The sequence below is a fragment of the Castanea sativa genome, chromosome 2 (genome assembly GCF_040712315.1).
Source record: "Castanea sativa cultivar Marrone di Chiusa Pesio chromosome 2, ASM4071231v1".
NCBI classification, from domain to species: Eukaryota; Viridiplantae; Streptophyta; class Magnoliopsida; order Fagales; family Fagaceae; genus Castanea; species Castanea sativa.
In genome coordinates this window covers 15,090,099-15,234,277 of record NC_134014.1, presented here as the reverse complement: position 1 = coordinate 15,234,277, position 144,179 = coordinate 15,090,099, and the positions used below count along the sequence as shown (strand labels likewise).

The following is a 144,179-nucleotide window of genomic DNA, read 5'->3' as shown; positions in this document are numbered from 1 at the left end:
AAAATAAAATAAAAATAAAAACATGCAAATGCAAGAATAAATGGAAAAAGTGGAAAAAAAAAAAAAAAAAAAGGGAAGAAAACACAGACTGTTTCAGACAAATCCAAGCATAGTTGAAAGAAGAAATAGAGAGTGAAGATAGGATAATGGTAACACCTAATATGGCCGGTGTATTAATTTTTGCCACCCCATTTTTGCTTCGCTGGATAAATTTTAAAAAAAAAAATCTAATCAATGTGCCAACCCAAAACATATAGACCATTAAAAGTGGTAATAATAATGAATTAAAGAGACAGCTCAATCAGTTTAGCATTAAAAAAAAAAAAAAAGAGACGGCTCAATCACACACACACACATATATATATATATATATATATATATTTTTTTTTTGAGATAAATTTAATTATATATCCTTAACATTAAACTCTAAAAAAGTAATACAATATAATATAGTGGAAAAAAAGAAAAGAAAAAAGGAGGTCATCTTTTTGACGGAGTGACGCAAGTTAATTAGGTTGTGTCACATGATAATAAGGGAAAACCTGTTTTGACGACCCACCACAATCACATCCCATGTCCATTCTTCATAAGCAAAAGCACAACTTTCAAACACACATTTTTTTAAGATAAGCTATTGATTAGCCAAGATGAGAGGACACAGTCCAATATATATATATATAGGGAAATAGGAAGCTTCCACGTTTTCTTGTCCACGAAATCCACGTTATATTGTAATTTATGTCGAGGAAGAAAATACTTGGCCAAACCACACTTCTAGCTACCCCGGGTAGGGGCATGGAATCTCCATACAACATTTGGATTATACACACGTGACAAGATACTAACCATTGTGAGAATGTTTTGATAAGTCATAAGTGGAAAATTACTACCCATGATTGTATTAGGTATTCAATGGTATAAAATAGTTAACAACGTGAAGATAGTTTAAGGTAGGTTTGAAAAAACCTTAAAGGGTTGGCTTAGTGGTTCCTAATAAGGCCTTATGAGTCATGATATTCATAAGATTCTGAGTTTAAAACCTCTTACTAGCATCGTGGGGTCATTCTTATGAGCTTCCTCTTGGTGCATGTAGATGAGAGGATTGTATATTTCCGAAGGAACGGTTAAATACTTGAAGAGGTTTGGACACTCTTATTTGTCAACAAAAAAAAAAAAGATAGGTTAAAAAAACATTTACCTTGAAATTTGAAAACATTATGTTATATAGAAAAGCTAATTAGGGAAAAGAAAGATTTTGTTTATGGAAAATGAAGAGGATTTTTTTTTTAAAATGGGAATAAAGAAACTTTTAATAAAGAGGTTTATGTATATATTTTTAGGAACAATATTGATGTTACATAAATTTGTCCAGTCACCAATAAGACCTAGTGAGATAGGAAAATTGAGTCTATTTTGAAACAATTTATTTAGTTAAAATTGAAAACTTTTTGTTAAAAATAGAGAAAAAAAAAGTTAAATTTAATTTAATAATACAATAAAACTCATAAATGTATAAAAAATATAATAAAACTTATAAATAATACTAAAAAAAGAAGAAGCTAAAATCTCAAATAATCCCTTTCAGATAAGCACGTCTCAAACGCGTTCCAAGTACTAATATCCAGTTTAATTTTCAAATTGATAACCTGACAGAGGAGTGGGAGCTTGGTTGCTGTGCCACTGAGATGACAAAGTACTAGCTGGTACTTGTTATGTTGCTGAGGTGAAAATGTGAAATGTGTCGGTTGTGCTGTTATGTTAGTTACATTGCTGTCTGGTTTTAGTTACCGTAATAGATTGTATAACAGGATAGATAATTTTAATTGATACTCTTGATTTTAATTGGGGATATCAAAAATAATATGCTAGTTTCTTCTTCTTACGTTGTTAGCTCCCTTCTTTCTCTAGCATTCTAATCTTCTCTAGGAGGCCTAATTCTCTCAAAAAACTACCAAATCAGCCATTAGTAATTTAGTATAAGAACAAGCTGGTTCTTATCATAACCACTAAAAAAATAAAGTATCTCGCACAAGGATTTGGCTTACTTTTAATATTTTTTTAATTAGAAATCTCATTTTATTTTAAATACACAATGATAAGTGGTAGTAGGTTTTAATCTCCACATTTTATTTAATTAATAGATAATATGACAGTTTCTCATTAAAACAAAAGAAGATTTTAATTAAAAAAGTATTGGAAGTAATCCAAACCCCTCCCATAAAGAGATTATATAAGTATTTTACCTCCCTAAAAGGAAGGAGATTAAGATAAATGGCTACTAACGCTCTATTTGTTTCAGCAATGATATTTTCTAGAAAACGAGTCATTTTTCAAGAAGTATTTTCTATAAAATTATCTCATTTTCTAATGTTTGGTAGCAACTTTAAATGACTTGAAAAACAACCTCCTAACTTCCCTTATTTAGCTTACTTTGAGATATAGTTGTTTTCCAAAAAAATTTAATGGAAAACAATCTTTAAAAATACCATACTTTTTATATTGACCAAAGATAGTTTTCCTTTGACTCATCTTTTTTTATGCTACCAAACACTAGAAAATATGGAAAACTTTCTTTACACAAAGTTTTCCATCGAAACAAACAGAGCGTAAGGGCAAAATATCAGCAAGGTAAAAACCCATGAAGCCCAAAAATAGACAATCCTACCATATTTTCTAGGTATGAGAAACTTCTAATCTACATTTACTAAAGATTGAGAATTTTGGTGCCTAATTTTAGCGTTGGAGGATCCTAGGGCCGACACCACACCAGTGGCACGTAGATCTTCTGGACCTTTCTTTTTTATTTTGCGATGCATTACCAAGTTGAGTTTGTCTAAATCCCCTTGACCTTGCATCAGCTAATCCTTCAAATATGCTTTGATTTAATGATCTACTGATTGTATAAGAGTAATAAGAGGAAAACAAATAGTGCATTAGGTCATAAACTTATCTAGTTTTAGAAACATAATATCTTACCATTTGGTTTAATGAGCTATGTATGGTATAATAGTAATAAGAGAGGAAAAAATGATGCATTAGTCATTTACATTAATATAGCACTTAAAAAAAATCTAAAGTGGTAATTACCAATAATAACTAGTTAAATTTTATAACAAACTTTGGGAGCAAACTTGGTTGTAAGTTGTAACCTAAGGTTATAACTCTACTCAATATTTTTTTTATTAGATGTGAATTTTGACAAATCCACCATTAGATTATATTTTTTTCTTATATCTTTCATACTTTCAAAATTTTCAAAAGACCAAAAATCAATAGTCATGTTATCAATCAAATATTTAAATTTCAAATTTTTTGTAATATAAAATTATGCATAAAAAATAAGTTTATGGATCGAATATTAAATAAAATCCAATTGAGACAAACTTTAACATGTGTGTTGAGAACACAATAAACATGCAATCTAGCAGTTAAAATTTTAAAATATGCATTTATATTAATTTTTTTAGTGAAAATTATAACATTCAACAACAACCAATTAAGTTTGTAGCTAAAGTTTGTTCTCATTTTTTCACAAAAGAAATAAAAGGGGAAGGGGGATTTTCAAACACCAAAGGGCCACGGCTCTTCTATGGATTATATAATCAAAACCAAAGTCTAAATAAGGTTTTTTTTTATATAAATAATTTAGTAAGCATATATATGTATATATATATATATATATATATATATATATATACACTTAAATTGAACTTAATACTTATAAGATTTTTCAAAAAAAAAATTATATTTGAGTTTGCTCTATATAATAATCAAATCTAACCTAAGGTTGAATTTGATTAGTCTGCTAAATAAACAAAAACTTTTCTTTTATAGTATTTTTATACAGAACCCAACCTTGATTGATTCATGGATGATGCGTGTATAAAGACAACATTTTTGTGTGTTTATTCCTAGCTATAGCTAGCTTATGTGGATCCCATGCAATATATACACAATTTACAAATACAAATACTATTTTCTTCTGGAATTATCCATGCAATGACCAGTTGTACATCTTTGAAACAAGTGGTTGGATACTAATTACAAGTGGATGAATATTAAACCGTGTTACAGTAATCGAAACAACCCGTGTGAACTGCGCGAGATAAAATGATTATGCAGACAACATGTGTGACCAGTGTCGTACCAAAAAGCTAGAATGGTTTTTTTCACTTTCTTCTGGGTCAGTGACGTACGGTTAGATGCCAAAAGATCATGAATTGAATTCTTTGATTTTTCAGCATTCCGTGTAGGATATTATTTCCTGTTACCTATTTTACTTGTTTACTATTTATATTAAAAAGAAAAAAAAAATTAATTAGGATTGAGAGAGAGAGAGAGAGGGAATAAAAAAACACTACTATTATATTTGTATATATATCCAATTGGGATTGAGATTTGAGAGTCAGAAAGATAAGGAGAGCAGCAAAGGCTGTGCGGCTGCGTTTGGATTCTTTATAATAATTGAATAAAGAACTGAACACAGACAACAACAACCAGTTAAACGTTCTTCATTAACTTCGACTCCTTCTATTCTCAAACTCACAGTATAACCGATTGATCAAATATATATTTGTTTTAACCGTTTCCACTTTCCACAGCCATATTTATTAGTATATTATAAATAAGCCAGAGAAGCATACCCTCGCATATTTGTTTATTTTCATTTTGTAGACTTTGTAGAATCACTCACCCATATATATATATATATATATAACGAAGGAAGAATCAAAAGAAGGTGATCGACTTTGACACACACACACAGAAACTCAGAGAGATTGTGGGATTTGTTATATGGTGAGCAAGAAGGAGTTGGGGTTGGAGAAGAAGGGAATGCAACTAGGCAAGTACGAGCTGGGAAGGACTCTAGGAGAAGGCAATTTTGGAAAGGTCAAATTTGCTAGGAACATTGAAACTGGTCAATGTTTTGCCGTTAAAATCCTCGAGAAGAACAAAATCATTCAACTCAAGATCTCCGATCAGGTTCTTTACTGTTCTTTTCTTCATTAATGGAATAATGGGTATTCCTCAAATTTCAAAATTTTATTGATTTTATACCATATTCGATCCCTTCTATTCTTTTTTGTGAGATAGGCAATTGGGCATGCAGTACAAGTCCAAATTCTCTTTCCAAACCATAGTTTGTGCCTTTGTTGTGGTCCTTAAATAATTGGGTTCCATTGAGTTTTGGTTGTCCTTTTAGATGTCTTTCTTTCTTTCTTTCTGGGATCCATTTTCAAAATGATCATGTACAAAGTTCGTTCATTCATTCATTCATTCCTTCACTCCCAGAATTAGTTCTGAAACTTTTGTTTCGAACTTTTTACCCAAATGTTTAAATGTTGTTGCAGATAAAGAGGGAAATTGTCACCTTGAAAGTTCTCAAACATCCTAACGTTGTCAGATTACACGAGGTACAATACAATCCCTTTTTTTTTTTTTTTTCTCTTCTTGAAGATTATATTTTCATGATTTCATCCAGAAACAAAAAATGAAAAAAAAAAATAGATATTGTTATATTGTACCATCAATCTCGGGGGGGCAAATATAGCGTTCTTCCTGATTTTAATTTTTAAATGTTTGTTTTAGCAATCTAAACTGACTAATTTTTTATTCGCTATCCCTGAAATTTTGCATCCTTCCTTAATTATTTATAGCCCAAACAGTAACACCCAGAGAATAGATAAACAGTAATTTTTTTAAAGTCTCAACCAACAAATTTCAGGACACTGTTATTTTTATCTCGAACCTTTTTTTGCACATCCCTACGTACATTTGTCTTTTACCTCTTTTTTTTTTTTTTGATGGGTTTGTCTTTTACCTCTTTAGTGAGTCCAACTTGCACATGAACATAACCATTTTCGTTGGCAGTGACGAAGTTGTTATATATGAATGACTAGCCAATTGTCAAGAGATATATCATGATATATACATTATTCTATCAATCATTATGTCATGCCTATTATATATATTTTCTCTTTTATAAGTATAATATATAAGTCTCACAAGATTATAATATATATATATATATATATATATATTGTCACGAGGAAAATGCATATGTCCAATATATAAAACAAAATTTTAGCAACACATAAAAATAAAGATAAAAAATTTAAAAAAAAAACATAATTTTTGTCACAATTGTCCCTGTTGCAATTTAGAGCAATACTAAAACAACTATAAAAAAATTTACACAATTTTTATAGCAAGTTATGCGTGGCAAAAATGTGAACCCAAATAGATGATCACATTTTTACTACTTATAACTTGTTACATGACAAGTTATAAAAATTATATAAAATTTTATGGTTTTGTCATTTTTTTTTAATGTGAAAAATGGTTGGTTTTTTATTTATTTATAGGAAAATGGTTGGTTTTTGTAAAAATGACAATCACAGTCTAATACTAATACATGAGATGTGATAAGATAGCCGGTTTTTTATGTGGAAAAAAGAAAAAGAAAAAAGAGAAGATTAGCGGATGGGACAATACATCATCCAATAATTTTTTATGAAGTTTGATTGCATGATGGGTCACATGAAAGCCTGATACAACCCTGATCGTCTGGCCACAGACTGATCTGAAATCTGAGCCCGTAAGCAAAGTCATATTGATGAACGGTATGGATAGTCTACCAAGTCATTGTCCACTAATGCGAAATGACCTGAACTAGACCAAGTGAACCTACCCACCTCGACCAAGACACATGTATTAATCGTTTTACATGTGGGTGCTCTTGTCGGTGGACCAGGTTGGTATGATTACTCAAAACAAAAAAAAACACCCACTTACCCACTTTCCAAACCAACTTAAGATTGGCCCATGATGTGTCTTACCTTTTGTTTGAATTTGATGGATAAGATTAGTACCCAAATTGGTGTTTGACGTGTCGTCCAATGAAATTTGTTGCAATTGAATGATATATTTGAGATTCAAATTCTGTTCACACTACAATTAATTAATACTATAATCAATTAATGTGTTGAGTGTGATAATGAGTGGATGCCGAAATTTCATTCGTACCTATAAAAAAAATAGTAATAAAAGTTTTTATGTTTATTTGAGAAACACAATAAAAGTTGGTGTTGATGTATGTTGCATATGTTGAGTTGGTAACAAATTGTATTGCCCATGTTAAGTTGTTAACTAAATTATATTTTGCTTGAACCAATAAAGCCTAACATAGTATTTTTTATTTTGGAATCATTTCTAGTCACGTTCAGAGCCATTTATATGAACTTGCTTAATGCTTCACCTTTTGCTGGACTTGCTTGGCATATCATGAATAAAATCGAACCTAATCTAAATACAGCCACATGCTTTGCCTTGTATATGCTATTTGAGGAACATAAAATTGATTAGTTTAGAAAGAATATTTGGACCACAATGTGTAGTAAGTTTCCTGTTGACTATTCCTTTCACTTATGCTATGTATAGATTTCTTGGTGATCACGTTATAGAGCTGATACCCAGCCATTTGGCACCAACAACTAATCATATAGAGTTAGCCCATGAATAATAAATTTACAACCTTTAAATCTCTGTCATAGTACTTTATGCAATACACCTATATTCCCATCATTATATTAATCAAGTACCTTGTAAATTATGTTATCCTACTTATGCATTATCACAACAACTATGCAGGTGTTGGCAAGCAAAACCAAGATTTACATGGTCTTAGAATATGTGAAAGGAGGGGAACTGTTTGACAGAATTGTAAGTATATTTAGCCATGCTCTGTATTGAAAGTTTATCTTTGGGCAAAACATCACTTTGGGTCCTTCAAATTTGCTCCATTTTCTAATTTAGTTATTGGATTTCAAAAATAGCAGTCATATACTTAAAGTTTAGACGATACAATTTGGTCCACATCTTAATTTTTGTACACTAATGTGTGTTGTGTGATACAGGGAGCATTATGACCAAATAATTTCAAATTTAGAAACAAAATCTCAAATGAATTTGGTTTTGATGCTCCCAGCATCATTGTGATTGTGTATGTTTATAATAATAAATAAATAAATAAAAAAGGTTTATGTGGCCAAAAATAATTACATTCTAGTAGTCTAGGTTGATTAAAAATGCCAAGCAACCACCATGATGACTCACTATTACCACATTGAATTTATGTGAAATTTAATAAGAAAAAAAATCACTCTTTGAACTTGAATTTGCTAAATAATTTTCATTTCCATATATGGCGATAAGAAAATGTTGGAAAATTTGAGGATGTAAGAAGAAAAAGATGTATTCGTTTTACAACATTTGAAACTTACTTATAAAAAAAAACATTTGAAACTTTTAAAGATCAAACTGGAAAGTAAGGGAAACTTTATTGATCAAATTGGAACATGGAGTTAGAATTTGATTGCTAATTTTGAAAATCTAGGGAACAAATTGGAAAATGGACTAAACTTTCATTCTTTTCTTTTTACTAAAATTCTGTATTCACTTTTATGTGTACCTAGATGCAAAATTTTGGTTTAGCATTACTAAACTAGTCATGTATTACACAGGCTTCCAAGGGGAAGCTTAAAGAAGACGAAGGTAGGAAGCTCTTTCAACAGTTAATTGATGGAGTAAGCTATTGCCACACTAAAGGCGTTTTTCACAGAGATCTCAAGGTTATTTCAAAACTTTTTCTTGATACCAAGAAGCCTAAACAATGTACATTCTTTTGTTGCCAGATGATCACACTTTCCTGCTTGTAATACTAATACAATTTTTGCACTTCTTAATTGCAGCTCGAGAATGTTCTAGTTGATGCTAAAGGGAACATAAAGATATCTGATTTTGGCCTGAGTGCCTTACCTCAGCATTTTAGGGTACAAAACTACTCTAAACTTAGCTTTCATGACAAACTTTTGAGTAATTCTAGAGAGAACTTAACAACTGTATGTTGTGATTGGAGCAACGTCACTTTCATGTGGGTCCATCATTGATACTACTTTTATTATACACCAACCACAACAAGCCATATTAGCAATAGTATAAAAAGTTGTAAAAAAATATCGTGTTTTTAAACGCGTTGCAAACTTTTTTGTCCGGTCATTAATCACTATGTTTGTTTTTATCTGAAAATACCAGGATGACGGCTTACTGCACACAACCTGTGGAAGTCCCAACTATGTTGCTCCTGAGATTCTTGCTAACAGAGGGTATGACGGTGCCACCTCAGATGTATGGTCCTGTGGTGTTATCTTGTATGTAATTCTCACAGGATATCTTCCTTTTGATGATAGAAATCTTGCAGTTCTCTATCAAAAGGTATGGAGAATTTGTCTTTGATCTATTGGGATCCCCCTTTTATATGGTCCTATGGCTAAATGTTCTATTAAAATCTCATTAACTCGGATTTTTACACATTTATCCCTTTTGAGGGATTTCAGATAGTCAAGGGGGATGCTCAGATACCAAAATGGTTGTCACAAGGCGCCCATAACATGATAAAGAGAATTCTTGATCCAAATCCTGTTAGCCGGATAACAATGGCAGGTATCAAAGCAGATGAGTGGTTTAAGCAGGACTATACTCCTGCAAATCCCGATGATGAAGAAGAAGATATATACATCGATGATGAAGCATTCTCGATACATGAAGTGGTATGAGCTTGGAAATTCTTATACCTTTGTGCACCCCCTTTGGGTGTATCTTGATCCTTAACTATTTATTCTTGTAATATAGCCATCTGAAGCAGAGAAGAGTCCATGCTCGCCCACTCTCATCAATGCCTTCCAGTTGATTGGAATGTCTTCCTGCTTAGACCTCTCTGGCTTCTTTGAGAAAGAGGTGGGAATGAAAGCCAAAAGGCAGCAGTTAATTTTAAAAGTCCATATCTTTGATTCATTAAATCAATATTATTACTGTAATAGACAAGTAGCTCAGAAATTCTGACTACCTTGTATGCACATTCTTGTGTTAATTTAGGATGTCTCTGAGAGGAAGATCAGATTTACATCCAATCACTCTGCTAAGGATTTACTCGAGAAGATTGAGGATACTGTTACAGAGATGGGATTTCGTGTTTTGAAGAAAAATGGAAGGGTAAGGTTTCTTGCTACTATTTCAAAGACTCTTTTCTCTTGATCATGGAGGACAGCATCATTGTACCCTCATTGTCTTGTCATGTGCTAGAAATAGCATATGGGAGCTCTAAATGTCAATGCCAGAATTGGCTAGCTATTTCTGAAATACAATGTTTATAATGATGCCTGATTGTTCTGTCCACCTTTCACTTCTTCTAGTTAAAAGTGGTGCAAGAGCACAATAAGGGGCAGAAAAGCTTGGGTAGTCTTTCAGTAGCAGCAGAGGTGAGTGATTGTAAAACTTGAATGATTTTGTTCTTGAAGAAACAAATGTATACTTGCATGGCATTCTAATCCATTTATAATATATAGTTGCCAATTGTCTCACCATTTTCTGTGTAACTGTGTCAGGTTTTTGAGATTAGTTCATCCTTATTTGTAGTTGAATTAAGAAAAGCGTATGGAGATTCTTCAGTTTATAGACAGGTACTCTCTCTCTCTCTCTCTCTCTCTCTCTCTCTCTCTCTCTCTCATACAGGCACACATTTCCTTAGTTAATTCTTATGTTTGATATTGCAGCTGTGTAAAAAGCTAGCAAATGATTTAGGAGTTCAGCCTAGCCAAGAGCTGTTGACCACAGGAGTGTGAAGTGTGAATAACGTTGTTTGTTGGCTCAGGCAACATTACAAGCCTTGTGTATTGTACTTCGAATCTAGAAAAATGTAGTTTGTGATTTTTTTTGTTCTCTATTACATCATAAGTGAGTAGATATGTCAGTGTATTACAAATAGCACGGTAATATTCAAGTTGTATAGGTGGGTAGAACCAATAATGTTGGAAGCCATACATGATGTTGGCAGTGTAAAAGTAAAACACCAATTTTTATAATATTCTTTTGTTTGTTTATAGTCGTGTTTCCAAATGGATTTTACTCGGAATTTTTGGTTCTAAAAGAATCTCTCAGTTTAACTTCAAATAATTCTGTCTCTAAGATGATCTAGCATTTGAGTTTGACTCATATTCTTGGTTTCATGGAGCCTGCATGCAAGCCGAAGCAACATATTCTCCATTCGCTAATGGCCTAAAAATGGCAATGGGTTTGGTTTAGGATGGAAAAAGAATTTCCAAGCACAAACCTTCTAAAAACTAGTGCAAATCCTAGAAAGCACGAGTGCGGCTCCAGGGCCGCCACACCCGCACCCGACGCGCACCGATGTGGCATGTAGTGGTCAATGCCACTAACTACGCATTCATGTCGCATCACTTTTTTTTTCCTGTTTATGGATTCGTGCTAATTCAAGCCAAATTTGTGCCAAACTGAGCCGATTCGCGCTGATTCAAGCCAAATCGAATTGTATCGACTGACTGCCGAAACTAGCCAAAACAAGTTGAAAATGGCTGAATCAAGGCGAAATTGACTTTGAATAATGTCGAAATTCTAGTAAAAAAAAAATTATGCAAAACTCACTGTTTTGAACTTTGAGCTCTTTGCTTACTGCCTCTCTCATTATCTCACTCTCTATCTCCCCTCTCACTCCCTAACCCATGGCCACTCAGAAGTCAGAATCTCTTGTTTGCCTCACTGCCCAAGCTCACTCTTCATCTCTCAGTCTCAATCTCTTCATCATGGAATGTTTTAGTTTCAAACTTGTGGGTTGTATTCTAATTAATGAACATCATGTTTTAGTTATTATCTACTATTGCTCTTAAATTAGTATATATTTATATAATGTGAAAATGTATGCTTAGCAATATATAAAAAATATAAAAAATAATTTTTTAATCGTCACACCCGCACCTTACTTTTTCAAAAATTGCCGAGTCTTACATCTCACCCGTACCTATATCTGCACCCATGCTTCATACTGCATATCAAACCGTATGGAATCCTATTAAATTTTAGGAGTTTCATCCCGAACAAATCTATATTTGAAAAACCCAAACCAGCCAATTTATCTTAACATGAGTTGGGCCAAATTAGATCTGTTAACCTAAAATTGAACATCTAAAATATCTAAAATACTATTTATCTGAATTTTAAATTTTTTAAAATTGTTTTAAATACACAATAGGACACAATAGGATCATGTTTGGTTTAGTTGCATCAGAAAACTCACTAAAACCCAACCCATTTTGGCCATCTTTACAGTTGCATTTGCCCATATAATCATTCACCTTCATTTCACTTATAAGTTTAAAGAACTTTTTTTTTTCTTTGGGTGATAATGTAAGGAATCTTTCTAAAGAAAAGCATTTTTCTAATTGTAAGTTGTAACTATGTTCTCCTCCAATTGAGATTTTTTCTCCCTTTGTAGAATTTGATTGAATTTGTATTTTAGAGCTATGGCTTAACAAATGTTGGTCCTGCTGCTTTTAAGATGTGACTTATTATCATTTATGATGAGGAAAGTTGGCTTTTATTTGACCTATAAGGCTATTAGTATAGCAGGTTCTATCATTACACCTGGAACAATCTTATGTTACATGAGAATTTCATTATGTACAATATACAAACAATATATTCACATTGAATATGGTACATACACAACCTTCAAAGCATAAAATTTGCAAGGCAGCCTTCAGCAAGATGCAGGCAAGTCTAATTTGCAAGCCGGTTGCCAAGCTCTTTGCTAACTATATACCTGAATTAACCCACTGTTGTCTGCCATTTGGAGCTTTTCATTCAACTTGATCTTGTATTCATCATCTTTGTCCTCTAAATTACGCATAAGTTCAACCTGCCAAAACAAGGATGAAAATAATAAATAGACAGAGAGAAAGTCAACCAATCCGGACAGTGTTAAGATATATCGAGACAAAGTCAAGCAACTTCACATATTATTTTCAACTGCAATTCAGGCCAAAACAAAAATGAAATATCTGAAATTCCGGGAAGTTAATACAAAAAGAAGACAAGGAAAAGTAAACACCCAAAATCATAGAATGTAAAACAAGTAAATGAAGGATCCTGCCACAATCAACATCTTTTGCAATTAATGTGTATGACAAAGACCCAACTTTCAAAGCTTAAGAAAAATAATAGATGACTTTATCATCAAGCATGTCCACCATTTGCAATTTGGTAACAGAGTGTTATCATCATATCCTGACCTTATGTTAACATCTCTTCACTCTCAAAAGTCTCACCCTAAACGCGGTGTTTCAGGATAAATACAATAACGATTATTTTAACAAGCATCTAAATGCAGTGTTATCAATGAGTAGAGAGAGTAGAACAAGGAAAACGAGGGGGGGGGGGGGGGGGGGGGAAGAGGGGGAGGAGGTATTTCTTGTGATGTAGGCTTCATGGTTACTAGAATAATAACAGATATCAGCATTCACCTGTTTTTGAAACAAATCAAATTCATCAGAACTCAGAGAACCATCACTATTTGAATCAAGAAGCTGCATCATCTCGCAGGCATCTTCGCCTGGGGCACCAAGCTCTTCCATCACTTCCATAAGTTCCTCAATGCTGATCCGACCATCTCCATTCTTGTCAAGAAGGCGGAATACATGATTTCTGTGGTCAATCTCAATGCCTTTATGATTTGTGGATGGAAAATCTTTAAGGCGCAATTCTGCAAATTCAGCTGCAGCCATCATTATCGCCTTGAGCCGCCTAGCCTGAGCATCAAGAAATGACTAAATCAATTTCCTCTTACATGGCGGATGAAGAAAATTTACATAAAGTAATTCTGAGTTAGAATCTTCATTCACTTGACTAATATAGAAAGTTTGTATTGCTAAGAGCATAAATGCTCATAAAGTAAGTCAATCCCAGCTTTCCCTTCTCCCTACTTCCCATGTATTGAATAGAGTGTAGAATTCTATGGGGAAACTAATTCACAAAACAGGTGAAATGAATAAGGACTCTAAAGAAAATCAAGAGGAACAACAAGCAGGAGATCTGACTAGTGTTAACCTAGTTCCAAGAAGAAGGTACTAGAACCTCAACGAGAACAAGAAAATAAGTGGTTAAAGGATTGGACCAAATTCATGTCTTAGCTTCAGGTTGGGATCATGGTGGCTGGATTTACCTCCATGAACTCAGAATAAAGTGGTTAGGTTCATGCTTCCTATGCCTTTCACAGCTCCAAGGTGCCTAGTTTTTTAAGGATAGGACTGCTTCTTCCTCTTTTAATATGAATAATAATACTAGGAATTGCATCTCATATATGTTTAGATGGATGTACCTCACCATCATTTACAAGTATCACAGTCCAATTTACCACAGCCAAATAGTGGATTTTCCAATCTTTATAATCTTCTCTTAATTTGGGTGATGATGTGTATTATAAAATGGTTATAAAACAAAGAGTGGACTTCAATTGTATAACAAAAACTAACCTCTTCTGGATCAGTAAGACCACCTTTGTACAGTGAATGGGATGCTGTTCCACCGACTGCCAACATATCCATCTCTGTTGTCCGTATTTGTATCTCCATAAGCGGTCTAGTCCTGCAACTCTCACTCACATCAACTGTCATGTGTAAACTCCTATATCCATTAGCTTTTGGCTTGGCAATATAGTCTTTTGTCCGGTGAGGCATCTCTTTCCACAAAGACTGGATGATTTCACGTGTCCTGTAGCATGCTCTCTCACCCGCATCTGACATATCAACTCCAGATCTAGGCTTCAATATGACTCGCAATCCTAGAACATCATTAACCTCTTCTGGCTTCCGACCATCTCTCAAGAGCTTCTTCATTGTGCTATAACGACTTTTATGGCGACCTTTGACCGAGACATCATCCATCATTTCTGCTAACAAGGAATCCGTCTTTAAGGATACAAGCAGCTGTTCCCTGTATATATCAATTAGAGGCTTACTTCCTGTCTCGTGACTTTGTAACCATGTATCAAGATAAAGGTATGAATAAGGAAACAAGTATCTGAACGAGAGATCCTCTAGCTCCAATGATAAAAAGTTAGTTCCCACAGCATGAGCTAAAGGGGCATGTATCTTCATAACCTCAAGAGATATCATTTGCTGTTGATATCTTGGCAGGTAATCAAGATGCCTCATCGTATCTAGCTTGAGAGCCAAGTCTAGAATCACAGCCCTGATGTCATAGTATGTCAAGCAGAACTTTCTTAAAGCAACAGCACTTTCATCATCCAAATCTTCAACTTTTGAAGAGATATTCTTCACACGCAAGCTTTCATGCAATAGATGAGCAGTACCAGCACTTATCCGATCTCTCACTTGAAATATGGATACTGCACCAACCTCCAGAACTTCTCTCAATATGCCAGCCGCAATAACTTCTGCATCCATCTGCAATCATATCAACTGTGAACATTCTAAACAGATGAGAATAAAATGGCTTGGAATTCACCTAATAAAAGATAAGCCAGAGGCAATTTGGCAAGGGTAAATCATTGAATCAACCTAAAAGTAAGAAAGAAAAAAGAACAGACTAAAAACAGTTGACGACACTTTTTTGTGTGCTATATTAAATCCATGTACAAATTCAAGGGAAAAGTGTGAGACTTATGGCATGGAGGGTGAAAGAGAACTTTTTCTTCACCAATTTTGGGCTTTATGGGAAGTCTTGCAAATGGGCTACATGGGAAGTCTTGCAAATGGGCTACGAGTGTTTGCAAGCCATGAGCCCACATTAGGCGTGCCATACAAAAAGCTAAATGCACAGCAGCACAGGGAAGACATTTATACCTGCTGAATAAAAACTCATGCCAACTCCAAATCTGCAATTAATGTTGGCTTCATCAAATTAATGTTTCTTTTCCTGAACCCACAAGCTTAGTAGCTCTAAGAACTGTTGTTCATTTTGTAGCAACAAACCTAATTGAACTGGCTTAACCAAATTGCCTTGTTTAGCACAAAATAGAACCAGCTCGACCTCCTATAAACTTCACTGCCCTATGCACAGATTCTACTATTACCCACTCCACTGCTTAAAACAAATTCTTCCTTCTTTCTAAGGGATGTTTACAGCACCCCCAAGTTATCATAACAAGCAAAATATAGTATAAAGCAAGGGCATTAACACAAAATGTCGTATTTAGTACACAAGGCTCTCACTTTTGCAAGGTCTAGGAGAGGTAATTGGCAGGCAATGAACACACCTCCACCAAAAATTTCGGTCTTCACTAATCTCTGATAAGAAAACTCTGTTTCTTACATTCAGCAGAATCAGAATTAAGTCTTCCTCACATTTAGCAGAACAAGTAGAATGTCTTATTTCCCCTTCTCACCTAAGAAATTTCTTTTCTCATTTATTGACTATTAAGGTGAAGGGCAAAACTTAGGTATAATTCTATAGATGAAGTACATTAGGTTCCCCAATTAAATTCAAATGCATTTTTGCATTGACCAATAAAGCATAAACAATGTTATCTTTTCCAAGGATGATTAAATATAATGCAGCCATGTTATCTCTTCGAAGAATAATCTATCTTCATTATTCTCCACTTTCCTCACCCATTACATTTTTTTATTGCCCAAGAGAAAACACAATGATAGCAAAGACCCAAATCTAACAGTTGACTTATCTAAATGTGACGTGTGTCCAGGCAACAAAAAGGCCCCAACAAAAACCAAGCTCTAACATTTTCCTAAAAATTAGTTTTTGATTGAAGTACACACCAAAACATTTAATTCAGTTAATAGAGAACTTAAAATGTTGAAGCAATTTGGATGTAATCACTTGCAACTATTGTTAAACTGTTATTCTAAATTTTAACACTCAGCTTCACGAAATGGCTAAATTTGGGCTAACAAGTGGGATTTAGAGACAGGGTTCAAACCCAGTACCAGGTACAGCATGATAAATTTAAATTAAAATTTATCCCAACTTTTGCTTCATTTCTTATACCTTAGCTAACTAGCTTTCTTAATGTTTAACATAGATCTAATGCTAAAACAAAAATCATAAACTTTTGAAACATATAATGTTGAAGTAATTAACAATTAGCAAAATGGGCAAGTGTACCTGAAGGTCAGCAAGAAGAAGAGCTAAAGACAGAGCCTTGGAGAGAGAAGAGCGGCCATCAGGAGCGAGAGGCAAGGTGTGGAAGATTGGGAGAGAGAGCTTGAGAGACTTGAACAGTATGTTAGAGGAGCTGCTCGACTGTACTTTCTTTGTCCTCTCCGTCAGCTCGTTGAAAGCTCCGACTAGCTCCACCACCATCTTACCTCCGGTCTGCTCCACCAGCGCCGTCGCAGCCGCTACCTCTGCTCTCACCAACCACCCACTACGGCGGCTGCTACGCCGTCGACCACCAGGACCAGTCACTCTTGGATTAATCCGAGTGAATATGCGGGTGCGAGTGTGATGATTTGGTAAAGGTATTATCTTGGAGGTTGGGTCTTGCGAGCAGAAGAGCTCCATTGATAACGGCAAGTCAGCTACAACAATAACAACGTCCACCACTCACTCACACTTTACGCTCTCTCCAATCACGTGTTCCCTTCTTTTATATGTGCAAGCTATGATCATTCGTAATAAATATCTACTTTTTTTTCTTTTTTTTTAACAAATTAAAATCATGTAAAATTCCACTTTAATCGATAATATTCATCCACAATTTTACAACACCACCTAATTTAACTGTCATTTGACAAAAGCCTTAATTAGTACTCTCCATTCACAAAGCGCATAATTTAAAAGAGAATATTTCGAGTTATAAAATTAATAGCATATTATAACTATTTCAAAAAAAATAATGAAAAAAAAGTACCACCTTATACATGGATTGTTGAAACAAACTAATTGCAAATTTTGATTGCCCAAATGTAAGGTGTTAGGCAAATTTGAGATTGTTGTAAATTTTTGTTGTGACCGGTGACTCCGTCATAATCTTCATTCTTTCTCGATCTTATTCTTAAGAGTATAATATTTATTTGAAAAAAATTAACTTTTTTTTTTTTGGCATAAACTAAACCCAATACCTTTTGCCAAATAAATAGACAATTGGTTGGATAGCTACAAATGTACAACTTTTTTTTCTTTTTTCGTGTATTCTTTATTGTATATCATTAATTTGAGTAAGAATGTTATATTTCAATTACTTTTATAGTTTTATACTAATCTTAAGAAAATAATCACAAAAATTCATTTTATAATTTGTTTAATAATGTAGCACAAATTAAGGCTACTTTGTTCCATACATGCACATATTAAAAAGTGGAGAAATGTACATTGCTAATATTCATATAATTAAAAAATACAAATGTATTAGTTTAGTGAATTAGCAACTATACATAAGTAATTTTCATTATTTTATGCATATGTTATTAAACTTGCTTTTGCCTTTTGATAGTTGTTCTGTTTTAATTGTTGTCAAAACAACTAAATATGAGAAAAAAATTCATATTCAATATTCTGATTTTTATTGTTTTTTTATAATAAGTGTGCGGTCATGGGCCCATTACCAATAGGCCTAAAAATGGGGGGGGGGGGGGGGGGGGGTTGGATAATGACTCCTTGATGGGTCCAATCTCTGTTGTTCAGTAGCTTGAACCGAGGACTGTTTTGTCTTTGGAGGCTATCCATGCTCGGATCTATTCTGATGTATGTCAATAATACCTTGGGGGATATCGCCACCAAGCAACGTTTGTCGTCTAATGCAAGTCTCAAGGACTAAGTTCCTATTTCCAAAGTGGGACCCCCCTCTCTCGTCAGGAATAATCCTAGCAACTCCCACCCGCACGAAAAATATTAAAAGCAATCATTGTTAACCCACTAAAGGAAGGCTATAAATAGGAAGCAAGCAGAATAGGGAGGGGTTAGGCACGAGGAGGAAAAGAATAGAGAAGAGAGAGAGAGAACAAACTTAGGAGTAATATTGCTTGGTTAACCTAATTAGTGACCCATTTTAACTTTAATCCTTATCCTAAGGAGCTTCCCGTTGTAGGATATTTGTAAGCCCGCTTTAATAAGTAAATTGTGAGCCCAACCACGCAGTCGGCCCCTTAACCGAGGTTTGGGCACGCGCAATAAGTATTCCAAATAAATATTTATTGTATAAGTTTTATAAAAATAACCATATAAATAGAAGGTAAAAAAACTTATGTATAGTACTTTAGGTACTATTTCTTAGGTCTCCTTTTTAAGATTCAGTCATATGGTTACTTAACTAAGAAATATACTTCTATCACATGAGAAAAAATCTATATGGCAGAATCTTAAAAAGGGAACTTAAGGAACAGCACCTAAGTACTGTACCTAAGTCTTGCTCGAAAGTCGAAATATAAATAGTTAGACACCATCTATAGATAATTAATTAATGGGAATAAATGTATTTATCCCATAAATATATTGCAAGTCCTATCTTTTATCTCAAAAAAAAAAAAAGAGAAATGATATAAATACTCCAAAAAATATTCCAAGCAATAAATACATTGACATAAATACAAAGTTTTGACAAGGTAAATGTTAAATAAATATAATTTTCTGTTCTCTCAATAAATGTGTCACTTAACAAAACCTTAGGCGTTTCTCAAAAAAAAAAACCCTTAGGCCACTATTTACATTTCAAAAACCATAAATAAATAATAAAGTTTCTTTTCACACAAAGTATTGCGTTTTTTTATAAGTCACACATAAAAGTATAGTTGCATACATGGTTACATTTATTATGAACTCCATCGTGTGTGTGTGTGTATATATCATCCCTATTTATGTTTCAAAAACCCAAATTAAAAAAAAATCCAAAGTTTCTTTTTTCACACAAAAGTATCATGTGTGCATTTAATTTTATTTTAATAACTCACAAATAAAACTATGATTGCATGCATACATACATTGTTTATGAATTCCTCCGCTCATAAATACAACCTACTTTGAATACTCCTTTTGTGTGATCTAAATATATAAAAGACCATTCTATTTTCTATATCAATTTTCAAGTGAAATATTGGAGGAAATTAAAAGTTAAAAAATAGATATCATATACTATATAATAAAATTTGGGCTTAAAAGCCGAGATTACACCTAATGACTTCTCCAAATTGTAGTAGGAATGGCAACGGGTCAGATTCGGGCCTGGTTTTTTGATACCCGAACCCGACCTGTGGGTCTTTACCCATTACCCAAACCCGGCCCGTTTAATAAACGGGTTTTTAAAAAAAAAAATCCAAACCCGCCTCGTCGGGCTCCATGGGCCACGCGGGGCCGTCTAACCGTTTTTGAGCCTAATCAAATGCCATGGCCCAATACGACCCAATCATTAAAAAAAATAAAAATAAAAAATCAACTTTATATCCAAAAATGAGAAATCACAACTACATATTCAGAAACACAAATCTCAAACCCAAACATAAACACAAATTAGTTTTTTTTTTTTTTTTAATTTTTTTTTTATCTTCTTTGTTAATATAGACTTTTCACTCATTAAAAAAAAAACTCAAATCATAAACAGAAAATACAATCCCTTCCTCCGATCATCTAATCTCTTTCCGATCTAATAATCCTATGATTCGATATAACAATCCTGTGCTCCTCCGTGACAAACTTCAACCACCACAAGATTCATGTTCCTCCGTGAAAAACAACCACCATGACGTGATGAAAGTGAGAGTGAGGGTGAGGGTGGGTTGGTGAGTAAATGAGAGTGAGGTGACTGGGTGAGGGGTGGCTGAGAGAAAACGAGAGTGAGTGTGAGAGAGGTAAGGGGTGGCGAGGCGAAGTGACGCCGTTAGTGGAGCGTGAGGCGAGACGAGGCCGTGGGGTCGTGAAGCTAGTGAGGCTGTGACTATGAGGGGAGCGTTTGAGGGCGAGGGAGGGTGGCCGGTGGTGAGAGCTTGAGAGAGAGAGAAAATGGCGGCTGAGAGTGAGGGTTAGGTTTAGTTTTTAGAAAATGGAATCTTAATGGAAAAGAGAGTATTTATACTACTAGGGTTTTAAACTTTTTTTTTTTAATATTATGTGTATACTGGTCGGGTTCGGGCCGGGCATGCATAAAACCCAGACCTGACCCGGACCCACTTCGGGTTTTTTATTTAAAATCCATACCCAACCCTATAATTTATCGGGTCGGACCGGGACGAGTATCCGCGGGTCTGATATATAATTTGCCATCCCTAAATAGCAGTAAATGCTTAGAAGTTGTAATTGTGCCAAGTGCTTTTATCAAATTGAAGTAGATTTTTAGATGGAAACAATAGTTTATATGTTCTTAGCAACTTTTCCCGAGTGTTTTAACAAAACATGCAACCTTTTTAATCATATCAAACTATTTTTTTCTTTTAAATTTTTTTTTATCAAAAAAATTAATTTACCAACAAAAAAAAATCTAGACAGTGTGTATGTATCCCAATTACACTATATAAGACTAATTAGGATTAAAGATGAAGAAAAAGAGATATTTTTGTGAGATTAAAGAAATAGAAAAGGAGAATTTTTTGTAAGCTTAAAGAAGAAGAAAAAGAGATTTTTTTTGTAACCATGCAAGCATAAGGTAAAAAAGAAAAGTTGAAAGCGCAAACAAACGAAAAAAAAAAAAGAAAAAAAAAGAAAAAGAAAAACACTCATGTAACAATAAAAGCACACTCACACACATATCCAAAGCACTCCATTTTTGTTTTATCTCCGACGAGTCTCTCAACCGAAACACTTTTGGCAATCACTCCGATGAAGGTAGTTCCACTTAGAAACTCTATCATTCATCTCAATTTTGAAACTTCAACCTCCATTGCCGTTTCTCTAAGGTATATATATACATGTATAAATGTATGTATAAATTTCTAAAAAAAAAAAAATCACTTTGATATGTTTTGCATAAAAGTGTGACTGATAGTCATTGATAAGAACAAAAGAACCGTCTATGACAAAATTGTTACAACATATAAAACCTACTAGTGGCTAATCCAAGGTATGCAAGCAAAAGAAATTGAGTATAATATATAATGTAACCTTGGCTTATTTTACAAAAATCGCAGAAATTGAATTTGTAGATAACACTAAATAGCTAAAAAATATATTAACAGTTATTAACGAAGAAAAAAACTTATGGAACATAAAAAAAAAAAATAACTACAAAATTTCATTATAAATTAACAAAATTTGTTAATGCACTTGGAATTGGAATTGAAGCTGTTCTCCTAATATGCTACTCTTGATCTACAAAATAGGAATTTAATACATTAAAAAAGTTTTATATGTCTAAACTTTTTGTTTAACGAGTGTCTATTGTAGCAACCTACTTGTCAATAAAACCACAAACTCCTTAATCCTGCACTATCATTTGAAATGAGAGATTTGGTTAAAATCCATAACTTATATCCCATAACCCATATAGATCCCCATTTAAATATTAAAAAAAACAAAAACAAAGCATCAAATATATCAAATTCTATACCCCATTTTACAAAATTTGCTAATTATTTAACAAATAAACAATTTTCTTCTATCCAACAACAAAACTTTAAAATTTTGAATGGTGAATAGTGAATCCTATTAGTAGATAGCAATAAACACAAAGATTATCTCTTCTGATTGACTAAAATAGTAGGCTAAATGGCTATAGTAGATTTTTGTATATAGAGAACAACCTTACTATTAAACTAAACTAAATGGTTGGATCGATAAAAAAATTTCTCCAAGAAAAGAAAGAGTACAAAATAAATAAATAATTACGTAAGTCAAGCACTCTTATTTGTCATGTCTCCTATATCAAGTTTTTACTTTATTTAAACACTATTTTTCACCAGAAACCAATAATTTACCTCATCAATGCCTTTTGTTCTGGGAAAATGGTTAAACATTCTCAATTGTCAAGCTAACAGCCAAGAATGCTCAGGCAAGAGGTTTATGAATAAAATTTCTATTTTTTTTAAAAAAATTTCTCAACTCTTTCTCATTTTAGCCCAAGGCCCATAAACATCTAAGGAAGTCGGGCTTGGTTGAATCGGGCTTGTAAAAAATATGTCGCGAAAATGGATATCAACAAATACATAAAAATGTATATAAGATAAAAATTCAAATAAATATCATTTTTAGAGGGTGTTTGGTAAAGGTGTTTAAATAATAGTTTTCAGTGTTTAAACACTAAAACACGTATTTACACAACACTTTTTAATCCATACGTATTTTCAAAACACTTAAACAACAATACTAGACATCTTTAACTAAACAGGCCTTAGTATTAAAAAAAGAATCCCACTAAAGATTTTCACCATAATATAATTTATAATTTATTTTTTAAGTTTATGAATAAAATTTCTAATTTTTTTTTATTTAAAAAAATTCTCAACTCTTTCACACCCCAGCCAAGGCCCAGAAACAACCAAGCCCAAATCTTAACCCATGAGCCACCCACAATCCACAATCCACAATCCACATAGAAAATGTCAGTTTGGTAAATAAATTGAGCATAGTCCTTTATGCTTAAACCCTCTGGTATGTGTCTCTTCAGAACAAAACCTTCACCGATCCTCTTCTTCACTTCTTCACTCAGCTCTCTCTTCCGCCATGTCCGCATTATCGAGAGGTCTCATTTCTCGTCTCAGACTAACAACAGCTACTGCCACTAGCACTAGCGCTACAACCACAACAACAAACCCATCTCTATCTTCCTTCCATTTCTTCTTCTTGAGAAGATTCAGCTCCGAGGCTTTGGTAGATGGGACCGAGTTCAACCAAGACCAGCACCAACAACCCAAGATCATCGAAGCGAAGCCCGGTGTGATGACCCCGAATTCGAAGCGAACTGGGGTTATTGCGCTGAAGTGTGGGATGAGTGCTCTTTGGGACAAATGGGGTGCTAGGGTTCCCATCACTGTCCTCTGGGTCGATGATAATATTGTCTCTCAAGTCAAGACCTTTGACAAGGAAGGTATCTCTGCTCTACAGGTACTATCTACCACCATTGTGCTTTTATCTTATTCATTTCGTTCCATGTTTCATTTGTTAGCTCACTTTTATGTTGAAAAATGAAAGACATGACTTCCTGGTGCTTAATTTTCTGTCAATTATGATTTTAGATAAGAGAGAATGGCGGAAAAGAATACATGTGACTGACCCTATTTAGTCTGTTGAGGATCCATAGCAAATCTCAAAATTTTGAGACTAAGGCTTGGTTATTGTTGTTGTTATTGGGCATTTTTTTTCCATAGATAGGATATGATTTGAAACCTATGACATCGGCTCCAAGAAACCCATGTGTTTCTTTTTTGGTGAAGGCGGGATTTGATTCTAGTTTCCTTTGTTTAAGGATAGGAAACTTAAAAGTGCTTTATATTTCATTTTGTTGACAAAAAGAACATAAATTGTAAAATTAATTTTGTCAACAGAACAAAGAGTTATGAAGCTTATACTGTTGGGTGATTTCTTGTGTATGTGTATAATTATTATGTATTGGTGCTTGTTTGCTTGTGCTAGTTAGATTGGTTGCGGCCAGAAGAAGGAGAAACATTTGAGCAAATCCGAAGTGGGTCATTTTAGAGCTCAAGGTGTTCCACTGAAGAGGAAATTGAGGGAGTTTCCTGTGACCGAAGACGCACTACTTCCTGTTGGTACAGAAATTGGTGTTCGACATTTTGTTCCTGGCCAGTATGTTGATGTCACAGGAATAACGAGAGGGAAAGGTTTTCAGGTGATTTGATTTGGTCTTCAGCTCCCATCACTTCCATCTCATTTCTGAGTGTTGCTTACTGCTTTTGCCTTAAATCAAACTGCCTTTATGGTGGTAGTGTGGGTGCATTGTTATCTTTAGAACTCTGTGCAAAACTGAGAACAGTTCTTGTCTATTTTCTTTATTAATATATAAAAAAAGGGCTCCTCCTTCCCCTTTAAATAAGGGGTTGGAGGGTGAGATCATAGCTTCAATCCTGTACAGGTGCAAAAGCTACATTTATAGTGAGAAAAGACTTTCTCTGTGACATCACCAATTATGTGTGTTGTTTCTTTAGTTCATAAAAATGAGCTGAAGACAAGAGATATCATGAAGTTCAAAAACTATATTTTCATAATGCTTTTTGATCCACTGAGAAACAACTAAGTAACATTTGTAATTTCACTAATCATATGTATTATGCCTCTAGGGTGTGATGAAAAGGCATAATTTTAAAGGAGGGCCAGCATCTCATGGTGCATCACTGTCACATCGAAGTATTGGTTCTACAGGTCAGAGGGATGCTCCTGGAAAGGTATGTTTGCCTTCGTCGAATTTTAAGAATCTTCTAGTTTTCTGCAATACATTATGATATTGGAATTGTCTAGTATTTGGTCTCTAAGTGTCATTAAGTAAATGTCTGCTTACTTTTTCAGCAAAGAGACTTGATTTTGTTGGATTTTTATAGAACAAGTAATTTAGTAAACTTTAATAATTATAAACAATTAATATGCTGACCAAGAGTCTTATAGCTCGACTGATTGGCACCTCTTGGTGTTTCCAACTAAGATGTCTAGGGTTCAAATGCCCCTACCCCTAACTATTGAATTATCCAAAAAAAGAAAGAAAGAAAGAAAAACAATTAAAATGCTGATCTGGATGCTATATAAGTAAGATGAAATAGTAGTATAATGCTGTTTTCTCACTGTATTATATAATTTTGGTTAGTTGACTTGGCTTTATTGTCTTAAAATGTTAATTCTTTCTCTCTGTTTGTTAATATAAAGTATTTATTATTTGATAGCCACGGCTTGTAGCTTTTGCATGGACTTGAGATTGGAGTAAACAAGATTATTTTGGTTAACAAGAAAAATAAAATTGTGCAGAAAGATCTAAATTATTTTATCGTCCACATCACCAACTTAAATTTTATTGCTTAGGTGCTCCTCTAAAAATTAGCTCTGCATCTTTGTTTCAGTTTTCATATTCCCTTTTTGTCACCACTTTTGTAAATGTTGGGATCACTTATAGATTGTTCAAGGTAGTTCTGTGACTGAGCTAATAGACACTGGAAGGGATAAACACTGTCAATTTTAGTTATATCTTGAAGGTTAGTTCTCATTCTTAAGAACATATTCTATAGCCATTCTGAATCTGTTAAAAACTTCCCATGGCAAGGTGGATTATTCCCATTATGCTGTCGAACTTGGGTCCTGGACAACATTTGCGGGGACTACAGCTAGCTGTGATCTGGGTATATGGCCTGGAACCTATTTTGTGTGATCACTACTGTGTGGTTCTTCACAAGTCACAACAATGTTTTGTTTCCAACATTGCAGTTTAGCTGTTTGTTTGTTTTTTCCAATTTTCCTTAATAGAGTGAGAAGTAGAGGCAAATGACATGGATTATCCTATTTTTATCATATATGTGTCAATTGATAAGTCATTGCATAAATAATTAGTGATCATGTGAATTTGTTTAATTCAATGTATTAGCGAATATATTTTGCATCATTGTGACTCCCTTTGGATTCTAATTGTCAAAATGGCATGTTTCCTGAACAGGTATTTAAAGGCAGAAAGATGCCTGGGCGCATGGGTGCGAAGCAGAGAACAGTTAAAAATGTATGGGTCTATAAAATTGACCCAGCGAGGAATCTGATGTGGGTGAGAGGCCAAGTATGTTCCTCTTGCAAAATTTATTCTTCAGCTTTTAGTGCTTCAAATCTAAATTGATGTGGAGGAGGCTTGACCTGTCCATGTGAAATGCTTGCATGCAGATGTGCCGATGAGCTTAGCTCAAATGGCGCTTTCTCCCCATATGAGAACAGGGTCAACTGGTCAAGGATGTGCTTGTGGGTTTTAAGACCCATTTGGTGTCTATGTAACTTGTCAATAAAAAATGAAGACAAAATTAGGAAAAAAGCAAAAGCTTGCGTGCAATTGCTCTAAACATACTGCCGCACCTAACTGGTACTTTAGGATACTAGTTCAAGATTATGTTGATGTGAGCTTGATTATTATCAGAAAAGTTCTGAGCTGTAAAAATAATATCTCTGTATACAATATTGTCTTTGATGGATGCTTAAGATTTGATTTCTGAATTTGTCACACGTTTGCAGCCCCGTTATTCAATAGTCATGCCATGTGATTATGCATGGGGATTACCCCTGTTCTGGAGTCTTAGGTTATCTTGTAAATGTTGATTCATGTTTCTTAATCAGGCATTGAAAAATTTTCTATTCTTTGCAGGTTCCAGGTGCCGAAGGGAACTTCGTGTTTATAAAAGATGCTGTGTACAAGAAACCTGATGTTTCAATGCTTCCATTCCCTACTTATTTTGCCACAGAAGACGAGGACACCGCAGAGTTGGAACCAATAGTTGCTGATCTTGGAGAAATAGACCCATTCATGGTGGCAGATTAATCTAAAGCAGGAACTGGTTGCCTGTTTGAATGATCTATTACCTTGCGCTCATTTTTTGGTGATATGGTGGGTTTGTGTTCGAAGAGAACCATTAAATGAATTTGATTTTGAGGTTTTGTTTGGTAGATTAGAGGACACTTCAGCTGCAAGGCATGTAATTTTATTATTGAGTTCATTCAATCTCTGAATTTGATAGTCTCTGACCATGCTCTTGTGTTGGAGCTTTGTTTTTCAAATAATAGTGGTAAACTTGGAATTTTGGCCTCTCAAAGAATTAGCATCACTAATAGATTTTAGTCCAAGATGATGTATTCAATTCGCTCACATTGATATCTCCAAATGGTTGCATAAATTTTTCTTAGACGCTACACATAAAAATAGTTTAGTTGGAAGGTTAGGAAACCTGAGCCATGGGCATGGACTGAAAGTTGAGATATACTTTTGATTGATGAGCATTGTAATGAGTAATGTTATTTTTTCTGCAAAACTGTATTGACTGTGATGTTTGCTGTAGAAAGCAAACATATTTTCTGATCTATCCATTGCTTTTATGCAAAACTAAAAAGTTCCCTCTACCCTCTACAATCAAGCTAAATAGTTGGGACTAAAAATTGCGAGTAGCCATTAAAAAAAAAAAAAAACTCCAACAGAAAGTAGTACTTTTGGTAGAGTTACAAGTAAATTGGGGGGGGGGGGGGGGGGGGTGGAATGTTATTGGGCTCAAGTTGTGACCAATCAGAAGTGGACAATTTAGCTAATAGCATTGCAAATAAGGCCCAAAATATATACATAGTTTTTTATATATTAGGAAATGCACAAAAATCGAAGAGAGTTAAGAAAGAGTTACAAAAACAAAAAAAACACCATTCAAAACTTGGAAATCGCAACAACTCTGTCAGAGAAAACTCACCATTCAACCCAAAATCTCCCAAATCTCTATCTCACTCTCTCAACAAACTGAAAATGAAAAAAAAAATAAAAACCAAAAACCCATCTCTCTGACTTTGAAAAGTCTCACACTCTCTCAGAGAGAGTGTATGTGTGTGTGTGAGAGATTTCTAAAAACCCATTTTTGCTTCCTTGCTGATTAAAACTCCCCAAACCCTAATTAGGGTTACCGTTGGACCCGCCACCACCACCCGGACCCAAATGCAATATGCAACACCTCGTCCTCCTCTTCCATCTCCAACAATGAAACGAGACCAACACAACCACAACAATCACCACCACCAGCAAAAACCAATTCACCATTCAACGATTCCGTGCGGCGCTTGCGGCTCCTCAGACCGGTGGCCCCTCCACACAGTTCGACACAGAGGTAGCTACCGCCGCCTCTGCACCGATTGCGTCCTCAAAAACCACCAGTCCCTCTTTTGCCCACTTTGCCTCCAAGTGTTCGACGATATGCCTCCGCCTTTACCCATCGATCGTCTCGTTTGCCTCAATTGCCCTTCGATCGCTCACCGCTCTTGTGTCCCACCTGACTCTTCCGCTCCCTCTTTTCTCTGCCCTCCTTGCTCTAACCCTAATTTCTCCTACTTCTTCTCCGATTCCGATCCCGACGCAAAGACCAAGCGAATCAAGACCGAGGACGGAGGCAACTCCTCTCTCCGAGGCCACAATGAGAAAGCGATTGATAAGGAATCCGCCAAGGCTTTATTAGCAGCGGCAAGGATTGCTGCTGCGTCTATGAACAAGGCGGCTGCTACAGCTCAGGCCGATGCCGAAAAGCGCGTTAAGGACGCTTCCTTGGCCAAGAAGAAAGCCAAGGAAGCGTTGGAGCGTCTCGCGTTTCTTGTGTTGAAAGACAAGGACAAGGAGAAGCAGGATTCGAAGCAGCTGCCTCTCTCCGTCACGCCAATTCAGGCTTTGATTAGCAACAAAGGGAATGGAAGTGGCGGCGGTGATGGGGGCGGCGGAGTAGCAGCAGCAGCAGCAGCCAAGGCGACTAATGGGTTGCATTCGCTTTCGGCTGCAGCTGCTGCTTTCAGTCAACAAAGCAGTGGTGGTGGTACCAAGACTCTGAATTGAATGAGCTAAAGTAAGGTTGAGAAAATATCTGTGAGTTTGTTGTAGAGAATTGATGGTTTTAGAATAGGTTTTGTTGTGTACTCTCAAAGTCTTTTAACTTTTCACATTTTGTGTAGAATGTTGTTTCAGAACTGTGCTTCTTTGGCCAACACCCCCCCCCCCCCCCCCCATTTGTACTTTTTTTTAATGAACTCCCATATATTTTTCTAATACCTTTTTGTCTTCCATGTCTGCTATCGAATTCGGATTTGCTGCGTGTTAGATTCTTTAATAAGTTCTGTTGCTTGAAAATTGAGCTATATAGGTAGGGCTTAGCTATAGCTTTCATATCTTGCTTGACTTGTTTTATTGCATAGTAGGGAAAATCTAGTTGCTTTACTACTTTTATGTGTGTTCTTATGTGTTTCGTTAGTGTAATTGTAATTTTTTATTTTGCTTTTGAGGGGAAAGACTAAGACCTGATGAAGTTGAAATTCTTATTTTGAAGACTTTATATGAATGGACTTCAATGTCTTATACTTTTTCCACTGCAGACTTTCTAGAGTTCCTGGATATCATGAATTTGTGTACTTTTACTTTAATCTTTATTTTTGGTTGGACTTTGCCTTTGCATACTTCCCCTGCATTAGGGTTATGTCCCTTTTGTGCTTTTTCTTTAATGGAATTTTATTACTTATATATATGGACCTGATGATAAAGAGCAATTATCATGACAAGGACATCATTGGTTTAAATCCCCTATCGTGTGTGTGTATATATATGTTTCAGGTGTTTTGAAGTTAGCATTACAGATTCCTAGCCTATTTCATATTTTTGTGCATTACTGAAAACTCTTTGATGACGATGTTGTTGGTGTTTACCATTTTATTGCCTCTATCACCCTTATTGTTATTACCTAATTTTTTTACTTACCCAAAAAAAAAAAAAACTTTCTAACACTAGCACAGTTGCTTATCCCCCCTTCCTCCTCCCCAGTGGCTTTATGAAACTTGACCTCTTGTTTATTTGAACATCTTGTCTCCCTCTCCAAGATTGGTTTCCTAGACTTGAAAAGTCATAGACACCCACGGAACTTGAAAACTTACACCCTCATGAACTTGCCTGTGGGAGAGTCATGATGTTTGATTTGGTTCTTCAGGCCAATGGTGTATAGCTGTATTTTGATACCTAATTAGATTGGCTGGTTGAACTAGATAAAATACAAACTTACCTCTAGGCCAGTTACATTCAATTACTTGAAAGATAATTTTCATATGAAGTGTCTCTTGTCTATGTAATTAATGTTTCCCAATATCACAGTAAATACTTCATTTTTACTATGCCTGATTCTGTTAATGGAAAGACTCATTATCTAAGAGTTCTTCTAGGTCGACAACCTTTGTGCCACAACTCTAAAGTGATAGACTTTGAGTGATTGCTTATCACTTTTACATGGATTCTTTTTTAACCGCCTTTTCTCCATCCTTTACAGTCAACCACATTAGGGTAGTGGCAAAAGTTGCGTTCATAGATTTTCTCATATCTATAGTATCTACAAATTAGAATGCAATTTAAGTGCTTCGAAAAGTAGGTGACAGCGGACCATTGGGCAAGCTGCAATCGGTTGATGCTTGGGGGAGATCAATAAACAAAAGGGGCCGTGTTATTGCCTTGATGAATCCCTGGGGGTCACAGGTTTTCAGAACTACTACATTGATATGACCTTGTGGTCTGTGTGCTCTTTGTAGATTATCTGGGATGGGATAGTTCAATTTTTGTGTCTATTCCATATTTGGGGATAGATGCATCAGCTCAATATTCTTGTTTGCTCAGAGGAAAAGTTGTACATATGGTTTGTGAATAGCACCACTCTGTATTCAATGATACATTGTGAATTTATTTATTCGAAAATATATTCTACTAACATGCGGAAAATGGTTATATATATGATTAATCATCTAATAATTGTTTAAAAACCTGCAACATCTTTGTGCCTCGAGGAAAAAAAGAAGCCTGCAACATCAGGCATGATATAAAACTGAGGTAGGGCAAAATGCCCATCAATACATAAATACAGAATAGAAGAGTATTCAATTACTAGACAGGGTTTGAACTCAAAAAACAAAAACAAAACTAGACAAGGGTGGCAATCGACGACCATCCTCTCGTCCAAATATTATGGATTGGATTTTTTTTAAAGTCCGTCTGTTCATGAAGCTTGCGTGCCTTTGAACCCAAGGTAGTAGGGTACAGTAGAGTTTCCCAACCACTGGTTTCCTTGGATAAACGGACCAGCTGTGAATTGAAGAGCCTCATTTCTGTTTGTGATCACTTTGTATCCCTTCCATTTGACCCTCCCAGCAGTTCCGGCACCTGGACCTTGGTTTGCATACTCTGCATAATACAGCGTATCCAGTGCAAAGTTACCAGCCCATTCTAGCCACCCTGCTGGTTGAATGAGATCCCCAATTGTTGATTCCATGATAACAGTTCGAGAGAACTCCTTCCATGGCCGACCTAAGTACGAGCGGATTTGGAGTCTTAAAGGATAGAGTGATTCCTCTGGAACAATATTGCAGTTTTGGAGGACCAAGCCTGTGATTTCACGTTTATCCTTTCTCCCCTGAGCAGTTATTGTGTTCTGTTGGTTGTCCATTGGCTTCCTAACAATGATTTTAGAATTCTGGATGACCGTACTAGAGTCACCAAATATGAAATCAACAGTGCCTGAGATGACACAGTTGCTATAGAATTGGCGATGGGTTTGGACATACAATGTGTCCTGGTACCCTTCCATTCTGCAGTCGTAGAAGGCCGCCGTGTCTGACTGAACTCGGAGTGCCACAGCCTGGTGTCCCTCTGGACCAGCCGTGTTCTGGAATCCCATTGATTTGGCTATAAAACCATCTCCAATCGCAGCTGCAAGATCAACGTTCATTACAAGTTTATAATTGAACCTGATTCAAATATTATCAAATGAAGCCCCTATATAGAAATAATCTGATTTATGAAAGTATCAAACAGCTCATTTTATGAATCACTAATCATTACTCTTCTAATATAGGAATTAACTTACCAAAAGAGGCTGTCTGGAAGGTGGGGACGCCCTCACGGAAGCTTTTCTTTCCTGTGATTATCGTTTTTTGAGGTCCATCTCCATACATGAACACATTGACCTGTTGTTTTGTAACAATAATATACTCATCATAAATTCCAGCCTTCACATATATAACATATCTACCAGTATTGGCCTTTGGATATGCATCAAGAGCTGCAGTGATGGTTTTAAATTGTCCGCTCCCATCTTTTGCTACAATCGCGTTGGGCTTCACCTGCCCACCGCTATTGCTTTGTAATAGCTTTCTATCCTTGGCTGAAAGCCATTCAGGATATTCATTGTCATCAACTCCTGATGCATCAAGAAGTCGTCGAGAGCTTGCAGTTGTGTTGATTGGGATATTGAAGGAAGTCAAGATTTCAGAAAGTGCAGAAACAATGGCTAAAGCATTGCTTGTCAGCTGACTAGCATTTAAAAGCCCATTTGACATTTCATTTTTCAGGTCTGGCTGAGTGAACCCATCAATGCATGTCTCTTGGTATGATATCACAGCACTTAACCAGTTTTTGAGCTCAACCTCTCTATCACTTATGGTATGCAACTCGCTGTCACCCACCGTTGAGAACGAAGCTTGCAGCTCGTCAATTGCAAATTGCAGCAAATCCTTGCAATCATCCGCGGCCATTTTCTGAGTTGAGTTGTTGGTGCCGTTCCCAATGACACCAGACTTTTGTAATCCTGCTTTCACCTCTTGGATGGTGGCCTGTAAAGCAGTTTGAATGAAGTCTTTTGGGGTAGCACTTTGATTGTTGGCATATGAGCTAAGGGTCTTAATGCATGCGTCTTTGTAATCAGTTGGACTACAAATGGCACTAACTGATTTTGAAGTCGTAGAAGCATTATCATCCTTGCTAGAGCTGCCCGTATGGCTTACACTGGCTATGATTCCAATGACTACACCTACTACAAGGACAATGGCGACTCCTGATACGATAAATTTATTCATTTTCAATTTGGTTTACTTGTTTCTCTTTCTCCACTATGTCTGTTTCTGATGAATTACTAGAGCCTGAATTTGGTTTGCACCAATGGGAATGGGAAGGAAGAGAATAAAGAGATCAGATTGAAGGTGAAGAACATGAGGACTTTAAGAGATATGGGTGTCCAAAACTACGGTACGTAGTTGCATGTTTCATTGGATGATATATATATACAGATGTGACATATTTAGGTGGTTGGTCTTGTGGCTTTGGACAAAGTTTTTGCCAACAGAGGCTGATAGGAGCTTAGAGAGGGAATGGTGGTCATTCTTAGAGACTGTAATTGGTTATTACAATATCAGATATCCTCCTCACCAACAATTCTCCGAAATGAGTTCTTGCTCGTCCATGCTTTGGCTACAATTTTGGACTTCTCTTGTGTAAGCTACAAAGAGACACTTGTTTCGTTTGTGGGAAGGCTGAAAACTGTAGTCGTTTATGGATGATTGAAATTGGTAGGTTTTAATTTTACTTTTAAATTTATAGACATCATTTCCATTAATTATTTTATACCATCACAATGATCACATCAAAATATCAATAAGCTTTTTATAAAAGAAAATGTAAACAAGATTTGATGTCAAGTCCTTATTAAATTACAAAATTTTTTATGAAAAATGCTAGGACCAACATTCACAACTAACTTGACAAAAGTTATATAAATTTTTGTGGTTCTAATATTGCTCAAACATTATTAGTTGAACTAACTAACACGTAAGTAAAATGGACAAAATGAGTTTATGGTCCTTTGAATATGGGGTTTACTCAATTTTGATTCTTGAATTTTAAACCTTCGATTTTAGTCTTTTTTAACTTTTTAAAATGTAACAGTTTAGTACCTAGTCTATTATTTGTCCGTCTATTAGTTGTAATTTTAGTTTCTTAAATATGAGGTTGGTTTGGTTTTAGTCTCTTGGATATGGGGTTGTTCGATTTTAGTTCCTTGATATAAGGTGCCTAAGCTTTTTTATAGTCCCATAAACCAAAAAATTGGAGTGACTTAAATTATTCCATTTAAAAACTTTGAGGGACCAAAATAAAATAATTTAAAATGGGGGAACAAAAATGCATCAACATTCAACGGTCCTCAACCTTGATTCTTGAAGTGAAGTCATTTTTTGCCTTTGTACTCAATCCACAGTCCACGCTTGTAGCCCAGGTTGCACTTTTCTCCACTGAATGGCCTCGAATCATGCACAACCATGGCTGAGCACAAGCAATCTCACTCAACTCATCCAACTTGACCTTTCTGTTGCTGCTATAGTTTTTTCTATTCTTTCCCTTGCACTTTGGCATGCCCAATTTGGTCACGCATTTTCCTTTCGGGTAAAACATTTGGCTTCTAGAGGTTTGTTTGGTTCAGTGTCTACAGAAAATTTTGATTATGTTTTGTGTTAGTTAGGAAAACAACTAGCTTTGCCTTTCAATACTAGTGAATCAATGTTTACTAATAGCTTTGACATTATTCTGAAGTCTGGGAGCCTTCCTCTGCCTCTAGTATTGGTGGATTTCGATATTTTGTTATCTTTGTTGATGATTATTCCCGCTATAGCTGGACTTTTCATATGAAACATCGTTTTGAGTTATTGCAAGTATATTCTAATTTTGCAAAAATGGTTGAAACTCAATTTTCCAAACGAATAAAAAAATTTCAATCTGATAATACTCTTGAATATACTTAATATGCTTTCCAACTATTTTGCATTCCTATGACACTATTCATCAACTAACTTGTCTAGGTACCTCTCAATAAAATGGTAGAGCCAAACGAAAATTTTGTCATATTCTTAACACTATTCATGCTCTCCTCCTCTCTGCCAAATTTTCTGCTCCTTTTTGGAGGCAAAGCTGCTCTCCATGTTGTTCATGCTATTAATCGCATTCTCAATCCTATCATCCAAAATCGACTCCATATGAACGTCTTTTTGGGTCACCTCCAGATTATCACCACCTTCACTCCTTCGAATCTGCCTGTTTCGTTTTTCTTCAACCGCATGAACATAACAAACTTGAGCCTTGGTCTAGACTTTATTGTTTTCTTAGTAATGCCGAAACTCAAAAAGGGTATCAATGTTATGATCCCGTCTCTCATCATCTTCATATCTCCCGCAATGTTGTCTTTTAGGAATCTCACTCCTTTATCAAGCTTTCTCACTTCCGTGCCTCCTTATCTACCTCCTTTATCTTATATCTTTTTCCAAATAAGCCATATATTCCGTTTATAGTTGCTCCTGATCCTCCTATAGACTTCTCAGTCCAACCACCAGATATTTTTTATGCCTTTCCTAGATCACCCTCTAATGAACAGTCGAAAGATGCACAGGTCGAAGACGAGCCACCCAACCTTGAGCTTGGGTCCCCTGCTCTTGCTCCTCTTGAAGAGCTTGCATAAGACATTTCATCTCGTCACTCAACTCGGGTAAGATCTATTTCTGCACATTTACTTGACTATCATTGTTACACTACCTTTGCTACACTGCACAAGTCTTACACCTATCATGAGGCCTGCACTAACCCTTTATGGCAGATTGCAATGAAAAAGGAACTTGATGTATTATCTAAAAACCATACTTGGAATTTGGTGACTCTCTCCCTTGGGAAATCTATGGTTAGTTGTAAGTGGATCTACAAGATCAAGACTCGCTCTGATGGGTCTATTGAGCGATATAAAGCTCGTTTTGTTGCAAAATGTTTTACACAGGAGTATAAAATTGATTATGAAGAGACATTTGCTCTGATTGCTCGAATCTCATCTATTCGAGCCCTCTTAGCTGTTGCTGCTGCCAGTAAATGGAACATTTTTCAAATAGATGTCAAAAATGTCTTCCTTAATGGGAATTTAAGTTGCAACCTTCTCTTAGTCTCTCTATTGAAATGAATAAGGTTTGTCACCTTCGACATGCACTTGATGTCCTTAAACAAGCTCCACAAGCTTGGTTTGTCAGTTCAGCTCTACCATCTTTCGCTTGAGTTACATTACCAGTCATTATGATTCTGCTTTATTTCTTCGTTGCACTAACAAATGCACTATTTGTCTTCTCCTATATGTGGATGATATGATCATAATTGGTGATGACCTTAGTGGCATTCAAGAACTCAAAGATTTTCTCAATCAACAGTTTGAGATGAAAGATCTTGGATATTTCAGCTACTTCTTGAGTTTTGAAATCACTCATTCTACAGATGGACTTTATATTACTCAAGTCAAGTATGCTTCTAAACTTTTGTCTCAAGCTGGACTCACTGATAATAAGACTATTGACACTCTAGTTGAACTTAATGCGCAGCTGACTCCCTCAGGAGAAAAACCATTGTCTAATCCCTCTCTTTACAAACGCTTGGTTGGCAGCATAGTTTATCTCATTGTCACTTGTCTAGACATTTTCTATGTTATTCACTAGGTGAGCCAGTATCTGTCTGTTCCACGATCGACCCACTGCTGCTATTTTGTGCATTCTTCAATACCTAAAGGGCACTTTCTTTCATGACCTTTTCTACTTTGCTCAGTCTCCTCTTATTCTCTTTGCATTCTCTAATGTTGATTGGGCAGGAGATCCCACTAATTGCAGGTCCACCACTGGCTATTGCTTTCTTCTTAGTTCTTCTTTGATTTCTTGGTGAAGCAAGAAACAAACCCTTATAGCCTGCTCCAGTACTGAAGCAAAATATCGTGCCCTTGCTAATACCACTTAAGAGCTCCTTTGGCTACGATGACTTCTTGAGGACTTAGGTGTGTCCACATTAGGGGTGGCAATTCATGTTTGCGTGTCAGGTTAAGTTGTGAGTATTATGTTATATGGGTCAACCTGAACCCGACTTGTTTAATAGACGGGTCAAGATTCCTCAACCCTAATACGACCTGTTTATTAAATAGGTAACCCGACACGACACGTTTAACCCGTTTAATTAGTAGGTTATATTACGGTTGACACAAATGACATGTTAATAACTCGTTTGATTAATAAATCCTAACTGAACCGAACAACCTGTTTAATTAATAGGTTATACTTAACTCGAATAACCTGTTATCAACTCTCATATATCTAAAATTATAATTCAACCATAAATCAAGTAATAAAAATTCAAATAATAACGAAAGCAAATATTCTTTCATTCCTTCAAAATAAAATTACTAGTCCAAAAGGTTCCAACCTCCATACAATCAAATTCAATAATGTCAAAGTTCCATAATTAAAAAAAAAAAAAACAAAATTGTTACATGACATCCAAGTGCCATATAAAAAACTTTAAAGACATTACATATTAAGAAATTAAAAAACCAAAATGATTACATGGCATACCAAAATATCCATGATGGCAAAATCTAAGCCCAAACATCCAAGTGCCATATCAAAAAGTAAAAGTCATCACTAATTAAGGGACTGGGTAATTCATTGAGGGTTCCATTGAAGAGGTGTCTTCCTTGTGCTCATCCTTATTGATATTCATGTTCATTATATCTTCAGTGAGCTCTTCCAATTGTGATTGTGCAAGTTCTACATCAAACAAATTTAATGAAACATAAAAAACTTATCAAAGCATTATTAATAAGAAATTTAGAAACTGTGGATAATCAAGCAATTGGATCAATTAAATAAATAGTAGTCATTCGCATAGTAGTAATTACTGGTAATGAACTTGTAATGTCTACCAAGTCTGCCAAAACAACATCTATAAACAAATGTATTCTGCCAAAACAACATCTATACAACAATTGTATCCAGGGGCAACTAAGGCCTTCGTTTATTGTTCTATACTACTATTTGAAATTTTATGGAAATGAAGGTATCGTATCATATACTAAATTATAAAAAACAAGACAAAATTAAAACCTATTAGAACCCAACACAAATTTCTAGTAGTTTTCTCTAACTTATTGTGATAGTGTTATACAAGACCAATGAAAGGGGCATTAACAATAACATTTTCCTTTAACATGAACATAGAAGAGAAAGTTGATTAGGCAAATATTCCTTCTTTCCTTGATCTGTAAGTTCATTGGAGATTGGGCCACAACGTCAATCAAACCATAAAATGGGCAGTGGAGTAGAACATTGAAAGGGAAAATGAAGCATTCTACCAAATCTGTCATTAAAATGAAATTTGACCTTTAAAGATAATAATATGGAATGCTGTTTGCACTGAAGCACAATTAGGTGAATCATCTCACCACAATAAAACCAACTTAAATCCAGATCAAATGAGTATAAATATGAGCCAAAGTTTCCCATTTATATCTATCCTATAATTAGAGTTTTCTTTTTAAAAAATCATCATAAAACTTAAAACTCATTCAGCTAACATGTAAATAAAAAAATACATTACCTATATCTGCATATAACCAGTCTCTGGTACAAACCAATGCCTCCACAATATTAGGTTTAAGTGCACTCCTGAATTGAACAATGACTTGTCCCCCAACACTAAAAGTGGATTCCCGAACAACAGTAGAAGTAGGAATGCTCAAAATCACAAACCATGGCAACAAGTTTTGGATACCGAAATTCATTTCCTTTCCAAAAACAAGTATGTCTAGTTTTGCAATCTACTCTTGGTTCATCCAAAGTATAGCTCCAATTGTGTTTTTTGTGCCTGCCTACCCATATCCATACTATAAATGGAATCAAATTCCTACATATAAAAACAATATAATAAATGTTAATCTAAGTCGAATATAAATATCATAATATAAATAATAATAAAAAGAACTAAAAAAAAATAACATACTTGTATCATAGACATAGATTTCTCATTAGCATATTGTTCTTCAGTTTCTTGAATAGCTTGACCAGCCAATCCGTAAGATGTTGAAGGTGTAGGAACATTACTCACATATTCTCCAAACATAGCAAATAATTTTTCACGAACCTTCAAATATTGGAGAGAACTAGCATACCCATAAAGATTCTTATAGCACCAATCAATAAAAGGCAGCTTATACCTAGGGTCCAAGACCACTGTTATGGCCAACACAACACTATACTCTATCCAATACTTGTCAAATTTCACAAGCATTTGATCTACCATATTTCTCATATACTCATCCTCACTATCACTTTCTTTCTTCAAGGTAAAATAAACAATAAAAACTTGTGGAAAATACAAGTTAGCTATTGGATATTTTGTGCCAGAAAAAACTTATGTAGCATCATAAAAAACAGCCAAAAACTTCTTAATTTTTTCTGCCTTTTTCCACTCATCACCAATAGGATAATGCTTAAAATTATAATCAGTTAACTCTACGTGTTGAAAAGCACGTCGATAAGAGAGAGCACTTTGAAGTATTAAAAATGTAGAATTCCATCTAGTATTCACATCTTGCTTTAAACCTTCTTACCATCCAAATCCATTTGCTTAATAGATTCATAAAAACTTTTTTTCCTTGTGAGCCTCTCACATACTTAATGCTTTCACGAATTTTTTGGACAACGATATCAATTTCTTTCAAACCATCTTGTACAACCAAATTGAGAATATGAGCACAACAACAAAGATGAAAAAATTCACCATTACAAACTAGTGCTTTCTTATTTATCAACTAAGTTCTTAGCATGTCAATAGAAACATCATTGGAAGAAGCATTGTCCAACGTCACACAAAAAATCTTATTCTCAATACCCCACATAGATAGCAATTTATAGACCTTTCCAAACAAAGACACACCATTATATGGTGGTGGCATATGGCAAAAGTTCAACACTCTTTTTTGTAAGACCCAATTAGCATCAATAAAATGAGCTATAACACAAATATAGACATTAGTAGCTATAGAAGTCCACAAATCAGATGTCAAGCAAATGTCAACACAGATTTCATCATTTCTTTTTCCCTCTTATACATCTTAACCAAATCATTCTTAGCAATATTTCTAGAGGTATTAGGGACATAAACACACAAGTAAGAAAAGATTGCCCGTATACCAACATACTCAACAAACCGGAAAGGTAATTCATGCATTGTAATTGCAACACATAACAAATCTCTAAATTTTGCAAGATCAAATTTAGGTGAACTAACAGACATTGCATTTTGGCCAAGTATAAGTTGGCCAACATCCCTTGTGTCTTTTCTTGGACATAACTCCAAATGACACTTCAAATTTCCAGTACCGTATGCTTCAGCAGCAATATATTCCTTTCCACACTTCTTGCATTTACATGTAGGCTTTTCTTCATCTTTTGTAGAAAGCAGCTCAAAGAAACTCCAAACGTATGAAGTCCTCCTCCTTTTGTTGTCTTTGTTATTTGTCTTATTCTTAGACTTAGTCTTAGCCTTCTTTGGCGGAGGAAATTCAGCCACTTCATTAAGTTCATCTTCTAAGTCAATGTCTTCTCCTTCATACTTAATTTCAATAGGTATCATCTCATCACTTTCCATCTAGACCAATTTAAAGAAAAATTATTTATTAGAAATTTAGTAATTCTAAGATGACAACAACAAATAAACTTGAAAAAAAAAATCATAAAGAATAACAAATAAATTTAAAATCAACAAAACAAACAAACAAATCTACTATGTCTATTGGTACTAAACAATCAACATTACGATGATTAATACAAAATACAAATTGATCTTCAATTATTTAATTTTAAGATGATTGAGAAAGAAAATACATGAAAAGAAATCAGAGAGCAAGACAGATTATTTTAAAATCAACAAAAGATAAACAGATCTACTTTTATTTTTTTATCAGTAAATAGATTTCCTATTAGTACTAAAAATCAGCAGTATGGTGATTAACACAAAAAACAAATGGATTTTTTTGCAATCTGTTTTTCTGCATAGTTTTTCTGCTGTGTTTGTTTTTCTGCAGTGTTGTTTTCTGTAGAAATAGGTCTGGTTTTCCCTGTATCTGGTTCTTATGTACTGTTTATTATCTTGTTTGTTTTCTGCAATATATGGTTCTTATGTATTGATTATTATACTTAATGTAATAAAATTTCTATCTTTTATTTTAAAAAAAGAGAAAATAATCAACATGATAGTGATTAACAAAATAAAGGAACGGACCTACAATTATTTTATTTTAAGATGATAGATACAAAGAAACTTGAAAAGAAATCATAGAGCAAGACCCAATTATTTTAAAATCAACAAAAAAACAAATAAGTCTACTATTAGCACTAAAAAATCAACATGATAATGATTGACACAATAAAAAAAATCTGCAATTATTGAAAATTTCATTAGTAAGAAAAGAAAACAAAAATATATAACATACATACCTTGCTAGTGGATTCGGTGGTTGAAAGCTGAAGAAAGAGAACTGGCGAAGCTCTGAAGTCGTGAAGGAGAATAGAGAGTAGAGAGGGCAGCCATGGTTTTGAAGAGAAGAGAAATTAAAGGGGTCGATTAGGGATTTGAGGGGAAGAGAGAGTAGAGGATTGCGAGATATGGGAAGGCTAGGGTTTTGATTTTATTGTGTAGATTTAATGTATCTGTAATCGCAAAATTTGTATCTGTAGGAGTGTAAAGAGGATCGGTTGGAGTTTTAAGGAGAAGAAGAAGAGTTGAAGACAAAGAGTAAAGACTGAAGATGAAAACGAAGAGACACAAGACTGAGAAAGGCGTGAGGTTAGGTTCTGACTCAGGAGAAGAGATGATAGATAAGCTTATATACCTAGGTTATAAGAGTAAAATGGTAAAATTACCTTTATAAGCTAATCGGGTCAAACATGTTAAACATGAACACGACACGTTTAATAAACAGGTTAGTCGTGTCAACCCAAATATGACCCGAACTCATTTAGCCTCAACCTATGACCTATTTATAAATGGGTTAGTCGTGTCGAGTTTGCGGGTCGTGTCAGATTTTGCCACCACTAGTCTCATCCTCTGCTACTCTTCTTTATTGTGACAACTAGAGTGTCATTCATATTGCTCACAGTGATGTCTTCTATGAACGGACTAAAGATATCGAGATCAATTGTTATTTTATCTGTTATTATTTTGTCCATGGTGTTCTTAAGCTATTCTTAGTCTCTTCTAAAAATCAACTTGCAAATATCTTCACCAAGTCACATCCTAAGGGATGCCTTCGTACTTTGGTTGACAACCTTAAGTTGGTCTCACACCTATCTTGAGTTTGAGGGGGGCTGTTAATGTGTAATAGGCTATGGGCTCTAGGCCCACACTGTTTATTTGTATAGTACACACACTTGTATTACACACTCTACCTCTTATATAAAAGCACTCATGTATATTTTATTACTTGAGAAATATGATACTATTCATTTAGTATTTTTAACAACAACTATTATTGACATGTATTGCAAATGTGGTTGTCCACTGTCCAGACAAGGCTTTTGAAGTTTTCAATGGGTTGCCATATAAAGGGATTTTGTTGTGAAATTGCAAGATTGGGGGGTTAGCACTTAGCAATGCATGGTAAATGAGAGGTTGATATTCAGCTTAGCTGTTTAAGAAGATCTTGATAATATCATTTTTATGAATGTCCTCAATGCATGTGCTCATTCAGGGTTAGTTGCGGAGGGTAGGTATTACTTTAGTTATTAACATATGGTTAAAGTTATGGTATTGAGACCACAATATAACATTTTTTTATGCATATTTGATCTACTTGGAAGAATTGAAAAGGAAGCAACAAGCAAGTGAGCTCACTAACAAGATGCCCATGACCATGAGCTCTAATGCCGGTGTATTAGGTTCTCTCCTTGGAGCTTGCAAAATCTACAAGAATATTGAGTTGGGAAAGCAAATAGGAAAGAGGGTAATTGAACTAGAGCCTAATAATAACAAGCGCTATGTGTTGTTAGCTAATTCATACGCCAATGCTCGTAGATGGGAAGATGTTGACATGTTGCTAGTGTGAGAAAACTGATAAATGATAGAGAAGTAAAAAAGGTTGATGATTTTTCTATGATTGAATTGGAGGGAGTGATCAATGAATTTATTGCAAGGGGAAAGAGACTCTTAAGCTCAAGAAATTTACACTAAAGTTGATGAGATGCTTAAGAAATTGTGTTCACTATGTGTCTGACGCTAATGGATCATGATTGCATGAATTTTATGAGCAGGAAAAGGAAAACCTTTGTTCTAACTGCCGTGAAGAACTAGCAATCAGATCATTTGGCCTTGTTGAAGGCTAAACTAATGGTTCGTTTGGATTGAGGTAGAAGGAGAAAGAGTAAAGTAGAGTAAATTTGGCTCAAAATTAACCTATTTTTAGTCAACTCAACTTTACTCTACTCCCCTCACTCCCTCTCCTTCCCCCTTCAACTCAACTTTTATTTTATTTTATGTTGTAGACACCGCATTTTGTACCCTTTAAAACTTAGGCCCCCGTTCCTCAATGATGCTCGAACTTTAAGGCCCAAGGCCAGTTTAGAGCCTAATCAAATATTAAATTGACTTAAGGAGTGTTAAAATGGAAAATATAACATTTTAATTGAGCAAAAATTTGTTTTTGAAAATAAAACGACCAAAGTGGCCCTCGGCCTGCGTACGCAGACCGAAGCATGTGTACATAGGCACATTCCTACGTACACAACTAGGGTTTCAGAAGTATAAGAAAGACAAGTTTTTTGCAATAATGACTGAGGTTTGGAATAAATCTCACATCGTTTGGGAGCCATTCCAAATCTCATTTTTTCAACTATAAAAATCTTTGCATGGTACATTTTCAAAACGCACAAAAATCTCATAGGAAAAACCTAAGATTCTCTAGAAAATAATGAATCAAAATGGAGTTTTTCACAAAACACCCTCAAGTCAATTTTATTTGATTGGGACATTTTTTGGCCTCAATCCTTTTAGTTTAACGTTGCTAATCACTTTCTTACTGGTTTGTGAATAGACTTAACTGAGGAGAACAGTCAAAATCAAGCTTGGAAAGCTTTTGTGTAAGGTATATAGTCTAAACTTTTCTTTTTCCCTTTCTTTTACTTTATGCCTTTAAATCCTCCTGCTCGCTTTGTTTGTTTGTTAGAATATGTTTTAATATGCCTTTCTAAGTTAGGTTTAAGTTTTTGTATGTTTAAAATGCATGTTAGGTTGCTAGAATTTTCATTTTAAAGTTCTACTCTGTTTCTGCGTTTTTAGGTTTTTTGGGCAAGGATTTGTGTACACATAATCATGCCTGTGTATGCAGGCTTGATTATGCACGCGCAGACCTATTCTAGCGTGTGTGATGCCATTGCCCAGAAACCCTAATTTTTTGTCTATTTGTTTTGTCTTTGCCTTCTCATGTTTGTTCTATCTATCCTCCTTTTTATATGTTTTAGGCTCTATAGGTTTTGGTTTACTGGCCTCTTTCACATGTTCGTTTGCTATCACATGCTTAGATTTATGTTTTTGTGTTGTTTCTAGCTTTGATATTATGCCATTCATTCACATGCCATATGTGTTGTGTTGCTGCAAGGTAAGTAAAAGGTAAGTCATGCATTGGAAATGTTCATGCATTTGTGATATGATCTTGTTTTGGTGTTAGAGATGAGTGTGAATGCTTGGATGAATCTAATGTTACTTGGATCTTTCCTTATGCTTATGTTTCTACCTTGATTTAATTATATATGTTGCTGTCTTGCATATGCTTTGATGGCATGATAGATGTATGCTAGGGTTTGTGATGAGCATGATTAGATGTATGGTTGGGGTTTGGGATGAATGATGTTATGTTGTATGCTTAGATGTATGCTAGTGTGTGTGAGAATTAGAATACAAGTATTGAACATGCTTTTAATAAGGTTAAGATATAAGACACAATGTTGGGAGGCCAACCTTAGGGTTGGGCGATCTTGGGTGTCTAACACCTTCCCAAGAGTGTACCTAAACTCCGAACCCATATCTCTAGTAATAAGATCAAAATGTCCTTTCTCGAGAAAACGCTATATATATGGTTCCTAGACCATTACAAAAACTAGGTGGTGACTCCACCCTTGCGCCTACATCTGTATACTATGTAAAAATGGAAGCTTAACATTAATTTTGCTATATTCCTAGTGCGCCATCTCATCCACTACACCATCATCCACATCATCATTTTCTTTCTTATTTATTTTTTTAGTCATTTTTTTTACAATATTATATATAACATACACATTCATCTTGTATGATTTTAATTTTATATATAATTTTGCCTTTAATATTTATCTAATATAATTTAGATGTTTATAAGTAAACAATGAAATCAATGAAGAATCAAAAACAAAAAAATATTGTGTGTGTGTGTATATATATATATATATATATATTTATCTTGGGTGATTTTAACTTTACATATTTATTTAATTTTATTTAGAATTTTCCAATTAAACAATGAAATCAATGAAAAAATTTTCTTTGAAAAAGTAATCACATGTTTTGCTTAATTTCTTATGATGAAAATGATACAACCTAACGATTGCCCCCGTAGAAGGAGCCCTAATCAAGCATGTTATAGATCTACTAGAGGTTTGTACCCTTATTGTCCAATCCATAATTAAGTCATATATTTTCCTTGATGCAAGTTTTTGTTTTGTCATTTTATTTATAATGTTGAATGCTCTTAAAGAATAATGTTTATTGTTGACCTAAATTGGGGGAAAGTGACATTATAATATGTCTTATTTCGTGTTGTTGTCAAGTTTTAGTTTATTTGGAAAACAACAAGATAATGTAAACACTATGATGAGTAATAATTTGTGTAGTTAAAGAAGATGGTTTACAGACTCTGCACAAATTAATTTTGTGTAGTTTTCTTTCACTGTTTGTGAATATTTTATTTGACAAATTAGCAACAAATTTTTATGTTTTTGTCGTATAATGTTTCTAGATGTCTGAGTGATTGTTTTAAATGTTTACAAATATTTTATTTTAGTCTTCATCTTCCGCATCTCATTAGTGTTTTCTCTGAGATTCTTAAGAAAATAAATTCAATTTTGTGTTAAAAAATTAGTATTTATTTATCTATTTATTATTCATATGTTGGATCAAATTATGAAAGTATTTACACTATTTGTGTTTTCAAAAAATTTCCTCTACCGTTTTTGCCACGTTTGAATTATACTATTGGTTTCTTTGTTTTTGTTTTTGTTTTTTTGCTTTTTTTTTTTTGTGGGAAAAATAGTTACAATTATCATATATAAGGTTACAACCAATACTTTTTCTCGGGATTAGCCTCCTATTTCTATTACGCGGCTTAAAAGCCTTATTAAAAATTTTGAATTTAATTAAGCATTCTTGCAATTTTATGAGTAAAACATAAATTTCATTTCCTAATTTTGATTTATCTATTTTTTATAAAGGATATATTCTCAATGAAAAATAGAATAAGAATCTTGAAACATACTAATGTTTTTTTTTTTTTGAATTCTTTCTCACATTTGTTGAGTTTTAATAAATTACTAGTCGCGGACCCACGCGTCGCGTGTGATAATTATTTTATGGTAGTTTTATTAATTTTTTTTTTTACAATTTGAACTAATTTAATAAAGAGTAATGTATTTTGTAATTATATTTTTATTTATTATAGGAACAATCATAAATCATAAATATAAATTTTTTCGTACCAAAATGAAAACAATACAATTTTTCTCATAAATTCAAAAGGCAAGTAAACAAAAATTTTCATTTTTTAATAAAATTTATTTATAACATTTTGTGAATCATTAAAAAGAATATAAAATTTGGAATTTATTCTTTTAGTTTTAAAAAAACTTTCTCAAACCTTTTTTTTTTTTTGCCTACAATCCAAAACACCAAAAAAGAAAATTAATAAAACTTAACAATGATTAATTGGATCAATTAGGAAAACAATTTGTTGTAATTTCATCCACCCAAAACATATTATCAAATAAACAATTATTAGAAAAATCCAAGAATTAAATTTCTATATATTCATTGTTATAAATTATAAAATAATAATAATAAAAATAAAATTGCAAAAGCTAAAATTTGTCACCTATCCAATTATTTTTGTTTGGTTAACCTTTAATTTTCTCTAAATAAATGACATTATAATGTACTTCTAATACAACTATTAAGAGTACCTTGTCCACCATAAAGGAATAAAGAATAAACAAAAATTATTAAAGTCTCATAGTTTAACATCTAAATTGAGCACTATAAAAAACCATGTTATGTAATAGAAGAAATATCAATTTACAATAAATAGCAAATTACCCAAATCATGCTATGTAATAGAATAATATTATATTTTTATATGCTATATTTAATTCTTTATAACGCAATAGAGTAACATTTAACAATAAAAAAGAACAAAAAATAAAACAGTTTAAAAAACAAAACTAAATCGCATTAACTCAAAGTAGAGTTTTAAAGAATATAAAAAATTATCAACCTAAAGTAGATATGCAAGAAAAATAAAAAATCTACCAAAAATTTGAGAGAGAGAGAGAGAACCTTTTTGTTGTGAGGGAAAATTATGCATAGAATTGAGGAGATAGTGACAAATTTGTAGTAAAAGGGTGTACATAAGAAAAGACAAAAATAAAGAAAGATGAAGGAAAATAGGATTAATGATATTAATTTAGAGGGTAGTAGGGAGATGAAAAGGTAAGGAAGGGAGAAAGGTTGGAGAAGTAGTGGGGAGATGAAAAGGTAAGTGTGGGAGAAATGTTGGAAAAATGTAAATATTAAAAAAATAAATGTTAAAAACAATTATAGGAAAATTGGAAAAAAAAAAAGAGAAAAAGATAATTGGAAAATTGGACGGTAATGTGGCTCAACTAGAGGGTAGCAACAATAAATAATACGCTTCAGCTTTTAGAAATATATAGATATAGATTAGATATGTTTTTGGTGATTTGGGTTGTAGGGAGAAAAAAATTGGATTTGAGAAAGTTTGTTTAAAATTAAAAGAATAGTTTTCAATTTCTAACATATTTTTAAACGATGCACAAAATATTATGAATGTTATTAAGAAATGAATATCTTCCCTAACCAACAATTAGAATTCTTGAGAAAGATTGTATTGTTTTTTTATTTTGGAACAACATGGAAAGGATTTCACATTTTTTTTCACTTTGGAGTTTTGGATTCCTTCAAAGTAATCTATTTATCAATTTGGAAATTTTGGTTCCCTTGAAACAACTAATTAGTTGTTATAACACAAAAATGGGTCCACAACATTAAATGTTTTTTTTCCTCTTTATTTATTAAGATATGATATGATTTAAAATTATGATGTTCATTCTACGATGATTGCTAATAAGTTAATCGGAACCTACACTAAGTCTAAGTTTTTGAACAAACTCAAGAAGGCTTAAAACAATAATAGTTTTGGCACATAATCATAAAAACTCATAATAGATTTATTTGTTATCAATGCAAAGGGCACATAATTTCTTGTAATCAAGCTGTAGGCATAGAATGTAAATGAGATCTGGCTATACGACCATTAGCTCCTTTTGGATAGAACCCACCAGGTTTTTGCTCATTTCCTCCACCATACACAATCCTCAGTATCTCTTCTGGGGTCCTTTCAAATGCAATGGAGTCGTTATTTCCAACAAGCACATTCCCTGTTATCTTTCCTTCAGCACCTTCAACAAGGGGAACCACAAGACCTTCATCTTTGAAGCCTGCATGCCCAAGATTATTCCTTAGTTCTGATAAGCGATCTGTAAACTCTGCCACTGTTATTCCATATGGTGGCACTTTCATCATTACACGCTCGTATAATAAGGCTCGAATGATCGCATCTTGGCCTGATTCCACAGCTAAAAGGCTTGCAACAAGCTGAACATATCCACATCCACGTATTCGTTAGAATAATAGTCTAATGAATAATGATAGGAAAAATGTCAAAACACCCCGTGATCTTCGAAGTTGTGGCCACGGCACCCGTTGAACTTTTATTTTAGCTAGTTTATTCCCCGAAGTTTACACTATTAGTTAGCTGTTAAACTTACTAACGTCCCTACCATGAAAATTAAAATTCCCAAAGAGAGGAGAGAGAAAATGAGAAACAAGAGTTCAGATAGAGAGAGAAACCCATAGGAGATAGAACCACGGCATCACTAGATGAGTGAGATCTGCCGCCGCCAATCAAGACTTTGGAACCCACCGTAGATCTCGCCGACCATGGTTTCCATTCCATACATTCTGCTCCCTCTCTATCTCTTTCTTTGTGTTTGGTTGCCAAGAAAAACCTGAAGGAAAAGAGAGAACGTTTTGGAGTTTTGGGGCATTTGTACTACTTGATGTTAGTTTCTTCTAATGGGTTCAATTTCATGAATGGGGTTCTCCGAAAACTTGCCAATTGTGATATAAAGAAAACGTTTTTGTGCTTTCTCGTTGAAAATTTGATTGTTTTATCAATTTGAAACTTGTTTGTGGCTTCCACACTTCCCGGAGTCATTAATTTTTTTTAGCACTACCGTATGTCAAATGATGCACTAAAAACTTTGGGTGTAAATAAAAAAAAACAAAGAACGTTGATTGTTTGCCTTGAACAAATTAAAATCATGTTTGTTTGCCAAGAAAAAAAAATGGAATGATCGTGCATGTTCAACCAATGGTGGCTAACAAACAGCTGGACCACGAATAAGTCCTTTCTCCCTCTATCTGAACTCTTGTTTCCTAGTTTCTCTCTCTCTCTCTCTCTCTGTGTTGCAAGTTGCAACTGGAGAATTCTAATTTTCATGTGCATGTCACGTGAGTGACATTAGTAAGTTTAAACGGCTAAGTGGATGACTAACAGAAGTCTCATGTCACGTGTAAAGTTCAAATAGTGAATTGGCTAAAATAAAAATTTAAGGTGTTGTGACCATTATTTCAAATTTCAAGGGACAAGTAGTAATATTTTATGATATTAAAGTGAGGGAAATGTTAACGGATGACCTTAGGGTATTAATTAACAATTCATTTAAAGAAAGTTTTTATGTAAAAAGGGAAAAAAAAAATAATTAATGTTTTGACAGTTTTTTCATTTTTTATAATAGTGATGTTAAAATTTTCCTAAAATAGATTGTTAACTATTACTCTAAGGACACTCGTTAACATGACCATTAGAGTAAATGTTGTGAACTCACTCCTGTCTTTACTTTACTAGTCTACCTCTCATCTTAAAAAAGGGTTGGGTTTAGTTTAAATCTAGTGTAACTTTTATCAATATACACCATTCAGTGTATATATATAAAATAAAATTCGATTTTCTACTATAAAATTAGGAAAAAAGAAGAAGTTTGTGGGTTAAAAAAGAAGTTGCATTGTTTGACACTAAATTTGATGTGCATGCATATTAAAAATATAAAGAACATGTAATCTGATGGTAGGATTTTCAAAAGATAAATTCAATAAAAAAACTATTAGGTGAATTATACCCGGTGTAACTTGATTGTAGACCTTTAAAAAATTACGAATTCCACTTGTTAAGCTTTATCATTTCTTAGCAGAAATACTATAGTTTAAAAACAAATGGTAGAGTGTGTGTAAATATATTTATTTATTTATTTATTACTGTATGTTTCATAGAACTTTACTAGGGATTGATAATAAGTTTAAACATTGGTTACCCTTTTGGAAGCAGGGGCTTGGAGTTTTGGATTTGCTCCAACATAGCCAGTGAGTCCAACATAAGGAATAAGATAAGATGCAAGGAGGAAGTTTAGTCCACTAGCATAAGGATCAAAAGGAGGGGCCAATGGTCGCCCAAATGCACGATCAACCACTTTTGCAAAAGATGCTACACTTAAATCCAATAATGGTCGTGGAAATCCTATAACTGTTTTTTGGATGGCCCTGCATCAAGAACTTAGTATTCAGTACCATACATTTAAAAAACAAAAAAGTTATATCTACAATAGGATTTAAAATCTATAGTATCTACATTATGATAATTGTTTTTTATCATTATGTCAAGTCATTAATGTTAGATTCAAATTCAAGTACTTTGTTTAAGAGCAAAAAGCTTTATCAATTAAACTAACTAGAACCCATTAGCCATTAAACACACACAAAAAGAGTGAAAGAAATTAAATAATGATTTCAAAAGAGAAACCTCAAGTGTCCAACTTCTTGGAAAGCAAATTGCTTGATAATATCCTGAGTAAAAGGATCCAGATTTGCCCTTTTAGCCCCAATAGGTGATGGACCTCCCTTGGTTAGATTTGGAGCAAATTCATCTAAGCCATAACCCAAAGAGCCGTGCAAAAAAAATTCAGCTTCCAGGAACTCTAAATTTAGAGGAAATTCCAAAAGATCAACGTCTGATTTTGGGATTGATGAATAGACATAGTCTATATTGTGTTCAGAAGAATACAATTTGGGAAGGAAAATGAGAGAGATTAGTAAAGTGGTGATGGTGGTTGTGCTAGTAATAGTTAGTGCCATAGTTCTCTTCGTTGGCTATTTTTGCTAGCTAGCTTGTGGTAGTTATGTCAGATTGATGCTACTGTTTATATTTATATACAATCTCGGCTGATATGTATGTCTTTGAATAACAATAATTTTAGAACCGCAAGTCGTTTTACTTGTTCTACATACTTTACCATAACTCTTCTATGTGGTTGACTATGTGAGTGGTAGAGAAAAAGTTATAAATTCATATAAAAGAAACAAATAACTAGCAATAATCTGCCATATAAGATATAAAAAATTGTGCAATAAATTTTATAGTCTTAGAATAACCTGTTGATACAAGAGGAATATTAGGAGGCTAGCTTTGTGTGATTCAATGGACATTGTCTTTGCATGATTAGGTAGTTGTTGAATAGGTGATGATTTGAAAAGGTAAAACCACGATTTGAGCTGTGAACTTATGATACATTGATGCTAATATGGACTTTGTCAGAACCAACTCTAAAAGGTAAATTGGCCCTTGCATCATATAGAAAATACATAATTTTATAGATATGTTCTGGGTACAAATCATATTAGTAGCAATTTGTTATAACTAAATCAATATAATAAAAGAGAAAAGAAGAAGAAGGTAGACCCTGGATTGCTTGTAGTAACTTTTAGTGCCTAATATATGATTTGTCTCAAACCAATTGATAGAACCAGCATATCCCCCTTACAATAAGTCAAATAACAACTAATTCTACCATACTTGTTTGTAAATGCCGAAGTGGTTGATTATGATTAGTATATAATAAAAGTGATGTCAGTATTGATCCAAGTGAAAATGATATTACACTAATCACAATTTATCGTCTCAATAAATGGTTTTAAAAAAATGTAAATTTTTTTGTGTATGTAACATTGTTAAGTTATCAAAAGATTTGGCTTATAGCCATGCACATTGTGATTCTGTTCGTTGTGTGAAATATGGATGCCTCTTAGGAGATTTCTGTGCACACTCTTCATGTTTCCGTGAAATGGTCTCTTTTTAGGTGCCATTCCATGCAATCTTCCTGTTGCATCTGGATGTAAGTGATTAAAAACTATAACATAAAAGTTACAAAAGTGTTGTGGAGAAAATCGCAAGCATGCAAGCAAGACACGAAATCCATTTTCTCATAATCATATTGAAATTTTCATGAATCCATTTTCTGGAGCTTTTAACTTAGGAGGTAGATGAATTTCGACATAATTTTGATGGACACAAACAAAACATTTTTGTATGAATTTTCAATCAATGATAGAAGGGTACAAGCAAGTTCTGCATCAGAATGAATGATTAACGCTCACCAATGTCAAAGACCCACAAATTTTAGATTTGGATAGGGTAGATATTGCACCCAGTTCAATTCATCCCTTCCCGTACACAAACATTTTTACTTTTTTTTAATTTTAATTTAAATTTTAATTTTATACTATATTTATTCAATAGCTGAAATTAAAAGCTGTTTTTTTTAACTCACAATTTTGATCCTTAATAACTATTGTATTAGGTGCAATGCCTACTGATCTCAATCCTTAAATTTTCACTTGTTCCATCCAAAGAATTTTGTATGTATTGTCAAAGGTCTAGGAATAGAAATGTCATCCATTATTTTAAAAATAGGAAAAATATTCACATCGATAAAGTGTGATATTGAGAAGGGGTTTATCACTTGCTCCATGACACTAACTGCCGCATGCAGTTTTAGTGTTGACGTATAAGTGTATTCTCTTATCTTATTCTCTTCTCCTATACGTGTGTATTTCAAAAAAAAAAAAAAAAAAAAAAAAGGAAAATGTTATTGTAAAGACAATTGGTAACTTTTGTGTTATAATCAATCAATGTAATTTCGAATACGGTTTGCACCCAAAATGAATAAATAAATTAAACACATACTGACTGACATTCCAAAAAACGATGGAAGGAGCGGACCGTTTAGGTTTAATATACAAATCTCATGATGAGACTCACCGCACCGGGTCGTGACTTGTGACTCACTGAGCCAACTCAGCAAAGGTTCTCGATTCTGCTGTATGGTCTTCTCTTCACTCTAGGTCTGGGTCTTGACCGCGCTCCTAATCTAAAATATATATATATATATATATATATATATATATGAATCCAAAAAATATATCGAATAAATTTCTCTGAGATTAAAAAATAAAAATAAAAACAAATTATATTTTATTAAAAAATTTTAAAAAAGAAAAAAGAAATGCCAGATTGGCTTTGGAATTGGATAGAAGAAAACCCTAAAACACGGCGGGTCGAACTCGAGTTGAAACAATCTCTCACCCACTCACTCACTCACTCACCGCGAGTCGCGACTCGCACCATTGATCTCACCCTCCTTCTCTCTCTCTCTCTCTCTCTCTCTCTCGATTTCACCCTAATTTTCTTCCACCTCCAATCTTTTGCCGTTTTGCTCTCCCAAATTTTTATTGACCTTCAAAAGCAAACCAAAGCAAAAGAACCATTTGACTCGGCGTTCCATTTTCTAACTCGGCTCCTTCATTCCATACACTCGCCTTTGCGGTATGCGATATTGTACGATCCTTTCATTTCTTAGCTCAATCAGAAAATTATATTTATTTATTTATATATTAATTTTCGTTCTAATGGAACTTTGTTAGGTTACATTATCTTTCTGAGTTTTTTTTTTTTTTTTAATTTGTTGTGTTTGGAAACTGAAATATGAGTTACTAATATTTGTAATGTGTTTTAATGAATGATGATTTAAAAGTAAACAATTGAGTACAATGTTGTTCAGTACAAACAAAACAAGGAGTTTTTTTTTTTTGTTTTGGTTTTAAGTTGTACATGCTTGAGCTGGTTATTGAGTATGGTCTTAAAATTGTTTTAAGCTATCATTTGTGTCAAATGGAATTGATATGTGTATTGGATTGCATTGGGCACAATAATATGTATAGTGAGAGGTCTATATATATATATAGAACTGGAAACCTTGACCACCACAAGGTGTGGCTTGGTGGAAGGAGTCCCCGTATCGCTTCACATGATGCTTGGCATGAATTGAGTGGTTCAAGTAATGAAGCTTCAACGAATGTGTTGTGCACGCAATAATAGCTTCATCAAGGCTCCAATGGTACACGTAGTGTTACCCTTACTGTCACGTGGCGTGGGGTTGATGAGTCCACACTAGAGATCCCTTTTTTCATTCAGCTAGGACTCCTATGACTAATTTGTTAACCCTGGGGACTAGTTCAGGTAATAGCACAATGGGCCTAAGCCTGCACATGGATTTGGGCTGATATAACTCTAACATCCCCACTCAAACTCAAGTTGGATTACGAGAAGCCAAACTTGAGTTTGGATACAAGATCATGGAATTGATTTGGTGGATGAGTCTTGGTGAATATGTCAGCAAGTTGTTCTAACAGAGATGTAAAATCCCTAAAGAAGATGGTTCCAAAACACAATAAACTGTAAAGTGAAAGGTCTATTTATACAGACACGGAATCCTAGGACTAGTATTGCTAATGTTGGGTAACAAGTAATAGCACAATGGACCTAACCCCACGAATGGACTTGGGACGATATAACTCTGAAAATTTGAATGCAAGAAATGAAACCAATTACTACTCAATTTTGTGGACTCTATCCATATGAAAGCTCTTTAGATGATAATGGCTCTTCTACCTCTATCTATAATATATGCTTAATAATATGTTTGAATAACTGAATGTTTTTACTTTACCCAAGTAATGTTGAATTTGAAGGCATGATCTTCTTGCTTAGGAAATAAAATTTATGATTTGAAACTTGTGTGCAATTTTGTTAGGACACCCAAGCATACTCTACTACACAACAAATGGTGAAACTGTATTTTGTTGATCCCAAAATTTTAAAATATTTGTGTTTGTCGAATTAGCCTTACACGGATTTCCACCTAAAGATTGTGTAACATAGTGTGTGTGTGTGTGTGTGTGTGTGTGATGTTTTCCCATTATTTATCCTTTCTTTAATCCCAGTTCCCTACTGACTCTAAAATCAGTTCATTTTAGGTTGAAGGGCTCATTTGAGATATCCGAGGAAGTAACACCAGGCAGGCGAGGTTATCTGTTTTTTCAAAGGGGCATGCGGCTGGCACTTTCCACTCCTAGAGAGTTTTTGGCTCATTGGACTCACAATGTGTGTAGTTTAACTGACATTCCTAATTACTCGTCATTAAATTATTTTTGTATACTTGTACACCTACCAATTAAAAAGATAAAAGAACTCTTAATAACCCATTCAAATTAAATTCTGTCAAAATTTAGATTTGAGGACTTAAGAATTTTCTTTTTAAGTTGAAAGATATAATTGGTATTAGATTCTATGCAATATTTTTAGAATTTTGAATGGGTATGTCTAGCCTTCATATTGATTCCAATCAAGACTGATTTTGATACATGGGCAATGATGTAAAAGCCTTGGATGTAGTTCTTATACAAGAATTTTTACTTATAGTGCCTTGTTTTGACAAATTTCATTTGACCAGTCATGCTCCTTTCATGTGATTTTTTTTTTTTTTTCCACTTTTTGGTTACACTAATATTAGTTCCTGTCTGCCTGACTCATGCCTTTGTTGATTACTTGAGCTTTAGAAACATGGAAGACTTTTAAATATGGAAATATCATAGCTGTGGTATATTTTTCAACGTATTTGTTTGTGCCTCTTGCAGCAACGTAATCGGATAAGGGTTAAAAAGCGCTCCAGTACAAGTTCCTGAATAATTTGATTCATGGCCCGAATTCGCTCCTGTGGAATTGTTGACCCTGGATGGGAGCATGGCATTGCGCAAGATGAGAAGAAGAAGAAGGTTAAATGCAATTACTGTGGGAAAATAGTTAGTGGTGGAATATACAGGTTAAAGCAACATTTAGCTCGAGTTTCTGGAGAAGTAACTTATTGTGACAAGGCTCCGGATGAAGTATATTTGAGAATGAAAGAAAATTTGGAAGGATGTCGTTCCAATAAGAAAGCAAGACAGTCTGAAGACGAGGGACAGGTGTATTTGAATTTTCATTCCAACGATGATGAAGAAGAAGTGAATGTTGGGTATAGAAGCAAAGGAAAGCAGTTGATGGTTGTTCGGACTTCTCCTGTGAACTCAACTCCTCTTCGTTCACTGGGGTATGTTGATCCTGGGTGGGAACATGGTGTTGCTCAGGATGAGAGGAAAAAAAAAGTAAAATGCAATTATTGTGAGAAAATAGTTAGTGGGGGTATTAATCGTTTTAAACAACATCTAGCTAGAATTCCTGGGGAAGTAGCACCTTGTAAACATGCTCCTGAGGAAGTTTATCTCATGATAAAAGAGAATATGAAATGGCACCGTACTGGTAGAAGACACAGACGACCTGATACTGGCGAATTATCAGCTTTCTTTATGCTGACAGACAATGAAAATGAAGAGGAAGAAAAAGAGCAGGCTGTTCTGCATCATTTCGGCAAAGAAAGCCTGGTCGAAGGCGATAAAAGATTGGGAAAAGATCTGACAAAGGCAGTCAAAGGGATGTCTCCCAGTACTTGTTCTGAACCATCATTTAAAAGATCAAGATTGGATTCTCTTTTTTTGAAAAAACCAAAGACTCAGAAACAACAATCTCACAAACAAGCAAAAGTAAATACAGCGTCCAATAAAAAATCCGCCAATGAAGTTATATCTGCAATTTGCAAATTTTTTTACTATGCAGGAGTTCCTTTACAAGCAGCAGACTCCATATACTTCCATAAGATGCTAGAGTTGGTTGGTCGATATGGACAGGGTTTGGTATGCCCTCAGAGCCAACTGATATCTGGCCGGTTTCTACAGGAGGAAATTACAACAGTTAAAAACTACCTAGTTGAGTGTAAGGCGTCCTTGACAATCACCGGTTGTTCTATAATGGCAGACACTTGGAGAGATACACAGGGTAGAACATTAATTAACTTTTTGGTGTCTTGCCCCCAAAGCGTTTATTTTGTTTCTTCAGTTGATGCCACTGATGTAATAGAAGATGCTTCTAATTTGTTTAAGCTGTTGGACAAAGTGGTGGAAGAGACTGGTGAGGACAATGTAGTTCAGGTAATTGTTTTATTCCAATTTTCAAGTAGTTCCTTGCCTGATGAAACAATAATCTTCTAGCACTAAATTTGCTTCCTCCCTCTTGCCTCTTTTAGGTAATCACAGAGAATACTCCCAGTTATAAAGCTGCTGGTAAGATGCTTGAAGAGAAAAGAAGGAAGTTATTCTGGACTCCATGTGGCACCTATTGTTTTGATCGGATGCTTGAAGACTTTTTGAAGATAAGAAGTGTAGGGGAATGCATGGAGAAGGGACAACGAATTACAAAGTTCATTTACAACCAAATTTGGTTGTTAAATCTTATGAAGAATGAATTTACCGAGGGACAGGAACTTCTGAGGCTCTCTATTACTCGGTGTGCCTCTAGCTTTGCCACTTTGCAAAGCTTGCGGGACCACAAGATTAGTCTGAGAAAAATGTTTTCATCAAACAAATGGACTTCCTCTCGGTTGTCCAAATCAGACCTGGGAAAAGATGTTGAAAATTTTGTTTTAAACACTGCATTTTGGAAGAAGGTGCAGTATGTTTTGAAATCAGTGGACCCAATAATGCAGGTGCTTCAAAAGATTGACAATGGTGAAAGCTTGTCAATGCCATCTATATATAATGATATGTACAGAGCAAAGCTTGCAATTAAATCCATCCACGGTGATGATGCACGTAAATATGAACCATTCTGGAATGTAATAGACCACCACTGGAGTTCATTGTTCTACCACCCTCTGTGTATGGCTGCTTACTTCTTAAATCCATCGTACAGATATCGTGCTGATTTTATGGCGGTAGGAGAAATAATGACCTTTGATTAATTGCAGATACATATAGGTTTTTTTCCTAAGTAAATCTTTGTTTTATATGGATTTAGCATTCAGAGGTGGTGCGTGGACTTAACGAATGCATAGTTAGGCTGGAATCAGACAATATGAGAAGGATTTCTGCATCTATGCAGGCAAGGATATTGAGCTAACCATTTGCTGCTATGTCCTAACTATTTCATATATCTAAAACTCTCCCATATTAATTTCACAGATTTCTGATTATATTACTGCAAAAGCTGATTTTGGAACTGAATTGGCAATCAGTACAAGAACAGAGCTTGATCCAGGTGATGGCATTAATCTGCTTTGTTACCCTTTTGAGAATTTTAGTTACAGGTGCACCATGTATGCACACGTGTATAGTATGCAGATAGAGTACTTTCATTCCATCGGCTTCAACTGACTTTGTTTTTTTCCCTCCTACTAGCTGCATGGTGGCAACAACATGGGATAAGTTGCTTTGAGCTGCAACGGATAGCTGTACGCATATTAAGTCAGACATGCTCATCTTTTGGGTGTGAGCATAACTGGAGCATATTTGATCAGATATACAGCCAAAGGCACAATCGTTTAGCCCAGAAAAGACTGAATGACCTTATCTATGTTCACTACAACTTGCGGCTTAGAGAACACCAATTAAGGAAAAAGTCGGATGAAATCTCTCTTGACAGTGCTCTCATAGAACGTTTACTAGGTGACTGGATAATAGAAGCAGAGAAACAAGCCTTGCAAGACGATGAGGTATTCAAGCTCACATTTAGGTTTAGTATGGTAGGCTGTAGAAACTAAAAAAGTTACTGTTACTAAGCCTATTCTGTGCAACCACAAAATCTTTTCTTTACGAGTTGAAGGATGACATTGATTCAGATGAGGCTCTGGTAAACATTCCTTGGCTGATTGGAGACTGTAGACAATGTGTGATGTGAATCTGATTTTCCCATTTTAAAGCTGTCACCTCCATGCTTATTAAAGAAAATATGCCTCTCTTTTGAACAATGCATCAGTTCTGCTATTACTAAACGCAAAATTTAACTGACGAACTCTTTATTGTGCCCTTGTAGGAAATCATTTACAGTGGAATGAAACAACTTGATTCATATGATAATGATATGGTTGATTATCAAGATGGAACTGCAGAGGCTAGGAAGGGATCCCTTGAGCTGGTTTCTTTGACTGATGTAGAATCATTGGATGCTATTCCTGCCAATGCTGCTGCTGCCACTGACGATGAAGCTGACATTAATTTTTTTGATGATGATTTGAGTGATTAGTCGAGTTATATGATTCAACTAACCTGGAAAGAAGTAATGTATCTACATGTGACAGACCTTACGATAATTAGATTGAAAGTGATGAGAAGTTCATTCTGTAGATTTTGCATTGTAGCTTCTCTTTTTGTAGTCCAAAAGACATTCAAATATGAAAAAAATACCTGTATACCCTGAAGCATGTCTTTCTTTTCACACTACGTTTCCTCCCTTGCGTAAAATTATTCTTATGGTAGTAATTGGTGGTTATCGCTCCAAGCCTGTGGTTCTCTTTTTGATAAATTTGTGGCAATCTTGTGAATATTTTTTGAACAATCAAAGATCACTTGCTATGTTATGAAACAAATGTTAAAATTTCAAGTTTTTGTGATCTAAAATTATGTGTAAAAAATAAGATTGAATAGTAAATAACATTTAATTTAAACGAAATTTGATATAGATGTTAAGAACATAAGAAACGTTAAATTTAACGGTTAGATTTTTAAAATTTATACTAAAAATAGAAGATATATACAAAATTTGAAGGTTTTTTTTTTATGAGAAGATTTGAAGAGTTTTTCTCCAAACTAGTTTGGAGTTTGGAGAGAGACGTTCATATTTATTGGCTGACTGCAGTTCCTAATATGGAGTTTAACTACTCGTCTAGTTTCTTTGATGGAAAGGGATGAAATTTTTTTTTTTTTTTAAGATACAATATAATTTAAACTTGTAGCATATGAAGATTAGTTTTTTATCATTAGGCCAAAAAAATCAATTAGTTTTTTATATAGGTGGGATTTGAACTTTCAAATTTTTTTTGATAGTTTTTTTTATTCAATGATATGAAACTTTATTAATTAAATTAATCGGAACCTACATTTATGTTCTAATAATTAGAGTTATAATGCAGCATTTAACACTAGATGTTTGTTGGAATTTGGTCCCTAAGCTCCATGCGACATTTAATTTTTTTATTAAAAAAAAAATCAACGTTGGTGTAGCGTTATCCTAGCAATGCTAAACATTTTTTTTAAGAGTAATCCTAAACAATTTGATTATATATACATATATATATATATAAAAGAGAAAGGTTGAATGCTATAAGGGTACTGGTTTAGAAAATAAAAATAAAAAATTTATGGAAAAGAAAAAAATTAATTAAATTTTTTCACAGCTTTTTATATTTTTCATAAAAGTAATATCAAAACTTTTTTAAATTAGTTCATTAACAAATGACTTAAGAGTACACATTAACAGGATAGAATAAATTTGACTTTTAGATGATTTCATAATATCTTACCCCCTATAATCCCTTGAGATTTGAGACTACAAAATTATACTCCTTTAGCAAGTGGTTTTTTTTTTTTTTTTAATGAATCCTTAAGAAAATCTTGAAACCGAAAAACAAAAACAAAAACAACTTGGACCGGGTTGATATGAATTCATCAATTGGGTCAGTCTATTTCTTTGGTCTCTGCTGGGCCTTATCAATGTCATTCAATATGAGTAGCCCAGTGGCCTCAGCTTTCCTAAACGCAACAAACCTTTTTCTTCTTTCACGGCCCAATAAGAAAACAACCGAAAAACCCTAATATCTCAGAACTCAGAACACCCAAGACCTTTTCTTCTTCGATTACTGACTCAGTTGTCGATCAGAGGTACATACTGTTACCAAATTTTGGTCCTTATTATTATTATTTTTCTGAATATTTGATATTTGTTATCTCTCTGTTCGGTTTATGAGAAAACTTCTCCAAGTTTCAAACTTTCGCTTAATTAATCCCACCACAACAACTATCTTAGCTAATGCAAGTTGGGTTTTTGTTAAAAACCAAACTGAGAGTAATAACTCATTGGGTTTTTGCTTGTGTTTTATTCTCTGTGCACTGTTTGATTTTTATATACAAAGGAGCTGTTTGAGTTTGATTTTTTTTTTTTTTTTTTTGGGAAATAGAATGCCAGAGAACAAACCAGTGATTGGTCTTTCATGGGAACCAAAGCTGTCAAATTTGTCATCAAGAACCCATAATGGGTCTGAGAGCAAATCTCAGAATCAGGGTGAAACCAGTGCACTTTGGAGACCCAATTCAGAGCTTGTTGATGGGCTTTTCGTCCCCCCAAATGACCCCAGAAAGTTAAACAAATTCAAGAAAAAGCAGCTCAAAGATACTGCTGGAAAAGGCTGGTATGTCTGTGTTTCAATGATAGATTCATTTTAGCTTTTCATTATATTTTCTTCTGTCTGATTGGTTGCAGAGAAAAGGAAAGAGATGAAAGCTTTGAATCTCATAAATTTTGATGCTTTTGGTTTCAAGTTAATAACCAACTCTCTTCAAATAGTATTAGGTGTAAATGGGTGGAAGAATGTAGTTTTTTTGGATCTCAACTAACAAGATTTTTTTCATTTGGAAGTGTTGTTTTGTTTTTTGCAAACAATTATTACATTCTGAATTTTTTTTTTTTGGTTATTGTAATATGTACATAGGTTTGACATGCCTGCACAAACCATCACCCCGGAAATTGAAAAAGATTTGCGGTTACTGAAGGTGTGGTGAACTCTTTTTTTGTCCATGTAACTTGTTTCTGCGGCACTACTTTTCAATTATGCTTATATTATTGTTTCTGTAACATTTTAGGGGTTTCACTGTTGTGAATTTGCTTTAGTGTTTCAACCTTTTGTGCTTTAGGGAATGTGTCATTATGCAACTTGGGTCATGGTCTTGCAGCAATGGAATTAGGGAAATTATTTACATGCCTGTGTCTTTGTAAATTGAGGTTATAGCTTAATGTGATATTAGATTTTACTCTTCTCCTTAAGAGATTGTTCGGCTTTAGATAATTCACACACTGGAAAAATAGAAATGAAGTCCCTATCAAAAAAAAAAAATGAAGTTCCTTATAATGTGTTTTATATGTTCTCTAATGTATTTTTAGGCATTAGCCATTGACTGGATCCATGTTTAGCATTCCAAAATTCTTTCTTATGTATTGAATGTAAAAGTTTTACTTATCAAAAAAAAAGAGTGTAAAATTTGACTCTAGATGGGTCAAATAACAAACTGAAACTGAAAGCTGGTTGATTTTCTACAAGTTAAACTGGAATCGATTATAGGTATACCACAGTATGGCACTAGTAGTTGTTTCTCTGCCAATGACTCTGACAGGTTTTCTGATCTTCTTCATGCCTTTCTATAACTTGTAAGCAACAACCGTGGTGAGAGGGATTTACCCTGTTCCATACGAAGATGATTTTTCCAGGGATAAAGGATATCTTTTAGTCATATACAGCCGGTTAGCTTTCTTGTAAAATGGCATTGGCATACACAAGTATAAAATTTGGGTTGGACTTGAAGCAGTTATGGTGGTAGTATCTTGGAATCTTTGGTCTGTTACTCTTTTGGGATGTTTAAAGTTTCAATTTCAGAAAGTTGATTCCGCAGCTCAACTTCACTCAAACAATTGTTCACATTATATTGTCCTGAATGCACACGGTTCTGTTTGTTTACATGAAATTCACATCAAGAATCAAACATATTTTAATTTAAGATGTGCTTCTAAATTATGATTTGATCTTACTTTGACCCAAGTGAGTGTTCTCTTATCAGAACATGTTTCAGATATAAGACTATGCCTGATTCATCTTGAGATTTCTTTGGAGTTGAATAAGGTTGATTTAAACAATCTCCAATTTACTATTGAATTATGTTGGAACTCATGATTCTAAGTCTTTTTATTTCTATCTAAATTATGGAAAAATTTTCATTGTTCCTTGAGCAATGTTTTCTCCTCTCACATGAATGATGGGGCCTACCATAAATTTAATTAGCCGGACCCATTATTATGTGAGAGGAAGAAGCAGTACTCCGGAGTACTGAGTTATTACAACTAAATCATCATATATAAGAACTTATTGTGAAGCTTGCTTTTTAATTATTTTTGGGATAAATGATTGTGAAGCTTGCATATGCATGCAAGTGGTTTTTGGGTTTATCAAGATGATAGGGCACTTGCTAATTGACTTTGATGGTTCATTTGCTTGCTAGGAGTTATTAGATCCTTTAACTTAGACAGAATATTATATTCTAAAATTATTTTATATAAATGTTCCTCTTGATTTCTGAATTCAAACCTGTGTTCATGATTACAGTTGAGAAGTGCCATTGATCCAAAGAGGCACTACAAGAAGGGTGATTCAAAATCCAAAACGTTGCCCAAGTATTTCCAGGCAAGTCTGTTTGTAATTTCTAGACTAATAGTATAGTATGTGATATGTTGGAGCTGAAAATGGGAATGTGTATTCTCCTTTGGGCGTCATACATTTTGTTGTTTAGGCTTGGCTGATTTATATTCCATTCGTCTTTTGACAATTAGATCGGGACAGTGGTAGAGTCAGCCTCAGACTTCTTCACTGGTAGACTAAAAAATAAGGAGAGGAAGGAGACAATTGCAGCTGAGTTGCTGTCTGACCGTACCCTTGCTGACTACAGGTGAGATATGCAACTCTATCTTGTGTTTGGGTTGAAAAACCATATAACAACATGATGTGGGGAGTTTAAAAGGTATAAAGAATGCATTATTGTTATTCATAAAATAATGTTCTTTTGCCTATATAGAATGGTTGATTGGGATGAAAATTAAAATTCATCAGCAAAGGGAGTAATTTAAATTTAAAATGATATAAGTGCATGCTTATCTCAGTTGTCATCTTCAAATGGACTTGCAAAAACATCTTCAGACGAGCATAATTTGTGAAGAAAACAGCAATGATGTAACACAGTATAAAAACATAAGAGAGCATATAGTATTAGATGGGGGGAGAAGGGGGGCAGAAAGATGACCTTTTAATTTATGCTTTGTATTTCTAGAAACTATTCCCAGCAGAACTTCCATCAAGACTTCTATTGTGCAGTTTACACATTTCCATTGCTACATTTAACCAAATCGGAATTACTTTGATTATTCTTGAGGAAGCGGTTCCTTTGCCCTCAGTTATGTGGAGAGCACAATTATTTTTATGATAATCCATGTTTGTATTTGATTTACATTTTTTTTTTTTTTTTGGAATAGCCAGAATCTCTTTATGAATTGAAGGTTTAATTTCAGTTTGTAATGTATCTTGCTTTGTTTTCCTTTTCGTGTGGAAACCTGTTTCAGGAAGCGCAAGGTTCGAGAGATAGAAGAAAAGAATCAACCAGGGGGAAATGAGAAATGGAAGATAAAGGGTCGGCAGTCACTGAAGCGTGCAAAGCAAAGAAGGCACTGACATATTATCACCATTTTTTATCAGATATTTCTGCATTTATAGAGCATGGAAAGATTATTGTGTCAAGATAGACCAGCAACAGATCCGATAAACTGTGATACTTTTACCAAATGACATGATAAACAGGGTATGCTGAGCTGATTTATAATTCATAGCTATATTCACATGTACCGTTACTCTTCTAGGTTGGCTCTTTCCCATAGTATCCATTATAAAATTGTCCATGATTTTTGTGATGTATAAACGCATGCTCCAGAAAATAACAGTTATCGATGGGAATTTTGGTTATGATGGCATGCAGCTACTATAAGGCCCCTCTTTTCTGGCTCAAGACATGTTTAAGAGTTCTTGGAATACCAAATACTTTACTACTTTCTGAATGTGCAATGCCCTTCTATCCATAGATAAATTCTAATATTCGCAATGTCTGTGGAATACCATCTAATTGATCTTGCTATTTTGTATACATATAGAACATAAAGAAATAATTTAATTTAATTTAATGTGAATTTTTCCAAACTTGTTAATAATGTAATTTAATAGGGAAGACGGCTGGATTGGAATTTCATTTTTAGTCTTGGGTTGGATTGATTTTAGATTGCCATTTTTTGAAACTCTTACAGCATCCATGTGGACAACTAAATTTCGGGCTTGAAATAAATTAAACAAGTAAAATAATTTCACAAATGTGAATTTGAATAGATGAATGTGTGGTACAATTCTTTGTGATTACAAAAGAGAGATTCTTTGATTTGATCTTCTTGAAAGACTTGTTGATTGGAATTGTAGTAATGTGATTTTGATTCAAACGCTAAATATCCTTCAATTTGATAGTTTTAGCCCCTAAGCAAGAAATTCATGGATTTGCCCCTACTGCTAAGGACTCCATCCCAAAGCCCCCTTTAATGAGTAATGGCACTCCATTAAAGTAAATATATAAATAAAAACAATAGCTATACTTTATATACATATGCTGGGCATTGGGGATGCTCCTAGGGTTTAACCATGATAATGCAAGTGATTATTAAGCAAGGGTCTGGACCATCTGGTTAATGTATGTCGTAAGGGCATACATTACGACATACATTAATCATTCATTTTAGAAAATGTTTTATGGGAAGTTGAAAATGCTATCAAACTTTTTGATAGTTTTTTTTAACTTTCTATAAAAAGTTTTTTAAAATAGTTTACTAATGTATACTCTTAGTAAAATTCACATATGCTGAGCCACTGGGATGCAAGATTTAACCATGACAATACAAGTGATTATTAAGCAAGAGTCTGGTTAATGCATGTCGTAAGGGCATACATTAATCATTCATTTTAGAAAATACTTTATGAAAAGTTAAAAAGACTATCAAACTTTTTGACAATTTTTTCTATTTTCTATAAAAAATTTCTTAAAGTACTTTACTAATATATACCCTGAGTAAAATCTATTAAGTAAAGCCAATATATAGAAATCTTGGAGAAATTCTATAATACACACTTTTTTTATGCGGCATCTCTACCTAATCTTAATCATTAAAATATGATATAGTATTATTTAATATATATTGTATAAATAAATGGCTAAAATAAGGTAGCTATGATTCATTGTATGTACCATAGAATGAACCGTGTGTCTCTATAAATATAAATTAAAATACACACACACACACACACATATATATATATATATATATATGTATGTATTTAAGTGTTGGATCATTTATACATTATTGAACCACTCCAATTTAGAGTGATAGGTTCTTTGCATAGAGCCACTTATCATCAGGAAAGTGAGGGACCATTCTCAATTGCTGGCGCTTTAGGAGGTCATTGAATCCGTTTAATTTATCATCATTTTGATATGTATTTAAATCATTGATTATGTGACATAAGAAGTCAAGACTTGGTGTGATGGCAAATGTCTTCCACTAAAAGCGACAAGTTGAGGGTTTAAGTATAGGAATCAGCCTCTTCAATAAATTGGAAAGTAAATTGATAAGATTTTAGGAATAAATGACATGATAAAATGACGATGTGACAAAATCCAATTCACTCCTTTTTAAATAAATTGATAAGATTTTAGGAACTTCATCCCTCTAAGGCCTAAATGTCTTCGATTGATGCAGCAAACACAATTAACTTCTATAGATAAAACCGCTCCCTATGAAATGCCAAGAAATATATGGATTATCATGACTGTACCTAGCAACCCACGATCAATATACAAGGAAGAAGTTAAGGGGAACTTACAAATCATATACAAGAGAAATACCAATTTATTAGAATAAAAAAATTGGCAATCTGTCTCTTTGTCAGTAAAACATACAAGCATTCACCCTCAGTCCTATATTGCCATGAATTAATCATGACAACTTGAGGGTATTGTTGACTTTGGAACTATAGACTAGGTTCACGGCAGTGGTTCTTGCGAATCTCCCAAACGAGACAAATGAAGGTATGCATCAGTCCCTGCAAAAGCACATCGCAAATCTAAAGATGTATTAGAAGCTCTTTGTTGGATTGAAAAGAAAAAATATATACATGAGAGAATAAATATACAGATATAAACTAATGCCATAGACAGAAAAACTACAATCGAATAAACACATAACATCAACAAATAATATCACAGTTGAGGGTGCAAAAGCATATTATCATCATCATATAGCCCACAAAATGGAGCGCTTAACAAAGTTCGGCTTCCCATGCATGTGAATCAACAGCTTACAAAGAGGAAGATATTACAGAATTCAATTTTATTTAAGTCTAAGTTGCTATCACCCCGGTATTGTGTATTATAAAAGAATGCTAAATAAGAAACCATGAGAGAACACACAAATATACCATGAATGCCTCTTGTTTATCTGTTATAATTTTACTCCCCACATATGAATTATTCTGGCGTCTATTGTTCCGTTCGCCAGAATATCTTGAAGAGATGGACCAAGTAAAAGAACCATTGCCTGGCAAACCCTAAAATAGGGATACCTTTGCCACATTAGACAACAAGGCCTTCTATTTCCACTGAATCTATAAGGTATACTTTCAATTCCACAAAGGATGAAGAGCTTTCTTAGTCAGTTTATAATATCAAAATTTGGTTACATGTTTTTTGCACAGCAAAGATGCGATAGCTAACCCTCTGGCAACATTCAGTGTTATGGTGAATTATAAATAATGAAATTTTCTATAGCCTGTTCTTCAATCTTCTCTGAAACAATGGACTAATGGAGCATTATCAGAGGCATAGAAATTGGGACTTTAAAACATGATGACATGTAAAATTACCGCCCATATGAAACACAAATACACAGAAATAATGAAGTGTGCCAAGCTTATTGGATTTGAATGGAATGCCTGATACAAAGTAAGATGCACCCAAAATATTGTTCAACTAGCAGAATTTGAGGTATCAAGCACTTTTCCCTGTTAACTAGCTACCGGCACTTTAACAGTTCAAGTGCCGGAAGCTAGTTAACAGAGAAAGATGCTTGATACCTCAAATTCTGCTATATCATACTTGGACGTATCATACCATACCATATATTTGTGGGACTTTGAATGTCAAGCCCAAGGTGCTAATCCAACAAGTTTAAACGTTTAAGAGTATGAAATCATTCTTGAATGCAACAAATCTAGAGGACTTTCAACTCACCATATCCTTCCATAGAGATAATTTGCAAATCCCCTCCAAAATACCGAGCATACAAGCGACTTATAGGAAGCCCATATCCATAGCCAGCCATTGTTACTGCATTCGCTATACCAAGATCGCATTCCTCATCCAGTGGGTTTCTTGCAGTGCTATAAAGATATGTGAAAATTTTGGGGAGACCACTTCTTGGTATACCACCCCCCTCATCTGAAACCTATCATGTCAGCCAGAGAAACTTGTTAACCAGTGTAAACTAGTTCAACACAAATGATCAAAAGTGGCAACTCAAATTATCACAAAGAAAGGCAAAAAAGAAATGAAGAGCTTCTTCACAAAGACAATTAATTGAAGATTTCATGAATCTGTATATTACAACAACTAATACCTTGATAGTAACATCTTCTAGCCCATCAGCAACTATTATTCGAACAGGTGGCGTAACTTTGTCCGAGTCCACAAAACGCTCTTGGACGGCACGCAACGAGTTCTTAACCAACTCAAATACCATAAGATGCAAGTGTGTTGGAACATAACTGTTATGAAATCAAACAGAACATTATAAAAAACAGAGAAAAAAAGTGCTATAATTAAAAATCTCAGGTCACAACTAATGGATAATTATACGTCAAATCAAGGCAAAGTTTCATGAGGAATATCCTCATCACAAGGAATGGAGAACTGAAATTTATACTTAAAATAAATAAATAAAAATAAATAAAAATAAATAAATAAACTGGGGAGAAAAGGGGGAAGAAAAACATAGAAGTATAAAGATTAATAAAACCTGAAAGGAACAAATTGAAATAAGTCTGATGGCTTACGGGAAAGTAAAATGAGGATCCCCATAGATATTAACATCAGGTGCACTGCCATACTCGCGTAAGCAAATAGCACGGGCATCCTCACTGGCATTTTGTGCTACCTCCAGTGGAGACATTTTTGTGTGTATATAACCCACACAATGAGGAGGGGGATTAGGATTGTGCAACTCCACGTGTTGCCCTGAGTTTTACCCAAAATTGAAGCATATAGAACATATTTAGTACCTACTCCAATGGTAGTACAATTAATGGTGGTGAAAAAATAAGGATGAAGATTTAGTAGAATTGACCAATTAAGAAAGTAGTCAAGTATCATAAGAAGGCAAAAGCAAATTGGAACTAACCAATAAGCATTCGAATTCCAATTCTCGACATGTAAAATCGGTCTAGGAACTGATGAATCTCATCAAGATCCTTGTAGACTATTTTTTGTTCCATGCCTTTCTTCAATTGTTGAACCCCCAGAGCCATCATGGGGACCACATTGTTGTGTCTCACCTTAATTGCCTTAATCATTTGAGTAAATTCCCTCTCATCATTTGTATCCTTGATCTCAGGAAACGATCTAAGGTCACGGAAAGAATCCAAATACCAATCTCGAACCTGAGAATCAAAACATCACACAAAGTGACTACCCACTCAAAACCTGGAATTGAACCCTGAGTTTACCATCCAACAAATAAACTATCAACTTGAACTAACTTCCCCTTCCAAACACAAAGCCATATATTTTCTCACTTTCTATATTTAAAACATCATAAGTGGAGGGGGGGGAAGAGTATCACTATAACAAGAATGTTTTCTAATTTTTTTTAAAGGACCACCTAGCAGCAAGTAATTGGCCTACATGCAACAACCCTCAGACCCGTCAAATGCATTTAAGCGAACCCTCTAAGAGTGCGCGCCCAATTGAAGTAAAGCATACATTTCTCAAGTGTAATATATAATAAACTCTAGTAGAAAGATTCATAACATATGATACAAAAAATCTAATTAACTCAAAATAGTAATATATTTTGCCTATTAGCTAAAATGGATAATGCAATTGCTCAAAATTTTGCAAGTGCAAATTTTACAAAAGTTATTTCAATTTTTTATAGTAATTGAAAATAATTATCAATAGAAAATATCATAATAATCGAGTTATAGAATGTTTAAACATTTTATTCACTTGTGCTTTATAAAAATACATAATTGTGATAGCTATGATCAAACAAAGTATATGAGTCAATTAAAAAATATCCAAAAGGATAGACCAAAGGCACAAGCTTAGTAATATCCTTGTTTGTGTCTTATGTCTTTTGATATGAAAACAGAAAATTGTTTGTGTAATACACCGCCTTAAAAATAGTGCTTGTACAATAGATCAATAGTCCATGTCATTTCCTTCAAGATCAAGCAATTAATTTCAATGATTCATATATTTTTCAACAAAAAATAAAAAAAGTAAAAGCATGACTAGGCGTGCTTTGTGTTTTTTCAAAACACGCCAAAAAAGCACGCCCAAACACACTTCATTAAACGTGCTTTGTGCATTCAAAAAAGTGGGCACTTCGGCCAAACAAAACGCTTACACCTTGGAGCTTTGAGCTTTAAGCATGCCTAAACGCGCTTCTAACAACAATGAACATCATTAAGTACACAATTTTAAAATACTTGTCCATTAAGAAGGCAAAAACTGTGTTAACAGCAAGAAAGGTACTTTCCATAATGCTAACCAAAACAATGCTTATGCCTTTTCAATTTAGTATAGACTAATAGACAGAAAAATTCATAATTCAACTCTAACCAAAATAGATCAATATGTTCTATCAGGGAGTTCAACATTTCCAATTCAAAGATGTTCACCAGATAGAACAATTTGAGGAGCTCCTGCAGAAAATTTGCTTCTTCTTCTTTTTTTTAATAAAAATCAAAACACAGACAACAGGGATCTCCATTTCTATTATTATACTAATAAACAAAACGTCTTGAACCCAGCAAGCAGAATCAGATTTCAAGGTAATTAAAATAAAAAATATATATATAAAAAAAAAATGAACGGTATCCAATAAAGAAATACCAGTCAACTTTTCCTAATCCTAAAAATAAACCCCCCCAAAAATAAAGTAACAAACTTTATTCTGTTCCATAAACAACAATCACTTATACACAAAGCCACAAAGTACTATCACAAACACAAAATTGGAAAAACACCCAGAAATTCAATTTCCAAAAGCTTGCAAAACTAAAGGGTATTTATTACCTTCAAAACAGCAGGTTTTTGAGACAAGCCATAAGGGAGGGTTTGAAGCTCCAGGGCTCTCCTGGCAATTCGAATGGGGAGCTCCTTGTGAAGGAACTGAGCAGAGATTAGCAAATTTTTGTCACTGGGATCTGAACCAAACTCCATCATGTACCTCAAGCTCACACCTGTCTGCTTCATACAACCCCATCTCTGCACCTCTTCGATCAAGCTCTTTGAGAATGTCAATGCCTCACACACTTTCTTAGCTGCCATCTCAGGAACCCACAAAGTACACACCAAACAATACCTACAACAATAAGGAAGAACCAGATTTCTTCAACAATGCCAAGTGCCAACACATGCAAGCCAAGCTCAAGCCCACAATGCAAAACTCTCATTAATATACGGCGCACACAACAATTTAAGAAACACTGAAACCACCTCTTTTTCAGTTTTGTTTTACATTAATTTTTCTGAGAAATTAAGAAAGAAAATTATTATAAGATATAAAAAGGCCAACTGAGTTTGGTCCGTCAGGAGCCGCTCACAATGAAGTCAAGTTTGGATAGGGTTACATGCTTTACACGCCATCAATGTTAGGCCCTCTGTATTTTTATAACAAATGATAAGTGTTAAATTTTAAGATGTTATTAATGATAAATAAATTAATAAAAAATGATATCAACGATAGATTTAGAAAAAAAACCAATAACAACTTACGGCATAGATTTTGTTGTGAAAAATATTGTGTACCTAGAACTACTCCTTTGAAGAGGTCAAAATTGGTAAGGATACGTGTATACGTTAATTAATTTCTAACAATTTCTAACTATACGTAGTATGTAAGTATATATATTAGGTTTGTGCCCCAAGTATTACTCTTTTAAAGAGGTAAAAGTTGGTAAGAAAACATGTATATATTAATTAATTTCTAACAATTTTTAACTATATGTAGTGTGTAAGTCTATATATTAGGTAATTATTTTCTAAAAAAAATTTAGAAAATCCAGAGCGTTGTAACTCAATTGATATTTTTTAATGTTTTCAATTGAGATATTTAGGATTCAAATTCCTCTGTCCTAAACTATTGGTGTATTAAAAAAATGTACTATGAGGAAAAAATTAATTATATAATCCAAGAGTACATAATTTTTCATTTTTCATGAATAATGGGGTTAATTTTAATCTCTATATATTAAGAGAATTCAAAAAGTTAGTTATTATCTTTTTTTTTTTAAAAATACTCCTAATCTAATTAACTTATCCTTATTCCTAAAAACATAAAAAGAGGATAAAATCGTAAATTAATTAAAAAAAATCGTAAATTAATTATAAAAAAAAACTAACCATGTTCTATAAAACGTCCCACTCTCCCATGTACACAACCAAAACTACCCCATGATCCTATAAAATTAAATGAAATTAAATTTAAAAAAAAACCGCCATTTTCCTTAAAAGAAAGAAAGAAAGAAAGAAAAAAAAAACACCTAAAAAAAATCATTGCACGTGCAAAATGTGTGTGATAAGGCTAGTTTTAATTATTGAGATTCACTATATTATACTAGCCTCATCACACGCTTTGCGCGTGCGATGAGGTTGTTTTTTTTTTTAAGTGGTCTTATTTTGTAGAAAAAAAAAACTGTATTTTTTATTTTATATATATATATAATTTTTATTTTCAAAATCTAATTTATAAGTGAATAAATTAATTTAAAATTAATAGGAGAGTGGTCCTATTTTTTAGGCAATGTTTTAGTAGGAGTTAAAATTGTATTTTTACCAAATTGTCCTTTAGTTTTGTCTCTACTTAAACATAGGGATGTAGGGACATTTTTTAACTAAAAAACTAGCCTCTAAGCACGCGCTCACGCGCGTGCTCAGAGGCTCTTCTATTTTTTTGGAAATATGTTGATAATTTGCATCCATTATAATTTTGGATTACTATATTTTCCCGTCACAAAATTTGATACTTAAATTTTGTGCCTTTTTAATAGCAATTCAAACACAAACTCTCACTAACATATTTTCAAAAGTTTTCCCTTTTTATTTTTATATAGGAATTCAAACACAAACAAAACTTGAGGATAATTCATTAAAAATATATCATTAACTCCCACATAAAACTAAACTATTCTTTTTTTCATCAAATCCTAAATTTCAACCTCTTTTATCTCTCCCTCTATTTTTTTAAAATTGCTGTTTTTTTAAAATTGCTATTCCTTTAAAATTTCAATTCTCATTTTTTTTTCTTCTAAATCTCTTCTTCCCTATTTGAAAAGTATATTTTCTATTTGAATTCGGTTACTTCTTGGTCCTTCGTTTCTTTTATTTTTTATTTTATTTTGTTAAACTCAAATACTCTTAATTGTTCGGTTACTTTTTTTTTTAATCTTTTTTTTGGGGAAGTACGTTTTTTTTTTTTGAACCATTTAGGGAAGTATGTTGGGTTACTTTAAAGAAAAGAAAGAAAAAAATGTCAAAAAAAAATTCTCCTCTTAAAATCATGATTTTTTTAAATCTCAAACAAAAATAATTGAATTTAAACAAAGTGATAAACATCAATTTGTTATTGATAAACTTCTCAAATTCAAATACTTTAAAAAGAGTTTGTGTTTGAGTGAAAAGTTTGAAAATATCCACACACAAAAGGAAAAGATAAGCCAAAAAAAAATAAAAAATAAAAATATGATACACATAGATAAGTATATTTTCTATTTGAATTTGGTTACTTCTTGGTCCTTCCTTTATTTTCTTTTCTTTTTTTTTTTTTGTTTTTTTAAACTCAAATACTCTTAATTGTTCGATTACGCTTTTTTTTTTTTAAATTAGATAAGTATGTTGGGTTACTTTGAAGAAAAGAAAGAAAAAAAAAATCTCCTCTCAAAATCACGATTTTTTTTATAAAAAAAAAAATCTCAAACAAAAACAATTGAAAATTTTTTTTGCAAGCAAACAAAAATAATTGAATTTAAAACAAAGTGATAAACATCAATTCGTTATTGATAAACTTCTAGATTCAAAATCTTTAAAAAGAGTTTGTGTTTGACTGAAAAGTTTGAAAATATCCACATACAGAAGAAAAAGATAAGCAAAAAAGAAAAAAAAAAAAACTAATACACGTAGATACAAATGACAAAGGAATACAACAAACACTCAAATAGAGTTTTATGCTAAAGTGATTCCTTTTGGGCTTTATTATACGTATAGACAGCTTCAAAAAAAAAAAAAAAAAGTTTGTGTCAGTTAAAACTTAAAATTGAAAAGTTTAAAAATATCCACACAAAAAAAAAAGAAAAAGAAGGAAAAGATAAGGAAAAAAGAAAAGAAAAAGAAAAACAGATGCACGTTGGTGCAAAGGAACAAAAATGAAGAAGGAAAATATAAGGAAAAAAAAAGATTTTGAGGCATGTGATATTGAAGTCAATCACAGGTAATAAGCAATAGTCAAATACCATTGAATCCCTATAAAAATCTCATTCACCCACAAGTAAGTACAACTCAAATTCTAAATCATTGGTAGCCATGGAAGGTAAGAACTCAAACAATAGTCAATGATGAAGAAAAGAAAGAACAACTTGCAATTTAGATTAGAGATGCAGTAGATAGAACTTGAAAAGTCATTTAAATTGTGTAAATTATGTTGAATTGTTTAGAACCCAAATCTGAAAATAGAAGAAGAAGAAAGAAGAGGACTTACCATTGAGACTGAATTTGTTTAATTTGAAGAAGAATGAGAGTAGATGTTATTGGGTTGTAAACTGCCAAAGCGTACGTGAGTTTGTGGGTTATTAAAGTTAAAAACTTGTAAATATATGGTATAGGGGTATTTTAGAACTATGAAAATTAGGAATCCAAACAGGGGAAGCCCTTTAAATAATAGTACTAGCATCTAAGTACGCGTTCACGCGCGTGCTCAGAGGCTCTTCTATTTTTTGGGTAAGGGTTAATTTAGAGTATTTATTATAATTTGGAATTACTACATTTTTCAATCACAAAAAAAAAACCTAAGGGTGTGATGAAAAATTATTTCACAGCACATAATACTCATCACACCCCTAGATTTTTTTTATGATTGAAAAATGTAATAATCCCACATTACAATAAATACTCTAAATTAACTCTTACTCAAAAAAGAGAAGAGCCTTTGAGCACGCGCATGAGCGCTTATTCAGAGGCTAGTTTTGTTAAAGGAAATGCTTCTAGAAAGATCCTAAAATTTAGTAACTACACATCCACGTTTTTTTCCCCCCCCCTTTTTGGTGTTGTTGATGTTGTTTTCTTTTTTTTTTTTCAACTTTTATGTATGGCAGTTATAATTTTTTGTGTAATCCTAAAATGTAGTTTTTTAATTCTAAAATTTAGCCATTTACTAAACATCTATAACATAAGTGAATAAAAGCTTAAATTTCAAATTTTATGGCAGGAGATACAAGTTTCTTTTGGTGTTGTTCTTTTTAAAAAAAATTTAATAACATTTATCAATTTTTGTTTAACCCAAAAATTTAGTTTTTTAGACCTAAAAAATAGCCACTTACTACACATCTATAACAAAAGTTAAAAATAGTTTAAATTTCAAATATATCAACAACATCAACAACCTTTAAAACTGAGAAAAAGGTATGTAACATTTTTTATGAAGTAGTAAATTAATACTTATGAAAAAAAATTTAAATTGATTTTGACATAGAATTATACAAATGATAAATATAGTTTCTATTACAAAAGAAATTTTTTTACAACAATTTCTTAGATAACAACCACTTTATGTGAGGTTTATTACATATAATAATTATTGTAAAGTCTCTCACCCGAACTTATCTAATATTCCATTCCAATGACTCCTCAATGCAATCCAAAAAATTTGTGCATACGTGAACCTGAGAGAGATAAAAGAATTAGGGTTAAGCCAAGTATTTAAAAAAAAATAATTAATTCTCTAGAATTAGAGAATTGAATACCAGAGAGAAACCCAGTGTTTAAAGTTGTCATCTTTGTTCCATTTTTTTTAAAACGAATATTTAATAAATGCACGCATTAACCAAAGTTACGAGGCTAGTACTATTATTTAAGAGGCTTCCCCTGTTTGGATTCCTAATTTTCATAGTTCTAAAATACCCATATACCATATATTTACAAGTTTTTAACTAATAGGGATAAATGTGTAAAATAAAACTTTTTTACTTTAATAACCCACAAACTCACGTACGCTTTGGCAGTTTACAACCCAATAACATCTACTCTCATTCTTCTTCAAATTTGACAAATTCAGTCTCAAAGGTAAGTCCTATTCTTTCTTCTTCTTCTATTTTCAGATTTGGGTTCTAAACAATTCAACATAATTTACACAATTTAAATGGCTTTTCAAGTTCTATCTACTGCATCTCTAATCTAAATTGCAAGTTGTTCTTTCTTTTCTTCATCATTGACTATTGTTTGAGTTCTTACCTTTCATGGCTACCAATGATTTAGAATTTGAGTTGTACTTACCTGTGGGTGAATAAGATTTTTATAGGGATTCAATGGTATTTGACTATTGCTTATTACCTGTGATTGACTTCAATATCACATGCCTCAAAATCTTTTTTTTTTCCTTATATTTTCCTTCTTCATTTTTGTTCCTTTGCACCAACGTGCATCTGTTTTTCTTTTTCTCTTATTTTTTCCTTATCTTTTCCTTTTTCTTTTTCTTTTTTTTTGTGTGGATATTTTCAAACTTTTCAATTTTAAGTTTTAACTGACACAAACTCTTTTTTTTTTTTTTTTTTGAAGTTGTCTATACGTATAATAAAGCCCAAAAGGAATCACTTTGGCATAAAACTCTATTTGAGTGTTTGTTGTATTCCTTTGTCATTTGTATCTACGTGTATTAGTTTTTTTTTTCTTTTTCTTTTTTGCTTATCTTTTTCTTTTGTATGTGGATATTTTCAAACTTTTCACTCAAACACAAACTCTTTTTAAAGATTTTGAATCTAGAAGTTTATCAATAACGAATTGATGTTTATCACTTTGTTTTAAATTCAATTATTTTTGTTTGCTTGCAAAAAAATTTTTCAATTGTTTTTGTTTGAGATTTTTTTTTAATAAAAAAAATTGTGATTTTGAGAGGAGATTTTTTTTTTCTTTCTTTTCTTCAAAGTAACCCAACATACTTATCTAATTTTTTTTTTTTTAAAAGAGTAATCGAACAATTAAGAGTGTTTGAGTTTAAAAAAACAAAAAATAAAAATAAAAAAAATAAAGGAAGGACCAAGAAGTAACCGAATTCAAATAGAAAATATACTTATCTATGTGTATCAGATTTTTATTTTTTATTTTTTTTGGCTTATCTTTTCCTTTTGTGTGTGGATATTTTCAAACTTTTCACTCAAACACAAACTCTTTTTGAAGGATTTGAATTTGAGAAGTTTATCAATAACAAATTGATGTTTATCACTTTGTTTAAATTCAATTATTTTTGTTTGAGATTAAAAAAAATCATGATTTTGAGAGGAGAATTTTTTTTTTTGACATTTTTTTCTTTCTTTTCTTTAAAGTAACTGTAAGTGCACAATTGCACCTGGACCCAAAGACAATTATGGGCTCAGGCCCAATGAGCCTTAAACAATGAAATTTGTAGAGTGTGGGCTTGAAATCTAGATTAGAGGTACTGAGAACTTGATAACAGACTATGGTGTGCAAACACTTGTAAATAATGAATGATAATTGCAGATGGACCTCCTCGGACTACTTCTGTATTATTTCTCTTTCTTTCTTAAAGATTACAATTCTTTCTCCACCCCCCCCTTGGTTACAGACTCCCCCTCCCTAAATACTTCTTCTCCTGATGCTTTATCCACGTGTTGCTCAAATCCCCTCCCCTCTAGATATTTCTTCTCTTAGTGCCTTTGAATAGTAACCAGAAGTTTCAGTTCTACTGTTCAAGGGTCACTTCCCCATTAATGCGGCCAGGGAGGTAGGTGCAGAGTCTTTAATGTAGAGGTGGCAGCCTTTGCTCATGATATTTTTCTAACACCGATGTATCTAGAAGGTTCAGGGTTTCCCCCTCTTAACCAACAGTCTTTCCGGAATTCTGCCTTGACCTTCGTAGTGAATCTCCGAGTTTTCTTGGGTCTGTCCGAGAAGAAACTCACCCTCGAATGTGTCCTCGGACCCTCGGCGTATGGGCCGATTCGTAGTACTAACAAATTCTTAACTCAAGAACAGATCGGCCCTCCTTGTTAGAGCCCAAAGGCCCAAATGCCCGCTTGGGTCCTTTTACTCCCCACAGTAACCCAACATACTTCCCTAAATGGTTCAAAAAAAAAAAACATACTTCCCCAAAAAAAAAGATTAAAAAAAGAGTAACCAAACAATTAAGAGTATTTGAGTTTAACAAAATAAAATAAAAAATAAAAGAAACAAAGGACCAAGAAGTAACTGAATTCAAATAGAAAATATACTTTTCAAATAGGGAAGAAGACATTTAGAAGAAGAAGAAAAAAGTGAGAATTGAAATTTAAAGGAATAGCAATTTTAAAAAAACAGCAATTTTAAAAAAATAGAGGGAGAGATAAAAGAGGTTGAAATTTAGGATTTGATGAAAAAAAGAATAGTTTAGTTTTATGTGGGAGTTAATGATATATTTTTAATGAATTATGCTCAAGTTTTGTTTGTGTTTGAATTCCTATATAAAAATAAAAAGGGAAAACTTTTGAAAATATGTTAGTGAGAGTTTGTGTTTGAATTGCTATTAAAAAAGGCACAAAATTTAAGTATCAAATTTTGTGATGGGAAAATATAGTAATCCAAAATTATAATGGATGCAAATTATCAACATATTTCCAAAAAAATAGAAAAGCCTCTGAGCACGCGCGTGAGCGCGTGCTTAGAGGCTAGTAGATAATTACCCGGACAGATTATGTGGACTAATTTGTTTATAATTTTTTTTTGCTACAACTAGGGTAAACCATGTAATAGTGAAATTCATAATACATAAATCATTTGATCCTTTAAAAATGAATGCAAAATGCACAAGGATTTAAATAAATAAATAAAAACTACCAATAGGAGCCTTACATTCCGTTCTACATTCATGTAACAAATTTAAAACATTACTACAATATCATCTATTTTATATGATACTATGCAACCTATTCATTCTTTTTTCCCCTTTTTGTTATTCTTTTTCTCTCACTCGGTCTCTCTCTCTCACACATTATCATTTTTTATTAATTTTTTGTCACTCTCAAACATGTATGACCTGGGTTAAGTGTAAAAAAAATTATTATTTTAATGTGATCTATTGTAAAATAAAGAACGGGATAAAATAAATAAACTAGTTTTTTGGTGAGACAAAAACCTTTTTTTTTTCATAAGCAAATAGGAATGTTCGAGTTTCAGCGCCAAAATCTTTTCATGTGTATTTTTTTTTTTTTTATAAAAGTCAAACACATTTCTGCTATAGTAATTTTTTTTTTAAAAAAAAAAAGACAAATGAATAAGCATAACACAGGAAATTTTTTTTTGTATAAAATGAATATATATTACATCGATAGTTAGAGTTTGGGGGATTTAAACCTTGAATGTCATCATTGGAAACACCAAGAACAATAAAGATAATAAATACATGTAAAGTAGACTTATTATAATCACATAATTGAGCAAATCTTATCACATTCTTGGTTAAGTTAAGTATAAAGTGAATAATCACATACTATAATTAGTGGAATATAAAATGAATTTCATACTATATGAAATTAATCACATACTATAATCTTTTTTTAAGAAGAACATACCATACTTAGTGGAGTATAAAATGGAAGAATCTAATAACAAAGGATTTTATTTCTATTTTATGTATTGTATATTATTGAATGAATTTTAGTATCAATTATTTTATATATAAAAAAAATCTTAGTATTAAGTTGTCTATGGCTGAACATCCCGCAATCTTGGCATTTGCATGATGGCGACTCCACAAGTACAAAATTCATATTAAATGAGGGGGGTAAAGATTATAATTTAAGTTTTCAGGTGAAAATTTTACATACATATACACTTATATTATGTTAGTATAAAAATTATATATATATATATATATATATATATATATATATATATATATATATATATATATATATATATAATGTGTGGCTGCAAAGGGAGCGTTGACACGTGTCATTTGTTTTTGATTCGCAAGCCTACCGTGGAATTTTGAGGTTGCATTTGCTCAATGTTAATAGGACCGTTTGTTTCGCGGGTTGACTCCCCCCTTGGGATTCTAGAGGTGTTTGTTTTTTACTTTTACAAATTATCATGTTGAGAAATAATCATGTATAATTTACAATTCTTTTATTATTATTATTATTATTATTATTATTATTATTATTATTATTATTATTATTCATCTTGATCTTACAAAAGAACCAAGTGTCATTCGAGTTTGAGATTCAACCAATCCTCCACCTATTAGATTTTTTTTTTCCCTTTCGAATCACATTGATTTTGGTTTAAAATCAATAGATGAGAAGAAGAGTGCATAGGTTAATTTTTTATTAAAAAAATTCAAAATAAATAATAAAACCTCTTTGTAAATAGATATTAATAAAAGATTTTTTTTTCTCACAACAAAAATGATAAGTTGGAATCCAAGTTTTCTATACAAGAGAGAGTCGGACAATATCATTAAATCACAAAACAAAAGCATAACCTATAAGATTCTAGATTGAATAATACTAACATATTTATTTCAAATTACCAAATGGAAGTATGCACGACGTATATGAGACATGTAAACAGACAGAGATATCGATTGAATTTGTATAATTTTATGCCTTTGCATCCCCTCGATTGTTTAGTGAGCCACATAGTTGAATTACGATTTTCAAAACATTCTAATCAACCATCCTTTGTAAATGCCTCATCTTGCTACCCATGGGTCATACCCTCTTCCAGCTTTGTAACGGTTATACGAAATCTAAAAATCCCATCTTATGCTTATTTCTTACGTTTAACACTAATAAGATGATTTTTTTTTTTTTTAGTTCCGTTTAACTCAAATGGTAAAGTCTCTAATGGTTGAATAAGAGATTTGAAATTCAATCTCCGCCTACTCCAAAAACTAATTGATGTCTTAGTCTGATAATAAAGAGCATCATTAAGAGCAGACGACATGGGTTGAAACTCTTGTCAAAGGCCTTGTAACTGAATTGACACCTCCCCATGCACAAAGTGCTTGAGGATCTAAAGGGAAAATAGATCGAACTGCGAAGTTAGCAGCATATTGTAATTATCTCTATAAAAAAAAAAGCACTAATAAGATAAGCCTTGTTGTTATCAAATATTAGCGTAGAAAACAAGAGCCAAGACTTTTTTGTATTTCACCATTACATAAACCGCATGTACCTCGCTGTGAATTTAACCACAAGCTGTGCCGTTTTTTCATGCTAGATGCTAATGGCTAGGGGTCCATGACTCTATGGTCCCCTTTCGGGTAAGAATGCGTGAATATCAAACACTTGCAAGCCCTAATCTGAAGCTTTCACCTCAGCTACTAGGTATGGTGTGGCATTAATATCTAAATTATCCCAAAAGAGTGAAAGACATGGATGACAACGTAATATCAGAGATTAATAATATTTAATATCACAAAAAGTTTGACTAAACATGTATTTCCTAGCAAAACTAAATTATACTTGAGGGCGGCTTGATGCATTTGGGGTCTTAAAGTGAAAGCTGATTATCTTGTTTTAGATGCAAAATTACTACTAATTAATATAAATCACGTAGAATTTTTTTTAATAGAAAGTTCATAAATACAAAAAAATTTGACAAACTTTTCACACCAGTTGATGTGGCAAATTGATAGTAGTAAGTAAAAAAGAGTGATTTTAGTGATGTTAATAAAAATTTGCCAACTCAATTATTGTGGAAAATGTTGTGAATTTTTTTATGTATTGCTCTCCTTTTTCTTTTTTTTTAAGAAGTGTTATATTCACAATATTTTTCACAATAAAACTTAGGTGTTAAGTTGTTACTAATTCTAATTTGAACCCACCGCTAAAATTAATTGTTTGCCATCAATAACAACTTGTAACCATCTACTACTTATGATTTGTTGAAAAGATATTGTGAAAAATGTTATGAATGTAGCATTTCTCTCTCTTTCTTGTTTGTTGTTCATTTGTTAAAAAAGATATAAAAAATTATTTTATTTATTGGCTAATATTTGGACTTAATTAATATTATTATAAGGAAAGAAATAATCATATTGGTTAAAATTTGGGGGCTTTTTTTTGTATTTGGGGTCTTAGGTGACCGTATCAATTGCTTATATCACAGGGCCTGCACTAATTATACTTTTAAGTAAATCTTTTAAATTTTGGAGTAATTTTTATTTTGGTTCCTTTAAGTTTAAGATTTTTCATTTGATTCATTCGTCCATGTGCATGATCAATCTTGTTGTTAAAATGAAAAATGACGTTATTTTGTTGACACTTAACGGCTATATTAGTCATGAAGATGAACGAAATGATCATTATAAAAACAAAAATTGAACTCAGTTGATCAAAATGATAAATCTAAAACTTAAAAGAACCAAAAATGAAGATGACCCAAGATTAATGAATGGTGCGTGATAGGGTTATCCAGGACACAATGGACAGAGAATAAAGCTTGATATCTTCCATAAAAATGAATTAACAGACTCAGTGGAACAGTGGGGTAAATGAGTGAAGACTTGGATTGGATTGGATTGATTCATGGACCACGTTTAAAAGCATCTGCGTGACCACCCAAGATGATTTCTGAATATGTGATTGCAAGAGTACTATTTTATCACAATCCTGACATCAAGTCATTGTATTGATCAGTCCTTTTTTAGTTGTACTTTAGTTAAGTAATATATTATAAATTCGGTTTAAAATACTAGCATTATTATTTTCGTGTGTTCTAATGAGTATTATTGTTTACTCAAAAAAAATGTTTATCCCACATTGGTTGTGTGTATCTAGTGTCTGCTATTTATAATCTCAATCTACAATTACAAATATTAGGCCCTTTTATGGTTGTACTCTGTTTAAGTAATATATTATAAATTCGGTTTAAAACACTAGTATCACTATTTTCGTGTGTGTTCTAATAAGTATTACTATTTACTAACAAAAAAAAAAATCATTATATTGATCAGTGATTTGCTATTTCCATTAAGCGAGGGGCTTGAGTTCTTCTCCCTATTCTTTTTTTATACTCTAAAATTTGACTTTATTTCGTAGTAGTAGTATTTTTTTTTTTTTGCTCATATTTGCTTTCATTTATGGTAATCTAGGTGTTAGGATCTGTCTTGATTTTGATTGAGTTTGACTTTTATCATTCACTCTTTGAAGTTTTTTGGCAAACATTCCAAAATTGATTTGGTGATCGTGTTGATGGCCCTAATTTAATAAGATTTGTACCACTGCATACTCTAAAAAATAATGTATTATAAACTCGGTTTAAAATACTAGTATCACTATTTTCGTGTGTGTTCTAATAAGTATTACTATTTACTACAAAAAAAAATCATTGTATTGATTAGTGATTTGCTCTTTCCATTAAGCGAAGGGGCTTGAGCTCTTCTCCCTATTCTTTTTTTACCCTCTAAAAATTGAATTTATTTCGTAGTAGTAGTATTTTTTTTTTTTTTTTGGCTCATGTTTGCTTTCATTTATGGTAATCTAGGTGTTAGGATCTGTCTTGATTTTGATTGAGTTTGACTTTTATCATTCACTCTTTGAAGTTTTTTGTCAAACATTCCAAAATTGATTTGGTGATCGCATTTATGGTAATCTAGGTGTTAGGATCTGTCTTGATTTTGATTCAGTTTGACTTTTATCATTCACTCTTTGAAGTTTTTTGTCAAACATTCCAAAATTAATTTGGTGATCGTGTTGATGGCCCTAATTCAATAAGGTTTGACTTTTATCATTCACTCTTTGAAGTTTTTTGTCCAACATTCTGATGAGGTACAAGCTCGTCAGTTATAATGAATGCATCCAGATGAAGCCAAACCCCCGTCAGCTGTAATGATAGAAAGTGAAAGGTTATTCTCTCGGAATGGTCACCGGTATGGTGCCTGCCACAATGTCTCCGATGCCAAAGTTAGTATAAAAAAACTGAAATAAAGCAGTGTATCAAATCAATAAGAAGTATTTTTTTGAGTGTGTGTTTTTGTACCTTGTGCTAGTGCTTATGAGGGCCTTATATATGTTTTTACACCCTCTGGCCGTTGTGGTAGTTATTTGAGGTTTTAATGCCTCTTCTGTTAACGTCTTACGCTCAGTAATGTGGTCTTTAATGGGGGTTCAATGGTCCATACAGCTGTCTTTGTAACTGTCCGAGACATTACTGCCTGTATTGATTGGTTTGGATACCTTCATCAGTGATGTGGACACCTGATTGGCTCGACTTCTTTGACAGTCTTGGGTGATGTCATGTTGAGTATGGCTTGCACCTTCTTTGGGTTTGCTTCTATTCCTCTTTGGGACACCATGAATCCCAAGAGTTTCCCTAAGGCCACGCCAAAGGCACACTTGCTGGGATTCAACTTCATCTGGTACTGTCTAAGGGTGGCAAACATCTCCTTCAAGTCGTCCAGATGAGCAAGTTCTTCTCTACTTTTGACGAGCATGTCATCCACGTACACCTCCATGTTTTTGCCAATCTGATTACTAAACATTTTGTTCACTAACCTTTGGTAGGTTGCTCCTGCATTCTTTAGTTCGAAGGGCACTACCTTATAGCAATAAAGCCCTTGACTTGTGATGAAAGCAATTTTCTCTTGATCTTCTTCAGCCATTTTTATCTGATTATATCCTGAGAAAGTATCCATGAACGTCAGTAACTTATGCCCGGTTGTAGAATCCACTAGCTGGTCTATCCTTGGTAATGAGAAACTATCTTTTGGGCAGACCTTGTTCATGTCCGTGAAGTCCACGCACATTATCCACTTCCTATTTGCTCTCTTCACCAAGACGACATTTGCAAGCCACTCAGGATAGTAAACTTCCCGGATAAAGCCTATCGACAACAGTTTGTTAACTTCGTCTATAATTGCTTTGTTTCGTTCTGGGGCGAAGACACATCGTTTTTGCTAGACGGGTTTTCTTTTCGAATTCACGTTCAGCTTATGCTGAATGACTTTTGGAGATATGCCTGGCATGTCCTCATGACTCCACTCGAAGACGTCCAGGTTTTCTTTAAGAAACTAGACGAACCCTGCTCTCATTTCTAGACCCAGTGTCGTCCCTATTCTTGTTGTCTTTGTTGCCTCTCCTCCGACCAATTCCACTATCTCCGGGGTTTCTATTTTGTCTTCTTCATTCTCCTCGATCGTCCAGGTATGATTCTCCTTTGCTGCTAGCACAGCTTGGTAGCACTCTCTAGCCAGAACTTGGTCTCCTTTCACCTCGCCGACATCGTTTTCTGTTAGGAATTTTACTTTTAGGCAATTGGTGGACGTAGCTGACTTCCATCGATTGAGCGTCGGCCTCCCAATGATCACATTGTAAAACGAGGGACAGTCTACCATTAAGAAGTCTAACTGATGGCTCAACTGCCTCGGGTAGGTCCCTACTGTTACTGTCAATGTCACTATGCCCTTGGGATATACTCTTTCTCCACTGAAACTGACGAGGGGAGAGTCAAAAGGACACAACCTTCCTGGGTCTAGCTTCAGCTGCTAAAAAGCGGGAAGGTAGATGATGTTTGCGGAGTAACCATTATCTACAAGGATTCTCTTAGTGTTGAATCCTTCTATTGTGAGCATTATGACTAAGCGATCGTTATGAGGCTGCTCCACTCCCCTTGCATCTTCCTCGTTGAAGAACATGTCTTGGTACGTCCGTCTCTGCTTAAATGGGGGTATCATGTGGATGTTGTTCACCTGCCTCTGACATGCTTTCTTGAGGGATCTGAATGATCCCCTATGAATGGTCCCCCTGTGATCGTCTTTATTTCTTCAATCACATTCTGTGGAGGTTGGGTTGTGCTATCTTCATCTCTGGGTGTGAGCTCGCACTGTTTTTTGTTACCGTCCCTGAATCTGCTAGATTCCCCTTTCTTCACATACTTTTGCAGTTTTCCTTTTCGTATCAACTTCTCTATCTGCTCTTTTAGATCTCGGCAGTCTTCTGTGTAGTGACCATGATCCTTGTGAAATCGATAGTATTTCTTCTTGTCTCGGACATTAGGGGATGAATGTAATGGTCTTGGCCACTTGAGGTAGTGTTCATCCTTAATTTGTGCCAAAATTCTGTCGACAGACATAATTAGAGGGGTGAACTTTACCGTTCGAGGAGCTTTTTCGTCCTTCCGTTTATCTTCGTCACTATTTCGACGACCTGGACGTTCCCTTTTTTGTCCTCTACGATCATCTTCCTTCCTTCCCTCTTTTCCTGGCTTTTCTTCGTCCATTATGGTTGTTAATGCATCTTCAGCATTCATATACTTTTGTGCCTTCAGGAGCATTTCTGTCATCGTCTTAGGTGGATTCTTTGTAAGCAAAGCCACAAATTCCCTAGATTTCAACTCTGCCTTAAAGGTCGTCAACTGTACTTTATCGTCAGCGTCATCTACCTCCAGGGTTTCTCGAGTAAAGCGTTTCACATACGACCGCAAGGTTTCTTTCTCCCCTTGTCTAATAGTGAGTAGGTGGTCCACTTGTCTCTTAGGACGTTGTCCTCCGACGAAGTGGCGCAGAAAGGCGCTACTTAACTGCTCAAAGCTGTCGATGGACGAAGTTGGCAACTTTGTGAACCATTCCCTTGCAGCTCCTTTAAGTGTAGTAGGGAAGGAACGACACAATATTTCGTCAGGAGGCTGTTGGAGGCCTAATGTCGTCTTGAAAGTGTTGAGATGATCCTAGGGGTCCTTAAGCCCGTCAAATGGCTCAAGCTGAGGCAACCGAAATTTCGTCGGCATTAGGCGTTCCAAGACCGTCGCGTTCAGAGTTTTGTTCGTCTGGAGTAGTGGGCCTTCGACAGTCGCTTCTTCCATGGCTATCTCCTTCATCCTCCTAGCCGGCTTTGGACCAGTTCTCCTTTCTGTTGAAGCCATTGCCTCATCTCCTGATTCTGCCTAGTGAGCTTTTCAACGGTGGCCGCAAGAGCTTGGACTTGCTGGGCTAAGGCCGCTGAATCCTGGTTGGACTCCATCTAAATATTGAAGTTGATAGAAACTACGCTTTCGAATCTAAGTACGAAAATGTCGTCCCCACAGACGGCGCCAAACTGATAAAGCACAAGCTCGTCAGTTATAATGAATGCGTCCAGATGAAGCCAAACCCCCGTCAGCTGTAGTGATAGAAAGTGGAAGGTTATTCTCTCGGAATGGTCACCGGTGTGGTGCTTGCCACAATGCCTCCGATGCCAAAGTTAGTATAAAAAAACCAAAATAAAACAATGTAGCAAATCAATAAGAAGTTTATTTTTTTTTAGTGTGTGTTTTTGTACCTTGTGCTAGTGCTTGTGAAGGCCTTATATATGTTTTTACACCCTCTAGCCATTGTGGTAGTTATTTGAGGTTTTAATGCCTCTTCTGGTAACGTCTTACGCTCAATAATGTGGTCTTTTATGGGGGTTCAACGGTCCATACATCTGTCTTTGTAATTTTCCGAGACATTACTGCCTGTATTGATTGGTTTGGATGCCTTCGTCAGTGATGTGGACATCTGATCGGCTCGTCTTGAGGAGTACCTTGTCAGTAACGCCGCCATCGTCCGTGGAAGTTGCGCTCGTCAGTCCCGTCACATTCCAAAATTGATTTGGTGATCGTGTTGATGGCCCTAATTTAATAAGATTTGTTCAACCGCATACTCTTGGTGTAATATTCACTCCACAAGTAAAAGTGTTTGTGGGGTGTAAGAGGCAAGAGCCGGAGTTCAAGTCTTCAGGAGGGAGTTTCACACACATATACACTTAAATTAAGTTAGAGTAGAATTTCTATCTTGTATAAAAAAAAATTAAAAAAAAAAAAGATTTGTGTCAATTTATCATCGAATCTGCCCAATGAACAAACAAGTTTAACTTACCTAATAAGGGATATTGTTACTTTTAAAAATAAAAAAAAAAATTCCCTTTAAGCTCACAAAGGTTGTCAACGGGTACAACTATTTAGATAATTAAAATGTTGGCTTCCATTATTTCGTATCTAACCAAACTAGTTAATGAAACTTGAATTTTGTTTTGTTTTGTTTTTTTTTTTTGATCATTTGCTGATTTAGGATTCACACCATTAATAGGATCGTCTTTGTCATTACTCGTTAGGTCCAAAAGTTGGCTTTTGGTGTAAGCATCAATGGGATGAATGTGTGTAATGACTTTCCTTTTAAAACGAAAAAAATAATTTGACAATTATAACAACAACTAGTGAGAGGGGAATCAAACACATGATTTTATTTTATAAATTAGAGTGGTAATAATGAGTCTTTATTTATAAATATACATATAACGAGAGGGAAAACTATTGAATATTTCAGGAGTACCATGAATGCGTACTTCCCCCTCTCATATAAATTTTGGGTCCCAACATAAATTTAATTAGTGGGACCTATAATTATGTAAGAGGGGGGAATACACATTTATAGTATTCCGGAAGTACTCAATAATTACCCTAGCGAGAGAGGGGAAGGGGGAGGAGGAGGTATGGGTCAAAGTTTAAACCAATGACAAGTCAGTTGAATGTATATAATTATAAGTTGTAACCATCACTGATAAAAAATAGATTAATTATATTACATCATTTTTAAAAAAATAATTCAATAGTTACAACAATAGAAATGGAAATTTGAATTTTGGTTTCCCTAATCAATGCCGGCTCAAGGCATGAGGCAACTAGACAACTGCCTAAGGCCTCAATGAAAATAAGGCCCCTAAATTTTTACCAATAAGATATATTAATTAAGTCTAAAATATTTACCAATAATTAAAAAGTATATTTTTTTATCAAAGAAAAACCAGAAAGACTAAAATCTTTACATTAGATGTGACAATGATTGTTTGTTTTTATTAATTTTAAAGTGTAGAACTCATTAATTTCCCACACACAAATGTTTTTTTGATACAAGATAGAATTTCTATTCTAGCCTAATCTAAGTGTATATGTGTGTGAAACTCCCTCCTAGCGACTTGAACCCTGACCCTTGCCCCCCACACCCCACAAATGTTGAAAGAACTCATTATTCTCCCACTAGTAAATAAATTAATGCTCAAATTTTATTTAGACATATTAAATATATAATTTTATTAAAACCTTCAATCATAATTTTGTGGTATTTGGTTGTTTCACTCAATAGATAGTGTTTATTTTAGTTGTATAGTCATTGAGTAATACGATTAATTCATTTTAAATAAAAAATACCAAAATTTAAATAAATTTTTATTAATATTCAAAATATAATAATAGACCCTAATATTCAAAAGGTATAATTTTTTGTAGTTTTTATTTAAATATGTGACAAAAAATTTAAAACTAAATTATTATTTTTAAATCGTTCTGTTAAATTTAAATTATAATAAAAAACTGAAAAATTAAAAACAAAATTAAAAGATAATAATTTGTGGCAAACATACTTTCATTCAAAAATTAGCATGGAACAAACTGCATATTAATATTTCGAGTTATGAAACGTGCGAACCAAATGACTCTTGTGCGCGGGATGATGTCTCCTTGGAGTCAAGAGTTATGCAACTAATTGACCTGTTCTTGTGTCCCATGGACGACAATCGCTCCCACTGACCAATCATTTGTTCATTTCTATGCTCTTCCTGCTAAAATTTAGGTAACTATCCTTGGATTAGGATCCAGTGCAATACCTAAGGTGTTGCGTATTGCACCGGGTGCAATTCACCTCATTTGTCTCACAATTTTTTTTTTTACTTTTTACTTTTTCGACTTTTACTTTTTTACTTTTCATAAAGTTTTTTTTAAAAAAAACTTTTTTCAATCAATGGTTGAGATTGAAAGTTATTTTTTGCAATTATCAATCTCAGCCATTAAAAGCAATTGTATCAGGTGCAATACCCTAGGTATTGCATCAAGTACAATATCCTAGGTATTGCACCTGATCTCAATCCAGTGTCCCTTACCTTACCTTTGTACACATTATTGCTGTTGTCCCCAATTAATATACTCATTAATTACTCAGTTAGCCATTTGCATCAGCATCACCAATATCCAAGTCTAAAAGGAAGTAAAGGAAATTAAAATAAAAAATTATTAGTATTTGTATTTGAATAACTTCATTTTATTGTTTTGTCTATGTTATTTATTTATTTACCTATCAACCTATTATTTATTTATTTTTGTGAAATAATAACTATATATATATAGATATTAAATTGGAAAATAAAGGGCATGTTTGGTTGAAGATTTCTAGTATCGTTATTCAGTTTTCAATTTATGGAAATACACATTCGAGTATTATAGAAATACGTATCAAAAGTATTATTGTTGTTTAAACATGAAAAACTATTGTTTAAACACTATTACCAAACATTGCCAAACTCATCTAAAAGAAGCATGCTACAAGCATTCCCTAAAAGAAAATGCCAGAAAATAAATATGAGATTGAAACTCACCCACACCTAGGGGTGGCAATTTTTATCCATATCCATGAACCCACCCATAACCTACCTTATTTGGATAAGTCTTAACCTAACCCATTTGAATATTTGGATTAAATGGATAAAGACCCATTAGGTTATTTAATTAGATGGGTCTAAATAAATAAACCTACTAATACCCACTAAACTCATCTAAAATCTAAAATTTAAAATTTAAATAAACAACATAACCTCTAAATTTTTAAACCAAAAAATTTGGCAAGCTCTCAGTCTCACCTTCGGTGTCACTCTCCTTAACATTAAAATACATTCTTTCCCTCATATTTTCTTCAGTAACATTGTCGTAGGTGTAAATCATTTGGGCCAAGTCTGACATCCATTTGAGAGACGAGTTGTACCAATGGGTGTGCTTGTCTAATTTACGATTACGTTTAAGACAAAAATGGAAAGTGAAAATAGCTTAGCAAAAGAAAGCAATAGTTGTTAACCAAAAAAAAAAAAAAAAAGCAGTAGATTAGAGTGGCCTCTGGAGTATTACTTTCATCACGTGTGTTTCAGCTTTTTATCCATGTCCCTCTGTTTTCTATCTTCGTCTGCCATGTTTTATTAAGCTTTTGCAGACAAATTGATACGGACCCCAGACTCTCTTATCACACCAACAAGCTAATTAATGCCATTTTTTTTTTTCTGAATTACAAGGCTGTCATATACTCACCTTACGTAATTACATGTACACCTAGATCCCATACCCCGATGGGCCCATAAACCCAAATTGGTGAAATTTTTTTTTAATGGAATATAGAGAAAATGAAGAAATTATTAGATATTCATGATATAGTGAATCTAAAGTTGTTTTCTGCCATCATAATATAGTAGTTTTTATGTGCAAGACAGGACAATTCATTAAAACCTGTGTTATTGTCTTGGGAATTTTTGGTTTTTAGTGTCTTGTGTAATTTTGGACATTCTAGGGGTATTTTGGTAATTTTGGATGTCCAAGGGTATATTGGTAATTTTGGAAGTGTAGGGTATTTGGGTCATTTTGGGTATTTAAGGGTATTTTGGAAGTCATTTTTGGTATTCAACTAGTTTTAGAGGTATTTGGATTATATTGGGTTAAATGGGTGGTTACAAATTAAATGGGTTGGGCGGGTAATGGATAATTAATTTATATATAAACATGTCATAAATGGATAAATGGGTAATTACACACCCAACTCATTTATGACCCAACCCATTTATGACTCAACCCACCCATTTGTCACTCCTACCCACACCTAACAAGTCTTTAACTACAAAGAATGCCCACCATTTTAGGTGTAACCATGGGAGAAGGTGAACAAACTTGTGATGATCATCATCATGGCCGCCTTGGAGTTTTGTTTACTTCTTTTTTATGGTCAGTTTGGATGGAAGAGAGCAAAGTAGAGTTTGCTGAAAATTAGCTAATTTCTAGCTAACTCTACCCATCTTATATAATAGTAGATCTCATTCATTAACTCAATTTTAACTAGGGTTTGTCAAATTAGTAGTTACATGCACACCCTCACTTGTAATTTTGAATCTTTGATATAATTGGGGCAATGACTTTGCTTTACATTGGTTATCAAAATTATATTATTCAAGGAAAAATTATTAAAGATGCTCTCCAAGTACAATCACATAATACTCATTTCTTTACATGAATGATAGATTTCCATAAATTTAGGACCCGTTTGGTAATGTTGTTCTAGTAACATTGTTTAAGTGATGTAGAAATACATGTGAGTAAAAAATTATTGTAGAAATACGTGTTATGTTGTTTAAACAACGATATTTAAACAGCAATAACAAACAGGCCTTTAATTAGTGGTACCTATTATTATATGATTGGGGGAAACATCAAGGGTAGAATCCAAATTACTGAAGAATGAAGAATCACTCTCATTCCAGAGTGGATCATTTTGTCCCTTTCTTCCCTCTTTACTTTCATTATGTATATATTTTCAACCAAAGGAAGGCTCTTCAATTTTATTGAAAGTAGCTAAGATGGTGAACGTATTCATCTCTGTCTAGCCGTGCCTTTCTTGGACATTCCTTTTTAATCTATCTAATACAAGTTTTTTTTTTTTTTTTGAGAAAATATAAAGTGAAAGATACCATATTATATGGTGCCCTTTTCTTTCATGTTAAGAATATGAAAGAGACAAGTCATTTACCTTTTCTATTGTATATATCTTGACAAATTTTCTATAAAATATATGTTTTAATTTTTTAATTACTGTCATATCATCAAATATAAAGATAATCCCCTATTCAAAAATATATTCTTTATATCACAACATTAGTTTAACAACAATAATAAGAAGTTTTAATCCCAAATTTTGGGGCTGATTATGGATTAACATATTAGTTAGGACTCTGTCACATGTATTCTTAATTTATTTTTCTTCATTATATTCTATCTAAAGTCATATTCTCAGTTACTTTTTTTGAGAAGTCTTTTATTATTATTATTATTATTATTATTATTATTATTATTATTATTATTATTATTACTTTTACTTGTGTTAGTCTTCCCCTTTTAAGTTATCTTAACTTGAATCAACTCATTTTTTATTACTGGTGCAATAATCACATTCCTCTAAACATGACCAAACCATTTCAAGCGACTCTCTCTCCCTCTCTCATTTTTTCATAGTTTTAGACTTTTAGTTATTAAAAAACATGAAATGCAAGATTTTTTGTAATTGTGATAAAAATTGTAAGTACTTGGAAATTAATAGTCCAAGCCCACTAAGAATAGTAGTGCCTTGTCCTTCAAACCAAGCCCAAACAATAAAATTTCTATAGAGAGTGGGAAAACAGTTCTAGTGTAATTTTGGGCAAAGTTCAGGTCTAAGGCTGAAGAACCAAAAGTACCGAGAAAAAGACACTTCAAGTAGTAATTGAGAATAAAGCTTTCCTCGAGCAAGTTCGAGGATTGGTTCTTATATATGATTGATACAAGTTCTATACCAAGCAATGCATTGTTCACTTTCTTGTTTGTTTAATTCTTAAGGAATAATGTTCATCCCTTTAACTGGGAGGTTTTCCTTCCTTATATACCCTTCTTCTTTGCATTATAGCCCTCCACTTGTATGCCTCAGGGCCTTTCTTGAGACACTTGTCCCATCAAAGTTACGTTGAAGGTGGTAGAAAGGGTTGCTAGTTGTGAAACTTCTGTTCAAGTGTCATGTCCTCATTACTGCAGTTAATAAGGTTGTTGCGGTGCATTCAATGCGAGAGGGGAAGGTATACCTTAAATGAAGCTCCCTCCCATCGTCATGACTCCTTTCAATGGTCCTCTTTCCTCTAAGCGGATTCTCATAAAACACTATCTTGCATCTCCTTTCCTCTCGGGTCAATGAAGTTCTCAGATCGGATATGCTTTTACAGGTGGAATTATGTGTGATACTTCATGTTCAATCCTCCTCAGTCCTCAGACACCCTACAAAAACAATGTCCAATTAATATAGAATTCAAAATGCATTACAAATAAACAGAGAACGTGTGAATTACTGGTATGGAATGATTGGCAAGATATTTGTAGATGTAAAATCTAAACTATTCATGCAAATTTATAAAATATAAGAGTATATAATTTTTAAATTTCACATTATTTATTTTATAGGTAGATAGTGAGGGAGGGGGATTTGAAATTTGCAACCACATACATGAATAATATAACTCAATGACTATTCTCTAAAATGTATTTCAAAATTTGACATCTTCTAACAATATATATTATATTTAAAATAAAACTCATATGTTTCAAGACTTCCAAGCATTATGTAAAAACAAAATGTTTAACATTTAATAATATCTTCTCATACACTATCCCAACAAGGTTCGTTTGTTTCTATTATTACTCAAGATCTGAAATTCTGAAGTAGAGAAAGGAGTTAGAAGCCTTTGTAGCTCAGTTGCATAACATGTTGTTGTTTATTAGGAGAGAGAGAGAGAGAGAGAGAGAGAGAGAGAGAGAGAGAGAGAGAGAGAGAGAGAGAGTGTGTGTTTAGTAAGTAACCAAAGTAAATCAAAGTTATTTATATATATTTTTTCAAAAACCCCAATTATTTCTTAGGCTTTAAACAACATTGTTTTATTTTGTTAATTTTGAATTAATAATACACAATTGAAACAAATCATAATGATACCAAATATTCATTTGACTTTATTAGAGCTATATTAGCTCAATAGCATAAGTCCAAACTCAATTCTTATGTTATATGCAAGTCAAGCCATAGGCCCAAGCCCAATCTTTCTACTATGTGCAAGTCAAGTCTCCTACTTCCACATCAAAAAAATTGGGCTTGGGCTTATACTATTAGTCTAATATATCTCTAACAGACTTGAAACAAGAAACTCGTTGTAAATTATTACATATACTAAATAATTGTGATTTTCTTCTCAAAAAAAAAAAAATTTTGTGGTTTTTGTCATACTATATCCCCATAACTAGAACCAAAACCACACGTAGATTAGTGGTGAGCTCAATAATAAACTAATTTCTATGCGAACGTATATCCCTATCGAGTCATTGATAGAGTTCAAAACATAGTAAACCCGTAATGGTTAGATTTCATAAACATAATCAATTCACTACAATAATGAAAGCATATATTTTCTTAGTTCAGGAAAAAGTGTAAACGTTTGCTAAATAAAACCAATTTTATAAAAAATTGAACCATTTTAAAAGCAATGAAATATCTTATGGACAATTTCTTTTTAATCATGATTGACCCATGTATTTGTCTTGGGCCCATTCAAGCTTCAAACATGGTTTAAGCAATGGCCATTATGTGGGTTTGAGTTGGTTCAAGACAAACATTGCTTAATCAACAACTTTTATAATGACGATGAGCCCTATCATTGGGCTTTTACTCATCCTTAAGAAAAGTTCAATCAAAGACTTTTTACTTTTTAGGCTTGGGCTAATCCATAATAAATTAGGTTCAAACAATTACGTTGGACCCAAGTGTTGAACTTGAGCTTATCATGGCTCAAACAATGGTCAAACTCATCCACATGTTATGTACATTATAAATTGGATTGACTATGGGGTAAGTTCTAGTGAGCCTCTATATGATGGTAGCAGGTAGGAATGTCACGTTGTTTCAAACAATATAGTTTGTCTATTACATATCAACAAAAAGTATCAAGGTAATAATAGGCGGTTGGGTGATTTGTCACTCGGTACACAAATATAGGAAAACTGCGATTATGACTACTACTACTACCTTGCCTTCTAGGCGAAACACAAAATAAAATAAATATTTCAAACATGCAAACGACGAACAACATACATAATAATGTCATGTTAATTAATGAAATAAACATACAATGACATGATCGGCCACCATAATCTATTTGAAGTCTAGCTCTCAATATCTCCTATAAAGTCACCATTGTGAGAGACCGCAATCTTCACCCATTTGTTTTATTGGAACAAACTCATATGGATGGGTGAGGCTATGTGTAATACCTCTCAAAATGATGGTTCAACTAATCATATTTGCTCCCTAGATTGAGGTTTTTACATTGAGAGTCACTACTTATTCAATTAATGAAAAATAAGAAAGTCGTATAAAGAAATACACCATTGTATTAATTGAAAATTACTTTACAAGGCTTTGATCCTAGATACAATATAAGAATTACATGGTTTTGGTCCTAATTACACTATAAAATACAAAATTACATTTGATAAATCCCTGTTTATGAACTCTTGATCTTAATTTGAATGCTAAGTTAAAAGGTGAGAATGTATTAGACACTCATCTCATCCGACGAAGGGGTTTTCTAGACTATAGTGGCCGATGTCATGCTACATCATCCAAAATCCAAACTATCAACATATCATAAAAAAATAATAGCATGTCATTCTTTATGAAATTTGAATCAAGCATCTAAAGTTTCTGAGAGAAAATACTCAAACATGTCATCATGATCATCACGCAATTAAAAACATAAACAAGCATACTATTTATATAAGTGAATGCTTTAGCATTTTTTTTTTTTGTGATACCATTGAAAGGGAGATAACAAATTTTAAAAGATTTACAAAATAGCTAGGTTGTACCTGCATTGGCAATCTAGTTGCCATATTACCTACGGGCCAAACTGGATTAAGGACAACTTTGGAGACTAAGTACAAATTAGAGGTCAGTCCATTTTGGTGCAAAAAAATTAGATCAGCAATCATGATCTTCTCCTACCAATCTGGGCTCTTCGTTGAAATCCACGGTTTTTGACTGTGAGAACTGCCTCCACCATAGCTTCTTGTAGAGTTCCATAAGCTGAGCTTGTTGTACTACTAGCTACTCCACAAAACATGATATCTCCCTGCATATTCTTTGCTTCATACGCCAAAGCACTTATTCTAGCTTTCTTACTCCTAACCCCTACAATTTTGATGATCAGTTGCCATTGTCCTGTTGTTGGGTTGAATTCTGAGCTTGATTTTTTGAACTGTTCGTTGATGCTTGATTGATTGGCAAAAGAGTCCTTGTACCTGCAAGACAATTTTTGAGCAATTAAGACCACTTCCATAGGATTAGGTTCTTTACCTTCATGGACTACAAGGTTTCTGTGATTCCAAATGGTCCATAAAGTAGTACAAATATCTTGCATATATCCCATTGATTCAACTTCTCTTAAATTATGTCTAAATAGCAAGTTTTCAATCCACTGCTACACTGAGGTAGGTATTGAGAAGATCAGATGTGTGACTAAAGTTGATCCATGTCAACAAGCTCTAACAAAAGGATAGTGCAAAAAAAGATGTGATGTGGACTCATCCCCTATGTTGCACAAAGGGCAGCTGCTATGGGTTGAGATTCCCCTATTTTTTAAGGTGAGGAGAGCAGGAAAACTATCATGTATGAGTTTCCACACAAAATTGTAGATTGTCAAAGGTACTTTAATCTTCCAAATGATTTTCCAAACCCCATTTTGGATATGAGTTTGCCTGGACTGGTTTTGGGAAGAGGAGTGAGAATCTTCAAGAAGTAAGTTGTAAGCAGTTCTGACTCTGAAGTCACCATTGTTTGAGTGTTTCCGCAGTAATGCTTTAGCATATTAGTTTTTCAAGAATATCACACAAACATAAGAATTAGCTCAAGAACAATGCGTAATAATGTAAATTATTTAAAAGAAAAAAAATCATGGGAGAGTATGAATTTATTAAAGAACATCATATGATTCATTCCTTAGAAACAATAGATGCTTCAATCTTAAATACTCCATGTCATCTTGACAAAACATGTTTCTTGAAATCATAAATAAATTGAATAGAACTATTTAGGCAACGGAATTGTTTCATCACGGAATACAACCTTTTGCGAGGAAAATATTAGGCAATGAAATAATTTTGTTGGCTTTTTTTTTTTTTTTTTTTAAATTATCAAACTATTTAGTGACAAAAAATTTTGTTGCCAAAACATTTGGTAACAATAAATAGGCAACAAAAAGTGAGGTTTAGCAACGAAATTGTGAAGTTTAGTGATGAAATTTTTTGTAACTATAGACCTCATTTGATCTTGATCAAATGCATAAAAAAGCTAAGAAATACCACTTGCATAAAATGAGGTTTTTTATTTTTATTTTTTTTATTTAATTTCTTAAGATTTCAAAGCTGGAAGTATAAAGGGGAATGCAACTAAAGAGTTGGTCACATAACGAGAAAGGGACCACCAACAACTTTATGGCTGTACTTTGAAGCTTCCTCTAAAAACTCTAGGAGAATAGTGTGCTTTGAACTCTTGGGGAGGACCTTGAATGAGATTTGACTAATTGAAATATAGTAAATTTAATTATTTAATCATATATTTTTAATACTTTTTTTTATGTGTGGACTGAAACTATATTTTTAATAGCTAAGACCTAGCATGTGGGATTTTAAACAACAGCTTTATGGCTGTACTTTGAAGCTTCCTCTAAAAACTCTAGGAGAATGGTGTGCTTTGAACTCTAGGGGAGGACTTTGAATGAGATTTGACTAATTGAAATATAATAAATTTAATCATTTAATTATATATATTTAATACTTTTTTTCATGTGTGGACTAAAACTATATTTTTAATAGCTAAGACCTAGCATGTGGGATTTTAAATGTGAGGTAGAATGGAGGAGACAATGATCAAACTTAAGACCTCATATTCTGGTACCATGATGAATTATTAATTGTCCAAAAAGTTAAAGAAATAGGAATATAATAAATTTAATCATTTAACCACATATTTCTAACAAATTGAAATAAGAGTAAGTAAAATCAAATTACATAGCCGAATTTTTAGCCCTGAAAACCTGACAGTGTTTTGTCCATAACGTTTTGCTCAAAATCAAATTGAATTGAAAAAGGTTTGATTTGAAAGATAACTCAAAATGTGACAACTTTTACAAAAATAGCCTATTGCAAATTTGAACTTTTACCATGCCAAAATTGTCCCGCAATGTGAACCTAAAACTGCTACTAATTATTTTTGCTATAACTTTTTTGTTAAGTTTTTGAATTATAATCCAATTTTGGGCCTAAAAATTTGCTATTTTATGGCCTGTTTGGATGTTTAAAAAAGGAGGGGGAGTAGAGTAGAGGGAAGGGGAGTAATTCAATTACCTTGTTTGGGAGTTTTTTAAGGAAGGAGGGGGAGGGGTTTGAAGGGGTTTGAAGGGGTTTCAACTACCTCCAACCCCCTCATTTTTAATTCCCCCAAATTGGAGAGATTTGGAGGGAGAGTAGAGCACATAAAATTATTGATAAAGTAAATTACCTAATTTACCCTTATTATATTTATAAAATTACAATGTTAAAAACAAGGGGAAGGGCTAATTACTCCCTTCCCCTTACTAATTATAAAAACATCCAAACAAGGTGGAGGGTAATCATTCTCCTCTACTCTCCTCCCCACTACTCCCCTCCCCTCTACTCTCCTCTACTCTCCTCCCTCTCTAAACTCCCAAACAGGCCATTAGAGTCAAATAATGTGGAAATGATTTATGGTTTTTTGAATAATTAATTATTCTTCCCAACTTAAGGAGAATTAGTTTAAAAAAAAAACAATTAAGGATGTTAATTGATCATTTAATTTAAACTCATAATCTCAAAAAAGTTACCTGCCCTAATTTATGTAGTGAATGCATCCTTATGATTATTTTGAGCTTAATTACATATAATTATGACATTTGATTATTAAAATTAATTCCCTCAATAACCAATCATAATTATCTATTCTCATATGTGATCAAGTCTAATCATGCATATGCATACTAGTCGTTAAAACTTATTGATTAGGCCATAAATTTTATTCTAATAGTTTTGATCATTCGGAGTTTTATATTTGTTTTATATGAAGAGTTTAGAAATCCAACAACCAAATTATGATTTTACTCTCGAATTATGAAATGAGAGTTTTGTCCCCCAATAAGGTTAAATGAATGAATGTGACAAAGTGGTTTCTACATTCAAATGACTAGATTGGGTTGAAAAACCCTCCAACCCAACCAATCTAAGCCATACATGTCCTAGACATAACATATCCATACAATTGTGAGACCTATGGAGAATGGATAAAACCATGATTAAAGTTGACAATAGACTTTCGAGAAAGGAAAAAGTATTCTATAAAAGAGAAGAGGGAGGCTCAAGTCGAGAGCCACACTAGTCGTGAAGCAATAGCACATAGGCGCTAACATTTCAAACAATATTGAAATTTTTATAGATATACTTTTTCCCTTGTTTTGGTGGTGAGATCAAGTTAAGTTAATAATATAATAATGATACTACTACAACAAAACTCACAACTTTTTTACAACTTGTTCACGCAAGGAATAATGAAGCAAAACAAAAATAGTGAGCTCACATTTCTACCGCTTACCATTTGTGACACTGATAAATTGTGACGATAATCCAATGTGTGTAAATTTGAATAAAACTTTTGGTGCTTCTACCAACTCTCATAGGTATATCTGGCTATAGAGGTTATAACAGCCATTTTGTTCTATTTGTCCAACAGAAAGTGACGCAAAGGAGCGCGTTAGTTTTGAAGTTCCAGTCGTTAGTAATAAAAGAAAAGTTGCGCACCAACTCCCACTCGAACCCCACCCTAGACAGGATCAGACAGCGCATTCCACCTATAAAACTTCCTCTATTTATATTTCAACCTCCAAACTCCAAATTATTATTCCTTCGTTTTCCTTGTTTCCGTTGGCTAACTTAAGCCTCAATATCACTCACTTATTATGGTGTTTCATATCTCACGATATCATCTCCTTAATTTCTCATCCTTTTTTTTTTCAAAATTGTCTTTTCCCCACGTTAGTTTTTCTATCACTGCTAAAATTACAACAAAAATAGTTTACCAATTGTTGTAGCTGACGGTCGCTTCAAAATTCTCTCTCAATTATAGTGTCTATATGTTCTAATAAAGACAAACTTTCAAAAAAAGACAAACTTTCAAGAGACCTCGACTCGGCATGTAAGGTTGATTGTCTCCTTGTTCATCTTTGTTGAATGAAATTGCAGCTTAGAGCATCCCAGCGAGGTTGCTGAATTGGAAAAAAAAAGAAGAAAAAAAAAAAGAGTCAATTTAGCAACCAATTCTCCAAAATTGTGGTTACAGCAAAGCAACTAAATTTAAAAAAAAATTAACTTTGAGTTACAGTGGGCTGCCACGGTAGCTCAAAACTCAAAACAAAAAATTATATTTTAATGTAGAGTGTTAAGAAAAAAAGTAGTTTAATGTATTGATAGTTGTGGTTGTTGGTTATTGTAATAGATATATTATTTTAATGTGTTAAATGTTAATATAAAATTTTTGCTGTAAGGTGTATTATAAAGTGAGTGATTAAAATAGATAAAGTAGTGTTTTGAGTTGTTAAAAGCTAAAATTTTTAAATGTTTTACTGTGAATGCTCTTATAAAAAATAAAATAAAGAAAAAATTCGTGAGTGTTATAGGTAAAATAGTTTACCTTTAATTTATGATGAAAATTGATGACAAAAACTTTCAAGAGTTATTAAAACACATGCATGACTCGTAGCTCATGAGTACAAAAGGATATCCATAATTATGAAAAGTTTTATGATTGTTACTTTTTGTTGCTAGTGGGTAAAAAAATAATTTTAACTTTGGATTCAAATTAAAAACCTGTAACAACTTGTCAATTAAAATTTGTTGTAAAATTTGTGTGTACATAACATTTTTCTATTAATTATTGTTCAAAAGTAAATTAGCCTCTATGGAACAACAAGAATGAAATCTGAAATGGTGGTGGGGGCGGCCAGAAAAGTGTTAAGAGCTTGGCAATTCTGGAATGGAAGAAAGGGAAATAGATGTGAGAGAGAATTGTTAGTTACTTCGTGGGTAACCACCTCCTTAGCAAGAGAAAGACTTAAAGAAGAATAGAAGAAAGACTTAGAGAGGAATAGGAAGAACAAAGTTGGTTAATTATCTGGATAAACTTCATTCAAAATCTGGAATATCTTTTTATACAATTCAGTCTCATTTTCCGCCTAAACTAACCGACTAATATAACTAACTAACCGACTAACATAATTCAACTAACTAAGTGAATACAACTTAGCACAACAACTACTCAATTAACAATGCTAACATACAATGCTCGTATGATAGTACCAGTACATACATCAAAGTAGCTAGTCTCCTAACAAAAAGTGTAGTTGCTATTGTTCAGTGGTGCTTCAATTATATAGATGAGTACTAGGCTGCTAATTCTAATTTTGATTCCAGTCTTCTCCACCAGCAACAGCAAATTGAATTCCTCCTCCACTGCCATTATTCAAGGTTAATGTTGACGACGCTGTTTTTGCTACTTAGAAAGAAGCAAGTCTAGGGGTTCTTATTAGAGATGATAAGGGACAGCTTGTAGCGGCTCTTAACAAGAAAGTTTGTACTCCTTTTGGTGCTCTTGAGATTGAAGCTAAGGCTTTGAAACATGTTTTTTTTTTTTTTTTTCTAGAGATTTATGAGTTTATCATTGAAGGTGATTCATTGACAATGTCCCAAGCTTTGGCTAAGAAAACATCTCCCCTACCTTGCATCGGTGGCCCTAGTTATATATGATCCTTTCATCTTTACATGATATTCATAGAGTTGATTTTTCTCATGTGGGGCAGGTAGAAAATAGACTAACTCACTTGTTAAGTAAACATACTTTTAGCATTATTGATTTCTCAACTTGGATTGAGGAGACTCGTGGCTTTTTGAGCAAGTTATTATTCAAGATGTAATCTTTGTTTCGTAGTTATAAAGTTAGTGTTTTCTGATAAAAAAAGAAAAAGTAAAGTAGCCTCATTCTAACCATCTGCATGATATGATCATATGAATTATTAGAGAATACAAATTAATCAATGTTAGTCTTTTTTTAATGAATATTAGTCTTTTTCTTAATACAACTAACTGCAGTTTTTATTTTTATTTTTTGAAAATCTTAGTCCATAAGCTCTCATTGATTCTTAAAAGGTTTGGTTTAAATTGAAATAGTGATAAATAAAACACATATTTAAAAAAATTTAGACCTGAGAAGAAACATATAATCATACTTAAACAAATAAAATGTTCATTGAAACTAATTTAAAAAGAAATATCGTCCAACTCATTACCCATGAATAAGTAGTTGATACAATATTTGGCAAAAGGCAAAAATGACAAGTGACAGCCAACTCATCACGATATGATATTTTCTCCACCTTCTTGAACTAACCGTCTCGGCTCAACTTAGACACAAAGTCGCACAGCTAAGTGCTAACCTATGCAATTTTATTTTTAAATCAAAATTATTGGAATGAATAGCCGAATAGCTCACTCGCTTAATAAAAAAATAATAATAATAATAAAAAAATAAAAAATCATTACCAGACAGCGATTTTCTCTCCCATTCTCTCTCTCTCTCTGCTTTCTCTTCGTTCCACGCCTTCTGAAATTTTTTCTCTTTTGCATTTTCCCCCAAATTTGGATTTCCCTAAATTTGAAACGATTTAGGGATTTGGTTTTTTGTTTTTCATTTCCTGTTTGTTTCCTCCATCAACAACCTCCATGGGAAAAGCAAATCAATAGGTTGTTTATGTTCTAGAAGGTTCTGGAATCGGAGGAGTTAGGGTTTTTGCGGTGAGATCGATTTGCCGGAAGTTTTTGGAGAGCTTCATCTCCAGCGACAATGGCGGCCGACTTGCCGATGAGCCCTCAGTTGGAGCAGATCCACGGTGAAATCCGCGATAATTTCCGTGCCTTAGCGTATGTTCCCATCTCTCTCGCTCTCTCTTATTGTAATGTGAGAGCTATTGCTATGGGTTTTATGAGTTTGAATCTTTGTGATCTGGCTTGTATGCTTTAGTTGAATTTGTGAATTGTTCTATGAATACAAAGTATGGAATTCAAAATAGAGGGATGTGTTTTTTGTATATTAAACAATTAACTTAAGGTTTGATGTACTTGGAGAGTGATAGACGTTGTTGTTAACTTATTAACAGAGTTGTACGGATAAATATCGAGTAAATTTAGCTCTATGAGAAGTAAGTGTTTATGATGCGTCTGTGTTGTGCCTTTGGTGCTGAAGATGGTCTATCTTTTTCCTGAAAAGTGTTGTATTTTAGCAATGCAATGTATGAATAATATATATAGTGTAGTGCTAAGTGATATTGAGCTCTCCTAGCTGCCAATATTATACGCATATTGGAATGTCAAAAGAATTTTGAGTGTGGTACATTGTTTTATGGAACGTAATTGTGGATGGATTCAGATAATTAGACATTGAAAAGGGCTATGTTTTGTTGAATCTAATTGTGGTACTTTCCAGAAGGAGAGCAGATACATTGCTTGAAGCTTTTTTATTTTGACTGCTGCTATAGTATAGGAATGCATAGGCCTCTCTTTTAGAAACTTGTAGTGGATTTTCTGGGAGAGTTAGATGGCTTGAAGTGGATTAGTAACGTTCTTTTGTGATAATTTGATAATTGGGGGTGTGGGGATTTGAACCACGAACATTTCCGTTGGAAACACCAGGAGGTGCCGATTGAGCTACAAGGTGCTTGGGCTGAAGTGGATGAGTAATAATCATACAAGAATGCGAGAAAGCATATTAGCTCCGAGGATGAAGTTTTGAATTGTTAGGATGGTGGTACATTATTGAAGGTTAATATGCCTTGGGTATATCAGACAATGAAGTGCATTAACTCATGTAAGTGTTGAAAGGATTACAGTAAGTTCCTATTCACAAGGTTGGTGTCCTTGTTGATATTAGTAGATGGTTATCTGCAGTAAAATAATTTTTATTTAGTGTGAGTTGGTGCGATTAAAGTAGCAGCACTTTCCACCTCCCAATTTCATTAAACATCCCAATCCCACCTTATGTACTAGATATCATCCAATTCTTTGAAAACCGTCGTTCTCTATTTTTCTTTGTCTTTTATCTTCTTGGTTTGACATAGCTAAGTTTTTATAGTTTTATTAGGGCCCCAATCAGGGAGCACAATCTCAAGCGAAAGTGAACCAAATGACTCTTGTGCGCGGGATGATGTCTCCTTGGAGTCAAGAGTTATGCAACTAATTGACCTGTTCTTGTGTCCCATGGACGACAATCGCTCCCACTGACCAATCATTTGTTCATTTCTATGCTCTTCCTGCTGAAATTTAGGTAACTATCCTTAGGTTAGGATCCAGTGCAATACCTAAGGCATTTCGTATTGCACCGGGTGCAATTCACCTCATTTGTCTCACAATTTTTTTTTACTTTTTACTTTTTCGACTTTTACTTTTTTACTTTTCATAAAGTTTTTTTTTAACTTTTTTTAATCAATGGTTGAGATTGAAAGTTGTTTTTTGCAATTATCAATCTCAGCCATTAAAAGCAATTGTATCAGGTGCAATACCCTAGGTATTGCATCAGGTGCAATATCCTAGGTATTGCACCTGATCTCAATCCAGTGTCCCTTACCTTACCTTTGTACACATTATTGTTGTTGTCCCCAATTAATATACTCATTAATTACTCAGTTAGCCATTTGCATCAGCATCACCAATATCCAAGTCTAAAAGGAAGTAAAGGAAATTAAAATAAAAAATTATTAGTATTTGTATTTGAATAACTTCATTTTATTGTTTTGTCTATGTTATTTATTTATTTACCTATCAACCAATTATTTATTTATTTTTGTGAAATAATAACTATATATATATAGATATTAAATTGGAAAATAAAGGGCATGTTTGGTTGAAGATTTCTAGTATCGTTATTCAGTTTTCAATTTATGGAAATACACATTCGAGTATTATAGAAATACATGTCAAAAGTATTATTGTTGTTTAAATATGGAAAACTATTGTTTAAACACTATTACCAAACACCGCCAAACTCATCTAAAAGAAGCATGCTACAAGCATTCCCTAAAAGGAAATGCCAGAAAATAAATATGAGATTGAAACTCACCCACACCTAGGGGTGGCAATTTTTATCCATATCCATGAACCCACCCATAACCTACCTTATTTGGATAAGTCTTAACCTAACCCATTTGAATATTTGGATTAAATGGATAAAGACCCATTAGGTTTGGCCAACTATTGCTTTCTTTTGCTAAGCTTAACCCACCCATAACCCACCTTTTTTTGGCCAACTATTGCTTTCTTTTGCTAAGCTATTATCCATGTCCCTCTGTTTTCTATCTTCGTCTGCCATGTTTTATTAAGCTTTTGCAGACAAATTGATACGGACCCCAGACTCTCTTATCACACCAACAAGCTAATTAATGCCATTTTTTTTTTTCTGAATTACAAGGCTGTCATATACTCACCTTACGTAATTACATGTACACCTAGATCCCATACCCCGATGGGCCCATAAACCCAAATTGGTGAAATTTTTTTTTAATGGAATATAGAGAAAATGAAGAAATTATTAGATATTCATGATATAGTGAATCTAAAGTTGTTTTCTGCCATCATAATATAGTAGTTTTTATGTGCAAGACAGGACAATTCATTAAAACCTGTGTTATTGTCTTGGGAATTTTTGGTTTTTAGTGTCTTGTGTAATTTTGGACATTCTAGGGGTATTTTGGTAATTTTGGATGTCCAAGGGTATATTGGTAATTTTGGAAGTGTAGGGTATTTGGGTCATTTTGGGTATTTAAGGGTATTTTGGAAGTCATTTTTGGTATTCAACTAGTTTTAGAGGTATTTGGATTATATTGGGTTAAATGGGTGGTTACAAATTAAATGGGTTGGGCGGGTAATGGATAATTAATTTATATATAAACGTGTCATAAATGGATAAATGGGTAATTACACACCCAACTCATTTATGACCCAACCCATTTATGACTCAACCCACCCATTTGTCACTCCTACCCACACCTAACAAGTCTTTAACTACAAAGAATGCCCACCATTTTAGGTGTAACCATGGGAGAAGGTGAACAAACTTGTGATGATCATCATCATGGCCGCCTTGGAGTTTTGTTTACTTCTTTTTTATGGTCAGTTTGGATGGAAGAGAGCAAAGTAGAGTTTGCTGAAAATTAGCTAATTTCTAGCTAACTCTACCCATCTTATATAATAGTAGATCTCATTCATTAACTCAATTTTAACTAGGGTTTGTCAAATTAGTAGTTACATGCACACCCTCACTTGTAATTTTGAATCTTTGATATAATTGGGGCAATGACTTTGCTTTACATTGGTTATCAAAATTATATTATTCAAGGAAAAATTATTAAAGATGCTCTCCAAGTACAATCACATAATACTCATTTCTTTACATGAATGATAGATTTCTATAAATTTAGGGCCCGTTTGGTAATGTTGTTCTAGTAACATTGTTTAAGTGATGTAGAAATACATGTGAGTAAAAAATTATTGTAGAAATACGTGTTATGTTGTTTAAACAACGATATTTAAACAGCAATAACAAACAGGCCTTTAATTAGTGGTACCTATTATTATATGATTGGGGGAAACATCAAGGGTAGAATCCAAATTACTGAAGAATGAAGAATCACTCTCATTCCAGAGTGGATCATTTTGTCCCTTTCTTCCCTCTTTACTTTCATTATGTATATATTTTCAACCAAAGGAAGGCTCTTCAATTTTATTGAAAGTAGCTAAGATGGTGAACGTATTCATCTCTGTCTAGCCGTGCCTTTCTTGGACATTCCTTTTTAATCTATCTAATACAAGTTTTTTTTTTTTTTTGAGAAAATATAAAGTGAAAGATACCATATTATATGGTGCCCTTTTCTTTCATGTTAAGAATATGAAAGAGACAAGTCATTTACCTTTTCTATTGTATATATCTTGACAAATTTTCTATAAAATATATGTTTTAATTTTTTAATTACTGTCATATCATCAAATATAAAGATAATCCCCTATTCAAAAATATATTCTTTATATCACAACATTAGTTTAACAACAATAATAAGAAGTTTTAATCCCAAATTTTGGGGCTGATTATGGATTAACATATTAGTTAGGACTCTGTCACATGTATTCTTAATTTATTTTTCTTCATTATATTCTATCTAAAGTCATATTCTCAGTTACTTTTTTTGAGAAGTCTTTTATTATTATTATTATTATTATTATTATTATTATTATTATTATTATTATTACTTTTACTTGTGTTAGTCTTCCCCTTTTAAGTTATCTTAACTTGAATCAACTCATTTTTTATTACTGGTGCAATAATCACATTCCTCTAAACATGACCAAACCATTTCAAGCGACTCTCTCTCCCTCTCTCATTTTTTCATAGTTTTAGACTTTTAGTTATTAAAAAACATGAAATGCAAGATTTTTTGTAATTGTGATAAAAATTGTAAGTACTTGGAAATTAATAGTCCAAGCCCACTAAGAATAGTAGTGCCTTGTCCTTCAAACCAAGCCCAAACAATAAAATTTCTATAGAGAGTGGGAAAACAGTTCTAGTGTAATTTTGGGCAAAGTTCAGGTCTAAGGCTGAAGAACCAAAAGTACCAGAAAAAGACACTTCAAGTAGTAATTGAGAATAAAGCTTTCCTCGAGCAAGTTCGAGGATTGGTTCTTATATATGATTGATACAAGTTCTATACCAAGCAATGCATTGTTCACTTTCTTGTTTGTTTAATTCTTAAGGAATAATGTTCATCCCTTTAACTGGGAGGTTTTCCTTCCTTATATACCCTTCTTCTTTGCATTATAGCCCTCCACTTGTATGCCTCAGGGCCTTTCTTGAGACACTTGTCCCATCAAAGTTCTGTTGAAGGTGGTAGAAAGGGTTGCTAGTTGTGAAACTACTGTTCAAGTGTCATTTCCTCATTAATGCAGTTAATAAGGTTGTTGCAGTGCATTCAATGCAGATGGGGAAGGTATACCTTAAATGAAGCTCCCTCCCATCGTCATGACTCCTTTCAATGGTCCTCTTTCCTCTAAGCGGATTCTCATAAAACACTATCTTGCATCTCCTTTCCTCTCGGGTCAATGAAGTTCTCAGATCGGATATGCTTTTACAGGTGGAATTATGTGTGATACTTCATGTTCAATCCTCCTCAGTCCTCAGACACCCTACAAAAACAATGTCCAATTAATATAGAATTCAAAATGCATTACAAATAAACAGAGAACGTGTGAATTACTGGTATGGAATGATTGGCAAGATATTTGTAGATGTAAAATCTAAACTATTCATGCAAATTTATAAAATATAAGAGTATATAATTTTTAAATTTCACATTATTTATTTTATAGGTAGATAGTGAGGGAGGGGGATTTGAAATTTGCAACCACATACATGAATAATATAACTCAATGACTATTCTCTAAAATGTATTTCAAAATTTGACATCTTCTAACAATATATATTATATTTAAAATAAAACTCATATGTTTCAAGACTTCCAAGCATTATGTAAAAACAAAATGTTTAACATTTAATAATATCTTCTCATACACTATCCCAACAAGGTTCGTTTGTTTCTATTATTACTCAAGATCTGAAATTCTGAAGTAGAGAAAGGAGTTAGAAGCCTTTGTAGCTCAGTTGCATAACATGTTGTTGTTTATTAGGAGAGAGAGAGAGAGAGAGTGTGTGTTTAGTAAGTAACCAAAGTAAATCAAAGTTATTTATATATATTTTTTCAAAAACCCCAATTATTTCTTAGGCTTTAAACAACATTGTTTTATTTTGTTAATTTTGAATTAATAATACACAATTGAAACAAATCATAATGATACCAAATATTCATTTGACTTTATTAGAGCTATATTAGCTCAATAGCATAAGTCCAAACTCAATTCTTATGTTATATGCAAGTCAAGCCATAGGCCCAAGCCCAATCTTTCTACTATGTGCAAGTCAAGTCTCCTACTTCCACATCAAAAAAATTGGGCTTGGGCTTATACTATTAGTCTAATATATCTCTAACAGACTTGAAACAAGAAACTCGTTGTAAATTATTACATATACTAAATAATTGTGATTTTCTTCTCAAAAAAAAAAAATTTTGTGGTTTTTGTCATACTATATCCCCATAACTAGAACCAAAACCACACGTAGATTAGTGGTGAGCTCAATAATAAACTAATTTCTATGCGAACGTATATCCCTATCGAGTCATTGATAGAGTTCAAAACATAGTAAACCCGTAATGGTTAGATTTCATAAACATAATCAATTCACTACAATAATGAAAGCATATATTTTCTTAGTTCAGGAAAAAGTGTAAACGTTTGCTAAATAAAACCAATTTTATAAAAAATTGAACCATTTTAAAAGCAATGAAATATCTTATGGACAATTTCTTTTTAATCATGATTGACCCATGTATTTGTCTTGGGCCCATTCAAGCTTCAAACATGGTTTAAGCAATGGCCATTATGTGGGTTTGAGTTGGTTCAAGACAAACATTGCTTAATCAACAACTTTTATAATGACGATGAGCCCTATCATTGGGCTTTTACTCATCCTTAAGAAAAGTTCAATCAAAGACTTTTTACTTTTTAGGCTTGGGCTAATCCATAATAAATTAGGTTCAAACAATTACGTTGGACCCAAGTGTTGAACTTGAGCTTATCATGGCTCAAACAATGGTCAAACTCATCCACATGTTATGTACATTATAAATTGGATTGACTATGGGGTAAGTTCTAGTGAGCCTCTATATGATGGTAGCAGGTAGGAATGTCACGTTGTTTCAAACAATATAGTTTGTCTATTACATATCAACAAAAAGTATCAAGGTAATAATAGGCGGTTGGGTGATTTGTCACTCGGTACACAAATATAGGAAAACTGCGATTATGACTACTACTACTACCTTGCCTTCTAGGCGAAACACAAAATAAAATAAATATTTCAAACATGCAAACGACGAACAACATACATAATAATGTCATGTTAATTAATGAAATAAACATACAATGACATGATCGGCCACCATAATCTATTTGAAGTCTAGCTCTCAATATCTCCTATAAAGTCACCATTGTGAGAGACCGCAATCTTCACCCATTTGTTTTATTGGAACAAACTCATATGGATGGGTGAGGCTATGTGTAATACCTCTCAAAATGATGGTTCAACTAATCATATTTGCTCCCTAGATTGAGGTTTTTACATTGAGAGTCACTACTTATTCAATTAATGAAAAATAAGAAAGTCGTATAAAGAAATACACCATTGTATTAATTGAAAATTACTTTACAAGGCTTTGATCCTAGATACAATATAAGAATTACATGGTTTTGGTCCTAATTACACTATAAAATACAAAATTACATTTGATAAATCCCTGTTTATGAACTCTTGATCTTAATTTGAATGCTAAGTTAAAAGGTGAGAATGTATTAGACACTCATCTCATCCGACGAAGGGGTTTTCTAGACTATAGTGGCCGATGTCATGCTACATCATCCAAAATCCAAACTATCAACATATCATAAAAAAATAATAGCATGTCATTCTTTATGAAATTTGAATCAAGCATCTAAAGTTTCTGAGAGAAAATACTCAAACATGTCATCATGATCATCACGCAATTAAAAACATAAACAAGCATACTATTTATATAAGTGAATGCTTTAGCATTTTTTTTTTTTGTGATACCATTGAAAGGGAGATAACAAATTTTAAAAGATTTACAAAATAGCTAGGTTGTACCTGCATTGGCAATCTAGTTGCCATATTACCTACGGGCCAAACTGGATTAAGGACAACTTTGGAGACTAAGTACAAATTAGAGGTCAGTCCATTTTGGTGCAAAAAAATTAGATCAGCAATCATGATCTTCTCCTACCAATCTGGGCTCTTCGTTGAAATCCACGGTTTTTGACTGTGAGAACTGCCTCCACCATAGCTTCTTGTAGAGTTCCATAAGCTGAGCTTGTTGTACTACTAGCTACTCCACAAAACATGATATCTCCCTGCATATTCTTTGCTTCATACGCCAAAGCACTTATTCTAGCTTTCTTACTCCTAACCCCTACAATTTTGATGATCAGTTGCCATTGTCCTGTTGTTGGGTTGAATTCTGAGCTTGATTTTTTGAACTGTTCGTTGATGCTTGATTGATTGGCAAAAGAGTCCTTGTACCTGCAAGACAATTTTTGAGCAATTAAGACCACTTCCATAGGATTAGGTTCTTTACCTTCATGGACTACAAGGTTTCTGTGATTCCAAATGGTCCATAAAGTAGTACAAATATCTTGCATATATCCCATTGATTCAACTTCTCTTAAATTATGTCTAAATAGCAAGTTTTCAATCCACTGCTACACTGAGGTAGGTATTGAGAAGATCAGATGTGTGACTAAAGTTGATCCATGTCAACAAGCTCTAACAAAAGGATAGTGCAAAAAAAGATGTGATGTGGACTCATCCCCTATGTTGCACAAAGGGCAGCTGCTATGGGTTGAGATTCCCCTATTTTTTAAGGTGAGGAGAGCAGGAAAACTATCATGTATGAGTTTCCACACAAAATTGTAGATTGTCAAAGGTACTTTAATCTTCCAAATGATTTTCCAAACCCCATTTTGGATATGAGTTTGCCTGGACTGGTTTTGGGAAGAGGAGTGAGAATCTTCAAGAAGTAAGTTGTAAGCAGTTCTGACTCTGAAGTCACCATTGTTTGAGTGTTTCCAGAGTAATGCTTTAGCATATTAGTTTTTCAAGAATATCACACAAACATAAGAATTAGCTCAAGAACAATGCGTAATAATGTAAATTATTTAAAAGAAAAAAAATCATGGGAGAGTATGAATTTATTAAAGAACATCATATGATTCATTCCTTAGAAACAATAGATGCTTCAATCTTAAATACTCCATGTCATCTTGACAAAACATGTTTCTTGAAATCATAAATAAATTGAATAGAACTATTTAGGCAACGGAATTGTTTCATCACGGAATACAACCTTTTGCGAGGAAAATATTAGGCAATGAAATAATTTTGTTGGCTTTTTTTTTTTTTTTTTTAAATTATCAAACTATTTAGTGACAAAAAATTTTGTTGCCAAAACATTTGGTAACAATAAATAGGCAACAAAAAGTGAGGTTTAGCAACGAAATTGTGAAGTTTAGTGATGAAATTTTTTGTAACTATAGACCTCATTTGATCTTGATCAAATGCATAAAAAAGCTAAGAAATACCACTTGCATAAAATGAGGTTTTTTATTTTTATTTTTTTTATTTAATTTCTTAAGATTTCAAAGCTGGAAGTATAAAGGGGAATGCAACTAAAGAGTTGGTCACATAACGAGAAAGGGACCACCAACAACTTTATGGCTGTACTTTGAAGCTTCCTCTAAAAACTCTAGGAGAATAGTGTGCTTTGAACTCTTGGGGAGGACCTTGAATGAGATTTGACTAATTGAAATATAGTAAATTTAATTATTTAATCATATATTTTTAATACTTTTTTTTATGTGTGGACTGAAACTATATTTTTAATAGCTAAGACCTAGCATGTGGGATTTTAAACAACAGCTTTATGGCTGTACTTTGAAGCTTCCTCTAAAAACTCTAGGAGAATGGTGTGCTTTGAACTCTAGGGGAGGACTTTGAATGAGATTTGACTAATTGAAATATAATAAATTTAATCATTTAATTATATATATTTAATACTTTTTTTCATGTGTGGACTAAAACTATATTTTTAATAGCTAAGACCTAGCATGTGGGATTTTAAATGTGAGGTAGAATGGAGGAGACAATGATCAAACTTAAGACCTCATATTCTGGTACCATGATGAATTATTAATTGTCCAAAAAGTTAAAGAAATAGGAATATAATAAATTTAATCATTTAACCACATATTTCTAACAAATTGAAATAAGAGTAAGTAAAATCAAATTACATAGCCGAATTTTTAGCCCTGAAAACTCGACAGTGTTTTGTCCATAACGTTTTGCTCAAAATCAAATTGAATTGAAAAAGGTTTGATTTGAAAGATAACTCAAAATGTGACAACTTTTACAAAAATAGCCTATTGCAAATTTGAACTTTTACCATGCCAAAATTGTCCCGCAATGTGAACCTAAAACTGCTACTAATTATTTTTGCTATAACTTTTTTGTTAAGTTTTTGAATTATAATCCAATTTTGGCCCTAAAAATTTGCTATTTTATGGCCTGTTTGGATGTTTAAAAAAGGAGGGGAGTAGAGTAGAGGGAATGGGAGTAATTCAATTACCTTGTTTGTGAGTTTTTTAAGGGAGAAGGGGGAGAGGTTTGAGGGGGTTTGAAGGGGTTTCAACTACCTCCAACCCCCTCATTTTTAATTCCCCAAAATTGGAGAGATTTGGAGGGAGAGTAGAGCACATAAAATTATTGATAAAATAAATTACCTAATTTACCCTTATTATATTTATAAAATTACAATGTTAAGAACAAGGGGAAGGGCTAATTACTCCCTTCCCCCTTACTAATTATAAAAACATCCAAACAAGGTGGAGGGTAATCATTCTCCTCTACTCTCCTCCCCACTACTCCCCCTCTACTCTCCTCTACTCTCCTCCCACTCTAAACTCCCAAACAGGCCATTAGAGTCAAATAATGTGGAAATGATTTATGGTTTTTTGAATAATTAATTATTCTTCCCAACTTAAGGAGAATTAGTTTAAAAAAAAAACAATTAAGGATGTTAATTGATCATTTAATTTAAACTCATAATCTCAAAAAAGTTACCTGCCCTAATTTATGTAGTGAATGCATCCTTATGATTATTTTGAGCTTAATTACATATAATTATGACATTTGATTATTAAAATTAATTCCCTCAATAACCAATCATAATTATCTATTCTCATATGTGATCAAGTCTAATCATGCATATGCATACTAGTCGTTAAAACTTATTGATTAGGCCATAAATTTTATTCTAATAGTTTTGATCATTCGGAGTTTTATATTTGTTTTATATGAAGAGTTTAGAAATCCAACAACCAAATTATGATTTTACTCTCGAATTATGAAATGAGAGTTTTGTCCCCCAATAAGGTTAAATGAATGAATGTGACAAAGTGGTTTCTACATTCAAATGACTAGATTGGGTTGAAAAACCCTCCAACCCAACCAATCTAAGCCATACATGTCCTAGACATAACATATCCATACAATTGTGAGACCTATGGAGAATGGATAAAACCATGATTAAAGTTGACAATAGACTTTCGAGAAAGGAAAAAGTATTCTATAAAAGAGAAGAGGGAGGCTCAAGTCGAGAGCCACACTAGTCGTGAAGCAATAGCACATAGGCGCTAACATTTCAAACAATATTGAAATTTTTATAGATATACTTTTTCCCTTGTTTTGGTGGTGAGATCAAGTTAAGTTAATAATATAATAATGATACTACTACAACAAAACTCACAACTTTTTTACAACTTGTTCACGCAAGGAATAATGAAGCAAAACAAAAATAGTGAGCTCACATTTCTACCGCTTACCATTTGTGACACTGATAAATTGTGACGATAATCCAATGTGTGTAAATTTGAATAAAACTTTTGGTGCTTCTACCAACTCTCATAGGTATATCTGGCTATAGAGGTTATAACAGCCATTTTGTTCTATTTGTCCAACAGAAAGTGACGCAAAGGAGCGCGTTAGTTTTGAAGTTCCAGTCGTTAGTAATAAAAGAAAAGTTGCGCACCAACTCCCACTCGAACCCCACCCTAGACAGGATCAGACAGCGCATTCCACCTATAAAACTTCCTCTATTTATATTTCAACCTCCAAACTCCAAATTATTATTCCTTCGTTTTCCTTGTTTCCGTTGGCTAACTTAAGCCTCAATATCACTCACTTATTATGGTGTTTCATATCTCACGATATCATCTCCTTAATTTCTCATCCTTTTTTTTTTTTTTCAAAATTGTCTTTTCCCCACGTTAGTTTTTCTATCACTGCTAAAATTACAACAAAAATAGTTTACCAATTGTTGTAGCTGACGGTCGCTTCAAAATTCTCTCTCAATTATAGTGTCTATATGTTCTAATAAAGACAAACTTTCAAAAAAAGACAAACTTTCAAGAGACCTCGACTCGGCATGTAAGGTTGATTGTCTCCTTGTTCATCTTTGTTGAATGAAATTGCAGCTTAGAGCATCCCAGCGAGGTTGCTGAATTGGAAAAAAAAAGAAGAAAAAAAAAAAGAGTCAATTTAGCAACCAATTCTCCAAAATTGTGGTTACAGCAAAGCAACTAAATTTAAAAAAAAATTAACTTTGAGTTACAGTGGGCTGCCACGGTAGCTCAAAACTCAAAACAAAAAATTATATTTTAATGTAGAGTGTTAAGAAAAAAAGTAGTTTAATGTATTGATAGTTGTGGTTGTTGGTTATTGTAATAGATATATTATTTTAATGTGTTAAATGTTAATATAAAATTTTTGCTGTAAGGTGTATTATAAAGTGAGTGATTAAAATAGATAAAGTAGTGTTTTGAGTTGTTAAAAGCTAAAATTTTTAAATGTTTTACTGTGAATGCTCTTATAAAAAATAAAATAAAGAAAAAATTCGTGAGTGTTATAGGTAAAATAGTTTACCTTTAATTTATGATGAAAATTGATGACAAAAACTTTCAAGAGTTATTAAAACACATGCATGACTCGTAGCTCATGAGTACAAAAGGATATCCATAATTATGAAAAGTTTTATGATTGTTACTTTTTGTTGCTAGTGGGTAAAAAAATAATTTTAACTTTGGATTCAAATTAAAAACCTGTAACAACTTGTCAATTAAAATTTGTTGTAAAATTTGTGTGTACATAACATTTTTCTATTAATTATTGTTCAAAAGTAAATTAGCCTCTATGGAACAACAAGAATGAAATCTGAAATGGTGGTGGGGGGGGGGGGGGAGAAAAGTGTTAAGAGCTTGGCAATTCTGGAATGGAAGAAAGGGAAATAGATGTGAGAGAGAATTGTTAGTTACTTCGTGGGTAACCACCTCCTTAGCAAGAGAAAGACTTAAAGAAGAATAGAAGAAAGACTTAGAGAGGAATAGGAAGAACAAAGTTGGTTAATTATCTGGATAAACTTCATTCAAAATCTGGAATATCTTTTTATACAATTCAGTCTCATTTTCCGCCTAAACTAACCGACTAATATAACTAACTAACCGACTAACATAATTCAACTAACTAAGTGAATACAACTTAGCACAACAACTACTCAATTAACAATGCTAACATACAATGCTCGTATGATAGTACCAGTACATACATCAAAGTAGCTAGTCTCCTAACAAAAAGTGTAGTTGCTATTGTTCAGTGGTGCTTCAATTATATAGATGAGTACTAGGCTGCTAATTCTAATTTTGATTCCAGTCTTCTACACCAAGAATAAGAAATTGAATTCCTCCTCCACTGCCATTATTCAAGGTTAATGTTGACGACGCTGTTTTTGCTACTTAGAAAGAAGCAAGTCTAGGGGTTCTTATTAGAGATGATAAGGGACAGCTTGTAGCGGCTCTTAACAAGAAAGTTTGTACTCCTTTTGGTGCTCTTGAGATTGAAGCTAAGGCTTTGAAACATGTTTTTTTTTTTTTTTTCTAGAGATTTATGAGTTTATCATTGAAGGTGATTCATTGACAATGTCCCAAGCTTTGGCTAAGAAAACATCTCCCCTACCTTGCATCGGTGGCCCTAGTTATATATGATCCTTTCATCTTTACATGATATTCATAGAGTTGATTTTTCTCATGTGGGGCAGGTAGAAAATAGACTAACTCACTTGTTAAGTAAACATACTTTTAGCATTATTGATTTCTCAACTTGGATTGAGGAGACTCGTGGCTTTTTGAGCAAGTTATTATTCAAGATGTAATCTTTGTTTCGTAGTTATAAAGTTAGTGTTTTCTGATAAAAAAAGAAAAAGTAAAGTAGCCTCATTCTAACCATCTGCATGATATGATCATATGAATTATTAGAGAATACAAATTAATCAATGTTAGTCTTTTTTTAATGAATATTAGTCTTTTTCTTAATACAACTAACTGCAGTTTTTATTTTTATTTTTTGAAAATCTTAGTCCATAAGCTCTCATTGATTCTTAAAAGGTTTGGTTTAAATTGAAATAGTGATAAATAAAACACATATTTAAAAAAATTTAGACCTGAGAAGAAACATATAATCATACTTAAACAAATAAAATGTTCATTGAAACTAATTTAAAAAGAAATATCGTCCAACTCATTACCCATGAATAAGTAGTTGATACAATATTTGGCAAAAGGCAAAAATGACAAGTGACAGCCAACTCATCACGATATGATATTTTCTCCACCTTCTTGAACTAACCGTCTCGGCTCAACTTAGACACAAAGTCGCACAGCTAAGTGCTAACCTATGCAATTTTATTTTTAAATCAAAATTATTGGAATGAATAGCCGAATAGCTCACTCGCTTAATAAAAAAATAATAATAATAATAATAAAATAAAAAATCATTACCAGACAGCGATTTTCTCTCCCATTCTCTCTCTCTCTCTGCTTTCTCTTCGTTCCACGCCTTCTGAAATTTTTTCTCTTTTGCATTTTCCCCCAAATTTGGATTTCCCTAAATTTGAAACGATTTAGGGATTTGGTTTTTTGTTTTTCATTTCCTGTTTGTTTCCTCCATCAACAACCTCCATGGGAAAAGCAAATCAATAGGTTGTTTATGTTCTAGAAGGTTCTGGAATCGGAGGAGTTAGGGTTTTTGCGGTGAGATCGATTTGCCGGAAGTTTTTGGAGAGCTTCATCTCCAGCGACAATGGCGGCCGACTTGCCGATGAGCCCTCAGTTGGAGCAGATCCACGGTGAAATCCGCGATAATTTCCGTGCCTTAGCGTATGTTCCCATCTCTCTCGCTCTCTCTTATTGTAATGTGAGAGCTATTGCTATGGGTTTTATGAGTTTGAATCTTTGTGATCTGGCTTGTATGCTTTAGTTGAATTTGTGAATTGTTCTATGAATACAAAGTATGGAATTCAAAATAGAGGGATGTGTTTTTTGTATATTAAACAATTAACTTAAGGTTTGATGTACTTGGAGAGTGATAGACGTTGTTGTTAACTTATTAACAGAGTTGTACGGATAAATATCGAGTAAATTTAGCTCTATGAGAAATAAGTGTTTATGATGCGTCTGTGTTGTGCCTTTGGTGCTGAAGATGGTCTATCTTTTTCCTGAAAAGTGTTGTATTTTAGCAATGCAATGTATGAATAATATATATAGTGTAGTGCTAAGTGATATTGAGCTCTCCTAGCTGCCAATATTATACGCATATTGGAATGTCAAAAGAATTTTGAGTGTGGTACATTGTTTTATGGAACGTAATTGTGGATGGATTCAGATAATTAGACATTGAAAAGGGCTATGTTTTGTTGAATCTAATTGTGGTACTTTCCAGAAGGAGAGCAGATACATTGCTTGAAGCTTTTTTATTTTGACTGCTGCTATAGTATAGGAATGCATAGGCCTCTCTTTTAGAAACTTGTAGTGGATTTTCTGGGAGAGTTAGATGGCTTGAAGTGGATTAGTAACGTTCTTTTGTGATAATTTGATAATTGGGGGTGTGGGGATTTGAACCACGAACATTTCCGTTGGAAACACCAGGAGGTGCCGATTGAGCTACAAGGTGCTTGGGCTGAAGTGGATGAGTAATAATCATACAAGAATGCGAGAAAGCATATTAGCTCCGAGGATGAAGTTTTGAATTGTTAGGATGGTGGTACATTATTGAAGGTTAATATGCCTTGGGTATATCAGACAATGAAGTGCATTAACTCATGTAAGTGTTGAAAGGATTACAGTAAGTTCCTATTCACAAGGTTGGTGTCCTTGTTGATATTAGTAGATGGTTATCTGCAGTAAAATAATTTTTATTTAGTGTGAGTTGGTGCGATTAAAGTAGCAGCACTTTCCACCTCCCAATTTCATTAAACATCCCAATCCCACCTTATGTACTAGATATCATCCAATTCTTTGAAAACCGTCGTTCTCTATTTTTCTTTGTCTTTTATCTTCTTGGTTTGACATAGCTAAGTTTTTATAGTTTTATTAGGGCCCCAATCAGGGAGCACAATCTCAAGCGAAAGTGAACCAAATGACTCTTGTGCGCGGGATGATGTCTCCTTGGAGTCAAGAGTTATGCAACTAATTGACCTGTTCTTGTGTCCCATGGACGACAATCGCTCCCACTGACCAATCATTTGTTCATTTCTATGCTCTTCCTGCTGAAATTTAGGTAACTATCCTTAGGTTAGGATCCAGTGCAATACCTAAGGCATTTCGTATTGCACCGGGTGCAATTCACCTCATTTGTCTCACAATTTTTTTTTACTTTTTATTTTTAATTTTAACTTTTTATTTTTCATAAAGTTTTTTTAAACTTTTTTTAATCAATGATTGAGATTGAAAATTATTTTTTACAATTATCAATCTCAGCCATTAAAAGCAATTGTATCAGGTGCAATACCCTAGGTATTGCATCAAGTACAATATCCTAGGTATTGCACCTGATCTCAATCCAGTGTCCCTTACCTTACCTTTGTACACATTATTGCTGTTGTCCCCAATTAATATACTCATTAATTACTCAGTTAGCCATTTGCATCAGCATCACCAATATCCAAGTCTAAAAGGAAGTAAAGGAAATTAAAATAAAAAATTATTAGTATTTGTATTTGAATAACTTCATTTTATTGTTTTGTCTATGTTATTTATTTATTTACCTATCAACCTATTATTTATTTATTTTTGTGAAATAATAACTATATATATATATTAAATTGGAAAATAAAGGGCATGTTTGGTTGAAGATTTCTAGTATCGTTGTTCAGTTTTCAGTTTTATGGAAATACATATTTGAGTATTATAGAAATACATGTCAAAAGTATTATTGTTGTTTAAACATGAAAAACTATTGTTTAAACACTATTACCAAACATTGCCAAACTCATCTAAAAGAAGCATGCTACAAGCATTCCCTAAAAGAAAATGCCAGAAAATAAATATGAGATTGAAACTCACCCACACCTAGGGGTGGCAATTTTTATCCATATCCATGAATCCACCCATAACCCACCTTATTTGAATAAGTCTTAACCTAACCCATTTGAATATTTGAGTTAAATGGATAAAGACCCATTAGGTTATTTAATTAGATGGGTCTAAATAAATAAACCTACTAATACCCACTAAACTCATCTAAAATCTAAAATTTAAAATTTAAATAAACAACATAACCTCTAAATTTTTAAACCAAAAAATTTGGCAAGCTCTCAGTCTCACCTTCGGTGTCACTCTCCTTAACATTAAAATACATTCTTTCCCTCATATTTTCTTCAGTAACATTGTCGTAGGTGTAAATCATTTGGGCCAAGTCTGACATCCATTTGAGAGACGAGTTGTACCAATGGGTGTGCTTGTCTAATTTACGATTACGTTTAAGACAAAAATGGAAAGTGAAAATAGCTTAGCAAAAGAAAGCAATAGTTGTTAACCAAAAAAAAAAAAAAAGCAGTAGATTAGAGTGGCCTCTGGAGTATTACTTTCATCACGTGTGTTTCAGCTTTTTATCCATGTCCCTCTGTTTTCTATCTTCGTCTGCCATGTTTTATTAAGCTTTTGCAGACAAATTGATACGGACCCCAGACTCTCTTATCAAACCAACAAGCTAATTAATGCCATTTTTTTTCTGAATTACAAGGCTGTCATATACTCACCTTACGTAATTACATGTACACCTAGATCCCATACCCCGATGGGCCCATAAACCCAAATTGGTGAATTTTTTTTTAATGGAATATAGAGAAAATGAAGAAATTATTAGATATTCATAATATAGTGAATCTAAAGTTGTTTTCTGCCTTCATAATATAGTAGTTTTTATGTGCAAGACAGGACAATTCATTGAAACCTGTGTTATTGTCTTGGGAATTTTTGGTTTTTTAGTGTCTTGTGTAATTTTGGACATTCTAGGGGTATTTTGGTAATTTTAGATGTCCGAGGGTATATTGGTAATTTTGGAAGTGTAGGGGTATTTGGGTCATTTTGGGTATTTAAGGGTATTTTGGAGGTCATTTTTGGTATTCAACTAGTTTTAGAGGTATTTGGATTATATTGGGTTAAATGGATGGGTTACAAATTAAATGGGTTTGGCGGATAATGGATAATTAATTTATATATAAACATGTCATAAATTGATAAATGGGTAATTACACACCCAACTCATTTATGACTCAACCCACCCATTTGTCACTCCTACCCACACCTAACAAGTCTTTAACTAAAAAGAATGCCCACCATGTTAGGTGTAACCATGTGAGAAGGTGAACAAACTTGTGATGATCATCATCATGGCCGCCTTGGAGTTTTGTTTACTTCTTTTTTATGGTCAGTTTGGATGGAAGAGAGCAAAGTAGAGTTTGCTAAAAATTAGCTAATTTCTAGCTAACTCTACCCATCTTATATAATAGTAGATCTCATTCATTAACTCAATTTCAACTAGGGTTTGTCAAATTAGTAGTTACATGCCCACCCTCACTTATAATTTTGAATCTTTGATATAATTGGGGCAATGGCTTTGCTTTACATTGGTTATCAAAATTATATTATTCAAGGAAAAATTATTAAAGATGCTCTCCAAGTACAATCACATAATACTCATTTCTTTACATGAATGATAGGTTTCCATAAATTTAGGACCCGTTTGGTAATGTTGTTCTAGTAACATTGTTTAAGTGATGTAGAAATATATGTGAGTGAAAAAGTATTGTAAAAATACGTGTTGTATTGTTTAAACAACGATATTTAAACAGCAATAACAAACAGGCCTTTAATTAGTGGTACCTATTATTATATGATTGGGGGAAACATCAAGGGTAGAATCCAAATTACTGAAGAATGAAGAATCACTCTCATTCCAGAGTGAATCATTTTTTCCCTTTCTTCCCTCTTTACTTTCATTATGTATATATTTTCAACCAAAGGAAGGCTCTTCAATTTTATTGAAAGTAGCTAAGATGGTGAACGTATTCAACTCTGTCTAGCCGTGCCTTTCTTGGACATTCCTTTTTAATCTATCTAATACAAGTTTTTTTTTTTTTGAGAAAATATAAAGTGAAAGATACCATATTATATGGTGCCCTTTTCTTTCATGTTAAGAATATGAAAGAGACAAGTCATTTACCTTTTCTGTTGTATATATCTTGACAAATTTTCTATAAAATATATGTTTTAATTTTTTAATTACTGTCATATCATCAAATATAAAGATAATCCCCTATTCAAAAATATATTCTTTATATCACAACATTAGTTCAACAACAATAATAAGAAGTTTTAATCCCAAATTTTGGGGCTGATTATGGATTAACATATTAGTTAGGACTCTGTCACATGTATTCTTAATTTATTTTTCTTCATTATATTCTATCTAAAGTCATATTCTCAGTTACCTTTTTTGAGAAGTCTTTTATTATTATTATTATTATTATTACTTTTACTTGTGTTAGTCTTCCCCTTTTTAGTTATCTTAACTTGAATCAACTCATTTTTTATTACTAGTGCAATAATCACATTCCTCTAAACATGACCAAACCATTTCAAGCAACTCTCTCTCTCCCTCTCTCATTTTTTTATAGTTTTAGACTTTTAGTTATTAAAAAACATGAAATGCATGATTTTTTGTAATTGTGATAAAAATTGTAAGTACTTGGAAATTAATGGTCCAAGCCCACTAAGAATAGTAATGCCGTGTCCTTCAAACCAAGCCTAAACAATAAAATTTCTATAGAGAGTGGGAAAACAGTTCTAGTGTAATTTTGGGCAAAGTTCAGGTCTAAGGCTGAAAAACCAAAAGTACCAGAAAAAGACACTTCAAGTAGTAATTGAGAATAAAGCTTTCCTCGAGCAAGTCCGAGGATTGGTTCTTATCTATGATTGATACAAGTTCTATACCAAGCAATGCACTGTTCACTTTCTTGTTTGTTTAATTCTTAAGGAATAATGTCCATCCCTTAAACTAGGAGGTTCCCCTTCCTTATATACCCTTCTTCTTTGCATTATAGCCCTCTACCTGTATGCCTCATGGCCTTTCTTGAGACATTTGTCCCATCAAAGTTCTGTTGAAGGTGATAGAAAGGGTTGCTAGTTGTAAAACTACTGTTCAAGTGTCATTTCCTCATTAATGCAGTTGATAAGGTTGTTGCAGTGCATTAAATGCAGAGGGGGAAGGTGTACATTTACATAAAGCTCCCTCCCACTGTCATGACTCCTTTCAATGGTCCTCTTTCCTCTAAGCGGATTCTCATAAAACGCTATCTTGCATCTCCTTTCCTCTCGGGTCAATGAAGTTCTCAGATCGGATATGCTTTTGCAAGTGGAATTATGTGTGATACTTCATGTTCAATCCTCCTCGGTCCTCAAACACCCTACAAAAACAATGTCCAATTAATATAGAATTCAAAATGCATTACAAATAAACAAAGAAGGTGTGAATTACTGGTATGGAATGATTGACAATATATTTGTAGACGTAAAATCTAAACTATTCATGCAAATTTATAGAATATAAGAGTATATAATTTTTAAATTTCACATTATTTATTTTATAGGTAGATAGTGAGGGAGGGGGATTTGAAATTTGCAACCACATACATGAATAATATAACTCAATGACTATTCTCTAAAATGTATTTCAAAATTTGACATCTTCTAACAATATATATTATATTTAAAATAAAACTCATATGTTTCAAGACTTCCAAGCATTATGTAAAAAAAAAATGTTTAACATTTAATAATATCTTCTCATACACTATCCCAACAAGGTTCGTTTGTTTCTGTTATTACTCAAGATCTCAAATTTTGAAGTAGAGAAAGGATTTAGGAGCCTTTGTAGCTCAGTTGCATAACATGTTGTTGTTTATTAGGAGAGAGAGAGAGAGAGAGAGAGAGAGAGAGAGAGAGAGAGAGAGAGAGAGAGAGAGAGTGTGTGTTTAGTAAGTAACCAAAGTAAATCAAAGTTATTTATATATATTTTTTCAAAAACCCCAATTATTTCTTAGGCTTTAAAAAACATTGTTTTATTTTGTTAATTTTGAATTAATAATACACAATTGAAACAAATCATAATGATACCAAATATTCATTTGACTTTATTAGAGATATATTAGCTCAATAGCATAAGTCGAAACTCAATTCTTATATTATATGCAAGTCAAGCCATAGGCCCAAGCCCAATCTTTCTATTGTATGCAAGTCAAGTCTCCTACTTCCACATAAAAAAAAATTGGGCTTGGGCTTATACTATTAGGCTAATATATCTCTAACAGACTTGAAATAAGAAACACATTGTAAACTATTACATATACTAAATAATTGTGATTTTCTTCTCAAAAAAAAAAATTTGTGGTTTTTGTCATACTATATCCCCATAACTAGAACCAAAACCACACGTAGATCAGTGGTGAGCTCAATAATAAACTAATTTCTATGCGAACGTATATCCCTATCGAGTCATTGACAGAGTTCAAAACATAGCAAACCCGTAATGGTTAGATTTCATTAACATAATCAATTCACTACAATAATGAAAGCATATATTTTCTCAGTTCAGGAAAAAGTGTAAACGTTTGCTAAATAAAACCAATTTTATAAAAAATTGAACCATTTTAAAAGCAATGAAATATCTTATGGACAATTTCTTTTTAATCATGATTGACCCATGTATTTGTCTCGGGCCCATTCAAGCTTCAAACATGGTTTAAGCAATGGTCATTATGTGGGTTTGAGTTGGTTCAAGACAAACATTGCTTAATCAACAACTTTTATAATCACGATGAGCCCTAGCATTGGGCTTTTACTCATCCTTAAGAAAAGTTCAATCAAAGACTTTTTACTTTTTAGGCTTGGGCTAATCCATAATAAATTAGGTTCAAACAATTACGTTGGACCCAAGTGTTGAACTTGAGCTTATCATGGCTCAAACAACGGTCAAACTCATCCACATGTTATGCACATTATAAATTGGATTGACTATGGGGTAAGTTCTAGCGAGCCTCTATATGATGGTAGCAGGTAGGAATGTCACGTTGTTTCAAACAATATAGTTTGTCTATTACATATCAACAAAAAGTATCAAGGTAATAATAGGCGGTTGGGTGATTTGTCACTCGGTACACAAATATAGGAAAACTGCGATCATGACTACTACTACTACCTTGCCTTCTAGGCGAAACACAAAATAAAATAAATATTTCAAACATGCAAATGACGAACAACATACATAATAATGGCATGTTAATTAATGAAATAAACATACAATGACATGATCGACCACCATAATCTATTTGAAGTCTAGCTCTCAATATCTCCTATAAAGTCGCCATTGTGAGAGACCGCAATCTTCACCCATTGGTTTTATTGGAACAAACTCATATGGATGGGTGAGGCTATGTGTAATACCTCTCAAAATGATGGTTCAACTAATCATATTTGCTCCCTAGATTGAGGTTTTTACATTGAGAGTCACTACTTATTCAATTAATGAAAAATAAGAAAGTCGTATAAAGAAATACGCCATTGTATTAATTGAAAATTACTTTACAAGGCTTTGATCCTAGATACAATATAAGAATTACATGGTTTTGGTCCTAATTACACTATAAAATACAAAATTACATTTGATAAATACCTGTTTATGAACTCTTGATCTTAATTTGAATGCTAAGTTAAAAGGTGAGAATGTATTAGACACTCATCTCATCTGACGAAGGGGTTTTCTAGACTATAGTGGCCGATGTCATGCTACATCATCCAAAATCCAAACTGTCAACATATCGTAAAAAAATAATATCATGTCATTCTTTATGAAATTTGAATCAAGCATCTAAAGTTTCTGAGAGAAAATACTCAAACATGTCATCACGATCATCACACAATTAAAAACATAAAAGTTTCTTTTCTTTTTCTTTTTTTTTTTTTTTTTTGAAAGGGAGATAACAAATTTTAAAAGATTTACAAAATAGCTAGGTTGTACCTACATTGGCAATCTAGTTGCCATATTACCTACGGGCCAAACCGGATTAAGGACAACTTTGGAGACTAAGTACAAATTAGAGGTCAGTCCATTTTGGTGCAAAAAATTTAGATCAGCAATCATGGTCTTCTCCTACCAATCTGGGATCTTCTACCTATTGATAACTTGGACTAGACTTCTATTGTTACTTAGGAACAAAATTCGTTGAAATCCACGGTTTTTGACTGTGAGAACTGCCTCCACCATAGCTTCTTGTAGAGTTCCATAAGCTGAGCTTGTTGTACTACTAGCTACTCCACAAAACATGATATCTCCCTGCATATTCTTTGCTTCATACGCCAAAGCACTTCTTCTAGCTTTCTTACTCCTAACCCCTACAATTTTGATAATCAGTTGCCATTGTCCTGTTGTTGGGTTGAATTCTGAGCTTGATTTTTTGAACTGTCTGTTGATGCTTGATTGATTGGCAAAAGAGTCCTTGTACCTGCAAGACAATTTTTGAGCAATTAAAACCACTTCCATAGGATTAGGTTCTTTACCTTCATGGACTACAAGGTTTCTGTGATTCCAAATGGTTCATAAAGTAGTACAGATATCTTGCATATATCCCATTGATTCAACTTCTCTTAAATTATGTCTAAATAGCAAATTTTCAATCCACTGCTACACTGAGGTAGGTATTGAGAAGATCAGATGTGTGACTAAAGTTGATCCATGTCAACAAGCTCTAGCAAAAGGATAGTGCAAAAAAAGATGTGATGTGGACTCATCCCCTATGTTGCACAAAGGGCAGCTACTATGGGTTGAGATTTCCCTATTTTTTAAGGTGAGGAGAGCAGGAAAACTATCATGTATGAGTTTCCACACAAAATTGTAAATTGTCAAAGGTACTTTAATCTTCCAAATGATTTTCCAAACCCCATTTTGGATATGAGTTTGCCTAGACTGGTTTTGGGAAGAGGAGTGAGAATCTTCAAGAAGTAAGTTGTAAGCAGTTCTGACTCTGAAGTCACCATTGTTTGAGTGTTTCCAGAGTAATGCTTTAGCATATTAGTTTCTCAAGAATATCACACAAACATAAGAATTAGCTCAAGAACAATGCGTAATAATGTAAATTATTTAAAAGAAAAAAAATCATGGGAGAGTATGAATTTATTAAAGAACATCATATGATTCATTCCTTAGAAACAATAGATGCTTCAATCTTAAATACTCCATGTCATCTCGACAAAACATGTTTCTTGAAATCATAAATAAATTGAATAGAACTATTTAGGCAACGGAATTGTTTCATCACGGAATACAACCTTTTGTGAGGAAAATATTAGGCAATGAAATAATTTTGTTGCCTTTTTTTTTTAATTATCAAACTATTTAGTGACAAAAAATTTTGTTGCCAAAACATTTGGTAACAATAAATAGGCAACAAAAAGTGAGGTTTAGCAACGAAATTGTGAAGTTTAGTGATGAAATTTTTTGTACCTATAGACCTCATTTGATCTTGATCAAATGCATAAAAAAGCTAAGAAATACCACTTGCATAAAATGAGGTTTTTATTTTTTATTATTTTTTTTAATTTCTTGAGATTTCAAAGCTGGAAGTATAGAGGGAAATGCAACTAAAGAGTTAGTCACATAACGGGAAAGGGACCACCAACAACTTTATGGCTGTACTTTGAAGCTTCCTCTAAAAACTCTAGGAGAATGGTGTGCTTTGAACTCCAGGAGAGCACCTTGAATGAGATTTGACTAATTGAAATAATATAGTAAATTTAATTATTTAATCATATATTTTTAATACTTTTTTTTTATGTGTGGACTGAAACTATATTTTTAATAGCTAAGACCTAGCATGTGGGATTTTAAACAACAGCTTTATGGCTGTACTTTGAAGCTTCCTCTAAAAACTCTAGGAGAATGGTGTGCTTTGAACTCTAGGGGAGGACCTTGAATGAGTTTTGACTAATTAAAATATAATAAATTTAATCATTTAACTATATATATTTAACACTTTTTTTCATGTGTGGACTAAAACTATATTTTTAATAGCTAAGACCCAGCATGTGAGGTAGAATGGAGGAGATAATGATCAAACTTAAGACCTCATATTCTGGTACCATAATAAATTATTAATTGTCCGAAAAGTTAAAGAAATAGGAATATAATAAATTTAATCATTTAACCACATATTTCTAACAAATTGAATAAGAGTAAGTAAAATCAAATTACATAGCCGAATTTTTAGCCCTGAAAACCTGACAGTGTTTTGTCCATAACGTTTTGCTAAAAATCAAATTGAATTGAAAAAGGTTTGATTTGAAAGATAACTCAAAATGTGACAACTTTTACAAAAATAGCCTATTGCAAATTTAAACTTTTACCATGCCAAAATTGTCCCGCAATGTGAACCTAAAACTGCTACTAATTATTTTTGCTATAACTTTTTTGTTAAGTTTTTGAATTATAATCCAATTTTGGCCCTAAAAATTTGCTATTTTAGAGTCAAATAATGTGGAAATAATGGCCTGTTTGGATGTTTAAAAAAGGAGGGGGAGTAGAGTAGAGGGAAGGGGAGTAATTCAATTACCTTGTTTGGGAGTTTTTTAAGGAAGGAGGGGGAGGGGTTTGAAGGGGTTTGAAGGGGTTTCAACTACCTCCAACCCCCTCATTTTTAATTCCCCCAAATTGGAGAGATTTGGAGGGAGAGTAGAGCACATAAAATTATTGATAAAGTAAATTACCTAATTTACCCTTATTATATTTATAAAATTACAATGTTAAAAACAAGGGGAAGGGCTAATTACTCCCTTCCCCTTACTAATTATAAAAACATCCAAACAAGGTGGAGGGTAATCATTCTCCTCTACTCTCCTCCCCACTACTCCCCTCCCCTCTACTCTCCTCTACTCTCCTCCCTCTCTAAACTCCCAAAACAGGCCATTAGAGTCAAATAATGTGGAAATAATTTTATGGTTTTTTGAATAATTAATTATTCTTCCCAACTTAAGGAGAATTAGTTTTAAAAAAAAACAATTAAGGATGTTAATTGATCATTTAATTTAAACTCATAATCTCAAAAAGTTACCTGCCCTAATTTATGTAGTGAATGCATCCTTATGATTATTTTGAGCTTAATTACATATAATTATGACATTTGATTATTAAAATTAATTCCCTCAATAACCAATCATAGTTATCTATTCTCATATGTGATCAAGTCTAATCATGCATATGCATACTAGTCATTAAAACTTATTGATTAGGCCATAAATTTTATTCTAATAGTTTTGATCATTCGGAGTTTTATATGAAGAGTTTAGAGATCCAACAACCAAATTATGATTTTACTCTCAAATTGTGAAATGAGAGTTTTGTCCCCCAATAAGGTTAAATGAATGAATGAGACAAGGTGGTTTCTACATTCAAATGACTAGATTGGGTTGAAAAACCCTCCAACCCAACCAATCTAAGCCATACATGTCCTAGACACAACATATCCATACAATTGTGAGACCTATGGAGGATGGATAAAACCATGATTAAAGCTGACAATAGACTTTCGAGAAAGGCAAAAGTATTCTATAAAAGAGAAGAGGGAGGCTCAAGTCGAGAGCCACACTAGTCGTGAAGCAATAGCACATAGGCACTAACATTTCAAACAACATTGAAATTTTTATAGATATACTCTTTCCCTTGTTTTGGTGGTGAAATCAAGTTAGGTGAATAATATAATAATGATACTACTACAACAAAACTCACAACTTTTTTACAACTTGTTCACGTAAGGAATAATGAGCAGCAAAACAAAAATAATGAGCTCACATTTTTACCACTTACCATTTGTCACACTGATAAATTGTGACGATAATCCAATGTGTAGATTTGAATAAAACTTTTGGTGCTTCTACCAACTCTCATAGGTATATCTGGCTATAGAGGTTATAATAGCCATTTTGTTCTATTTGTCCAACAGAAAGTGACGCAAAGGAGCGCGTTAGTTTTGAAGTTCCAGTCGTTAGTAATAAAAGAAAAGTTGCGCACCAACTCCCACTCGAACCCCACCCTAGACAGGATCAGACAGCGCATTCCACCTATAAAACTTCCTCTATTTATATTTCAACCTCCAAACTCCAAATTATTATTCCTTCGTTTTCCTTGTTTCCGTTGGCTAACTTAAGCCTCAATATCACTCACTTATTATGGTGTTTCATATCTCACGATATCATCTCCTTAATTTCTCATCTTTCTTTTTTTTTCAAAATTGTCTTTTCCCCACGTTAGTTTTTCTATCACTGCTAAAATTACAACAAAAATAGTTTACCAATTGTTGTAGCTGACGGTCGCTTCAAAATTCTCTCTCAATTATAGTGTCTTTATGTTCTAATAAAGACAAACTTTCAAAAAAAGACAAACTTTCAAGAGACCTCGACTCGGCATGTAAGGTTGATTGTCTCCTTGTTCATCTTTGTTGAATGAAATTGCAGCTTAGAGCATCCCAGCGAGGTTGCTAAATTGAAAAAAAAAGAAAAAAAAGTCAATTTAGCAACCAATTCTCCAAAATTGTGGTTACAGCAAAGCAACTAAATTAAAAAAAAAAAAAAAAATTTAACTTTGAGTTACACTAGGCTGCCACGGTAGCTCAAAACTCAAAACAAAAAATTATATTTTAATGTAGAGTGTTAAGAAAAAAAGTATTTTAATGTATTGATAGTTGTGGTTGTTGGTTATTGTAATAGATATATTATTTTAATGTGTTAAATGTTAATATAAAACTTTTGCTGTAAGATGTATTATAAAGTGAGTGATTAAAATAAATAAAATAGTGTTTTGAGTTGTTAAAAGCTAAAATTTTTAAATGTTTTACTGTGAATGCTCTTATAAAAAAAAAAAAAAGGAAAAATTCGTGAGTGTTATAGGTAAAATAGTTTACCTTTAATTATTGATGAAAATTGATGACAAAGACTTTCAAGAGTTATTAAAACACATGCATGACTCGTAGCTCATGAGTACAAAAGGATATCCATAATTATGAAAAGTGCCATGATTGTTACTTTTTGTTGCTAGTGGGTAAAAAAATAATTTTAACTGTGGATTCAAATTAAAAACCTGTAACAACTTGTCAATTAAAATTTGTCGTAAAATTTGTATGTACATAACATTTTTCTATTAATTATTGTTCACAAGTAAATTAGCCTCTATGGAACAACAAGAATGAAATCTGAAATGGTGGGGGGGGGGGGGGGGGAAGAAAAGTGTTAAGAGCTTGGCAATTCTAGAATGGAAGAAAGGGAAATAGATGTGAGAGAAAATTGTCAATTACTTCGAGGGTAACCACCTCCTTAGCAAGAGAAAGACTTAAAGAAGAATAGAATAAAGACTTAGAGAGGAATAGGAAGAACAAAGTTGGTTAATTATCTGGATAAACTTCATTCAAAATCTGGAATATCTTTTTATACAATTCAGTCTCATTTTCCGCCTAAACTAACTTACTAACATAATTCAACTAACTAAGTGAATACAACTTAGCACATCAACTACTCAATTAACAATGCTAACATACAATGCTCGTATGATAGTACCAGTACATACATCAAAGTAGTTAGTCTCCTAACAAAAAGTGTAGTTGCTATTGTTCAGTGGTGCTTCAATTATATAGATGAGTACTAGGCTGCTAATTCTAATTTTGATTCCAGTCTTCTCCACCAGCTACAGCAAATTGGATTCCTCCTTCACTGCCATTATTCAAGGTTAATGTTGACGATGCTGTTTTTGCTACTTAGAAAGAAGCAAGTCTAGGGGTTCTTATTAGAGATGATAAGGGACAGCTTGTAGTGGCTTTTAGCAAGAAAGTTTGTGCTCCTTTTGGTGCTCTTGAGATTGAAGCTAAGGCTTTGAAACTTTTTTTTTTTTTTCTAGAGATTTGTGAGTTTATCATTGAAGGTGATTCATTGACAATGTCCCAAGCTTTGGCTAAGAAAACATCTCCCCTGCCCTGCATCGGTGGCCCTAGTTATATATGATCCTTTCATCTTTACATGATATTCGTAGAGTTGATTTTTCTCATGTGGGGCAGGTAGAAAATAGACTAGCTTCACTTGTTAAGTAAACATACTTTTAGCATTGTTGATTTCTCAACTTGGATTGGAGAGACTCGTGGCTCTTTGAGCAAGTTATTATTCAAGATGTAATCTTTGTTTCGTAGTTATAAAGTTAATGTTTTCTGATAAAAAAAGAAAAAGTAAAGTAGCCTCATTCTAACCATCTGCATGATATGATCATATGAATTTTTAGAGAATACAAATTAATCAATGTTAGTCTTTTTTTAATGAATATTAGTCTTTTTCTTAATACAACTAACTGCAGTTTTTTTTTTTTTTTGTTGAAAATCTTAGTCCATAAGCTCTCATTGATTCTTAAAAGGTTTGGTTTAAATTGAAATAGTGATAAATAAAACACATATTTAAAAAAATTTAGACCTGAGAAGAAACATTAAATCATACTTAAACAAATAAAATGTTCATTGAAACTAATTTAAAAAGAAATATCGTCCAACTCATTACCCATGAATAAGCAGTTGATACAATATTTGGCAAAAGGCAAAAATGACAAGCGACAGCCAACTCATCACGATATGATATTTTCTCCACCTTCTTGAACTAACCGTCTCGGCTCAACTTTAGACACAAAGTCGCACAGCTAAGTGCTAACCCATGCAATTTTATTTTTAAATCAAAATTATTGGAATGAATAGCCGAATAGCTCACTCGCTTAATAAAAAAAATAAAAAATAAAAACAAAAAAAAAATCATTACCAGACAGCGATTTTCTCTCCCATTCTCTCTCTCTCTCTCTGCTTTCTCTTCGTTCCACGCCTTCTGAAATTTTTTCTCTTTTGCATTTTCCCCCAAATTTGGATTTCCCTAAATTTGAAACGATTTAGGGATTTGGTTTTTTGTTTTTCATTTCCTGTTTGTTTCCTCCATCAACAACCTCCATGGGAAAAGCAAATCAATAGGTTGTTGATGTTCTAGAAGGTTCTGGAATCGGAGGAGTTAGGGTTTTTGCGGTGAGATCGATTTGCCGGAAGTTTTTGGAGAGCTTCATCTCCAGCGACAATGGCGGCCGACTTGCCGATGAGCCCTCAGTTGGAGCAGATCCACGGTGAAATCCGCGATAATTTCCGTGCCTTAGCGTATGTTCCCATCTCTCTCGCTCTCTCTTATTGTAATGTGAGAGCTATTGCTATGGGTTTTATGAGTTTGAATCTTTGTGATCTGGCTTGTATGCTTTAGTTGAATTTGTGAATTGTTCTATGAATACAAAGTATGGAATTCAAAATAGAGGGATGTGCTTTTTGTATATTAAACAATTAACTTAAGGTTTGATGTACTTGGAGAGTGATAGACGTTGTTGTTAACTTATTAACAGAGTTGTACGGATAAATATCGAGTAAATTTAGCTCTATGAGAAGTAAGTGTTTATGATGCGTCTGTGTTGTGCCTTTGGTGCTGAAGATGGTCTATCTTTTTCCTGAAAAGTGTTGTATTTTAGCAATGCAATGTATGAATAATATATATAGTGTAGTGCTAAGTGATATTGAGCTCTCCTAGCTGCCAATATTATACGCATATTGGAATGTCAAAAGAATTTTGAGTGTGGTACATTGTTTTATGGAACGTAATTGTGGATGGATTCAGATAATTAGACATTGAAAAGGGCTATGTTTTGTTGAATCTAATTGTGGTACTTTCCAGAAGGAGAGCAGATACATTGCTTGAAGCTTTTTTATTTTGACTGCTGCTATAGTATAGGAATGCATAGGCCTCTCTTTTAGAAACTTGTAGTGGATTTTCTGGGAGAGTTAGATGGCTTGAAGTGGATTAGTAACGTTCTTTTGTGATAATTTGATAATTGGGGGTGTGGGGATTTGAACCACGAACATTTCCGTTGGAAACACCAGGAGGTGCCGATTGAGCTACAAGGTGCTTGGGCTGAAGTGGATGAGTAATAATCATACAAGAATGCGAGAAAGCATATTAGCTCCGAGGATGAAGTTTTGAATTGTTAGGATGGTGGTACATTATTGAAGGTTAATATGCCTTGGGTATATCAGACAATGAAGTGCATTAACTCATGTAAGTGTTGAAAGGATTACAGTAAGTTCCTATTCACAAGGTTGGTGTCCTTGTTGATATTAGTAGATGGTTATCTGCAGTAAAATAATTTTTATTTAGTGTGAGTTGGTGCGATTAAAGTAGCAGCACTTTCCACCTCCCAATTTCATTAAACATCCCAATCCCACCTTATGTACTAGATATCATCCAATTCTTTGAAAACCGTCGTTCTCTATTTTTCTTTGTCTTTTATCTTCTTGGTTTGACATAGCTAAGTTTTTATAGTTTTATTAGGGCCCCAATCAGGGAGCACAATCTCAAGCGAAAGTGAACCATGTTTATTTCAATTTTCAAAGATCTTGTAACCTTTTCCATTATTAGATGTGTGCCAGTTCAACTAAGTATTTTTCTTGAATTGTTAGACCTGTATTTTCTTAAAGGTCGATGATATTCCAGATTATATAATTGTCTTTATGACCACTCGAAGAAAGTGGTTATTTGTTATCTTCGTGCGTAACACCATGGAAGCAACTGACCATGATTTTCCTTTTGTAGGGTAATTTATCATAAATATATGATTTGAATAGTTCTATAAGTTTATCATTTTGAATGCTTTCTTAGTCTACTGTTCTATTCGAGTGAGTTAGGAGTTTTGGTTTACTCTTAGTTCCCACTTACTAAGTGATTTGGTTTTATATAAATGAATAAATTGTTGAGCTGTAATTTTATTTTATTTTAAATGATGAGCTGTAATTGTTCATCGATTCTATGCCCTGCCTCTGTAGATGCAGCCATTATGTATTACTCGTTAGTGCTGTATACTCTCTCAATACCCTTGTTCCTGCTGGTGATTGCCAAATATACATGAATACTGCAGACCATGTTCTTATTATTATTTTAAAATTTGTTTATCAATTTCTTCTAAGATTAGTAGTATCAGAATAAATGTTAATTCCATTCAAGTCCCCCCCCCCCCCCCCTTTGTTTGGGTGCGGCAGGATAGATACTTCTCATTCTTCAGTGACTATCTGCATCTGGACACCTTGCTGGGATAATTCTGTTATTATTATGTGACATGTACCTCTTTGCATTCAGAAATGGCTTCCAAAGACTGGATAAGATCAAAGACTCCAATAGACAAAGTAAACAACTGGAGGAACTTACAGTAAAGATGAGGGAGTGTAAAAGGTATGCCATATGTCATTCTTTTCATGTCTGATCATATATATATATTCAGGAAATGGATGTTTTGAATGTTTTATATGTAGCATTGAATTATATCCTTTTGGCAACAAAAAGTTCAAAGAGAAGGTAAACATAGAGGAAAACATCCCCCATAAAATGCAATTTTATCACAATATGTTTATGAGCTTTGCTCTTTAAAGTTTAAATTACTACCCCAGAAGCTGACTTTGGCGTTCCAAAACTAGTTTGTTTGTCAAAAGAAAGTATTCAAAGAAAAAAAAAGCAGAAGTATCAAGAAAGACTACTGATACCTGGATACCATGAGAGCTTTTTTTCTTTATCATGTGATCCTGCCCTGCCCTAAGCCTAGCTATAAAACAAAAAACAGCCTAGCATCTTGATCTGGTTATTCATTCATCACATCACTTGTGTGTTGAACTTGGGTTTCAAGTACCATTGGAGGTTTCAGAAGCTGAAGATTTCCCGTCTTGGTTTTGCCGATGGGTGGGGATAGAAAGGAACTAATTCTGGATTATTTTCCAATTTACCATAAAATGTTAACAAAAGTACAAAACTCAAAATGAAGAATAGTTTGCATAACAGTTCTGCTTAGTGTGTCCAGGATTTATACATTTTGGATACTTATTTTTTAATAAATTATTTCAGATTAATCAAGGAGTTTGATCGTGAACTTAAAGATGAGGAAGGCAGAAATCCTCCTGAGGTTAATAAGCAACTCAATGATGAGAAGCAATCTATGGTCAGTATTTGGAACCTTTTATGTTTTGCACAATGTCTCATGAATATGCACATGCATAATAGAGACACAAGCTTTTATGTAAGGTCCATTGTACATGATATGAAATGATGGGCTACTTATTTCATTGCCATGATACTGCTAATTTCTTTGGTCCTATCTGTGTTTGTGCTTATGAAACTCTGCTGTATGTGCAACACTTTTTGTTTGCAGATCAAAGAGCTGAATTCATATGTGGCATTGAGAAAAACGTAAGTTGAAGTTTTCATTTTTCTTTTAGAGGTCATGTCTTTGGATCTGTTTTGTCTGGTGTAATTTATTGTTTTAGAATGATGATACTTGAAACAAGAATGTATAAGCACAGGTGGGCTTTACAGTTGTAATTTGGTAGCTAATTTAATGTAACTTAATCCAAAAAATTAAACTCCCTTTGTCCCAAATTGTTGATCCTCTATTCCATTTTGGGATGTCCCAAAAAGTAGTCCTCTTTAAAAAGTCAATAAATAAAATTTCAATTGTATCCCTTTATTTTAAAAATGAATACAATTTTTTTTCTAGAGTTTAAATTAATGAGGGTAGTTTTGGAAACTTATACCTTTTTAACTAAAAGACAACATATTAAATGATGTTCCCTTAAAGAGTTGGATTTTCTAAACTGGGAGTTGGAGAGAGTGTATACATTTTTTTAGCATATTCATTCCAAAATGCCAAGGGGTGAGGGGGTTGATAGTCTGTCTGGCAACTGACTAGGAATGGTGCTTTTGACCTATGCTCTTTATATAATTCTTTGTCAAACCCTCCTACTACTCATTTCCCCTGGAAGAGCATTTGGTGTGTAAAGGTACCTAAATTGGTGTCTTTCTTTTTGAAAACGGCAGCTTGGGGTAGAATTCTCACTATCAGCCTTGTTAAGAGGAATCTGCCCCTAGTTAGTTGGTGTTGCTTGTGTCGTTGTCATGGGGAAAAGGTGGATCATCTTTTGTTCCATTGTAAGTTTGCTCATGCTTTATGTAGTAAAGTTATTCTGATGTTTGGGATTCAGTGGGTGATGCCAAAGATGGTTACTTCTCTTCTTTTTGCATGAAGGAATTGGTTGGGGAAACACTCTTCCAGTGTTTGGTATATGATACCAGCTTGTTTGATGTGGTTAATTTGGAGGGAATGAAATACCCGTAATTTTGAAGATATTGAGAGACATGTTGATCTTTTGAAGTCTGTAATAGATGGGACTTTGTTCAAGTGGTCTCGGATTTGGGGTTTTACGCAGATGTATTTTTATTTCTGATTTCCTACGAGCTGTTAGTTCTTTCTACTCTTTGATTTGTTTGTAATTGTGTCAAGCACATTCTGTTCACCATCATGAAACTGTTATTACCTATAAAAAAAAATCTAAATATAATCAACAATTTGAGAGAAAGGGAGTAACGGATTACTTGATGATAGAACTCAGTCTGCCAAACTCACAAAAGCTCTGTTCACTTTTCATCTGTTTGATTTTTTTGGCCTTTGATTATGTATATCATAATCTATTTTGCTGAGCTGCAGGTATATGAGTACCCTTGGTAATAAGAAAGTGGAGCTCTTTGATATGGGAGCAGGAGTTAGTGAACCTACAGCTGATGACAATTTTCAAGTAGCATCAGGTGAGACCTATCTCCCCTTAGATTTGCAGATTACTTCCCACTTATTTGATATTATTACTTGGGAAAAACAGCTGCCAATATGTTACGTTGATGAATATGTGACTTGTCTTCATTTACTTTGTGCCGTGTGACATACCTTCAATTTGATATGTGGTATATATTGTTTATCAACTGTGTGCATGTCAACTATAATTATGCCAATCTTCGTTTTCACCTAAGCTTCAATTGATGAAATGATAACTGACACGACCTTAAGTTTTTTAAAATAGATTGACTTATCAAAAAAAAAGTTTTTAAAATAGATTGACATTCATAGATAAGAATTCTGAGTATATTGCAAAGTAACTGATGCTATCTGCACTTGATTATACTGAAGGCTTTCAAAGAATGAGTGATTGTGTGCATCCCAAGGGAGTAGTCTTGTCTTAGAATGGGTTGGAGACACCCTATGTTCACCAAAAAAAGAAACTTTTGAAGATCAAGGCAGGACTGAGCTGAAAATTGGGTGGAATTTGAAAGAAGAGGGGAAATAATTTCCTTAGCTAGTGAATGTTTATATATAATTATCAAGGAAAAAAAAAAAAAACCCAGTGAATGTTTACTTGTATAACATTGTGTTCAAGAGTGCTGCTTTTGGTTATCTAGCAAATTTAACTAAGGTACTTCACCCAACGCCCAAGTCTTCCTTGCATTATTACATGTATAAAAGTCTTGCATTATTTATTGGCTTTCATAAGTCCTGATTTCTTCCTGAGAATTTGAGATTACTGCTTGTTTATGTGAGATAAGCTTCGATGCAGGAGTTTCTTTGTGGCATACACTAAATAACACTTGATTGCAATAATGATGTTTTATAAATGATTGTAATAAGCTTCCCTAAATTCATCTGACTACAAAATGGATGTGAATCAAAAAATCAAAAGATTATATTACCCTTGGATTTATATGCACATTTTTATGCATGCATATATGGATTTTTTTCTTTAGTGGTTCACAAACAATAGGTCTATTTAACAACTTTGACATGTCTTGCCCTGTAGCAATGTCAAATCAAGAACTTGTCAATGCTGGAATGAAGACAATGGATGAGACTGATCAAACCATTGAACGCACTAAAAAGGTGAACTTTTGAAAATGACTTAGCTAAAATTTCTGTTGCCAGCAATCTTAACTCTTGGGCTACCTCAGGTTGTTGAACAAACAATTGAAGTGGGAACTGAAACTGCTGTTCAATTAAAGGGTCAAGTAAGTGTGACCATTCAATCATCTCAATTATTTCTCTTCCCATGTGTTTAGCCTTCTGAACTCTGATCTGATATTTTGCAGACTGAACAAATGGGCCGTATTGTTAATGAGCTGGATACAATTAACTTCTCAATTAAGAAGGCCTCCCAGCTTGTGAAGGAGATTGGTAGGCAGGTTAGTTCTTTTTTCATTCCCGTATCTAAATGCAACTCGTTTTCCATTTATTTTCTGCAAGCTAGTTATCTGAATTATATTTTTAGAAACCAAATTTTATTTATTTCAGGTGGCTACAGATAAGTGCATCATGCTTTTTCTATTACTTATTGTCTGTGGTGTAATAGCCATTATTGTTGTCAAGGTATCCTCTTTAAGTCATCTATCTATTGCTGTATGTTTCTTACCATCGTGCATCATGCACAAACTTTATGACTTCATCAATTCATTTATCCTTTTATGAAATGTGTAAAATTTCAGATTGTGAACCCCAATAACAAAAACATCAGGGCCATACCAGGATTGGCACCTCCAGCTCCCACAAGGAGGCTTTTATATCTGAGGGATGCAGAATACTTCAATTAGATTCATTATTTCAGAGAAGCAGTTTTCCACCCGGTTATGATTCATGTTCTAGTTGAGGGAAGGGAGGCCAGAGGATCGCTGTTTGTGGGCATCAATTGTTTTTTTGTTTTTTTTTTTCTTCACATTTCCATGATTTTATATATTCTTGCCTAATATGTGCATATCCTGTTTGTGATTCTCTTTTATGTGTAAATCACATGAATCCATTTTGCTTTCATTTGAATTCCATGGTTTCTCTGTGTAAACCTTTCAAGACTATTGTAGTCTTAGAAAGAGAAGGCTGCTGTGAAATTCCACTCTACATGTCCCTTTGAAGGAAATGTATGTTCGTCTCAATGTGTGTATACGCGCTGTTGTATTTTCTGGTCAGTGACTATGGGTCTGACATGTATAAAATTATGCTGCACTCTTCCTCCTGAAAGCGAGACTCCCATTCTAGCTCGTGTTCATTATAGTTCTTTTCTCTTTACAAATCCCTGATTCGTTCATTCACTCTTTAGGCTTCAGTCTCGTTCGCTGGTTGTAGGTTAGATAGTCGTGGTGGTTCAGTTATTAACTTAAGACGTAATCATAATACAGTTTTTCCATTATATGTTTGTGTTACCGCAATCCACTCAAATGTTACATTGTAAGTTAATATATTTTCTTCCTCACATTTTTGCGGTGGTTTAGCCCACTAGTATATTTGGGAGTGTCAAATTAATTAGTAGAGCTGGTCGGTTGGGTGGTATGGGCTTTAAGCTTTGAATTAGCATTTGCAAGCCAGTACGAGCTTGAATTGGCAAAGATTGTTGGTTACAGGCCAACAACCCCAACGATTTGTTCATTTTTAACGAATTGCCCAGTTCGCCAGCTAAATAAAGGAGCAATTGGTTATGCCTTGATGGCATGAATGGTTGATCTACTATTTTACCCCTTGGACCCATCTTGGAAGTGCCTTCAAAAAGTGCAGTGTCGACAAGTCTCTTTACCAAACTAGAAATAGAAAGTATTGCCGACAAATGGTTTGGATTGCATGATAATAGAAGATGTGGCTGATATTGAGACTTTCACCACCTTTTAAACTCTTTTTAGAGATAAAAAGAAGGGACTCGCCTTCCCTTTTGTGATCATGGTCCTCACGGGTGCAAGCGTTAGTCCATTAACCACCGGAAAAGTTCTTCTCTCACTCGATTCTCATTTTCTGAGGGACCCTTGCTCACAGATTGTGAATGACTAAATTTTTCGAGGGTAATGACAATTTCACATCCACTTATTCATATCCACTTTCAACCTGAAAAGTTCATTTCAATTCTCATTTTTTTGAGGGATCCTCACCGATTGTGAATGACTACATTTTTCTAGGGTATTGATAATTTCACATCCACTTTCAAGTTTTTAAACAAGGAAAATTCATTTTCGCTTTTTACAATGTGTACATCAACGCATCAATTGTGGATATTGCCTAAAATAATGAAAGTAAAATGTGTAAGAGAATATTTTTCCTCTTTTTTGATCCTTCTGAACTTGGTTTCATAGGAGTGACTAGTGAGTGAGAAGGATTGAATAGTTGGTGATAGTAAAAATAGGATACTGCTAAGAACTGATAGATCAAAAATAAGAAGAAAACAACTCCATCGGCTGAGATATACAAAGTACAAACTGGGTCACCAAATCATGAGCCTTGATTATATTATGGTTGATTCGTCCAATTGTCCCAACTACAAAACTTAAAAGGCTGGCAAATCAAGTTTACACATGCTACAAATGAATCGCCTTTACTCTCAAAAGTGTAAATCCATTGCCCCGGAAAGAATGAAGGATTAGGGTGCACTTGAACTGGCTTCCTCTACTTCTTTTCCTATTCCAATAAATGTACTCTAATGCCGATTTTAGGCTTTTATGGATCACGAATGAGATGCGTACGTCCGATATGAGATAACCTTGACGTTGAAAGTAGAGGTGCTTCTACATCAACATTCAAATCGGATGCAGCACCATTTCCTCCACTGCCTCCCCTGCTGCTATCACTGCTATTATTTGGCACAAAAATATCAGATGACTTCTTCTCCAACTTCCAATCCTGCATTACCCAAAATAGAAAACACAGCTGTAACACAAAGGGAAGGTTCAATTGACATAAAAAAATGTTGACTATTCTAGATGAACAAGAAACCTACAAACCCTCTCAGAGAGAGTGAGTGTGTGGTTCTAATAATGTAATTGCCATTTCTTTGATAGCTTTCCTGGGAATATATAAAAAAGGGTAAATGACAAAATATAAAAATACCTCCATGAAAGGGTCATTATCAGCTTACCTTTTACTTTTCAAATGTTACAATTTTACCTCCTTGTACCTTGGGCTAAATTGCAATGTCATGTTTTCCATTAATCAACAGAAAATAGCAACAAAAAAAAAGGGACAAAAATATTCGTTTCTTCATGTTATGAGTCTTTGCCCCTTTGGAAGGGAAAGGGGTATTTTTGTAATTTTAATACCAATTTCTGTGAATTTGGTTGAAAATGTAATATTGCAAAGGGAGGTATTGTCGTTTACCCTATAAATAACATTCTAAAATTTGAATCCTATGGATTGATGTATCTGTTAAAAGATCTGATGTCAAATAATAAAATCTGTAGATGGCATCTCAAATCATGTCAAAGAGTAAAAAAAAAAACTATTTCATATAGTTGTTGGGTATGTCTACATATCATTATATGACCACCAACTAGAAATCCCAAATGCATTATTGAGATTATCATCATATATATGCTTGTTAACAAACAACACTAATTGGCAGTTCCAGAAGGGAAG

General features: G+C 33.4%; 12 protein-coding genes across 17 annotated transcripts in view; 6 read left to right on the top strand and 6 right to left on the bottom strand.

Moving 5' to 3' along the window:
• The first annotated feature begins 4,488 nt into the window (after window positions 1-4,488).
• Window positions 4,489-10,939, top strand: LOC142626181 (CBL-interacting serine/threonine-protein kinase 1). Its single transcript, XM_075799977.1, has 12 exons — window positions 4,489-4,983; window positions 5,352-5,414; window positions 7,651-7,722; window positions 8,523-8,630; window positions 8,751-8,831; window positions 9,094-9,273; window positions 9,396-9,608; window positions 9,691-9,795; window positions 9,934-10,050; window positions 10,251-10,316; window positions 10,443-10,517; window positions 10,611-10,939. The coding sequence occupies exons 1-12, from the start codon at window positions 4,795-4,797 to the stop codon at window positions 10,677-10,679; spliced, it is 1,338 nt and encodes a 445-aa protein (XP_075656092.1). The 5' UTR covers window positions 4,489-4,794; the 3' UTR covers window positions 10,680-10,939.
• Window positions 10,940-12,489: 1,550 nt separating this feature from the next.
• Window positions 12,490-17,475, bottom strand: LOC142623256 (putative GTP diphosphokinase CRSH, chloroplastic). Its single transcript, XM_075796649.1, is given in 5 exon segments — window positions 12,490-12,666; window positions 12,668-12,769; window positions 13,374-13,658; window positions 14,382-15,314; window positions 16,993-17,475. Coding segments are annotated over 5 exon segments (1,755 nt in total). The 5' UTR covers window positions 17,392-17,475; the 3' UTR covers window positions 12,490-12,630.
• Window positions 17,476-23,383: 5,908 nt separating this feature from the next.
• LOC142623537 (large ribosomal subunit protein uL3m) lies at window positions 23,384-27,530 on the top strand. The gene is made up of 5 exons (XM_075796973.1): window positions 23,384-23,853; window positions 24,386-24,595; window positions 25,044-25,148; window positions 26,399-26,512; window positions 27,086-27,530. The coding sequence occupies exons 1-5, from the start codon at window positions 23,473-23,475 to the stop codon at window positions 27,257-27,259; spliced, it is 984 nt and encodes a 327-aa protein (XP_075653088.1). The 5' UTR covers window positions 23,384-23,472; the 3' UTR covers window positions 27,260-27,530.
• A 552-nt stretch (window positions 27,531-28,082) lies between these two features.
• LOC142623499 (uncharacterized) lies at window positions 28,083-29,500 on the top strand. The gene has a single exon (XM_075796934.1). The coding sequence runs from the start codon at window positions 28,409-28,411 to the stop codon at window positions 29,288-29,290; it is 882 nt and encodes a 293-aa protein (XP_075653049.1). The 5' UTR covers window positions 28,083-28,408; the 3' UTR covers window positions 29,291-29,500.
• Window positions 29,501-31,478: 1,978 nt separating this feature from the next.
• LOC142624943 (putative pectinesterase/pectinesterase inhibitor 58) lies at window positions 31,479-33,342 on the bottom strand (the record flags this gene model as incomplete). Its single annotated transcript, XM_075798664.1, has 2 exons — window positions 31,479-32,188; window positions 32,346-33,342. Coding segments are annotated over 2 exons (1,707 nt in total), but the record flags the coding sequence as incomplete, so codon positions are not given.
• Window positions 33,343-48,679: 15,337 nt separating this feature from the next.
• On the bottom strand, window positions 48,680-51,661 carry LOC142624942 (desiccation-related protein PCC13-62-like). The gene is made up of 3 exons (XM_075798663.1): window positions 51,330-51,661; window positions 50,845-51,070; window positions 48,680-49,066 (listed from the first exon to the last, which is right to left on the bottom strand). The coding sequence occupies exons 1-3, from the start codon at window positions 51,659-51,661 to the stop codon at window positions 48,680-48,682; spliced, it is 945 nt and encodes a 314-aa protein (XP_075654778.1).
• Window positions 51,662-53,870: 2,209 nt separating this feature from the next.
• LOC142625856 (uncharacterized) lies at window positions 53,871-60,049 on the top strand. Of its 4 annotated transcripts, none has more exons than XM_075799595.1 (8): window positions 53,871-54,200; window positions 55,679-55,805; window positions 56,339-57,724; window positions 57,820-58,506; window positions 58,590-58,673; window positions 58,754-58,829; window positions 58,970-59,283; window positions 59,604-60,049. In XM_075799595.1, exons 3-8 carry the CDS (start codon window positions 56,399-56,401, stop codon window positions 59,811-59,813), a joined length of 2,697 nt encoding a protein of 898 aa, XP_075655710.1. In that variant the 5' UTR covers window positions 53,871-54,200; window positions 55,679-55,805; window positions 56,339-56,398; the 3' UTR covers window positions 59,814-60,049. The 4 variants fall into 4 exon arrangements, with proteins under 4 accessions (XP_075655710.1, XP_075655709.1, XP_075655711.1 ...); XM_075799594.1 differs by having other exon boundaries at window positions 53,891-54,200; window positions 55,669-55,805; XM_075799596.1 differs by having other exon boundaries at window positions 53,896-54,188; window positions 55,669-55,805.
• Window positions 60,050-61,374: 1,325 nt separating this feature from the next.
• LOC142625843 (rRNA-processing protein fcf2) lies at window positions 61,375-65,432 on the top strand. Of its 2 annotated transcripts, none has more exons than XM_075799577.1 (6): window positions 61,375-61,447; window positions 61,744-61,974; window positions 62,275-62,335; window positions 63,937-64,014; window positions 64,161-64,276; window positions 64,944-65,432. In XM_075799577.1, the coding sequence occupies exons 2-6, from the start codon at window positions 61,745-61,747 to the stop codon at window positions 65,050-65,052; spliced, it is 594 nt and encodes a 197-aa protein (XP_075655692.1). In that variant the 5' UTR covers window positions 61,375-61,447; window position 61,744; the 3' UTR covers window positions 65,053-65,432. The 2 variants fall into 2 exon arrangements, with proteins under 2 accessions (XP_075655692.1, XP_075655690.1); XM_075799575.1 differs by having other exon boundaries at window positions 61,440-61,631.
• Window positions 65,433-67,207: 1,775 nt separating this feature from the next.
• On the bottom strand, window positions 67,208-72,224 carry LOC142626180 (pyruvate dehydrogenase (acetyl-transferring) kinase, mitochondrial). 2 transcript variants are annotated; one of them, XM_075799976.1, is made up of 6 exons: window positions 71,765-72,224; window positions 69,864-70,122; window positions 69,520-69,700; window positions 69,084-69,231; window positions 68,699-68,912; window positions 67,208-67,512 (listed from the first exon to the last, which is right to left on the bottom strand). In XM_075799976.1, the coding sequence occupies exons 1-6, from the start codon at window positions 72,017-72,019 to the stop codon at window positions 67,454-67,456; spliced, it is 1,116 nt and encodes a 371-aa protein (XP_075656091.1). In that variant the 5' UTR covers window positions 72,020-72,224; the 3' UTR covers window positions 67,208-67,453. The 2 variants fall into 2 exon arrangements, with proteins under 2 accessions (XP_075656091.1, XP_075656090.1); XM_075799975.1 differs by having other exon boundaries at window positions 67,208-67,533; window positions 71,765-72,162.
• Window positions 72,225-85,967: 13,743 nt separating this feature from the next.
• On the bottom strand, window positions 85,968-87,915 carry LOC142624941 (uncharacterized). The gene is made up of 3 exons (XM_075798662.1): window positions 87,793-87,915; window positions 86,646-87,622; window positions 85,968-86,388 (listed from the first exon to the last, which is right to left on the bottom strand). Exons 1-3 carry the CDS (start codon window positions 87,913-87,915, stop codon window positions 85,968-85,970), a joined length of 1,521 nt encoding a protein of 506 aa, XP_075654777.1.
• Window positions 87,916-134,489: 46,574 nt separating this feature from the next.
• On the top strand, window positions 134,490-141,806 carry LOC142625662 (putative plant SNARE 13). The gene is made up of 10 exons (XM_075799336.1): window positions 134,490-135,054; window positions 137,072-137,164; window positions 137,828-137,921; window positions 138,132-138,169; window positions 139,464-139,561; window positions 140,602-140,681; window positions 140,750-140,806; window positions 140,888-140,980; window positions 141,090-141,164; window positions 141,281-141,806. The coding sequence occupies exons 1-10, from the start codon at window positions 134,978-134,980 to the stop codon at window positions 141,383-141,385; spliced, it is 810 nt and encodes a 269-aa protein (XP_075655451.1). The 5' UTR covers window positions 134,490-134,977; the 3' UTR covers window positions 141,386-141,806.
• Window positions 141,807-143,027: 1,221 nt separating this feature from the next.
• Window positions 143,028-144,179, bottom strand: part of LOC142626227 (putative sugar phosphate/phosphate translocator At3g17430) — a 6,014-nt gene continuing 4,862 nt past the window's right edge. Inside the window, exon 10 of the mRNA XM_075800023.1 lies at window positions 143,028-143,447. Coding sequence (XP_075656138.1) covers window positions 143,265-143,447 — 183 coding nt within the window. The 3' untranslated portion in view covers window positions 143,028-143,264. The remainder of the gene's footprint in view (window positions 143,448-144,179) is intronic.

Excerpts from the sequence above, each read along its gene's own strand:
- LOC142626181 (XM_075799977.1), top strand. The coding sequence starts at position 4,795 with ATGGTGAGCAAGAAGGAGTTGGGGTTGGAGAAGAAGGGAATGCAACTA. Across the intron at positions 5,415-7,650 it reads ACGTTGTCAGATTACACGAG|GTGTTGGCAAGCAAAACCAA; the intron begins GTACAATACAAT and ends ACAACTATGCAG. Across the intron at positions 10,051-10,250 it reads TTTTGAAGAAAAATGGAAGG|TTAAAAGTGGTGCAAGAGCA; the intron begins GTAAGGTTTCTT and ends CACTTCTTCTAG.
- LOC142623537 (XM_075796973.1), top strand. The coding sequence starts at position 23,473 with ATGTCCGCATTATCGAGAGGTCTCATTTCTCGTCTCAGACTAACAACA. Across the intron at positions 23,854-24,385 it reads AAGGTATCTCTGCTCTACAG|ATTGGTTGCGGCCAGAAGAA; the intron begins GTACTATCTACC and ends TGTGCTAGTTAG. Across the intron at positions 26,513-27,085 it reads TGATGTGGGTGAGAGGCCAA|GTTCCAGGTGCCGAAGGGAA; the intron begins GTATGTTCCTCT and ends TATTCTTTGCAG.
- LOC142623499 (XM_075796934.1), top strand. The coding sequence starts at position 28,409 with ATGCAATATGCAACACCTCGTCCTCCTCTTCCATCTCCAACAATGAAA.
- LOC142624942 (XM_075798663.1), bottom strand. The coding sequence starts at position 51,661 with ATGGCACTAACTATTACTAGCACAACCACCATCACCACTTTACTAATC. Across the intron at positions 51,071-51,329 it reads CAAGAAGTTGGACACTTGAG|GGCCATCCAAAAAACAGTTA; the intron begins GTTTCTCTTTTG and ends TTCTTGATGCAG. Across the intron at positions 49,067-50,844 it reads AAGCCCCTGCTTCCAAAAGG|CTTGTTGCAAGCCTTTTAGC; the intron begins GTAACCAATGTT and ends GGATATGTTCAG.
- LOC142625856 (XM_075799595.1), top strand. The coding sequence starts at position 56,399 with ATGGCCCGAATTCGCTCCTGTGGAATTGTTGACCCTGGATGGGAGCAT. Across the intron at positions 57,725-57,819 it reads GTGAGGACAATGTAGTTCAG|GTAATCACAGAGAATACTCC; the intron begins GTAATTGTTTTA and ends TGCCTCTTTTAG. Across the intron at positions 58,674-58,753 it reads GGATTTCTGCATCTATGCAG|ATTTCTGATTATATTACTGC; the intron begins GCAAGGATATTG and ends TTAATTTCACAG.
- LOC142625843 (XM_075799577.1), top strand. The coding sequence starts at position 61,745 with ATGCCAGAGAACAAACCAGTGATTGGTCTTTCATGGGAACCAAAGCTG. Across the intron at positions 64,015-64,160 it reads CGTTGCCCAAGTATTTCCAG|ATCGGGACAGTGGTAGAGTC; the intron begins GCAAGTCTGTTT and ends TTTGACAATTAG. Across the intron at positions 64,277-64,943 it reads CGTACCCTTGCTGACTACAG|GAAGCGCAAGGTTCGAGAGA; the intron begins GTGAGATATGCA and ends AACCTGTTTCAG.
- LOC142626180 (XM_075799975.1), bottom strand. The coding sequence starts at position 72,019 with ATGGCAGCTAAGAAAGTGTGTGAGGCATTGACATTCTCAAAGAGCTTG. Across the intron at positions 70,123-71,764 it reads AAAAACCTGCTGTTTTGAAG|GTTCGAGATTGGTATTTGGA; the intron begins GTAATAAATACC and ends TTTGATTCTCAG. Across the intron at positions 67,534-68,698 it reads TATCTCTATGGAAGGATATG|ATTTGCGATGTGCTTTTGCA; the intron begins GTGAGTTGAAAG and ends ATACATCTTTAG.
- LOC142624941 (XM_075798662.1), bottom strand. The coding sequence starts at position 87,915 with ATGGAGTCCAACCAGGATTCAGCGGCCTTAGCCCAGCAAGTCCAAGCT. Across the intron at positions 87,623-87,792 it reads TTCAACAGAAAGGAGAACTG|GATCATCTCAACACTTTCAA; the intron begins GTCCAAAGCCGG and ends AAGGACCCCTAG. Across the intron at positions 86,389-86,645 it reads AGAAAGCATGTCAGAGGCAG|TTTCAGTGGAGAAAGAGTAT; the intron begins GTGAACAACATC and ends TCCCCTCGTCAG.
- LOC142625662 (XM_075799336.1), top strand. The coding sequence starts at position 134,978 with ATGGCGGCCGACTTGCCGATGAGCCCTCAGTTGGAGCAGATCCACGGT. Across the intron at positions 137,165-137,827 it reads AAGATGAGGGAGTGTAAAAG|ATTAATCAAGGAGTTTGATC; the intron begins GTATGCCATATG and ends AAATTATTTCAG. Across the intron at positions 139,562-140,601 it reads CAATTTTCAAGTAGCATCAG|CAATGTCAAATCAAGAACTT; the intron begins GTGAGACCTATC and ends CTTGCCCTGTAG.